The 143,224-nt window shown below is 45.0% G+C and overlaps 8 protein-coding genes across 11 annotated transcripts in view; 2 read left to right on the plus strand and 6 right to left on the minus strand.

Moving 5' to 3' along the window:
- Window positions 1–239: 239 nt before the first annotated feature.
- sgpp1b (sphingosine-1-phosphate phosphatase 1b) lies at window positions 240–22,626 on the minus strand. Its single transcript, XM_061743683.1, has 3 exons — window positions 21,708–22,626; window positions 9,393–9,482; window positions 240–989 (listed from the first exon to the last, which is right to left on the minus strand). The coding sequence occupies exons 1-3, from the start codon at window positions 22,398–22,400 to the stop codon at window positions 438–440; spliced, it is 1,335 nt and encodes a 444-aa protein (XP_061599667.1). The 5' UTR covers window positions 22,401–22,626; the 3' UTR covers window positions 240–437.
- Window positions 22,627–28,113: 5,487 nt separating this feature from the next.
- Window positions 28,114–29,106, plus strand: LOC133462822 (putative nuclease HARBI1). Its single transcript, XM_061744273.1, has one exon. The coding sequence runs from the start codon at window positions 28,114–28,116 to the stop codon at window positions 29,104–29,106; it is 993 nt and encodes a 330-aa protein (XP_061600257.1).
- Window positions 29,107–52,841: 23,735 nt separating this feature from the next.
- syt16 (synaptotagmin XVI) lies at window positions 52,842–80,623 on the minus strand. 4 transcript variants are annotated; one of them, XR_009784272.1, is made up of 8 exons: window positions 75,179–75,325; window positions 67,492–67,665; window positions 61,605–61,832; window positions 60,258–60,499; window positions 56,706–57,167; window positions 56,439–56,628; window positions 55,275–55,639; window positions 52,842–55,164 (listed from the first exon to the last, which is right to left on the minus strand). XR_009784272.1 is itself a non-coding variant. In XM_061744050.1 (7 exons), the coding sequence occupies exons 1-7, from the start codon at window positions 80,520–80,522 to the stop codon at window positions 55,326–55,328; spliced, it is 1,623 nt and encodes a 540-aa protein (XP_061600034.1). In that variant the 5' UTR covers window positions 80,523–80,623; the 3' UTR covers window positions 52,842–55,325. The 4 variants fall into 4 exon arrangements, 3 of the variants coding, with proteins under 3 accessions (XP_061600034.1, XP_061600033.1, XP_061600032.1); XM_061744050.1 differs by lacking the exon at window positions 75,179–75,325 and adding an exon at window positions 80,510–80,623 and having other exon boundaries at window positions 52,842–55,639; XM_061744049.1 differs by having other exon boundaries at window positions 52,842–55,639; window positions 56,706–57,164; window positions 75,179–75,326.
- Window positions 80,624–84,743: 4,120 nt separating this feature from the next.
- snapc1b (small nuclear RNA activating complex, polypeptide 1b) lies at window positions 84,744–105,870 on the minus strand. Its single transcript, XM_061744266.1, has 10 exons — window positions 105,427–105,870; window positions 100,169–100,325; window positions 99,607–99,747; window positions 92,174–92,278; window positions 90,925–91,092; window positions 89,538–89,591; window positions 89,286–89,348; window positions 86,912–87,041; window positions 85,251–85,322; window positions 84,744–85,159 (listed from the first exon to the last, which is right to left on the minus strand). Exons 1-10 carry the CDS (start codon window positions 105,555–105,557, stop codon window positions 85,122–85,124), a joined length of 1,059 nt encoding a protein of 352 aa, XP_061600250.1. The 5' UTR covers window positions 105,558–105,870; the 3' UTR covers window positions 84,744–85,121.
- Window positions 105,871–106,742: 872 nt separating this feature from the next.
- On the plus strand, window positions 106,743–112,775 carry yipf6 (Yip1 domain family, member 6). Its single transcript, XM_061744267.1, has 2 exons — window positions 106,743–107,278; window positions 111,764–112,775. Exons 1-2 carry the CDS (start codon window positions 106,949–106,951, stop codon window positions 112,103–112,105), a joined length of 672 nt encoding a protein of 223 aa, XP_061600251.1. The 5' UTR covers window positions 106,743–106,948; the 3' UTR covers window positions 112,106–112,775.
- An 11,279-nt stretch (window positions 112,776–124,054) lies between these two features.
- Window positions 124,055–125,921, minus strand: LOC133461887 (tripartite motif-containing protein 16-like). The gene has a single exon (XM_061742883.1). The coding sequence runs from the start codon at window positions 125,917–125,919 to the stop codon at window positions 124,141–124,143; it is 1,779 nt and encodes a 592-aa protein (XP_061598867.1). The 5' UTR covers window positions 125,920–125,921; the 3' UTR covers window positions 124,055–124,140.
- Window positions 125,922–133,684: 7,763 nt separating this feature from the next.
- LOC133462293 (tripartite motif-containing protein 16-like) lies at window positions 133,685–136,282 on the minus strand. The gene has a single exon (XM_061743463.1). The coding sequence runs from the start codon at window positions 136,237–136,239 to the stop codon at window positions 134,461–134,463; it is 1,779 nt and encodes a 592-aa protein (XP_061599447.1). The 5' UTR covers window positions 136,240–136,282; the 3' UTR covers window positions 133,685–134,460.
- Window positions 136,283–141,117: 4,835 nt separating this feature from the next.
- Window positions 141,118–143,224, minus strand: part of LOC133462261 (tripartite motif-containing protein 16-like) — a 2,726-nt gene continuing 619 nt past the window's right edge. The window contains exon 1 of the mRNA XM_061743407.1: window positions 141,118–143,224. This exon is cut by the window's right edge and continues 619 nt beyond it. Coding sequence (XP_061599391.1) covers window positions 141,987–143,224 — 1,238 coding nt within the window. The 3' untranslated portion in view covers window positions 141,118–141,986.

The raw sequence follows: 143,224 nt of genomic DNA on the forward strand, positions 1-143,224 counted from the left end.
TATCTGGCGCCATCTAGCGCTGTGAATGGGTATAACGTCTAGACCCCGAATGTAAGACGACCCCCACTTTTTCAGTCTTATTTCAATGCAAAAAACACCGTCTTATATTCAGGCCAATACGGTATGATCCAGCTGCCACTCAGGAAGGTTATCATACCAGAATATCATCTACAGACATGGATCTTTTCAAACATCATAAGTAAGTTTGGTCACCTTGAGTGGTTCTGATATCTGGTCTGGAACACGGACTATGAGGCAGCGAGACGGCGAGAGGGAACAACCCCGAGGTCTTAGGGTGCAAGGGAAGCAGCAGCTGCTCCCGACTCTGGATGAAATGATGGATGGGGACGAGTGTGTATTGGCCCCAGGGCGAGGGTGTGGGCGGGGACAGCTCTGGACACGGTGAGGCTTCTCTCCTGGACACAGAGACAGCGTCATCATGAGAGCTGCAGGACGGTGAACAGCAGCGGCACCAGGAACAGCACGCTGAAGCCCACGGTCCCGTACACCACGTAGCGGTACGGCAGCTCCACCTCCATGTGCTGCCGGGCCTCCCTGACGTCGGTGCTGGGCACCCCCACCAGCCAGCACACCAGCGGGATGGTGAGGGCCTTCATGAGGGCCCGCGTGGCCAGCAGCACCAGCACCCCCAGCAGGAAGCGCAGCGCCGCCGTGGCCACCAGGCCCGCGCTGAGGGCCGGCATGGTGAGGGGCAGCTGCTCCGGGGTGGGGTCCGGCAGCAGGCCCAGGTGGTAGTTGACGTGGGACGCCAGGGCCACGCCGGCCCCCGAGCCCAGGATCTGGGCCGTGTCCCCCCGGGACGTGCTCCACGTGTCCAGGGTGAAGGAGAACAGGCCCAGGCCCAGGTGGAGGCACACGATGATGAGAGGGGCGTAGCGGTAGCTCAGGTTGAAGCTGTCGATCAGGTCCAGAGCCGGCAGGAAGACCAGCAGGATCAGGACGCTGTAGAGGACGCCAGCTATGATGTCCTGCAGGACAGAAGGGACAGACAGACAGACTCATGTAAACAGACCAGCTATGATGTCCTGCAGGACAGACACACAGACAGACAAAGAAACGCTCATTGTTAGGTTCAAACCCTTAAAAGGTATAGTCCTTGATGTTGGAGAGCTATCAAGATTTGAAAGTGGCACCTCCTCTAAGCCCCGCCCCCTCCTACCCCTCCCGTTAGCGCTCCGTCCAAAGCCACGCCCCCACAAACTTTGGGGAACGCGCATTTGCAGGAGTCCAGTTTTCCAGGACATTTTGGACAGCACATTTTCAACAAAACTACCCCATGTCTCATTCACCTGTAAGTGAGGCCGGTTTTAGGGGGGGGGGGGGGCTGTGTCCACCCAAACGTGCGTCCTGCCCACCCAATCAAAGTTATGGGGATCCTTTATTTTTTATAATTTTATTTTTTTATAAATATAAAAAAATATCACAGAATATCTGTACCGTTTCTGATTGGGTGGGCACTGCGCATCATTTTAGACACAACAATGAACGCATACCGCAAAAGTTGTGTCTCGGCGGAGGGACCCGACGTCCCAGCAAAATGAGAAACAGAGAAGTTCAGAACAGCACACAGAGACACACTGAAGGCTGATTTATGGTTCCGCGTTACACCAACGCAGAATGGTGCGCGTCGCCGCGTACCCTACGCCGTAGGGTACGGCGTAGCCGTGGCAACAGAGCCTGCACGGCACCGCAGCGCACCGCTACCCGCACCGGTGCTCTCCGCCCTCGCCGGGATGGAGACGCCTCCATCCCCACGGACCCCACGGTCCGTGGCAGACCCCCAGTAGCGGACAACCTGCGCCGCAGAATCACACTTTGGCTCTATTTTTTTAGCCTTTTTAGCAGGGCGAGCCGTTACATTCGAAGTGATGAGAGCGCGCATGGGACAGAGGAGGGCGTGGGCGGGACTTAAAATGAAGGCATCTGATTGGTTCTTTCCACCCTGCCAATCCTCTGGTCCTCTGACCAATCCGTGCCACTCGGACTGCAAAAAACAGATTGGTCAGAGTTTTTACAGGATTAAAGCTGTCAGAGAGGTCGGATGTTTTTCTTTCCTTTTTCTGAACACATTATTCACTGGCTACTCTCAGGATGGAAGGACCATTTCACCCAGTATAACAATAAATGTTTTTGAATACGATTACAGACTATACCTTTAACATTTATAAGATCACACTTTCTGGAGACAAAAGAGACACGGACACAGTTAAGTATCTTTTTGACTTGTGCAAGGAGAGCAGTCGAGACGTGTACATCTCAAACCTGCTCTAAAACGTCTGCTCTCCTTTCCTTTTATTCATTCTGGGCACGCCTTATTTACATAGCTGGCTGCGTAGTCAGTAGAAAAGTATAACTTGTACATGTTTTTGTTTGTAACAAGAAGTTCTCTGCAGACTTCTGCTTTATGCTGATAAACTGGAAACTTCTTGTGCAGCTCTTTTCAATCACTAACAGACGGTAAACAGACGGTGGCGTGATGACGGTTGACTCTCAAACTGATGGTTCACAATGTTTTTATTCCTTGGATGTAAATACGCTGCAAACACACCGTAAGAGCTATAAAGGAATAAAATGAAATAAAATAGTTAGTCTTTCTACATTCATATAAGTTTCCAGACCGACGCAGCTGCTGCTCGGTCGGTAATAAAGCTACGGTTAACACGATACATGAGCGACCAAACTCAAGCTGGACATAAATACGGCATCAAATTTGCACAAATCCTCATCAGCAGGTGACTTTTGTGTCAGTTAGGCTCCACTTTAGCATTCCTGACACTAGTTTAGTCTTTCAGACACACTTTCTACTGCCGTTAAACTTTTACCGTTAAAGTCTGAAGCGCCGGATGTTTACGAGGTCTCGGTGAGACGCCTTCAAAATAAAAGCACTAAATATCACAAATAAAATAAAAGCCTGGCTTTAAATAAAGTTAATGAGAAAACAAACATAAAAACACATTTATAAAAATACTCATATTAAAAGGTAATTTACAATTTCCATTATTTCATTTTATTTTTTTGAAAATTATGTTTTATTTTTTATTATTCATTATTATTATTATTACTATATAGAAAATACCACAGTTTTTAGTGCAGACCTTGTCATTTTATTGAGTTTTTTTCAGCTACACCTTTCGATTGGGCCGTGAAAATATTGTCAGACATTAAACCGGTCCTGGTACAGAAAAGGTTGGGGACCAGTGGTTTAGATGACTTATTGTTCGTGTGTGCGTTTCCTTGTGGAGGGTACAGGACACTCAGGAGTGCTGATAGGAACAAGGCCAGCACAAAGGTCATCACAGCCGGGGTTTATGGTCCTGCTGGAAACTCAGTCGGCCTCTGGGGCCTTCAACAACCATTCCCTAATGGACGTCCTTTTAGGAGTGGACTTTTGTACATGTGATCAGAATGGTTTGAGTTGAATAAACCAGGTCCAACGGGCCACTAGGAAGGCCGAGGTATCAGACCGGGTACCTTTACTGAGAAGTGTTCAGAGAGCGCCTTATTGTTTTCACAGACAAATGTTTAACTGGTCCTGACAACTCCACCCTCATCCTAAAATGTCACTGCTTGGGTGTAAACATGCACGTCCCTGGTGTCAGATCACGCTGCCGTGGGGTAAACCAGAATTATCTGCACAAAGATGCATTTCATGAAAAATCACCAACTATATTCACAAATCCAAATCCAGGTTGTTTTACTTGTTCAATGACCATCAAGCAATCACAAAAGAAACTGAATGTAAACTGCTGTATTTAAAAATTGCGTAAATGTGGCCATTTTTGGGCCCGTTTTAGACCCACTTAAAACAAGACCCGCCTGCAAGTTTTATTATTACCGATGATGAGTTTTTGTCCTGGTCATGTGCTGCAGATCTAAAGAGTGGAAACACCTGGGAACATCAGCAGGTGGATCACACTGTCAACAGTGACATGAGCCGCTTGGTGGTGCAGTGGGTTAAGCAGCGGCTCGTATACTGAGGCTACAGTCCTCCTCCTGCAGCGGTCGCAGGTTCCAATCCCGGCCTGTGCACCTTTGCTGCATGTCTTCCCCATTCTCTCTCTACCCCCTTCCTGTCTGTACACTTTGAATAAAGGGCCACTAGAGCCCAAAAACATCTTTAAAAACATTGACATGACATATTGAATCTCATAATTACAGAGTAATAAGAGAGATCGGTTATCTTTGCTGTAAGTTGTGAAAGAAACCTCCTGGACATGATGTCAGTGAGCAGACGCCTTACGCTCCGCCTTCCTCCTGAGATCTGGTGAGAATGAAGCCGAGCTTATCTTTTCAGTTCAAACGCATGATTGACATGCGTTGGACGCATTGTCTATTCTGGGGCCTAAACTCTTTTCCCTGTACATGCTCCCCCTGGGATCCATTCTTAGAAAATAGAACATCTCTTTGCACTGCTATGCTGATGACACGCAAATTTACATGCCATTGAAACATAACGACTCCCACTCTTTTAAAAGTTTACTACACTGTCTAGAGGACATCAAAGCCTGGATGGCTTTAACATTTTTAAACGTTAATGAAAATAAAACGGAGGTCCTAGTTTTTCTCCCAGTGCTGCCTGTGACTCATATGTAGACCTAGGAACCCTAGAGGCACATGTCAAAGATACTGCCAAACACCTTGGTGTCATTTTGGACTCTAACTTTAAAATGGAGAAACAAATGAATGCAGTTGTAAAATCTAGTTTCTTCCAGTTGAGGCTTTTGTCCAAGGTTAAACCCTTTTTATCTTTGGAAAAATGTGAAAAAGTTATACATGCCTTTGTGTCATCCTGCCTGGACTACTGCAGTGCCCTGTGTGCAGGCGTTAACTGTTCCTCCCTGTCCCGTCTGCAGCTGGTTCAGAATGCTGCAGCTCCCTCCTCACCAGAACGTGAAGGCGGGACCATATTACACCTGAGCTCGCAGCTCTTCATCGGCTCCCCGTCCGTTATATTATCAATTTAAAAATGTTTTAAAATGTGTTTTTAAATCTTTACATGGTCTTGCACCTTCTTATTTCTCAGGTCTTTTAAATGTCCATAGACCTTCTGGGGCTCTTAGGTCAGAGGACAAACTCCAGGCTACAGAGCAGGGGGGACCGGGCCTCTGCAGGAACTGACCCAAACTCTGGACCGAGCTGCCGCTGCACCTACGCCTGGCTCCTGCTATGGCTGCTTTAAATCTCATCTTAAAACTCATTTTTACCCCCTAGCTTTTAACTCCTCATGATTGTTGTATTTCATTTATGTGTTTTATGTTTTACGTTGTCCTGTTTTGTTTTTTCTTTTTCTTTCACTTGTCCAGCACTTTGGTCAGCTGTTGTTGTTTTTAAAGTGCTTTATAAATAAACTTGAACTTGAAACTTGAACGAGTACTACTGCTACTACTGCTACTATTGCTACTACTGCTACTACTGCTACTATTGCTACTACTGCTACTACTACAATCTTCTAATGGCGCTTTTCCACTAGTACCTACTCAGCCCGACTCCCCTCGGTTTGGTTCTTTTCCACTAGGGGTCTAACGTGCCGAGTAGATACTTTTCTGTATCTATTCTGCCGAGGTTCTAAGCTGCTGAGTCGGCTGTATCTGACATCATCACACTACAGGACACCGATTGGTCGGGGGGTTGGAGTCAGACGTCTGAGTCAGGAGGAGGAAATCAGAGAAAGAGACTCTGACGGATTCTTGTTCATTTTATTCAACCAGCAATGGCAGCAGAAGTCTGTTTCATGATCCAACTCTGAGGGTCAGATGTTCATAAACCTGGTGCTGAGGAGAGAATTAAAAAGGGATCTAGACGGAGATAAGGAACAACCAGATCTACCAGGAGCTCTGTCTCTTCATAGCTGCTCACGGCTCCAGCTGACTCTTCAGCAGCGCCGACACAAACTAACAAAAAGCATCACTGTTTGAAGCTTCTCTCACTCTCATTTTTTAACTTGATATCAAACACATCTATCTAGCAGCACATCTATCATCTCCTCCAGGTTCTACATCTTTAGTGTTGTTGTCTTCTTCCTTTAGATCACAATCAAATACGTCACAGCAGCTTTGCTCCAGCTCGTGATGTCAGAGAACTCTGCATCCAGGCAAAATTTCCACAAAAAAGACTTCTTTCTGGAAGAGAGGGCGTGCTGTGATTTCTTCACCTGACAGAGCCGGCGCGGCGGGGCGTTGGTCCTGACACGTGACTCCAGCAGCACTCAGAGTCCAACGGAGATAAAGAAAACAGGATCTGCTGCTTCTGCGAGTCCTGACCAGATGCTGCGTATAATTACTGAAGGAACTGGTGCACGTATCAGCATGTATTTATGACTTCCTCTCATTCACGTGAAGCTTCAGCGCTGCTGAGCTCTGACTGAGTTAATTAGTTGTTTGATAGATTCAAACTGACTACATTTATTTTTCATTACATTACATTCATTGCCATGGCTAAAATAGTTTAAAGTTTAAAAGGTGAATTTATTTTCTTTGCTACAATATTGGGTTAAAAATCATGTGGAACTTGATAACAAGGTTATGTGTTGAACCACGTGCTGAACTTTACTATTATGACGCCACCAGTAGGGATATTTACTGTACTGATGCTGCACATGCAGCTGGATCTGCTTACATTGGCAAGGCAAGTTTATTTGTGGACCATTTCAGCAACAATGCAATTCAAGGTTCTTCACACAATAAATACAGGACTGTCTCAGAAAATTAGTATATTGTGATAAAGTTCTTTATTTTCTGTAATGCAATTAAAAAAACAAAAATGTCATACATTCTGGATTCATTACAAATCAACTGAAATATTGCAAGCCTTTTATTATTTTAATATTGCTGATCATGGCTTACAGTTTAAGAAAACTCAAATATCCTATCTCAAAAAATTTGAATATTCTGGGAATCTTAATCTTAAACTGTAAACCATAATCAGCAATATTAAAATAATAAAAGGCTTGCAATATTTCAGTTGATTTGTAATGAATCCAGAATGCATGACATTTTGTTTTTTTTTAATTGCATTAAAGAAAATAAAGGACTTTATCACAATATTCTAATTTTCTGAGACAGTCCTGTATATGAAAAGTGAAGAGGAAATTAAAAATGTACAGTGCAGTAGCAGAATAAAGAAAAGTTAGACTTAAACTACAGTTACAATTGACTACTAAAATTAACATTGTTTAAAGTTAAATGCAGAATAGTTTAAATATTTCAGTCAAAGGCATCTTTGATTTAAATTAGTTTTTAACTTTAAAGATTTAAAGGAACTGAGAGTTTCAGCGTTCCTGCAGTTTTCTGGAAGTTTGTTCCAGATCTGTGGAGCGTAGAAGCTGAATGCTGCTTCTCCATGTCTGGTTCTGGTTCTGGGGACACGGAGCAGACCTGAACCAGAGGACCCCAAAGGTCAGGGTGGTTGCTATGGTAACAAGTCTCTGGTGTACTTTGGTCCTAAACCTCTGGTGTACTTGTGGTCCACTTCCTTAGTTGTGGTGAGAACCCGGGCAGCAGGATTCTGGATCAGCTGCAGCGTCTGATTGACCTTTAGTCACCACTGTTTTAGTTATCAGGTCCTCTGAAGATAAAAGCATGGATGAGTTCTTCAAGGTATTGCTGAAACATTAGTGGTTTGATCCTGGAGATGATCTTCAGCTGGTAGAATTATTTTAATGTGTCTCTGAAGGTTCAGCTCTGAGTCCATGACAAACCCAGGTTTCAGGTCTTATTAGCGTTAGTAGGTTTGTACTGTAATAACTGAAGCTGTGCTGACTCTTAAATGCTCTTCTAGTGCTCAAAAAAAATCTACTTCAGTATTGTTTTTATTCAGCTGAACCAAATGATGGCACATCCACTAATTGATGTGTTCCATGCATTTACTCAACGCTTGTATGCGCTCATTGTGTCCTGGTGACATTGTAATGTAAAGTTGTGTGTCATCTGTGTAGTTATGATAACTTATCTTGTTGTTTATCTGAGCTAGTGGAATTATGTAGATCTTAATCAGGAGGGGGTCCTAGCATAAAACCTTGGGGAACCCCACATGTAAATTTTGTTGTAAGTAATCCCTGTCTTTGAAGTAAGACTCAAACCAGTCCAGTACTATGCCAGAAGGCATGAACCAGTTTTCCAGTTGGTCTAGCGATATACTCCGGTCAACAGTGTCAACTGCTGCGCTGAGGTCCAATAATACCAGCACTGTGGTTCTACAGTCTGTATTTATTTGGATGTCATTACCCTTGACAAGGGCCGTCTCAGTACTGTGGTGAACACAAAAACCTCAAGACGTCAAAGCGGTCAGTCAGAGTTAAGAAGGTATTTAACTGTTGAAACACAGCTTTATCAATATTTTTACTGATGAATGGATGATCTGAGATGGTCCACACTTTGGTTCAGGAATGCCGGTTTCGTGTATGCAAGGACCCGTGTTAGCGGGGCCGGTGTGCTTGGGCCTGTACGTAGAGGCCAACGGAGTCACGTTGGTGGCGCCAGCATGTAAGTGTCTGTAGACCTTTGTGTTTCCTTCCATATCTACGGAAGCCTTGTGGGACTGTTTTAGAAGCAGTAGCAGAACCACAATGCATCCAATCGCTGGAAGTGAGTGAGTGCAACTTACCAACTGACCGAGCAACAGAGTGACCGACCGAACGGCCGACTGACATTTGTGAGCGGGTTCTAACAACGAGTGCTGCTTGTCCCTGGAGTTGTCCTCCTCTGTGGTTACGACTCTGGCCAGCACACGTCCAACGTGATCAGAAATAATTCTCGCACTTCTCCCTCAGTTACGGAGCAGGAGGAGGAACCTTACACACACCCGGTCTCTCCTTTTTTACTCCTTTTGCTCTCCCACGGGAGACGGGAAAAAGAGAAAGCTGCTCTTACAGACAGGCACCGAGACGGGCAAAGAAATACCCGTATGTACCCTATTTTCCGCAACATACGGCGCACCATATTATAAAACGCACCTTCAATAAATGCCCTCTTTTAAAACACCTTTCACATATAAGGCGCACCGCATTATAAGGTGCACTAAATATCTGGTAAAATACCGTACTATATTGGCTGGGGTTTAGTTACGTATCTACCTGATGGAGCTGCGCTACAGGAAATGCTACAAAATCCTACAGCAAATGCAAAAACAAAAACAAAAAAAAAGAAGAAAAGTACCGTATGTCAAACTTTATTAACAAAATAAAAACCAGCTTTGCTCCGTCTGTCACAGTCACCATTATGCGAGTCAGCGTCGCTGCTGTTGTCTTGAACGTCTGTGACGATTCCTGACGTTTTTAGTCAGTTTTCTGTTTCCTGCCAGTTGGGCATCTGTCTTGAACTTTCACCACAAGTCCCAACAGTGACTGATGTTTGAGAGTGTAGCTGCACACGTACCAGGAGTGAGTGCATTCCCATGTAGATCCGGCTGGAACAGACGAGCACACACCAGCAGAGCGCCAAGCTGAAGCCCAGCGTGGACGGGTACTGTGGAGGAGAAAAACACAACTGAGAACATGCAGCTACAGTAACACACTTTAGAAACCTTGAATTTATATTGTTGCACATTACATTCTCTGAATTTATGTTACATTTTAAGGGAGCAGTTAAGTATTCCCCTCACTAGAGGCTTCCAGGTCAATTGTGTTGAATGCACATAGTTTATTTTGTTTATGTGAGCATGATTGAACTCCTTTCTGTTTGAGATCTGCTTCCCAGGGGTGGTTCATGGGTGCACACGACTGCAGCCAAGGAGCCCAGCTGGGGGGAATTCCCTGATGACCATCACCAAGTAGACTTAAGATGGGCATACACTGTGCAATATTTTAAATAGTTTGATTTAGCCCCATCTCAAACTGCACGACTAGATCACTGAGTTCAAAAGTTCACAGCCCACGATTTATGGTCTCACACTGTACGACCCGATGCTCTGATGCTCCGTCTGCTCACACTATACGATCATAATCCTCCCGTCTGCTCACACTATACGATCATAATCCTCCCGTCTGCTCACACTATACGATCATAATCCTCCCGTCTGCTCACACTATATGATCATAATCCTCACGTCTGACTTCTGTTACTGGAACTGCAACGTCAAAAAGAAGTGGAAGAGGAGGAACCTCGAAGTGGGAGACACCAAAGATGCTCAGCAAAAACAAACGCGCTGCCTTAAACCTGAATTATGGTTCTGCGTTAAATCAACGGCGTAACCATTCCGTGCAGGTCGCCGCGTACCCTACGCCGTAGTCTCTGCGTTGGTGTAACGCGGAACCATAAATCAGCCTTTAGCAATTTGTGCCATTCTGTGCGGCGATAAATGAAAAAAGACAACGTCGTGATTGGTCAAGGAATTGGCTGGACAGACGTGGGAAATGCGGTCTTTTTTTCTGCTATTAACACATGATTTGTTATGTGAATTTGCAACACTTAAACTACAAATAATAGTTTTTACGTGACATAAAAGATTGTACATGCTCTCTGTGAAAGGATGAGTCCAATTGGGTCGTAGCTGCTTCAACTGTGATTCCTTCACGAGGACCGACCAGGATTTCAAACACGTTTGATTTTCTTGCGAGCACACGATTCGTGATCGGGAGATTGTCGTGAGGTGTTAATCTCTCGCCGTGAGGTGTTAATCTCTCGTCGTGAGGTGTTACTCTCTCGTTGTGAGGTGTTAGTCTCTCGTCGTGAGGTGTTAGTCTCTCGTCGTGAAGTGTTAATCTCTCGTCGTGAAGTGTTAATCTCTCGTCGTGAGGTGTTAATCTCTCGTCGTGAGGTGTTAATCTCTCGTCGTGAAGTGTTAATCTCTCGTCGTGAGGTGTTAGTCTCTCGTCGTGAAGTGTTAATCTCTCGTCGTGAGGTGTTAATCTCTCGTCGTGAGGTGTTAATCTCTCGTCGTGAGGTGTTAGTCTCTCGTCGTGAAGTGTTAATCTCTCGTCGTGAGGTGTTACTCTCTCGTCGTGAGGTGTTAATCTCTCGTCGTGAGGTGTTACTCTCTCGTCGTGAGGTGTTACTCTCTTGTTGTTACCCCATGTATACTGCACGAGGCACGACCAACGATTAGGTCGAAATCTGGGGCGAATATACTTGCTGTTTGAGCCTGCGTTTGTGTCCGTTCGTATTCACAACCAACTGCAACCTTGCTCGCGCAATACGCGAGGAGACCGTGTTGTACTGGCGGTAACCGACTGGGGGCAGTATGCAGAGACAGAGTTAGAAAAGTAATACAATATTTGGTAGTAGTTTAATAAACCAGCTGGTGGAATAACGGATAAATAAACAACACAGATGAAAAGGAGATCACTGCTCTGCTTTTCTTGTGATCTCGGTAAAGAAAACGGCGCCATCGACAATGGTTTGTCAAGCCGTTCAACCAGAGCCGTCGGGGGACTGGAGAGCTCTTCGTCCTGCCGATGCAGCAACTGATGATGAGAAAAAGCGGAGATATTTCTGCATTTCCTCTGTTTCGTTTGACGACTTGTTACATTGGATTGTCCCGCTGATTCAGCTCAAAACCAGACACAGCAAGTCCGAGAGCGCAGCAGAGAGCTGGCTGTCATCCTGCGCTACCTGACAGGGACGAGCTCTAGCAGCCAATTACAAGCTTGGAGCAGCACGCACATGTCGTTAGGAGATTCATTTACCCAAATATCTGGAGCAAGTTGTGTCGGTGGAGCGATGACTGAAGAACCTCTGAATCCAGCTCACACGTTTGATCGGTGGACAAAATCCCCCACCAGCACCAACACAGCTGCATCTTCTGACGAGCACTGACATAACGAGCACGACTATTTGCACCAGGACTGTGTGATCTGCCGCTGCTGTTCTGACCTGCTTGTTTGTCTCTGTGCAGCAGCGATGTCACATCATAAATGTGAGGATCACCACTGACCTGGACCAGGACCTCTGACCTGGACCAGCACAACTGCTGTAACTGCATGAGCGTCCGACTATCACGTCGCACTGCGTGACATCGGACGCTCTCTGTCCTTCTCCCTCCAGCAGCTGCCACTTTATTGAGGTTTTTGTAGTGAAATGAGGAGGAATCATAGAGATAACTTCTCATTTCAACTAACTGGATCAGCCGTTCCTCATCCGTGACTGTTTCCTACAGCGCTTTCAACCGGCAACCGCGACAGGAAGAAAATAGAAGCAGGGCGTCCGACAAATGTTCAGCTCAAAGCGCTGCGTCGCTGCGGCCAGTTAGGACAGTCCAATAGAAAATAAAGCAATGGAATTGATTTTGTCCTTGACGCTCACTCGCATTGCATGCAGTTAGGACACGGTGAGGACACGGACACGGTGTAAAGGCTGATTTATGGTTCCGCGTTACACCCACGCAGAGCTTACGGCGCGTACACTACGGCGTAGCCTACAGCGTCGATTTTACGCAGAACCATAATTCAGGCTTAACTCCGCCGGCCGGAGCTTCCGCCATTTTTTCGTATCGGTGTATCGCGTCATTCAGGCAGCCAATCAGCACAGTGCCTCATTATCATAGCCCCGCCCACTCAGAATCCTGCATAGATAATGAGGTTACAAACGGGGAAGATAAAGACATGGTTAAGAGGCTGAATTTCTAATTTATTTAGCAAAAACAATCAAAAGCCTGTTTTTAAGACATCCAAGGCCTGTTTAAAATAGGTATTAGATGACATAATAGGTCCCCTTTAAAAAAAAAAAAAGTGATGCTACACGTTCTGAACAGCAAGTATATTCGCCCCCTTAAGGGGACGGAAGGCGTTGTTTCTGTTTTCTGGAGTTTAGTTTTGATTTCTGTAACCATGCTATACTTTTGATGGGTAGATGTGTTTTTGATTTATTGTTCCTAGTTTGTAAATATTGATGTGTAAAGCCTTGTATGTGTGATCTGTGGAGTGGTTTGTCCTGCAGGTTTATAATGGGAATAATTGGAGTTGACAGGTGTGTGTTAGGCGACGTTTACACATAGCCGGGTATTTACAAAAACAGATATTTTTGAAAAATACCATCATTTACACGAGATCGTTTTCAAAATCTCTTCATTTACACAAACCCCCATAAATACGCTGTTAAGGTGCTATGAGCAGCCAAACCTACAGGGGGCAGTGTAACGAGAAGATAAAGTCATGCTAGCCAATCAGAATCCTGGAAAAAAACATCAACAAATGACACAAGTAACTTCCAGTTAAGGCTGATTTATGGTTCCGCGTTACACCAACGCAGAGCCTACGGCGTAGGGTACGCGGCGACGCACACCGTACGGCGCGCATCGCCGCGTACCCTACACCGTAGGTTCTGCGTCGATTTAACGCAGGACCATAATTCAGGCTTTACTTCCAAGACGGAATGAGAGTCTTTCGTTTGGAGTGACAGAGAAGTGGAGTTACTTTTAAGTGTGACGTTAGAATATAAAACAAGTAAAATACAAGAAAATATTGACGGTGGCCAAACAAATTATAAACACAGGTGGCACACATGACGCTGGTGACGTTTCTGTCTCATAATGTGACGTTCTGAAGCCTAAATGTCCGTTTCCCTCCGTTTACAAGCAAACGTGAAGACGGAGGTTTTTCAAATCTCCACTTTGCCCAGAGTTTTCAGAAATTAAAATTCCGGACACCGGAACCTGCAGTGTGGGAGTGAGGGGGGCAGGGTAACAGCCCGGGCAGGCGGGGGAGAAGGTTTGTCCGTCAAGACTCCTCTCCTTGGCCCTGCCCCTTTTCTTTTTTTTTTTTTTTTTTTTTTTTTTAAGATTTTTTTGGGCTCTAGTGGCCCTTTATTGGAGATGCAGACTGGAAAGGGGTAGAGAGAGAGAACGGGGAAGACACGCAGCAAAGGTGCACAGGCTGGATTCGAACCCGCGACCGCTGCAGGAGGAGGACTGTAGCCTCAGTATATGAGCTGCTGCTTAACCCACTGCGCCACCAAGCGGCTCGGCCCTGCCCCTTTTCAACCCTTCCCCGACCCTGCACCCCAACCTGGGACCTGATGATTGGGCCGGAGCTTCGGGAGCTGCGTGCTGGCCTGCTGTCCCCACCCCTGGTCATCCCGTTGCTGCTTCCACCTGCCTGCTGTGCTGTTGCCGTCCCTGACCCACCAGTCTGGCCCTCGGCAGGAGGGTCCCCCCCTACGAGCCTGGTCCTGCTCAAGGTTTCTTCCCTCCTAAAGGGGAGTTTTTCCTTGCCACTGTTTGGCTTAAGGTTTTTCTCCCATTATGGGAGTTTTTACCTGCCATTGTTTATGTAATAACTGCTCGGGGGTCATGTTCTGGGTATGGGTCTCTGGAAAGCGTCTAGAGACAACTCTGTTGTATTAGACGCTATATAAATAAAATTGAATTGAATTGAATTATGGTTTTTGGTGACTTTGAGCTTCGTTTTCAACGAACGGACAAAACGCATGAAAACACCACCGTTTTTTTCTACGTGTAAACGGGGTCTGAGTGTGGGAGGTTATATGCCTGTGAACTTGTAGTGGGTGTTGTGTTTTTTGATTAAAAACAATCATAGCTCGCCTTCACCTTTGCTCACTTGCTCATCCTGGTCTAAGGGTCTATTGCATTATTGCAACCCTACATACATTAATAACAAAAATAAAATAATGGATAATCATTTACTAACATATTTATTACATTGTAAGAACCGGAGATGAAGTACCATAAAGAACAAAAGCGTTTTTAAAACAAAGGAGCTCGTTAACCAAGTACAAATATTTGACTGATCTGCACTGAATCACTCCACCTCCATGACGCAACGCACCGCCGTAGTTGTTAATGATACGCTAAGAAAGGTCCGGAGATCCTGCGCTGACCGGTTTTTACTGACTACGTGACCATAAAACGAGAGTCTCTTGCAGAAACGGACAGTAAGCAGGACTGTAAAGTTACCTCATGTACTTCTGGTCCTGTAGGTCACTACACTCTGCCCCTCTGTTTAGGAAACTTCACATATTGTCAGTATACGATATAAACATACTTCAATCATGCATATTTATTTATAAATGTATCCATCTTTCCCACTTGATTTCCAAATTTTTTCATGTATTCTTTACAGCCAACTCTCAGGTCCATTCTTACACAAGACACAGTAACAAACTTCATCCCCCTCTTTGTCGCACTACACACAGACAGTTTTCTTTTCCCTATAGAGGCTCCTTAATCTGGAATTCCTATCAGTTCATTGTTGAATCATCCTCTTCTATCAAAATGTTTAAGTTAAGACTTAAATATATTCTGTTAAATCAAGACTCTTAAACGTTTATTTTACAGTATGTTAGATGTGGATCCCTTTCTGACATCGACAGCTCCTGCTGCCTCAACAGGGCAAGGAACATTGTAAAGGACAACACCCACCCCGGTTTCCACTTTTTCGACCTGTTGCCCTGGCAGATGCTTCAGGTCCTTACGAACCCGAACAAAAAGACTCAGGGACAGCTTCTTCCCCAAAGCTGTGAACTTTCTCAACCAATAAACTACCTCATACTGTGCAATATTTTATATTTTCTATCCATAATGTTCCAATATTCCCTACTATCTATGTGCAATACTCTTCCATCCTTTCAAGTGCAATATTATTTTTCCATCCATTCAAGTGCAATATTCCTCCACCCATTCATGTACATGTTTATCCTCCCATTCACTCTTTTTTATAGTGTATATATATATTTATGTTTCCTGTTTTTCGTTTTGTTGTTTACAGTACTTGTTTTCATAGTCTTTGCATGTGTGCACTTTAACGGAGCTGCTGCCTAATTTCATTGTACCAGTATAATGACAATAAAGGCTTTCTATTCTATTCTATTCTTTCTATTATTACCCTACATACTCTCATGTTTTTGTTTTTTGCATTCCCTGCTCATGTTGTTTGCTTTCTTATTGTCTGTTGTTGTAGCTTCTTGTTAATTTGGTGAATAACAATTCAATTCAATTCAATTCAATTTTATTTATATAGCGTCTAATACAACAGATGTTGTCTCTAGACGCTTTCCAGAGATCCAGAACATGAACATAAACATAAACATAAACATAAACATAAACCCCCGAGCAATTATTATATAAACAATGGCAGGTAAAAACTCCCTTAGTGGGAGAAAAGCCTTAAGCCAAACAGTGGCAAGGAAAAACTCCCCTTTAGGAGGGAAGAAACCTTGAGCAGGACCAGGCTCATAAGGGGGGACCCTCCTGCCGAAGGCCAGACTGCGGGAGTCAGGGACGTCGACAGCACACAGCAGGCAGGTGGAAGCAGCAGCGGGATGACCAGAGATGGGGGGGGTGGGGCGTCAGCAGCACACAACAGTCATGTGGAAGCAGCAGCGGGATGACCAGAGGGGGGGGGGGGCGTCAGCAGCACACAACAGTCATGTGGAAGCAGCAGCGGGATGACCAGAGGGGGGGGTGCAGGCAGGCGGAAGCAGCAATAACAGTGTTATTGTTGATGATTTATTTGTCAATTCTTTTATTTCCTTGGGGAGGTGCTTTTTATAAGCCCATATAGGGTTTTTTAACCTCTCCCGCACATATTACTTTTGTCTGTTAGTTGTTGTTTTTGTTTTTCTCTTTTATGGTGCAAATAAAAAAAGAAAGAAAGAAAACTCTGATGGGTTTCAAATAATCTCTGATAAAGGTGTTAATGATCTGTGTTAAAGGAGCTCTTTCATGTGTACTAGACTCAGGTGACCTCATAAATGTTTCACCAGCGCTGCGTTATCCTTATCTGCTGCATGTGGCCGCGGCTACAAACACTTCACAAGCAATAGTACATGTTTGATTAAAAACAGCTGGAAGGAAGGAAGAATCATTAAACTCATACTTTATCTTAAAAATGATTCATGAAAATGAATGAATAATAAAAGACGTTCCTCTGTACATAAAGGGCCACATGCCGCTCAAATAGAAAGAGAGAGAAAGGAGAGAAGCGGTAGAGACCAGAGTTGGGTAAACGCTGCGAGATCAGGTGTCCGGCCACATTCTTTGTACCTCATGTGATTCAGATTAGTCGCTTTCTAACCAGTTTTATCAAAGCTGCAAACGTGTCGCACTTTTATCCATGACGGCGAGCATGAGCGCGGTGCAACTCCACACTCTTTTACAGCCACGGTGAACAAGACAAGCATGAGGAATACAGCATTTATCATGTCTGAGGAGGACAGGACACCAGAGAAACAAAGGCAGATGTTATATGGAAAACTACATGGCATTTGTGAAACATTTATTCTTCACCTCTATTCGCTCAAATTGCAAACTTTTTACATGTAACTGGGACTTTTTTTATCTGGGGAGACGGCAGTATTTTTGTGCCTCAGCTGTATTTAGTTTGTTAATGTACTTAAATTCAGGTCCAAAAAAGTTGATATACAGGACTGTCTCAGAAAATTAGAATATTGTGATATAGTCCTTTATTTTCTGTAATGCAATTAAAAAAACAATTGCAAAATGCAAAAATGTCATACATTCTGGATTCATTACAAATCAACTGAAATATTGTCTCACTATGGGATGCTGCAGACCTCAGGAGCATTAATAATCTCATTACACCAATCCTGATTGGCTGGTGAAATGTCTCAGTCCGCCGCAGGTAGCACCACCTACCTTAGATATCCCTTGTGGACGACACCACGTCGTTCAAGATAAGCACCTTTCCTCACTCTGTCCACTGTCTGGTGGAACATCTCACTCATATCACTCAGAGAACCGGGGTTATGGCAATAACCTAAAGGTCTCTTTCAGAATATTTCGCTCAATGTCTCACTATGGGATATGGTTGCTCTCGTATTGGAGATGCACCATCAGGATTTTGAGGACCGATCTCCAAAACCAGTATCTGCCGATCCCGATTTTGCCGATCACCGATCACAGCGAGAAATCCATAAATCCAAGTCAATATTGTTGTCTTATGTACAACACTGACATTGTATTGTTAGGTATCAAAATTAGATGAGATGAGAAAGTATCATGAATTGACTGTTTTATTGCATGCTGAGGCAATGAGCAATATTTCACCCTCTAGAGACTCTCAGAGATGACTAAAGCTTGAGTTATGGTTCTGCGTCAAATTGACGCCGTGCACACGCCGTCACCGTGACGCCGTCACCGTGACGCCGTCACCGTGACGCCGTCACCGTGACGCCGTCGTGAACCCTTCTGACTTCTCCGTCACTCCATTTCTCCATGGTACAGTACCCCCCGTGACCGCTAATTCACGATCTTTTCCTGAATGGTTTATCCGACTTTTTCCTGTCACATGGAATCAAAGAGATAAGGACAACTATTGTGCAAAAAAAAAAAAAAAAATCACACATACACGAAGAAAAGAGCGCTGAAAGTTCACGACTGCTTCAAACCGGAAACCGGAAATGCTAGCAAGCAAACCAATCACAGCCCTCTCGTCTGCGTTTGTTCTGCGTCGCCTCGACGCGTAGTTACAATTTTTGGGAGGTGCACGTCAGTGACTGCTTGTGCTACGCGTCGACGCGTACCACACGCCGTAGGCACAGCGTCGTTTTGACGCAGAACCATAACTCAGCCTTAAGTGTAGTTTAGCAGCTTCATCTTCCTGTGGTAATAATTATGTACAACATGTGCAGCAACACAGACAACAGCAGACATGTCTCTCTCTAAAAGTTGATACAAGTTGTAAACTATAAACCTTAGTTTTCCTGTGGAAAGAGGAATTCAATCTTAAAATAAAAATGAATTATGAATTATTAAGCTTTGTGAAAGCTTTAGCGGTAGCATCCACCGCGTGTGAGGAAACTCTTGTGAGTGAAGCAAAACTCTTCACACTAGAACTCCAGATGTCACTGGTGAAGCCACTGACACGACTGTCGTCCTGCGTGAGGCTTTGGATGTGACTGTATATAGTTGGTAAAACTCCGGCGGACATTAAACAGTGAAATATTAACGAGTCGGCAGCGCGTACCGGGATCCAAGCAGCTAACGACGCGTTTAAACCCGACGTCTTCTACAACAGAAAGCAGCTGATGAGCAAAGCTTATGAATTCATTACCTAACGATGTAGTCCTTTATTTTTCTAGCTGTAGTTTATAAGTTCTCCGTTACGTTCAGGTGAGTTAGTGGCGTTGCTGTTCTGCTGCCAACTTTGGAAACTCAATATACTCCTTCATGTGAGAAACTTTCAAATGTCTTATCAGCTTCGCTGTGTTGAAATTCTTTTATAACATTCCTCCTGGGGGTGCTTCCTTTGGACACACCTTGCAAACTGCAAATTTGTTGTCCTTTTCAGACATTGTAAAACTCCATACCGGTGAGGCCGGTGACGCCTCCTTGGGACACCGGGGTCTGAGATGTGGGAACGCAGCACGGGCGACGTTTCTTGTTGTAAACGTCATCAGATCGGCTGCTTTGAACTATTATTTTCCGATCTCTAATCAAAACCGATAGGGGCATTATCGGGCCGATACCGATCAGTTGCCGATCATATCGGTGACTTTTGACGCTGATGTTCGCTCGCATTGCATGCAGTTAGGACTGTAATAATAACTCCGCCGGCCGGAGGCTCCGCCATTTTTCCGTATCGGTGTATCACGTCATTCAGGCAGCCAATCAGTACAGAGCCTCATTATCATAGCCCCGCCCACTCAGAATCCTGCATAGATAATGAGGTTAGAGACTGGGAAGATAAAGACATGGCTCAGAGGCTGAATTTCTAATTTATTTAGCAAAAACCATCGCAAGCTTGTTTTTAAGACATTCAAGGCCTGTTTAAAATAGGTATTAGATGCCATAATAGGTCCCCTTTAAGTAACCCCCGGCCTGTTAGACATAAGTATACGTGAGTATAAACTTTAACAGGGGCCAAAACAACATGAATAAACGAAGCTTTGAGTGAGAATTGACTGTTTGAAGCAAAATGACAGCTAATGTTGGGACTTGGGACGACCAGCCTACGACACAGTAAACTGCTGTTTTCAGTCTCTCACAAGAATGTGATTCCAGTTAAACCATTGATGATAGGACATTTGCACGGAGGTCAGTTAACCCTGAACGTGTACAGGAAGTGTTTACGTGTGTAGGTCTCCTGCCATCTCCACCTCCTTGTTATAAGTCTACAAAAGTCAAGGACTGAATGTCCTGCAAACAACCGGCAATGCAGAGACAGCAGAGTTCACGTCCTGCCTCTGAACCGGACGGCAGAGCTGGACCAGGATGGGGGTTTGATCACACCACTCTTTTCATTAGCTCTGCTCTCCAAAACCTTTCAACCCCCCCCCCCCATTTAAGCTTTTTCTCTTATTACACACTTACTACACTGGCTGCGTTTCCATGCATCAATAACCCTTTTAAAACCCGAATATTGGCAATAACCCAAATTTGCACGGCCATGTTAACACCAATAACCCCTTTGAATAACCCGAATTTGCTTCTTCTGAACACGGCACACTTTTGGAGTGAGGAGGAGACTAATCACTTCATAAATGTAATGAAGGATATGAACATTTCTGCATTTGTAGACGGTAGAAAGTACCGGGATAGAGAGATTTACAAGAAGGTGAGCGAAAAGTTGCGTGAAGCAGCATTTGTTTTGAATTTGGATACAGGAAGAAGAAGCAGAAATGACGGGAATTGTGTCATGATGTTCTCCGTGCGTCGCTGGTTTGATCCAGATATCCCAAATGATTAATTACCATGTAAACTGAATATTCTGAATGTTTCAGTAACCGGAATATTAGCAATAACCTGAATTTTGACTGCATGTAAACGTAGTCACTGGGTTTGATCTCATCTATGCTTTATGCATGAACCAAACTCTTGTCAAACTGGCATTTTTGTTTTAATCCTGTTTCTTGTCCACTTCCTAACGTTGTTGCCACCAGTATCCTCTTTGGAGCAACATCTGTCTTGTGTTAGTGTGTGCTGGCTTTGAGGGCCGCCTGACTGCAACTCATCTGAATCCAAACATGCCTGCCTTGCTGGGACCAGTCCGCCCGTGTACCATGTCTGCAGGAAGCTGCACAAACCAGCAACAGCACATTACAATGGGAGGAGGAGGACGAAACAAGCCCTTCCTCCTCTGGTGCTGAGGAGGAGCGGGACCTCGCGCCTGCGTCTGGATCGTTCTGTGTCCCACCCGGGGACCCCACGCTGTCTTTAAAGCCAACAAACTAGATCATGATACGTTTTACATCACAGGGCTTTCTTTCTCACCATATATTAATCAAGAGAATAAAAATTAGGGGTGTAACAATATATCGTCCCACAAAATTTCGCCACTAGTTCACTGTGAAGGACAGAGTCATATTGATAAGTTCAGAAAAGTTTTTTTTATTGTTGTGTTTTGATGTATTTGATGTAAGCCCAGTGGATATTTAAAGCTTACAGAAGGCTGCATTTAACTGCTGCTATGTCATTCCTGCAGTATTTCTGCAGGTGTTTTGGTCACTGCTATTATTTGTAATATATTATATTATTTGTAATCAGCACAAATTATCTGTCCCCATATGATCAAATCCACCAACTCGAGTACTGGTTATTTTTGCACGGTGATTGATTACTCTGAGACTATGAGTGATGAGAGTTCATCAGAGCAACAGTTTGGGGGAAGAAACTGTTGTGCAGAAAGTTAAGATTTTACAAACAAGATATGCAAAATGTCCTCTTATCGTGTCAGAGGGAAAACTTTTTTTTCCAGCAAGAGCTTCTAGAAAGGCTCAGCATCGGAGCCCCTGACAGACAGACAGACAGACAGACAGACAGACAGACAGGTGGGTTACCTCCCAGCGGCCGCAGGTCATCACGAACAGCGAGAAGGGGATGGCCGTGCCGGACATGGCGTGCGTGGACGGCATGCTGTACTCGGAGTTGTAGAACATCTCCACCTTGACCACGGGCGGGGAGGCGGGCCGGGACCAGCCGAACACGTCCTTGGTGCACTGGCCCACGTACATGACCCACACCCAGACCATGACGAGCCGCCGGCTCACGAAGGCGTCCACGTTCCACAGCAGGAAGGGGAAGAAGGTGATGTAGCACAGCTCGTTGCCCAGCTCCGTCCCGAACGTGAACAGGTAGAACAGCAGGCGGTTCTCGATCACGAACTCGTGGCCGGCTTCGCCCGTCAGGGAGTTCCTGCGGAGGGGTGTGACGGTGCTGCCCTGGCGCTGCAGCCGGGGACGGAGCGCCCCATCCCCGGCTCCCGCAGCCCCGGCTCCCCGCTGGGGAGCCTCGCTGTTGTGCGCGTGCGCCCCCTCCCCGGCTCTCCCCTGGGGAGCCTCGTTATTGTGCACATGCGCCCCGTCCCCGGCTCCCCCCTGGGGCGCCCCGTTATTGTGCGCATGCGCCCGCTCCGTTTCTACCTTGCCGCTGCGCGCTCCCGAAAACGTCCCCCGGACCCCGCAAAGTTTCTGAAAGCGGGCCACCAACACCGGGTCCTGGAGAAAGAGCCACAGATCCTTGATTTTGTCCATATTTAAAGCAAGAGATTTAATCCCTCACGACGAGAAAGAAAGAAACTACTTTCCCCTGAGGGGGGAGGAGGCTAACTGCGGCTAACGACGGCTGGTTCACTTGTGCATCTTTGCTTAGACGTGCAGCCTCGGACCGTTGGTCCTAACGGAAGTTGCGGCATCAGCTTGTATCGTGTAAAAACATGAGGAATACACCGCCTCGGAGCTGCTGTGCCGCAGACCCGCTCATGCTCGTCCCCTGGTCGAGGCTCCGCCCCCGCGGGGCTCGCTCCCGCAAGGCTGATTTATGGTCCCGCGTTACACCGACGCAGAGCCTACGGCGTAGGGTACGCGCGCCGCGTACCTTACGCCCAAGTTCTGCGTCGGTGTAACGCGGAACCATAAATCAGGCTGGAGCTCTAAACGCATGTGTAAATGTGTAATATCGCCACCGACTGTACCGGAGTGTAGAGCGAGATTTGAAAAAAAAAAAAAAAAAATACGGTGTGTCTGAAATGCCATACTAAACAGTATATACTCAAAAAGTATACTTTAGTTTGGCACACTTTTGAGTAAATATCAGTAGGCTAGTATGCATCATTTGGGACGTACTACTCAGAGACACACGGCACTTCCTGCCGTGGGGAGGGGGGAGTTGTTACCATGGTAACTGGGAGGGGGTCTGTCAGTCACAGCAGCAGTAGCAGCACCGCTCCGCTCTTTCCCGTTTATTCTGGCCCAAACAAGATGACATTATATAATATTATTATATACGAATATTATAAAATGAATATTATATAATCATATTATTATACTTAATATTATACTTATGACAACCAAACACCGCTGCGTTGCATTGTGGGAAGTTTCTGCTTAGCTAGTGTCCATCAATCCATACTAATACATTTCTCCAGAATGAGTATGGATAGTACTATTACATACTATTGTGTACGTACTAATGTTTCAGACGCACTAGAAAATCTCACATACTGTTTTCGCTACTCATTAGGGTGGAATGAATGAATGAATGAATGAATGAATGAATGAATGAATGAGTTTTATTTTTGTGTCATGTCCGAAGACCCTTACAGGATTATAAGACACCAGAAACAGAAAATCATCAATATGTACTATCACATTCACTTAATTGGGAGCTGCACAATGTACACCGGAAAAACAAAATAAATAAATCAAAATTAGCAAAAAAATAAATAAATAAAATACTTAATATTTCTTTCTCCCAAACAAAAACCAGAAAGGATATTTTCACATACAGTCAGTCCGGAAAGTATTCAGAACGCTTCACTTTTCCCACATTCTTTTATGTTACAGCCCTATTGATAATAGGAATAAATTCATTTTTTTTCTCAGAATTCTACACAAAATACCCCATAATGACAACATGAAAGAAGTTTTGTTATGATTTTTTGTAAATATATAAAAAATAAAAAACTATAAATATCACCTGTGCATAAGTATTCAGAACGTTTGCCATGAAGCTCAAAATTGAGCTCTGGTTCATTCTGTTTCCACTGATCTCTCTCAAGTTGTTTCTACAGCTTAATCAGAGTCCACCTGTGGTGAATTCAGTTGATTTGACTTGATTTGGAAAGACACACACCTGTCTATATAAGCTCTCACAGTTGGCAGTGCATGTTGCAACACAAACCAAACATGAAGTCAAAAGAATTGTCTTCAGACCTCCCAAACAGGATTGTTTCGAGGCACAAATCTGGGGAAGGGTACAAAAAAATGTCTGCTGCAATAACAGCAGGCCACAGTGCTCACTAGAAGGTCCCAGTGAGCACTGTGGCCTGCATCATCCTTAAATGGAAGAAGTTTGGAACCACCAGGAATCTCCCTAGAGCTGGTCGCCTGCCTAAGCTGAGCAATCCGGGGAGAAGGGCCTTAGTCAGAGAGGTGACCAAGGACCCGACGGTCACTCTGTCAGAACTCCAGCGTTCCTCTGTGGAGAGAGGAGAAACTTCAAGAAGGACAACCATCTCTGCAGCAATCCACCAATCAGGCTTGTATGGTAGAGTGGCCAGGCGCAAACCCCTCCTTACTAAAAAGCACATGGCAGCCCGACTGGAGTTTGCCAAAAGGCACCTGGAGGACTCTGACCATGAGAAAACAAATCCTCTGGTCTGATGAGACAAACATTGAACTATTTGGCATGAATTCCACGCGTCGTGTTTGGAGGAGACCAGGCACCGCTCATCACCTGGAGAACACCATCCCTACAGTGAAGCATGGTGGTGGCAGCATCATGCTGTGGGGGTGTTTTTCATCAGCACGACCTGGGCGACTAGTCAGGATTGAGGGAAAGATGAATGCAGCCATGTACAGAGACATCTTGGATGAAAACCTGATCCAGAGTGCTGTTGACCTCAGACTAGGACGACGCTTCATCTTTCAGCAGGACAACGACCCAAAGCACAAAATATCAAAGGAGTGGCTTCAGAACAACCATGTCAATGTGCTTGAGTGGCCCAGCCAGAGCCCAGACCTGAATCCCATCCAACATCTCTGGAGAGATCTGAAAATGGCTGTACACCGACGCTCCCCATCCAACCTGATGGAGCTTGAGAGGGTCTGTAAGGAAGAATGGGCAAAACTGCCCAAGAATAGGTGTGCCAAACTTGTAGCAACCTATTCAAAAAGACTTGAGGCTGTAATTGCTGCCAGAGGAGCTTCTACAAAGTATTAAGAAAGGTTATGAATACTTATGCTCATATGATTTCTTGTTGTTTTTATTTTTAATACATTTACAAAAGTCTCATCAAAACTTCTTTCATGTTGTCATTATGGGGTGTTTTGTGTAGAATTCTGAGAAAAAAAATGAATTTATTCCTATTATCAATAGGACTGTAAAATAAAAGAATACTTTCCGGACTGACTGTAGATGTTAATTTTCTTCGTTTATCCCACGCTTTCTCTAAATAATCAGCAAGTGCAAATAGTTTATAATCAAACATCCATTTGAGCCTCTCAGCATCGCTTACCCACATCAAATCCAAGTTCTTACACCTATCAAATCATTTCTGACGCAACTCATGATACAGAGGACAATAAAATAGAAAATGGAACTAATTTTCAATATCATTAATATCACAGTAAGGACAAATCCGCTCTTCTTCTGGGACCCCCTGATAACGTCCCGTCTCAAAGTGCAGAGTTGGCAGGGTGGAGGTTTGGAATTTCAGATGCAGCCATTATCTTTAACCAAATTAGTTATAGGAAGAAAACCGTAATACTGCTAGGCAAGGCAAGTTTATCTGTAGAGCACAATTCAACACAAGGTAATTCAAAGTGCTTTACATCAACATTAAAAGCAGCAAGACACAATTAAACAGTAAATAACAAATACAATGAAATAAAATGATAAGAAAAGAGGTAAAATAATAAAAAGCACATTTTGTTAAAAAGTAAGGGCAGTAGAGTCCAGCAGGTAAGTATTTAATTAAAGAGTAATGTTGTTATCCTGATTTAAAGGATCTACAGTTGCAGCAGACCTCAGGTCTACAGGGAGTTTGTTCCACCGGTGAGGAGCAGAATAACTGAACCCTCACCTTGATGGTTCTGGTTCTGGAACCATAGCTATTCTTTCTCACCAACACCTGATAATGAAAATAGCTGCTATGTTCCTTTTTTCAAAATGTTAGTTCCTCCTCCTCACTACTTTTCTTTTGCAAGTCAGTTTCTCTTCTTTCTACTCTGATTAAGACATTTTCAACCTCAGAGAAACTTTATACAAACTATAAATCCTCAAACTAAACAGAGCCCTTGAAAGATGATGAGATTCACTGCCTTTGTGACAGATTTGCATTATACAGCATCATAAACCGTGTTTGAGCTTCATAAAACACACAGATCCTGAAAATGAGAAACAGGATTGTAATTAAGCTTTTCTAAAAAAAAGGGGTGGAATTCCTTCATGAAAAATACGACTCACACAAATGAAAAGCAATTACATATGAAAGGAATGGGATGACATTTTAGGTTTTTCTGAACAAATTACAAACATAACATGTTCATCTGAAAAAGGAAAATAAAGACAACTTCTGCAATTTTAAAGCACTTTACAGAGTGCATTTAAAAACAACAAAGGTGGAGAAAAAGTGCTTTACAATCAAACAAAAATTGTCATTTAAAAGCAGGAAGATACAATAAAAAGCATTTTGGGAACGATTAAATTAGCTGTACAGTCCAACAGTGTCTGTGTCACACTCTACTGAGAAACCAGAGACGCTCAGGCAGAACTCGTGGTGGGGGACAGAAGGCTGAGGTGAAAACCAGGACGGAGACAGAAAGCTGAGGTCATTACCAGGATGGAGACAGGTGAACAGGTTGGAGACAGGTGACAGGCAGTGTTGGACTAACTATTTAGTAACGCGTTACAGAAACGCCGTTAGTTTTGCGGTAACTAATACTCTAACGCATTACTTTTTAAATTCAGTAACGCAGTTACCGTTACCAAACGCTGTGTTACTCCGTTATTTCTGGATACAGTGAAGCTTTTTTTCCCCACACACGGAGACCGGAGGAAACGTAGTGTGTGCGTGTGTGTTTATTCAAAATCATAAACAAAACTATAATAGTTAGTCTCAAATATAGCTTGTGAGGGCGGTGCCTCTCACCCTTCTTCTCCTCTCCTTTTCCCTGCCTCTCTTCTCCATTACCATTTTTTTTTCAATTCAATTTTATTTATATAGCGTCTAATACAACAGAGTTGTCTCTAGACGCTTTGCAGAGACCCGTACCCAGAACATGACCCCCAAGCAGTTATTACATAAACAATGGCAGGTAAAAACTCATCACATGACTGTTGTGTGCTGCTGACACCCCCCCCCCCCCCCCCCCCCCCCCCCCCCCTTCTGGTCATCCCGCTGCTGCTTCCACATGACTGTTGTGTGCTGCTGATCCGGGTTTCCCAGATCAGTTAAGTAGTTCTTAACAGCGAAAGACTTCTTTCAAACCTTCTTAAGGAGCCTGTGAAAGAAAATCGCGTTTCCCAGAGTTGCTCTTAGCTTAAGTATCTCTTTCATTAAGAAGGAAATGAAAGATGCTGCTGACCCAGTCTTTACAACCATCTTAGTGACAAAGACTCACAGATCCAGCCGCGTCAGGCAAATCAATATCACACCAAGCAATGACATATTAAAACAATGCACACCGCACAAATTTTGATTTATTTTATACTTTAGATTTATATTGTTTAGCATTCATTGGTGACAGCAAAGGGGATAAAAAAAGAAAAATAAGGAATAACAAGTGTGTTCCTGTATATGTTTTATGCATTATGCACAAATAAAAGGATCATCATTTATCATAATTTGTCTGCACACATCCCACATCTGCGTGCACATATGAGATAATGTACCACACTCAAAAATGCTTCAGGGCACATCAAAAACACATCCACCCTCCCTCCAAACCTGCCACATTTAACACATCAGGCAACTGACAGGTGTAATTGAGTTCAGCTAGAACCTCATTACGGGAGACTTCATCCACTGCTCCATAAAAAGGCGTTGCAAAATCACATGTGTGAGATACCATGGCTGCTATACAGCATGTTCTCGCCGCAAATCAACCGCGTCGCCGTGCGCGAAGCAGAACGGTTTATATTAATGCATTCGTGCGTCAGCACTTCAATCCCCTGGACGTGCTGTCGGACAGGGCTGTCCAGATGAGGTACCGGCTTCCACGGGCTGAGATACAACACCTCATCATGTTGGTGTCTCCACATATCTGGAGGGCAACACGTTGCAATTTCGCCCTGAGCCCGGAGGTCCAGTTACTGGCTGCACTGCGTTTTTACGCAGTGGGCAGCTTCCTGGAGGTGATGGGGGACGGCACCGGACTGAGCAAGGCGTCGGTGTCACGGAGTCTGGCAGCCGTGACACCGATCCTCCTGCGCCATGCCCAAGCGCACATCCAGATGCCCACCACAAGGGAGGAGATCTGCCAGGTCCACCAAGGATTCCACGGCATGGCTGGGATCCCCCGGGTGATTGGTGTAGTGGATGGCACCTTGATCCCCATCCTCAATCCGTCCTTGGTGGACCCGTGCTGGATTGGGAGGAAGCACTTTTCTGCCATCAACACGCAGGTGGTGGTGGACCACGAGGGCCTGATAACGGACATCGTTGCCAGGTGGCCGGGGGGCACCCATGACAGCTACGTGTTTGTCAACTCGGCTGTGGGGCAGAAGGCTGCTAGGGAAGAGTTTGGCTGGAGCTTCCTCCTCGGGGACAGCGGCTACCCTCTCCGCAGCTACCTGGTGACCCCTGTGACCAACCCGGCAACACCAGCGGAGGAGAGGTTTAATGAGGCGCACACAGACACCAGGACCCACATCGAACGGATGTTTGGCAGGTGGAAGTCACGGTTCCGTTGTATCCATCGTTCATGGGGGGGGCTGCGCCTGACACCTGCCAAGAGTTGTGGTGTCATCGTAGTCACCGCCATGCTCCACAACATGGCTGTGCGCGCCGGAGCAGATGAGCCGCCTCCCTTGGATGAGGACGAGGATTCGATGAAGATGACGATGCCCCACCTCCGGACCCTGGACCTCCGAACGATGCCCGAGCAGCACTCCACCAAGCCGGTGTCCACAGAAGACAGGAGCTCATCAACCTGTTTTTCTGATTTCACTTCCCTTTCACCAGTCACCAAGCAGTCAGCTGAGCACAAACCAACTCCCCTAATCCCCAAACATTAAGAAAGAAAAAAAAACAGCAATAAACCCACTATCACCACACCACCCATAACTGTCTAAAAACTACTAAACTCCGCGACTAACTTTCAAGAATACTTTATTGCTGCAAGGTTTCAGTGCTTTGAAGGTGTAACATTGAACATTAAAGCAAAGTGTTCGGGAGTTTACATGCTTTTGGCTGGAAGAGGCGCGTCATGCGTAAAGCGTACATTACGCACACACTTAGGCCTATACATGGCATGAGTACTCTTGGAGTAAATTAAAATGGTCAATTCACAGGGACCCTCTGTAGTTTTGAAACCCCTATGAATCACACAACACAAGAATGAAAAGATAACCAAGTTTAATTCAACCATTATAGACACATGGAAATTAAATCATAATTCACAGGGACAGTCCCCCTCTGGAACGTCGCCCTCTGGTGGATCGCCCTCTGGTGGGTCGGCCTCTGGTGGGTCGGCTGTACGGCGCCTGAAGTGGCATCTGTCTCCGCTGCAGCTCGAGTTTCTCCCGCTTGATGTCCACCATCTGCTGCTGAAGGACAGTGGCCCTCTCGAGGTGGACCTCCATGCGCCGCAGCACTGCCAGCTTCTCCCTCTCCAGGTCCACCAGCGTCTCGCTGCAGGTGCAGGTGGTGATAGCAGGGCGTGTGCGGCCACCCCGCATGCGGACGCCGGTCCTTGCTGGTGCAGGTTGGAGCTCGGGGACAGGCGGGAGTGGGTGTAGGGCGAGGTATTCCTCGGACTCAGTACTTGGAGCCGGGGAGGTTGGTGGTGCTGGTCTGACCCCGCTCCCAGATGGCTCATCCACCGGTTCAGACAGCCCCTCGTTCCCCACGACATCTACCCCGCCCTCAATGCCCTCAGATGCCGTCTTGCCAATTATGGCCATCACCTTCTCCTCATCTGGGGTTAGCTCCATGTTGGCAGGTGAGCCACCACCCGTGGCCTGGCTCTCTCGCCTGACCATCGCTGCCTTCTTTTTGGTTTGGCTCTGGAACTCCTGCCACTTCTTCCTCACTGCATCCCACTCACGTAGGCCACAGGGGCTGGAGGGAGCCATGCGCTCAGCGATTGCTTGCCATATGCGTCGTTTGGCCAGTATGTTTTTTTTTCCTTTGGTCCCCCCGAAGAGGGTGTCCCGCTGTTGCCACACTTCATCCACCATGATGCCCATCTCCTCAGCAGTGAATGCTGGTGACCGCTTGGCCCGCTGCTTCATTACTTCTGCCATCATTAATGTGTGCACCTACCCACAGGTAATTTTATATCCTCAGTAACTGATTGATGTGCGTAAATGGATGTGATTGCTACTTGGATACACCTGTTGAACACACCTGTCACCTATATGTGTGATGACAGGGAATTAGTGCATTGAGGAGCAGCGCTGCGTGTCTCCACACACCCGCCGTGTGTCTTCAAACATCCGCAAATACAACGTTGATGAATGCAAGATTCTTTTTAATAGTGAAAAAGGTCAAGCAATAAACTTCAGAATGTTTTTTTGAGGTGAAGGATTTTGTTTTACTAGTCACGAGAATACAATGTGGTCATACATGCTGATCGTTAAGATAATTTGTCCTAATTCGTCCATCTTTCACATTTAATTTAAATGTTTTAATAAAAACAATACATTTCCTCATGATTCTCTTACCAAGACCACTTCTTATTTAGTTGCAGTCTTGTTTTCATCATGAAAAAGGGTCATTGAATTATATTTATCATCTTAATTTTTCATTATAACGCACAGGCAGCAGGGAATTAGTGCGTTAGGTAGCAGTGCTGCGTGTGAACATGCGTGTTACAGCCATGGCTGTACCTCCCTCTTCCCCTGTGTTTCCCTGTGTTCTCCCCTCCCTTGTGTTTCCTTGTGTCACTCCCTGTGTTTTGTTTTGTGTGGTCATCTGCCACTCACACTCAGCTCCTGGATTCCTCCACACCTGCCTGCCATCAGCTAGTCAGCTCCCTCAGTCTCCACACCTGCCTGCCATCAACTCATCTCCACTGCAGTATATCTACACTGGTTTTTCCACCACTCCTCGCCAGATTGTTGTCAAACCTCCGTGGTGCGCACTTCAGGCCGATCCCAGTGAAAACCCTCGTGAAAGCTTCTTGCTATTTTTTGATCTTGTTACTGACTGCCTTTTCTGCTGTTCCCCCAGGACCATTCTCATCTTCCAGTTACCAACCAGCCTGTTCTCCTAGCCACCTTCCAGCTCCAAGCGACCCCTGGCTTCCACTCAGTCCTCCATCATCCTCTCCTCCCCACGCCAGCCATTCCCCGGGCCAGCAACCCCCTCTGCCCCACCGGACCCCCTTTTTCCCCTTCCCTAAAATAAATTCATTCTTCACTCCACCACTGTCTCGCTCTTGGGTTCCTCCTTGTGAGCCTGTCACAGAACAATCTGGCCAGTATGGACCCAGCGGACGTGGATTCACTCCGTTGTGCTCTGGCTTCCCAGGGGACCCTGCTTGGACAACATGACAAGCTTCTTCGTGAAGTAGGGGAGTCATTACAGGCATTAACCACCAGTATTTCCCAACTCCCTGCTTCATCACCCGCTGCTCCTCCAGTCGCTGCTCACCCTGATTCACCCCCAGCTCAGGCCGCTCCAGCTCCGCCTTCCCGGGAACCTCACATCCCGACCCCGGAGCGATACTCTGGCGAGCCGGGAGCTTGTGGACAGTTTTTGTTCCAGTGTGCTCTAGTGTTTCAGCAGCAGTCAGCAACATATAGCTCAGGTCAGTCACGCATTGCCTTTATTATGGGTTTGCTTTCCGGGAGAGCAGCTCAGTGGGTTAAAGCGCTGTGGGATAGAGCCTCCCCCGTGCTCTCTTCCTACCCTCAGTTTGTGGCGGAGTTAGAGAAAGTTTTTGACTGCCCCATCCAAGGCAAAGAAGCTTCTAGCAAGCTATTCTCTTTCTGTCAAGGCTCCAGGTCTGTTGCGGACTATTCCATTGAGTTCCGGATATTGGCAGCAGAAAGTGGGTGGGGAGAGCGAAGTTTGCAGGGAGCATATATGAATGGTTTGGCGGATTACATCAAGGATGAGCTTGCGGCGAGGGATGAAACGGAGGATTTGGACTCCCTTATTTCCCTGGCTACTCGTCTTGACAACCGTCTGCGGCAGCGCCGCAGGGAGAAAGCAGGCCGTCCACAAATTCCCATGTCATGCCCTCTGCCTGTGTCTCAACCCAGCTTAGCTCCCCGAGCCATCCCCTGTGCCAGGTCCCGCTCCAGTGATTCCTCCAGCTCCTCCTCTTCTCTACCCCCTGAAGAACCCATGCAGTTGGGTCGGGCTCGTCTCTCCCCAACAGAGCGTCAGAGGAGAATGCAAGCTGGAGAGTGCATTTATTGCAGCGAAAAGGGTCATTTCCTTGCCTCTTGTCCCCATCGGCCAAAAGGAACAGGTTCGTCAGTAGCAGTGGGGGTTCTGTCGAGCCAAACTCCTTCCTCTCCTAAACCCCGACCCAGAATGCAGTTCAATGCCACATTATGTTGGAACCAATTGTCCCTGCCTCTACCCGCCTTGGTGGACTCCGGTGCGGACGAGAGCTTCATGGATGCCACTCTAGCTGCTCAAACAGGCATCACCAGCGAGCCCCTGGACGTTCTCCTGAAGGCTAATGCCCTCAATGGCCATCTCCTCGCCCTTGTGACACACCGTACAAGACCTGTACATCTCATCCTGTCTGGTAATCATCATGAGTACATCCAGTTCCATCTAATTTCCTCTCCCAGTGCCCCCATTGTCTTAGGTCACCCCTGGCTCCAGAAACACAATCCCCATCTCGACTGGTCTGTTGGCAAATTGGTTAGCTGGAGTCCCTTTTGTCATTCAACCTGCTTGCAGTCTGCTCTTGCCCCAGTAGAGGCCATTGTTTCCCCTCCCCCCTCGGAACCCCCAGATCTGTCAACAGTCCCAGCTGTTTATCACGATTTGGGTGAGGTCTTCAGCAAACAGCGTGCTCTCTCCCTTCCCCCTCATCGCCCATATGACTGCTCCGTTGACCTCCTCCCTGGGGCTCCCCTGCCTTCTAGTCGTCTGTTTAAACTTTCCCGTCCAGAGAGAGAGACAATGGAGCAATACATTCATGAATCGCTGGCTGCTGGCATCATCCGTCCATCCTCTTCCCCAGTTGGAGCAGGTTTCTTCTTTGTTTCCAAGAAGGATCGCACTCTCCGCCCCTGCATTGACTACAGAGGCCTCAACGCCATCACCATCAAAAATAAGTATCCTTTACCCCTCATCGACTCAGCTTTCGAACCCATCCAGAAAGCCACTGTCTTTTCAAAACTGGATTTGAGAAACGCCTACCACCTTGTCAGGATCAAGGAAGGGGACGAGTGGAAAACGGCCTTCAACACCCCTCTTGGACACTTCGAGTACCTTGTGATGCCTTTTGGTCTGACTAATGCCCCCGCTGTGTTCCAAGCCCTAGTGAACGATGTACTGCGTGACTTCCTCAACAGAACCGTGTTTGTCTATCTTGACGACATTCTGATTTTCTCCCAAGACCCAGAAGAACACATCCAACATGTCCGACAAGTACTCCAGAGGCTCCTAGAGAATAAACTCTTTGTGAAGGCAGAGAAATGCGATTTTCATGCCAGTTCAGTTTCTTTCCTGGGGTACATCCTTGAGGGTGGACAAATGAGAACAGACCCTGCTAAGATCCAGGCAGTGACTAACTGGCCCAAACCCACATCTGTTAAGCAGCTCCAGCAGTTCCTTGGCTTTGCTAATTTCTACCGCCGCTTCATCAGAGACTACAGTCGGGTGGCCGCACCCCTAACCAGACTCACCTCCACTACGACCGCTTTTTCTTGGACCCCTGAGGCCGAGGCAGCCTTCTCTGGTCTCAGAAGGCTCTTCACTTCTGCGCCTGTGCTCATCCACCCAGACCCCACTCGTCAGTTTATTGTGGAGGTCGACGCATCCAGCTCTGGAGTGGGGGCTGTGCTCTCTCAGCGTTCTGCCACCGACCAGAAGCTGCATCCTTGTGCTTTCTTCTCCCGCCGTCTGTCACCGGCAGAGAGGAATTATGATGTTGGGAACCGGGAACTGCTGGCTGTCAAACTCGCTCTGGAAGAATGGAGGCACTGGCTGGAGGGGGCCGAACATCCGTTCGTCGTATGGACTGACCACAAGAACTTGGCTTACATCCAGACAGCCAAACGCCTCAACTCCCGTCAAGCTCGCTGGGCCTTGTTCTTCGGCCGTTTCTCTTTTATACTTACCTACCGTCCAGGCTCTCGAAATCTGAAGCCAGATGCTCTCTCCCGCCAATTTTCCTCGGCGGAGACGCCCTCTATTCCGGACACCATCCTTCCTGAGACGTGTGTGGTGGCAGCAGTTACATGGGAAATCGAATCCATTGTCAGGGATGCTCAACAGGCTCAGCCGGACCCAGGTAACGGGCCTCCCAATCGTCTCTTTGTGCCTAGCTCCGCCCGTTCCCAAGTCCTCCAGTGGGGGCACACTTCCCGGTTTGCTTGCCACCCCGGAACTGCCCTTACCCTGTCCCTCCTTAAGCGGCATTTCTGGTGGCCTTCAATGGATTCTGACACCCGTGCCTTTGTGTCCGCCTGTACGGTGTGTGCCCGTGCCAAGGCCTCTCACCAACCACCTGCCGGGTTACTCCGTCCCTTGCCAGTCCCAGCTCGTCCTTGGTCTCACATAGCCCTCGACTTTGTTACTGGACTTCCACCTTCACAAGGTAATACCACTATACTAACCATTGTGGACCGGTTCTCTAAATCTGTGCACTTTGTGCCTCTCCTCAAGCTCCCTACAGCCTTGGAGACCGCTGACCAGTTGGTGTACCATGTCTTCCGCCTCCATGGCATACCCTCCGACATTGTGTCTGACCGTGGGCCCCAGTTCATCTCGCAGGTCTGGAAGGCCTTCTGCCAGGCCCTCGGCGCCTCGGTGAGTCTGTCGTCCGGTTATCATCCCCAGACTAACGGTCAGACGGAGCGGGCCAACCAGGACCTGGGCGCTGCGCTTCGCTGTGTTGCTTTTAGGAACCCCTCCTCCTGGAGCACCCACCTGCCATGGATTGAGTATGCACACAACTCCCTGTCAAGTGCCGCCACGGGTATGTCACCTTTTGAATGTTCCTTGGGCTTCCAACCACCTCTGTTTCCAGCCTTGGAGGAGGACATCTCCGTCCCTTCGGTCCAAGCTCATCTTCGCCGTTGCCGCAAGGTCTGGAAGGATGCCCGTGCTGCCTTGCTCCGCACTGCTGACCGCAATCGCCGCATTGCTGACCGCCATCGGACACCGGCCCCTAACTACAAACCAGGTCAGAAAGTATGGCTCTCTTCTAAGGATCTCCCTCTGCAAACCTCTTCCAAGAAACTCACACCCCGTTATGTTGGCCCTTATGAGATACTTTCTGTCATAAATCCCACCGTTGTCAAGCTCAAGCTTCCTCCTCACATGAGGGTTCACCCTGCATTTCACGTCTCCCAGTTGAAGCCGGTCTCCACTAGCCCACTGTCTCCTCCAGCTGCGGCCCCCCCACCCCCCCGCGTCATTGATGACCATCCGACCTACACTGTCCGGCGGTTGTTGGACGTGCGCCGCCGCGGCAGGGGCTTCCAGTATCTGGTGGACTGGGAGGGTTATGGGCCTGAGGAGCGCTGCTGGGTTCCTCGTCGGCATATTTTTGGTGCGTCCCTGGTCCGGGACTTCCACCGTGAGCACCCTGACAAGCCTGGTGGGTCGCCTGGTGGCGCCCGTTGAGGGGGGGGTACTGTTACAGCCATGGCTGTACCTCCCTCTTCCCCTGTGTTTCCCTGTGTTCTCCCCTCCCTTGTGTTTCCTTGTGTCACTCCCTGTGTTTTGTTTTGTGTGGTCATCTGCCACTCACACTCAGCTCCTGGATTCCTCCACACCTGCCTGCCATCAGCTCATCAGCTCCCTCAGTCTCCACACCTGCCTGCCATCAACTCATCTCCACTGCAGTATATCTACACTGGTTTTTCCACCACTCCTCGCCAGATTGTTGTCAAACCTCCGTGGTGCGCACTTCAGGCCGATCCCAGTGAAAACCCTCGTGAAAGCTTCTTGCTATTTTTTGATCTTGTTACTGACTGCCTTTTCTGCTGTTCCCCCAGGACCATTCTCATCTTCCAGTTACCAACCAGCCTGTTCTCCTAGCCACCTTCCAGCTCCAAGCGACCCCTGGCTTCCACTCAGTCCTCCATCATCCTCTCCTCCCCACGCCAGCCATTCCCCGGGCCAGCAACCACCTCTGCCCCCACCGGACCCCCTTTTTCCCCTTCCCTAAAATAAATTCATTCTTCACTCCACCACTGTCTCGCTCTTGGGTTCCTCCTTGTGAGCCTGTCACAATGCGCTGATAGTGATCAGTGATCGATTTGCCTGACATCGATTATTTGTTTTCAGAACTGGACAGCTCCTCCAAAGAGCTTCTGAAAGAGCGAAACTAAAGGACGGTGTTAAGAAGTCATCTGGGAAACACCCGTATCTTAGGGTTCTCTCTTAGCTGAAACCTTCTTTGAACCTCTCTTAAATCCTTAAGTGAGGTTGGATCTGGGAAACCCGGCCATTGTCATTACAGCAATCCCTTGTTTTTGTGCAGGGGTTACGTTCCAAAAAGAACCCGTGGTAAGTGAAATTCTTTTTACAATTATTATAGAAGGCTTCAAATTGCAGAGATCAGCCCCGCCTCGCACGTATTCCACTGCTCTTCTGAGCCGCTGCATCCCGACTCTGTAGCGTCTTTTTCTCCTAAAGCCGCGGTGCAGGTGTGTTTTTTCAAGAGAAGAAAATAGTTATGGGTCATTTTGTCGCCCTTTTTTCTTCTGGGCAAAAAGATTCTAATAAACCAACACCATGGATTATATCTGAGACTAATGAACGATTCATCAAAGGTCCCGTTCTTGAGCTGCTGCTGAAGCTCATTGGCCGTTCTCAGCTTGTTGCTAAGCAACCAACGTTATTTATACAGGAAGTGAAGAAGCGGGGAGACTGTCTTTAGCCAATCAGAATGCAGAACACGATGCACAATGTGAATCCATACAGTACCTGCTGAAATGAAGGCTAGAGGGGATTAATGGGAGCATTTAAAATGTGTTTTTATTTAAAGTAACTAAATAGTTACTTTTCATAGTAACGCATTACTTTTTGGTCTAAGTTACTGAGTTACTTTTTTAATGAAGTAACTAGTAACGGTAACTAGTTACTATTTTTCAGTAACTAGCACAACACTTGGGACAGGTGAACAGGTTGAGGACAGGTGAACAGGTGAATATTGTTGGGTAACTGCACCAGTGGGACTATTGAGGGATCCAATTCAGATGGTCAGTTATCAGATAAATCTGGCCCAACTGCATGTAGATGTCATAAATAAAAGTTAAATCCATCCATCCATCCATTGTCCACCGCATTATCCGAGTCCGGGTCGCGGGGGCAGCATTCGGAGCAGGGATCCCCAGACTTCCCTCTCCCCGGACACCTCCTCCAGCTCTTCCGGGGGGACTCCAAGGCGTTCCCAGGCCAGCCGAGCGACGTAGTCACTCCAGCGTGTCCTGGGTCTTCCTCGGGGCCTCCTCCCGGTGGGACATGCCCGGAACACCTCACGAGGCAGGCGTCCAGGGGGCATCCTATACAGGTGCCCGAGCCACCTCAGCTGGCTCCTCTCGATGTGGAGGAGCAGCGGCTCTACTCCGAGCTCCTCCCGGGTGACAGAGCTCCTCACCCTATCTCTAAGGGAGCGCCCCGCCACCCTGCGGAGGAAACTCATTTCGGCCGCTTGTATCCGGGATCCCATTCTTTCGGTCATGACCCAGAGTTCATGACCATAGGTGAGGGTGGGAACGTAGATCGACCGGTAAACTGAGAGCTTTGCCTTTCGGCTCAGCTCCCTCTTCACCACGACGGACCGATACAATGACCGCATTACTGCGGCCGCCGCACCGATCCGCCTGTCGATCTCGCGCTCCGTTCTCCCCTCACTCGTGAACAAGACCCCAAGATACTTGAACTCCTCCACCTGAGGCAGGAACTCTCCCCCGACCTGGAGGGTGCAAGCCACCTTTTTCCGGTCGAGAACCATGGCCTCAGACTTAGAGGTGCTGATTCTCATCCCAGCTGCTTCACACTCGGCTGCAAACCGCCCCAGTGCATGCTGAAGGTCCTGGCTCGAGGGAGCCAACAAGACCACATCATCTGCAAAAAGCAGAGATGAAATCAAGTGGCTCCCGAACCGTACCCCCTCCGGCCCCTGGCTGCGCCTAGAAATTCTGTCCATAAAAATAATGAACAGAACCGGTGACAAAGGGCAGCCCTGCCGGAGTCCAACACGCACCGGGAACAGGTCTGACTTACTGCCGGCAATGCGAACCAAGCTCCTGCTCCGGTCATACAGGGACCGTACAGCCCTCAGCAGAGGGCCTCCGACCCCATACTCTCGGAGCACCCCCCACAGGACGCCACGTGGGACACAGTTGAAAGCCTTCTCCAAGTCCACAAAACACATGTGGACTGGTTGGGCAAACTCCCATGCGCCCTCGAGCACCCTGCGGAGGGTGTAGAGCTGGTCCAGTGTTCCACGACCGGGACGAAAACCGCATTGTTCCTCTTGAATCCGAGGTTCGACTATCGGCCGAATTCTCCTCTCCAGCACCCTGGAATAGACTTTCCCCGGGAGGCTGAGGAGTGTGATTCCCCGGTAATTGGAACACACCCTCCGGTCCCCCTTTTTGAAGAGAGGGACCACCACCCCGGTCTGCCAGTCCAGAGGCACTGTCCCCGACTGCCACGCGATGCTGCAGAGGCGTGTCAGCCACGACAGCCCCGCAACATCCAGAGACTTGAGGTACTCAGGGCGGATCTCATCCACCCCCGGTGCCTTGCCACTGAGGAGCTTCCGAACTACCTCAGTGACTTCAGCTTGGGTGATGAATGAATCAACCTCTGAATCCTCAGCCTCTGCTTCCTCGACGGAAGGCGTGTCAGCGGGATTGAGGAGATCCTCGAAGTATTCCTTCCACCGCCCGACGATGTCCCCAGTCGAGGTCAACAGCTCCCCTCCTCCACTGTAAACAGTGTTGGTGGAGCACTGCTTCCCCCTCCTGAGGCGCCGGATGGTTTGCCAGAATTTCCTCGAGGCCGACCGGTAGTCCTCCTCCATGGCCTCCCCGAACTTTTCCCAGACCCGAGTTTTTGCTTCCGCGACCGCCCGGGCCGCAGTCCGCTTGGCCTGCCGGTACCCGTCAGCTGCCTCGGGAGTCCGCCGAGCTAGCCAGGCTCGGTAGGACTCCTTCTTCAGCTTGACGGCATCCCTTACCTCCGGTGTCCACCACCGGGTTCGGGGATTGCCGCCGCGACAGGCGCCGAAGACCTTACGGCCGCAGCTCTGGACGGCCGCGTCAACAATGGAAGTGGAGAACATGGTCCATTCGGACTCAATGTCTCCGGCCTCCCTCGGAATCCGGTCAAAGCTCTCCCGGAGGTGGGAGTTGAAGACCTCCCTGACAGGGGAATCTGCCAGACGTTCCCAGCAGACCCTCACGATACGCTTGGGTCTTCCAGGTCTGACCAGCTTCCTCCCCTGCCAGCGGATCCAACTCACCACCAGGTGGTGATCAGTTGACAGCTCAGCCCCTCTCTTCACCCGAGTGTCCAAGACATACGGCCGAAGGTCAGATGAAACGACAACAAAGTCGATCATTGACCTCCGGCCTAGGGTGTCCTGGTGCCACGTGCACTGATGGACACCCTTATGCTCGAACATGGTGTTCGTGATGGACAGACTGTGGCTAGCACAGAAGTCCAACAACAAAACACCACTCGGGTTCAGATCGGGGAGGCCGTTCCTCCCAATCACACCTCTCCAGGTAACACTGTCGCTGCCCACGTGAGCGTTGAAGTCCCCCAACAGAACGATGGAGTCCCCAGTTGGGGCACTTTCCAGCACCCCTCCCAGGGCCTCCAGGAAGGCCGGGTACTCTGCACTGCCGTTCGGCCCGTAGGCCGAAACGACAGTGAGAGACCTATCCCCGACCCGAAGGCGCAGGGAAGCGACCCTCTCGCTAAGTGGGGAGAACTCCAACACATGGCGGCTGAGCTGGGGAGCTATTAGCAAGCCCACACCAGCTCGCCGCCTCTCACCATGGGCAACTCCAGAGTGGAAGAGAGTCCAACCTCTCTCAAGGAGTTGGGTTCCAGAGCCCAGGCTGTGCGTGGAGGTGAGCCCGACTATCTCTAGTCGGTACCTCTCAGCCTCCCGCACAAGCTCAGGCTCTTTCCCCCCCAGCGAGGTGACATTCCATGTCCCTAAAGCCAGAGTCGTCGTCCGGGGATTGGGTCGCCGGGGCCCCCGCCCACGGCTGCCACCCAATCTGCCACCCAAATCGCCAGCTCTATGGAGGCTAAAAGTTAAATAACAATGCTAATTGTATTTTTAGATACAAACACAAAACAGAGGAGAGAACATGACATGGCATACTTTATTTTGAAAAGAGGTCATTGCACTTTTTTGAGGTGGTTGCTTATCAAATAATTTATCTTAAATATACAATTTTCATCAAAATATACACTCTTAAGATAAAGCTACTCCTGGAGAACAGTCAGCCACTTACCACAAACAGGACTCGTTTCATGTCTAAAGGGAAAAGATTTACTGCAGGTATGCAAGGATATTTATGGTGAAGTTACTTTACAAGATATTTTCCTCAGAAGGAAATGTTCCTGACCACTTTAGGACATACTTTGCTACAATCTCATTTCTACTCAACATGGCAGGCCCTCGCCCTACATCCGCCTAAATGTCTGGAATCTAGAAGACAACTTTTGTTTAGGTTTAGAGGTGCCAAAGTCTGGAATAGTTGGTACCAGATTGCAAACAATTGTAGGTCCCTATCATCTTCAAAAGTCGCTCAAGAGAACATTTAATTCAACAGTGTAGCCAAGAAAGCTCTTGCTTTTCCCACTGTTAATGTTTTTTTTGTACTTCATATTCTGTGTTGCCACTTGTTCAGCATAATATTCATATTTTCATGATCATGTTTTTATAGGTCAACAGTAATTTTTATTTTCATTCATGTTCTGCATGCAATTTCTATGATGAATTATTTTTTTTATTTTATGATTTTGTATCCTCATAACTATATTGTTAAATGTTATTAGGTGGGGGCTCCTCATAAGCCTACTGGCTTGCTCACTCCTCCCTGCACAGTTTCTTTTAACTGCACTTGTGTGATGTTATTTTTATTGTATGTGCTAAGTAAAACTCAACTAAAGTATTTTTCCACCAGAGGACAGCAAAGTGCTAAAAAATGGGAATATGATCAAAGTGCAATAAAAAAAAGTCTTTCAACAGGCAGTAGAGAGACACGGAGATCGGACCATCTCGGAGTCACACACTCCAGGGATTTCCATCATCAAAAGATAACATCAGCTTATCAACGTTTTTTCTTCTTGCAAGCCCAGGATCAGCAAACGTGGCCTGCTGAGCTCAAACCTCTGCTACCGCCCCGGGTCCACAGCAACAACCATACCATCAAGGTCAAGACAACCACACCTTAAAAAGATAAAAGCTCAATACATTTGGTCTACAATTATTTCACAGTTTCATCACATTTTTAAGCGTTGGCGCAAGAACTTGCCTGTTGGGATTAGAGCATGAGCTTCCAGCTGAATTCAGTAAAAAAGATCTTCTACATATTCTGTTGCACTGTGCTCCAAAATGCATTCTGGTTATGTGGATCTCTGATAAAGTGTTGAATAGGTGTGTAAAAAGGTGTGTATCGATTTTTGTGGATGTACACCAAACCGTATTGTGGGGCTTGAGGCACAAAGTTTTTTCTGTATGGACCAATCAGATGAAGGGTGGGTGCGCTTTTTGGTGTCTAGCGTTGCCACGATAACGCTTTTGAAAGAGAAAAGTAACGTTACGGTTTGGGCCGCATTAACTGCCGAAGAAATGGCATAAATTGCCCCAAAATTACACGATTAATTCAAAATGGCTGACTTCCTGTTCGGTTTCGGCCATGGCGCCAAGAGACTTTTCTTTAAGTTGCGACATGATACAGGTGTGTACCGATTTTCGTGCATGTATGTCAAACCGTATTGTGGGGCTTGAGACACAACGTTTTCTAGGGGGCGCTGTTGAGCCATTTTGCCACGGCCATTAATACAAACCATTAAATATCAAATTTTTTGCCAGTCCTGGCTTGCGTGCAAAATTTGGTGACTTTTGGGGCCCGTTTAGGGGGGCAAAAAGGCCCTCCTTTCGTCAGAAGAAGGAAAAGAAAAACATTTCCTACAGATACAATAGGGCCTTCGCACTGTAAGTGCTCGGGCCCTAAAAAAAAGAAAAAAGCTCACTAAAGAAGACTAATACTGGTGCAGAGTTGATCATGGGCACCGGGCGTCCTTTTGACCCTGAGGTGGAGGACAGCTCCGGGTCTCTCAGCTGCTGAGGTCCTTGCTACCCTTTGGAAAGGTGCCAGGAAAAGGCGACGTGCCACACAAGACAGAAAACGCCCACCGTGCCTCTCTTCATGTGGTGAATGGATGGAAAAGAGCAGCCACCTTCCTCAGACTGCTTCTGAATGAGCTGTGCACGTGCCCACGTGGACCCACGCTGGGGATTGTTACTCCTCTGACAGGCGTTGGGTCTGGGCTGGGGGGTCAGCCGTTGTCGTCCATGTTGCACAGCAGTAGCTTGTGGTTGTGGCTGAGGCCAGGACAGGTGTGCAGGCTGTACAGGCAGCTGGCTGGTGGGTAGCAGGTTACCAGGGGCACCAGGAGTACCAGGGGCACCAGGGGGTAATGGTGCAGCCCGTTCAGGCCCAGTGCCTGGGAGCAGCAGTCAGTCACCAGCACCTTCACCCTCTTCCGCTCCGGGTACATAAGCCTCTGCTGCCTGCTTTCCCAAGCAATGTCCACCTCTTCTTCTTCCTCTACAATGTCCTCCTCTGCTGCGAGCCCCTCCTCCTCATGGCAGATGTTCGTCAGCAGGTTATTAATGAGGACTGAACGTCTCAGGTAAGCTTCAGGGTCCTCCAGGAACCTCAGCTTCTCCAGGGACAGCTTCAGGATGCAGCTCTGGTCCTCCTCTGGCTTCAAGTGCTGCAAGCAACGAACATAAAGTTAGCAAGTCAGCTTGTGATCCTCAAGATCAAGATGTTTGCTTTAACTCAAAGGATTTACGAATATATTTTGCTGGAAAATATCTGCAGAGCTTCTAGCGTTTCAACAGGAAAACTCTTCTATTGTGACGCGAGCAAGGACAAGTGAGGACATTTTAGACTCAACTAAACTTATTCTGAAGCTGTCAAGGCTGAAAGACAAATGTACATGAAAAAATGCACATGAAAGGAAACAAATATAAAGGACACAAAAGGAGAGGAAGAGGCTCAGAACATTTATGCTCTGCAAAGTAAGTCTACAAACATGTCGGATGAAATCAGCCTCCTCCGCCGAGGCGGTTCAAGCACTAATCCAAGCCGGTGCTGAGAAACACTTTTGTTTCGGAAGTACCGGTTCAGAGCCGGGAAAACTGGTGCTGCCCCGGCACCCAAACCCTGCTGGGCTAAATGCAAGAACTGGTGACATCAGAGGTCACGTGACGAACCAAAAACAGGCATACGTTTGAGTCAGGTTTGAATTAACCAAGAATGGACACCAAAATCAGGCCACAGTGGCCTGTGAGGGAACTAAGCGTTCCCATTCACTGCCATCACTGACGGCGGTGTAATGAGTCAACACTGCCTGATGACTTTCACAACAGCTGTCTTTAACTGGATTTAAAAACAAGTATTCAACATTTTTGGACGCTTCAGTTTCCCGCCGGTATTGATGGACCCCTTTTAAAACAACGGGAACAAACCCTATTTGTAGTGGTGCTTGTAACTCTGGTATGTATTTGGAAAGGAGCGATCACAAACACTAGCAACCTTTGGGCAGACGACCAACATGGAGGCGTAGGATCTGATGAACGCAGTGACCTGTGTCCTACGTATGTGACAACGTTTAATCATCAGTGTTTCTGGAAACATAGATCTCCGTTTCAGTATGTGATTACGTCTGTCAATGGCTGCACTCGTAGCTGGTGGTGCTGCGGTGGCGGAGTGGGTTAGCCAGGTGTACTGTCGCAAGGAAACTGGTCCAAAAGGTGCAAAAGTAAACAAATGTGAAGCTTTGAGTGTCAGAAGAAATGCAGAAGAAAGGAACACGTTTGTACTTTTTGAAAATATTCATGTAGGTCTCTGTGCAAATCCTCCTCCTCAGCATATTTCCTCTTGAAGTAAGCAACTTTCGACGTTGTTGAATTGTTTGATCTCTCTCACAGACAAGGGGCTGTCATGGGGTAACAAAGCAGAGATTAGACCACAAATCAAACAGAGAAAAGGCTTGAAAAAATGTTTTCAATGCTCCATCTCTGAAATAAACATGAAGCGACTGCGCTACTGTGCTACACCCTGAGTAGACTGAGTAGTTGTTTTTGAGGTCGGTCTCCAGTAAACTTTTCACAAGGCTTCTTTTACTGCATGTTGTATTCTTCTTCTACGCCTGCTGAATCCATTGCAGGGTGATGGTGTCTGTTGGAGCGACAGCCCAAAGAACCGCGGGGGAAAGGCAGAGGTACGCCATGGACGGGTCGCCGGTCAAGCACAGGACGATAGCCAGACAACAAGCACAGGATCATAGCCAGGCAACAAACTCAGCAGTACAAACTATTAATGAGGAAGGTGATGCTCGTTGACAGACGGATCGGTGCAGCGTCCGCAATTATGCGGTCGATGTACCGGACCGTCGTGGTGAAGAAGGAGCTGAGTCGAAAGGCGAAGCTCTCGATTTACCGGTCAATCTACGCCCCTACCCTCACCTATGGTCATGAACTTTGGGTAGAGACCGAAAGGATAAGATTGCGGATACAAAAGATGAGTTTCCTCCGCAGGATGGCTGGACGCTCCCTTAGAGATAGGGTGAGGAGTTCGGTCACCCGGGAGGAGCTCGGAGTCGAGCCGCTGCTCCTTCACATTGAGAGGAGTCAGCTGAGGTGGCTTGGGCATCTGTATCGGATCCTCCTGGACGCCTCCCTAGGGAGGTGTTCCAGCCATGTCCCTCCTCCCTAGGGAGGTGTTCCAGGCATGTCCCTCCTCCCTAGGGAGGTGTTCCAGGCATGTCCCTCCTCCCTAGGGAGGAGCTCCAGGCATGTCCCTCCTCCCTAGGGAGGTGTTCCAGGCATGTCCCTCCTCCCTAGGGAGGAGTTCCAGGCATGTCCCTCCTCCCTAGGGAGGTGTTCCAGGCATGTCCCTCCTCCCTAGGGAGGTGTTCCAGGCATGTCCCTCCTCCCTAGGGAGGTGTTCCAGGCATGTTCCTCATCGCTAGGGAGGTGTTCCAGGCATGTCCCACCGGGAGAAGACCCCGGGGAAGACCCAGGACACGCTGGAGAGACTATATCTCTCGGCTGGCCTGGGAACGCCTCGGACTCCCCTCGGAAGAGCTGGAGGAAGAGATGGAGGAAGAGATGGAGGAAGAGCTGGAGGAAGAGCTGGAGGAAGAGCTGGAGGAAGAGCTGGAGGAAGTGTCTGGGGTGAAGGAAGTGTTTATCTCATCTCTGTTGAGACTGCTGCCCCCGCGACCCGGGAACGGATAAGCGGAAGAAGATGGATGGATGGATGTGATGCTCGTTGATGCTTCATAATGAAGGGTATCTGGTAACAAATACGACTCGTATGTGAACATGGTTTTTGAAAAAGGTGCCCGGGAAAAAAATGGTGGGACCCTCAACTTCTTGTCCTGTTGCAGAATCTTTTGAGGAAATCACTGCGATCAAGCGATTTCTGTAACCCTTGAGACCTCTGCACCAGGGCCGGTTCTAGAAAATGATGACTAGGGGTGCATTTCAGATCAGAGGGGGTGCACATGCCTGGCACGTTATTCAACACTAAATTATGCATTTTCCCATAATTTCAAGCAGAATAATAATAGCAAAACAAGAATATTTGAAGTGTATTTCAAGTGCATTTTTGCAGCAATATCACTGCAGAACAAAGAAAATGCTAAATTTAGTCTGGACCACCTCACCCATCAGACAATCTAGCAACAGAAAATAAAACATAGCAACAAAAATAAATTTAACTATAAATATACAAGACTGTCTCAGAAAATTTGAATATTGTGATAAAGTCCTTTATTTTCTGTAATGCAAAAATGTCATACATTCTGGATTCATTACAAATCAACTGAAATATTGCAAGCCTTTTATTATTTTAATATTGCTGATCATGGTTTACAGCTTAAGAAAACTCAAATATCCTATCTCAAAAAATTAGAATATTCTGGGAATCTTAATCTTAAACTGTAAGCCATAATCAGCAATATTAAAATAATAAAAGGCTTGCAATATTTCAGTTGATTTGTAATGAATCCAGAATGTATGACTTTTTTTTTAATTGCATTACAGAAAATAAAGAACTTTATCACAATATTCTAATTTTCTGAGACAGTCATGTAAACTTTCTTGCGTGGTTGTGCTTGAACCACTTCTGAATATCCATCGTTACTTTGTTAACGGAGCAGCAGAGAGCAGCGTCTTGCTGGTGCAGGAAACTGCTGGAAGCAGATGAGTGACGGACACTGGCTGGTTTATGGTTCCGCGTGGCACCAACGCAGAGCTTACGGCGTAGGATACGCGGTGACGCGAACGTATGGTATGCATCGCCGCGTATCCTACGCCGTAGGCTATCCCGTTGATTTAACGCGGAACCATAAATCAGGCTGACGCGCGCGCATTTGTCAGTTTTCTTTTCGTCTTTTCAACTGAGCATGCAAACACATAAACTGAGGGTGCAATGCATGCTTTTGCACCCTCGTAGACCCGGGCCTGCTCTGCACGTATATAAAGGTATTTTTCTCCACTCAACTGTCTCAGCTTTGAAGAGAGATCTCAGATCTTTCCACAGGTGTTCACTATGATTTAATCGGAGGCCCCTTCAGAGTTGTGTGGTGTTTCGATCGTAGCCATTCTTGGATGTGCTAGCTGTGGGTTTTGGGTCGCGATTTTCTGCGACTGAGACCAAGCTTTCTGACAGTGGGCAGCACATTTTTTCATAGTCTTGACATTTCTTTGTGCCTCCACGGATTCAAGACATTTCGTACCAGATGCAGCAAAGTAGCCCCAGGACATAGCCACGCCTCTTCTGTGTTTCATGGTAACTACAGACTTTTTCTCTCTAAATACTTCATCTGTGAACTAGGGCTGTCAAGGTTCTGATGCTGCTCCCCCAGCAGGTAGACGACTGCAGATGAGATTGCTCCAATACAGATTTACAGAAGATACTGTATGCAACATCCTGCTGCAAACACTGGAGGTTTCCTCAAGAAAAACAATCTGTCCCGTCCATTCTCGTAGACCGTATCAACGTTGCGTCTCCAGTCCAGTCTGTGGTCCAGGTAAACACTGAAGTTTACCAGGTAAACACTGAAGTTTACCAGGTAAACACTGAAGTTTACCAGGTAAACACTGAAGTTTACCTGGTAAACACTGAAGTTTACCTGGTAAACACTGAAGTTTACCTGGACCACCTGCTCTTCCTGAAAATCCATCCTCTTCCTCTTTGTCTTGCTCACATTCAAGATGAAATGGTTGCTCTCACGCCATCCCTCAAAGCAGTTGACCAGATCTCTGTATTCAGTCCCTACTTGTGTGTGTGTGTGTGTGTGTGTGTGTGTGTGTGTGTGTGTGTGTGTGTGTGTGTGTGTGTGTGTGTGTGTGTGTGTGTGTGTGTGTGTGTGTGTGTGTGTGTGTGAGAAGGCTGCTGGTTTTATATTTTTATATTAACCCTCCATTACCTATACCCAATTATTCCTAGTGAGGGTTACGGGGATCTTTTGGATTCCAGTGGCGACTCGCAAAAGAAACAGAACATCTTATAACAGGAGAGAAATTGAATAAGAAGAAAGAAAAGAAATGATTCTGGAAGTATTTTCAGTTAAATAAAATAAAGAAAAAAGATCAAAATGTTACATTTACATTATATAAAAATGAAAAGTGAAAAAAGACAACGCATTGAAAAAGAACAAGGAAGCAAGAGAAACAGAGTTAATCAGGATACATACAAAGCGTAATACTTGCCTTTCACATTATTTCTCTCTTTCAGACTAAATAGTAATTTCCCTTCCCTAAATTTCCCTTTTAATTTGCTGTTACAGGGAAATATGCAAATATTGGGGAAAGAAAGAGAACAAACGTGCAACAAGAATATCCACCCACTCAACCAAAGTCCTCTTTTTTTACAAGCTTATGTAAATCCTGATAAATGTGAACTTGAGACGAGTATTAGTCAATCATTTTGACCAAAGTCAACCTTCAGAGGCTGATAACAGAAGAAACAGTCAATTTGATAGATTATGTAATGTCTTTCTCTGGAGTGGCAAACGCCCCAGGCTGAACTTGAAGAAGCTACAGAGACCCGTGGATCAGGGGGGTCTGGGTATTCCGAACCTTTTCCTATACCACCTGGCCTTTGGCCTACGACACTTGCTTCACTGGTCGTTACCACCAGAGCGTGCCCCTCCCTGGTTCACCATAGAGAGTTCCCTGTGTAAACCACTTCAACCTATTCATTTGGTTACAACTAAATTGCCAGTTAAAGAACAGACTCACCCAATTTTGTCTCATATGCAATGGCTATGGAGGAGGGTTGCAGGTATATGTAATTTTGACCCACACCGTCACCTCGCCGCATCCATATGGCTAAACCCCAAGCTGTGTATTGGGAACTCACCTGTGTTTTGGAAACTATGGCATGACAGAGGAATTAAGGTGCTGGGTGACTTGTACCAGGGTGGCACTTTTGTGTCTTTTAAAAACCTGAAGGAGTCTTTCACATTACCTCAGCATCAGTTTTGGCGTTATCTACAAATTAGACATCTCCTTGTCCAAACATTTGGCTCCCCCTCTACACCACCCGTCACTGCGGGTGCCCTCTCTGACATGATTAAGCTGTTTGGATTGGGGCATGAGGCATCGCGTTTCTACTCAATGCTCTTACACCGCTCAAATAATTCAATCACTGCTCTCAAAACAGTGTGGGAAAATGATCTGACCATAAAATTTACAGAGGAGGCATGGAATCGGCTGTTAAGAAATGTCAAAAAGATGTCCAGAGATCTTAAAACCAGGCTTATCCAATTCAAGATTCTGAATAGGGTCTACTGGACACCGTCTAAATTACATAGGGTTAAGCTGAGGGACAGCCCTCTTTGTTGGAGATGCCGGGGGACAGAGGGCACTCTGCTGCACATGCTATGGGACTGCCCTAAAATTCAGAAATTTTGGATAGAAATTAGCACTCAAATTGAACATATTGTAAACTACAAAATCCCCTTCTCCCCAAATCTAATTATCTTGGGTGACTCTTCATCTCTCCATGGCGTCTGCCCTTCAGATGCGGAGTGGATCCAGACAGTCCTTATGCTGGGGCGCAAACTAATCATGTGTGAATGGAAGGCCTCGGAGGCTCCCTCTGTCAGTCTCTGGTCTAGACAGATCGGTCACTTGGCAGCTTTGGAAAAGCTGACGTTCAGACTTATGAACAATGTAGACCTATATATGTCTAAATGGAATAAGTGGATAACCTATATTGAGAGATTAGACAGAAGTCCAATTCATGCATAACCTTGTGTACCATTGCCATATATGTTAACCATCTCAATTGTATTTATTTTATCTATTTCTTATTATTATCCCTTTTTTTATTTTTTTATTTATTTATGTATTTTTTTAATCTGTTTTACTTTTATTTTTTTTGTTTGTTTTCACATATTCCTAACTCAATTATAATCTTTCTTCATTCTATCTTTCATTGGATTTAGAATTGAGCTGATGTAATTTCCTAAGGGGTTGCTCTTTCTGTTGGTGTGATGTTGTTCCTTGCTGTTTGTCTTGATGAAAAATGATAATAAAACTATGAATCTAAAAAAAAAGCTAATAAGGAAGCCAAAGAAACCATTCTTCCTTATATATATATACATATACATATATATATATATATATATATATATATATATATATATATATATATATATATATATATATATATATATATATATATATATATATTAGTATAGGAGTTTATTCCTATTCAGTGCTCACAGGGAAGCTACACATCTTTATTTGTTTAATTAAAAGTATCTGTTCCCAGATACGCTAAAGTAATGCTTAAAAACCTATTTTCTTTTCTTAATCTGTGATCCTCTCTGTGGGAGTATTTAGGACAGACGTACCATCATCTCTACCAGTTTGTGTTTCTGCTGTTGTCCTTAACCCCAAACGGCTTCAATCCGAACCGTCGGCAGACACGACCACAGGAGGGATATAGTTGATTTTATTGGCAACAACAAAATGTGGTACAAAAAGTGTTTTCTGGATGCTGCAAGCGCTCAGCATGCACGGTCTACACCAGGGCTGCAGGACCTGATCAATGCCCAGCATGCCGGAAAAATATATGCCTAAAAGAAAGGTTTTATTGAGAAAAAAAATACATGTTCTCTTCATTCTTTCCTTGGGGTTTTCAGAGATTATAACTTGACCTTCTGCAGCTATTTGTTCATAGCAAAAGCTGGTGAGCTGGATGCTTCTCAGATACAGGGAAGTCACATCAAAATTACTTTCCCAGTTATATTTAAGAGCAACATGATAGCTGGCCTGAGATGGACTGGTGACCTTTCCAGGTGAACCCCGGCCTCTCGCCTGAAAATGAGCTGGATAGACTCCAGCAGACCCCGTCACCCTGCAGGGATACAGCGGGTAGAGATAACCAGTACTGGAGTTGAGGGGGATGAGGGGGGATGAGGGGGGGGTGGCACCCCCCCTGAAATAAAAACGGTCCAAATCATCCCCCCTGTAAAACTGCCATCCCTCCTTTCCATCCCTTATGTCATTTCATCAATGAATGTGGTTTTACTGCTATTTCAACATTTAGAGTCATCACCAGAAAAATAACACCAGAAAAATAACTTATTTGACAATTTTCAAGATTTAAGATTTATCTTCTCATTACAAGCAAAAAAATCTTGTTCCACTGGCAGATTTTTCTACTTATTTCAAGTGAAAATCTACTTGAAACAGGTGAAAATTATTGTTTTTTCCAGTGATGAGTCTTGTTTTAAGTGTAATGAGATTTTTTTACTAAAATGAGACATTTTAACTAGAAATAAGACAAATATTCTTGTTAAGATTTAGAGTTTTTGCAGTGATCCATTTTACTTATCCTGTGAAGGACAGAGTCATATTGATAAGTTCAGAAAAGTGTTTTTTATTGTTGTGTTTTGATGTATTTGATGTAAGCCCAGTGGATATTTAAAGCTTACAGAAGGCTGCATTTAACTGCTGCTATGTCATTCCTGCAGTATTTCTGCAGGTGTTTTGGTCACTGCTATTATTTGTAATATATTATATTATTTGTAATCAGCACAAATTATCTGTCCCCATATGATAAAATCCACCATCCCCCCTGAATTCTTTTTACAACTCGAGTACTGAGCATAACCAAATAACAGTCATGTGACCTCTGTGCACGTACAGCATGCACGGCAGACTGAAACACACACTGCAGGCTGTGCAGTTAGTCACATATTATCATTTTAGCAAAATAAGTACAGCATGCAGCCTCCTCGTATGTGTTTGTAGTTTAGATTTTTTCTTTCCTGGAAACCTGCAGTGACCTTTAACCTAAGCGAATATTGGAGCTCAGCCCTGGCCCAGACTCTGACAGATAAACCCTCCACACATGCAGCTTCCACAGGAACAACAAGAAGGCTTCATGCACGTTCATCTGTTCATCACGGCAGACACGCTTCATCTGAACACGTTACAGGCACTTCATAGGTACGGAACCGTAGTACAGTACAGCCATAGCACAGTCCGATTGTCACGTCTGAAATACAAACTGGATCTTAAACAGAGCATGCAGATATGTAAATACAATCCTGCCAAATATGTAAGAACTTTTAACCGTTACTACTCAGAAAAGATCACAGATTTTGTACAACATTTATACATGCATAACATATCTTTGTCTGTGTGGTTTGTTGTAACTCCTGTCTACTCACAACTGAAGAAAAAGACGTTTTTAAAGAACGCTTATGACAGCTTTGACTAATTTATCAAAGGAATCATATCTTTAACCGGTTATGGACAAAATCAGTGGTTCTTACAGACATCTCAAGGTTTGTGTTTTTGTCAGTTTCAAAACCTAAAACAACTTGTGAAGTCTTAGGGCTAGTCCAAATCCCCCCCTAGTCCTACTTTTCAGCACTACCCCTACATTTTGCACGTTCCTGTGAGGGTAGTGGTGTCCCAATTCCTCGTTTCATCTAGGGGTAGTGGGCATAACGAGGGCTAGTGTGTATGAATTTAGCCCTTCAGAGTGAGGGATTTCAGATGCTGACTCGCTGACCGAGGGCCAGAGAAAATTTCCAAGAAGGCTTTACATCATCATTTGCAGACTGAATCAAACAAAAAAACATGGCGGACATAGCATTACAAAGCGTTTATCATTTTTAGTGAATAAAATCAATATTTTGAGTTAGTTTCTGCATATAAAATGCAGGCTGATCAGGCTGATTTATGGTTCCGCGTTACACCAATGCAGAGCCTACAGCGTAGGTTACGCGGCGACACGCACCGTATGGCGCGCGTCGCTGCGTAACCTACGCCGTAGGCTCTGAGTCGATTTAACGCGGAACCATAAATCAGCCTTTATTCTGGCGAAATCTGAAAAAACTTTGCAACAAGGAACAAGCGAGTGATTATGTACATTCACTGAGTGAATATTATGAAAGTAAGATATATATGCAGAAACTAACTCAAAATATTGTTTTCAACCTGATCTCACAAAAATCCGTGAAATGCCCAGGACCGCTAACCACGCAGTGACGTAGCAAGTGGTGTCCCAATCCCTAGGGAAGATTACAAAGCCCTACGCCTTGTGGCTTCATTTTGAGGGCTAGTGGTAGTGAGTGAGGGCTAGTGGTAGTGAGTGAGGGCTAGTGGTAGTGAGTGAGGGCTAGTGGTAGTGAGTAGGGTGAACATTGGGATTGGCCCTTAGTCTCAAGGCGAGGAAACCAAAGGCCTCTGTTTCCCACCGTTGTTCCATACAGAAAAAGTGCTATGAGGAGGTACTAGGATGTAATAGAGCTAGAACTAACTGAACTGGCAATGGCTTCATTTGTTACACCTGCTTAAAAGAAAAGAAGTCATGGCCCCTCCTTAAAGCTAATCACTGAAGCCTTCGCCAGTATTTGCTTCCACTGGTTTTAAAACCGATCTGGGCATTTCTGGAGAGGCCTTGCAGTCAGCTGACCAAGACAACAAAGACGCGTTAAAGAGGTGATGATCTCCATCGGCGTCCAAGGTTTTACAGAACGAATGTAATCCCCGGGTGCCCTGTGACTCAAAGGTGCTGGGATGGAAGCGGGGGAGTGTCAGCATCATCGCACTGTACATCTCAGCAGCTGCCGCTGCCGCTGGCCAGAGCCAGAGAGTTGGGGGGGAAACACCCTAACCCTAACCCCTAACCATAACCCTAACCCTAACCTTAACCCTCCCTAACCCTAACACCCTAACCCTCCAAGGTTGGTGGGTGCTTATCAATGGCACCTGCATGGAGACGTTTAAAAGCTCTTTCCAGCTCAGGCTCAGTGGGTGTTGACATTAGCTCTGCCATGCGAAGAAGATAGTCAATGACATTACTCAGCCCTGATGAGGCTCATCTGAGCGGAGTCAAGAGTCTCCAGCTGCCTATCAACATGCCTGTCAGGGAATGCTGTGGATGAGTGGGGCATCTTCCTCTTAGATCTTAAATCATGAACAGCTTCCTCTCTCTTTTTTTCTCTTTTTTCTCTTTTGTACATGGTGCAGCATCCTCTGCCGGTGAGGAAGAGTATCTCTGAATGCACAACACCGGAACCTGCGGCGTGGAAGTGAGAGGGGCAGGGTAACAGCCCGGTCAGGAGGGGGAGAGATTTGTCCGTCAAGACTCCTCTCCCTGGCCCTGCCCCTTCTCAACCTTTCCCCGACCCTGAACCTAACCTGGGGCTGGCTGATTGGGCCGGAGCTTCGGGAACTGCGTGCTGGCCTGCGGTCCCCACCCCCGGTCATCCCGCTGCTGCTTCCACCTGCCTGCTGTGTTATGTTGACGTCCCGACCCCCCAGTCTGGCCTTCGGCAGGAGGGTCCCCCCTTATGATCCAGGTCCTGGTCCAGGTTTCTTCCCTCCTAAAGGGGAGTTTTTCTTGCCACTGTTTGGCTTAAGGCTTTTCTCCCACTATGGGAGTTTTTACCTGCCATTGTTTATGTAATAATTGCTCGGGGGTTTATGTTCTGGGTCTCTGGAAAGCGTATGGAGACAACTTTTGTTGTATTAGACGCTATATAAATAAAATTGAATTGAATTGAACTCTCTCATGGTTGGTTCTTTTTACATATTTCTATGGCCATGTGGTCCTTGACTGTTAATGCTGCACTGTAAAATCTCCTTTCATCCCTTCACATGTCTGAACCCCACCCTGTGCTCTTTGGCATCTGAACGTGCCTCTCATAGAAGTAAAAGGCGTGTTTACGGGATAAATATGTGTTTAAATAGGCAAACAACTAACAGGGTGTCGACTGAGCCGGGGTGAAAATGTGCAACGTTAGTGGGAATCAGCGGTGCATTCAGACATTCAGACTTGTGTAGGGTTGGTATTCCTCTGAATTAAATGATCTGAATGATTTAAACATTGATCCCCTAAGGTGCATTTACTTGTTCTCCAGGCCGACACAAACAAACCAAGCGCTACGAGTTTGTGCTCTGATTGACATGGATGGAACATCGACAGTGATCCTTGACACTTTGTGATCTCTCGTTGTGAAAAATGAAATCTATCTTTTCTTCTGTTTTACAGTCTGAAGACCAAAGGAGTTACTCTGACCCTTAGACCAAACCAGCAAGTCCCGTCCTCCAGCAGGACGTGCCAGCGGCAGACCTGCTGTCCTCCGTCCTCCAGCAGGACGTGCCGGCGGCAGACCTGCTGTCCTCAGGCCTCCAGCAGGACGTGCCAGCGGCAGACCTGCTGTCCTCCGTCCTCCAGCAGGACTTGCCGGCGGCAGACCTGCTGTCCTCAGGCCTCCAGCAGACCTGCTGTCCTCAGGCCTCCAGCAGGACGTGCCGGCGGCAGACCTGCTGTCCTCAGGCCTCCAGCAGGACGTGCCAGCGGCAGACCTGCTGTCCTCGGCCCTCCTTCATGTCCTGCCAGTGCAGCTGCTCCTCCTCGCCGCTGCTGTTCTGGCCCAGCGCGATCCAGCCCACCATCTCTTTGCGCTTCATGCTGCGGCGGTTGTAGATGGAGACCAGCAAGGTGACGTCGGACAGCTGGAACAGCGCCACCTGGAAGACGAACGTCTCCTTGTAGACGGGGTTGGGCTGGCCGCGACGCACCGACGTCTTGCACCGGGAGATCTCCTGACCCACCGAGTTCAGCAGAGTCAGCCGTCCGAAGGTGTCTGGATCAGAGCACAGGGGGGGGGGGTGAACAGGAAGAGGAAGAGAAAGATTGTGTTGAAGAATATTATCAAAACCAGTGCAGAAGTCTGCTGTGGTGTAGTGAGTTTTATTGAGTAAGCCGGCGGTGAGCAGACCTACGCAGCGCGTGTCTGGGTTGGTGTGCTGACCACGAATGGTTTGAAATCATGACTCCTTATACAGTAAATTCAAAGCACAAAAGGCAGGAATAAACAAGCCAAGTGAGAGACAAAAAGCAATTTACAGTCAGATGTGATCTGTGGCCAAATGCCGTTATCGGGCATTTGGCATGACTGTCACTACGTTGTAAATGACCCCATAGGGTGTTCTTGTGATTCAAGTCTGTGGCCAAATGAGTTGGTATTAACATATCAGTCAGTCAGGAACTTCGTCATATGGCATTCCCGTGGTTTCAAGTCTGTGTTTGAGGCCAGTTAAAAGCTTGTGAGCCCTGCAGGGGGTAGGAAGCTGGAGTTTCACGTCTCAATGGTGTCACAATGCCTCATCAATTGTTACGTGCCATGTCCAAAGAAAGGATGGGAAACTCTGCTCACAGCTGGATAAAGGTTTCATGAATGAGGCCTGTTGTGAGCAGCTAAGATAGTACCTAGGCTAGGGCTTTAGGAGAGCTTGTGTTTGCCTTTGAGATGTTCTGGAGCAAAAGTATAAAACAGCATCAAGTAGAACTGTTACATAAATGTACTTTTTATAAGCTACTTTTCCACATTAAGTGTAGCGGAGTGCGATGTTGGTGCTAGCGGCGTGAGCGCCACTGCAGACCTGGAGGCCTGTTGATGGCCAGGTTCCTGAAGTGGCTGCCTTTGATGAGCTCCACAGACATGCGCCCTGTGGTGGCGTTGTAGGAGAGGCCCACCAGCAGCTCAGGGACACCACCGTGAGTCAGAGACTGCGTGGACGAGGCGCTGTCACTCTGGGAGACGGCAGACAGACTCAGCAGGGAGTCTAAACTCTGAAAGGACAAGTACAGGATCTTAACACAACACTCGTAAGACCACAAACATCAATTTCTCATCCTCGTACTCGCACCTTAAGGTTGCTCTGAGGCTCCAGAACCAGTGTTGTCTCCATAGTCCCTGTTTGTGAGTCCAGCCCTCCTAAACGTAAGACCTTCTCCCCCATCATCCGCTCGCGGGACATCCTGCCGCCCACTGCGTACAGCCTGAACCTGATGGCTGATGTCTGCAGGTCCGACGGCTCCAGCCGCGAGAAACGAAACGTCTCGCTGAAGTGTGGCAGAGAGCCTTTCTGCACTGATGTCTTGTGCCGCTGCTTCTTGGAGGGCAACAGGACCATGTGAACCTGCCAAGAGTCCATGCCGCTGCGAGCCTTGTCAGGGATGTCCCGGGCTGAGATCACGGTGACCAGTAGCTTCTCGGAATCCTGGCGGTACGCCAGGGAGAGCACCAGGTCCCCGCAACTCGAGATGGAGGGCCGAGGGGAGGAACGCACTGGCTGAGGCGAGACCTCTTCATGCTGAGCCAGCTCCTGCTGTCAAGAAAGGGAAATTGTGGATTATGAAAGCATCTCTGAATGCACAACACCGGAACCTGCAGCGTGGGAGTGAGAGGGGCAGGGTAACGGCCCGGTCAGGAGGGGGAGAGATTTGTCCCTAAAGACACCTCTCCCTGGCCCTGCCCCTTCTCAGCCTTTCCCCGACCCTGAACCTAATCTGGGACTTGCTGATTGGGCCGGAGCTTCGGGAGCTCGTGCTGGTCTGCGGTCCCCACCCCTGGTCATCCCGTTGCTGCTTCCACCTGCCTGCGGTCCCCACCCCCGGTCATCCCGTTGCTGCTTCCACCTGCCTGCGGTCCCCACCCCCGGTCATCCCACTGCTGCTTCCACCTGCCTGCTGTGTGCTGCTGATGTCCCCGACCCCCCAGTCTGGCCTTCGGCAGGAGGGTCCCCCCTTATGAGCCTGGTCCTGGTTTCTTCCCTCCCCTTTAAAGGGGAGTTTTTCTTGCCACTGTTTGGCTTAAGGCTTTTCTCCCACTAGGGGAGTTTTTACCTGCCATTGTTTATGTAAAAATTGCTCGGGGGTTTATGTTCTGGGTCTCTGGAAAGCGTCTAGAGACAACATCTATATAAATAAAATTGAATAGAAAATTTAATTGAATTGAATTGTTCCTCATCAAGGCCTGCACAGCTCTGCTAACATATGCTGGAGAAGGGAACAATCCTAACCCTGCAAAGCGGTGGTTCTTGAGGACCTGGATAGAGGACCACTGGTATTGGAGTGGTGTCCCTCTAGTAGTATTAGCAGTCGTACTCGCTGCACCCTGAGCAATGAGAGGGCTATCATATAGCTATGAACAAACAGGCTTCAGCAAAACTCTCTATCTTTTCTGTAGCAATCCAATCTAGTCTTTTATTTATGAAGCATTTTCTAGATGTCAGTATTACTGTGTGTGTCCATGAATATGTGTCTGTGTGGGAGGTGTTTACTGCACAGATTGCTCCAATTTTCAGTGTGATTGGATGACTGGGTATGGAGAGAAATGAGACGTGAAGTGGAGAGACTTGACGGTACTACTTTATTTGTGTGTGCATATTATCTGATTTGTGCATAGTACTTGATCCGTGCGTATTATTAGATTTGTGTTTGCGTAACTTGCTCAAAGTTATGGACAAATTGATCATTACAAATTCAAAAAGCCTTCTACACACACGAATCGTTAACTACGCGTGCATGAATCGCCTGATACACACGCACAAAGCTATAGATACGCATAAATGATTTTGGGAGGAAGCTGGTTGACCCCTACCCATAACCCTAACCAGCGGTCGGATGATGCGGGGGTTTCATCGAGATATCTTCATTCACCTAACCCTAACCCAACCCGCTAATCCTAACCCCATAACCCTAATCCTATAACCATAACCCTAACCCCAGAACCATAACCCTATAACCCTAACCCTAATCCTATAACCCTAACCCTAACCCCAGAACTCTAACCCTAACCCTATAACCATAACCCTAACCCCAACCCTATAACCATAACCCTAACCCCAGAACTCTAACCCTAATCCTATAACCATAACCCTAATCCTATAACCATAACCCTAATCCTATAACCATAACCCTAACCCTAACCCTAACTCTAACCCTATAACCATAACCCTAACCCTATAACCATAACCCTAACCCCAGAACTCTAACCCTAACCCTATAACCATAACCCTAACCCTATAACCATAACCCTAACCCTATAACCCTAACCCCAGAACCCATAACCCTATAACCATAACCCTAACCCCAACCCTATAACCATAACCCTATAACCATAACCCTATAACTATAACCCTAACCCTATAACTATAACCCTAACCCTATAACCCTAACCCTAACCCCAGAACCCTAACCCCTATAACCATAACCCTATAACCATAACCCTAACCCTACCCGTTAACCCTAACCCCATAACCCTAACCCTATAACCATAACCATAACCCTATAACCATAACCCTATAACCCTAACCCCATAACCCTAATCCTATAACCTTAACCCTAACCCTATAACCAATTCAATTCAATTCAATTTTATTTATATAGCGTCTAATACAACAGATGTTGTCTCTAGACGCTTTCCAGAGATCCAGAACATGAACATAAACATAAACATAAACCCCCGAGCAATTATTATATAAACAATGGCAGGTAAAAACTCCCATAGTGGGAGAAAAGCCTTAAGCCAAACAGTGGCAAGGAAAAACTCCCCTTTAGGAGGAAGAAACCTTGAGCAGGACCAGGCTCATAAGGGGGGACCCTCCCCCCGTCTTGCACTTCTCCACTACGGGCCAAGGCGGGTGGAGGCGTGCATAGTAGATACTTTTCTGTAACTATTCTGCAGAGGTTCTAAGCTGCTGAGTCGGCTATATCTGACATTATCACACTACAGGCCACCAATTGGTCGGGGGGTTGGAGTCAGACGTCTGAGTCAGGAAGCGGGAGTCAGCGTGAGCGACTCGCGGCTCTTCATTTTATCCGACAGGCAATAGCAGCGCAAAAATGTGTTTGGTGATTCAACTCTGAGGGGCAGATGTTCATAAACCTGGTGCTGAGGAGAGAATTAAAAAGGGATCTAGACGGGCGATAAGGAACGACCAGATCCACCAGGAGCTCTGTCTCTTCATAGCTGCTCACGGCTCCAGCTGACTTTTCAGCAGCGCAGAGACAAACTAACAAAAAAAAAAAGCGTTGCCGCTTGAAGCTTCTCTCACTCTCATTTTTTAACTTGATATCAAACACAAGCCACAGATCCAGCAGCACATCTATCATCTCCTCCAGGTTCTACATCTTTAGTGTTGTTGTCTTCTTCCTTTAGATACACAATAAAATACGTCACAGCAGCTTCTCTCCAACCTTCTACTTCTGATCTGGGTGCTGAAAAGAAACGAGGGCAAGTCAAGTCGAGACGAGTCGGTATGAGTAGGTACTAGTGGAAAAGCGCCATATGTCACGAAGTAACCTCAAGCTTAACTTTGTAATAGAGGTCTCCTATAACATACAGTCCTGGGCAGAAAACTAAATACGGTGACAGTGCCCAGTGTGTGTAGGTGTGTGTAGGTGTGTGTAATTACCCCTGGGCTGCAGGTGGAGGAGCTGTCAGTAGCGTCGTTGTTGTCTCCATCCACAGGGTTTCCTGTGTCCTCGCTCCCATCTGCAGCCTGACGGTTCATAATGACGGTGGGACTGCGCCTGGCGGCCGATGCTCCATTTCCAGGAGGTTTGTCCAGAGAAAGAGTGGAAATCCTCTCACTTTTGTCATCTACGGCAGAGAGTGGGTCCTGGAAACCCAGCAGCCCAGCTGGAGCCTCCATTTCTGCCAGAAAAAGAGCAACAGCTTTAAACTCTTTGGTAAGAGGAAAGTGTTTTTCTCTGAGCACAGGTGACTGAAGCTTTTCACCGAGTTCCCGTTACAGTGAGCAGCTTAATAATGAAAGAGTATCTTTGTCCTATCAAAACAGAACGATGCAGAGATCTTCTGGAGCTGTAGTGGAAATCCAGTAACTGTAGCTACTGGGTATTAGCGATCTTAGCAATCTTAGCGATCTTAGCGCTCGTCTTTGTGGAGTGCAGATTCTGTGTACTCGTGATCCTGCACTGTCCTCTTCCCTTCCTCTCTTCTGCTTTTCCCTTTTTATTTATTATAAGTAGCTATAATTTTTGTCCATCGTTCCTGTAGTTTCTTGTGCTGGCCCCCTTTTTTTCTCTTTTGTACATGGTGCAGCTTCCTCTGCTGGTGGCGAAGAGCATCTCTGAATGCACAACACCGGATCCTGCAGCGTGGGAGTGAGAGGGGCAGGGTAACGGCCCGGTCAGGCGGGGGAGAGGTTTGTCCGTCAAGACTCCTCTCCCTGGCCCAGCCCCTTCTCAACCTTTCCCCGACCCTGAATCCCAACCTGGGGCTTGCTGATTGGGCCGGAGCTTCGGGAGCTGCGTGCTGCCCTGCGGTCCCCACCCCCGGTCATCCCGCTGCTGCTTCCACCTGCCTGCGGTCCCCACACCCGGTCATCCCGCTTCTGCTTCCACCTGCCTGCTGTGCTGTTGACGTCCCCGACCCCCCAGTCTGGCTTTCGGCAGGAGGGTCCCACCTTATGATCCAGGTCCTGGTCCAGGTTTCTTCCCTCCTAAAGGGGAGTTTTTCTTGCCACTGTTTGGCTTAAGGTTTTTCTCCCACTAGGGGAGTTTTTACCTGCCATTGTTTATGTAATAATTGCTCAGGGTTTTATGTTTATGTTTATGTTCATGTTCTGGGTCCCTGGAAAGCGTCTGGAGACAACTTTTGTTGTATTAGATGCTATATAAATAAAATTGAAATTGAAATTGAAATTGAAACTAAAACAGCTCTAACAAAAAACAGAGACAGTTTATGCTTTTCTTTCTTTTCATATAAAACATCCTCATTAACATTTGAGGTTGAGTACCTTCACAGTCGGAGGGCTCCGTGCTGCCCTCCTCTTGGTCTGACAGGCGGCTGAACTTCTGCTGGCGGCCCAGCGGCAGCTGCGCCTGATGCAGCAGCTCCACGCCGCTGCTGGCGGCCGCGGAGCGGAAAGTCTGCGAACGGGACACGGAGATCTCGAACTGCTTCAGGACCTCCTCGCCGTCAGAAGAGCTGGAGCCGCCCAGGTCATCGTCACCATAACTGTTCACTGGAAGGAGGAACACAACCGGACACAGGGACTGACTAGTGGAAAAGCTGGGAGGGTTCGGGGGCAGAAAGGGAATCCAGATGGAAGGACAGAGAGGCAAAAAAACACTTTAGTGAATATTGTTGGGCCACAGTCCTATGTGAACAGGGGAGGCCTTGATTTCAACTTTAAGGCCCAGCTCTGAGGCCTCACTCTGAGACCAGCCTCGATTTTATTACAGCAGACTGCATGGTTTTGGAACAAAGGAATTAAGGAAAGACTCCAAAGCCAAACAGGTCTCATTTCTTCCAGAGCCGAGGAAAATGTCCGCTCTTCACCAGGACCCCCCTGTGGAGCGGAATCACCCAGCCGTTCACCAAGGAATGCTGTTCGGCTCTGCCATTCTCTTGTGATTCTCTTGTGATTCTCTTCCCAAACCTCGTGCTCTCCGAGTTCCTCCAGCGCAAGAGAAACATCTACTGTTACGTGTTGCAAGGACTACCTTATCTCTGATCAGCGTGCCCAGGATCAGCATGCCCAGGAGCCAGCTGTGTTCGTGAAAAACCACTCGCCCACCCGCGTTAAAACGGATTTAACCACGACATTCCGACAAGGGGGACGACGTGCCCAGGCTAGGACGACCAGGAAAGGGTGACCGCCCGGCTGCCAGCGACGCTGCATCATCTGTCTCCGAGAGGCAGAAAAAGAGAGAGAGGACATGAGCCGCTCACACTGAACCACCAGTGGGAGCGTAAAACCAGTACCCTGTGGACCGGGACCAGAACCAGGAGTTCCACAAACCCCCGGACGCCGCGACAACCTCCATCAAGAGGCTTGTGTCTGGGCAGAGTTAGTTTAAAGCGGTTAGTTATTACTGCATAACGCGCCAGCGGTCTCTAATGCAGACCGACGGTCTTTACGTTTGTTAAGTGTTCCCTCACTGCTGAAGCGGTTCGTGCTCCTGTTTCCCGTCAAAAGTTTAGAGCGAGGGCGGTGGGTTCAACCCCAGACACTAGCTCCTGAGTGGGAAACAGCAGAAAGATAAAGGTACCGGTGGTGAGAGATCACACCAGTTTCAGAGCTGTTGGCGTGATTATGTTCTTGCTTATTCCTGTGTAACGTGCCGATGGTCCCTCATGCAGACCGACGGTCGTTACGGTTTTATTATATTGTGACTGTTTTCCTTTCCTTCTCACTAACCCACACGGACACGTTAGTACCCCGACTATCAGGCGTCCGATACTTTCCGTATCTGGGTGGAGAAACCTCCCCCTGCAGTTATGAGAAATGCACAACTCAGTCACCACGTGACTTTGTCAGCCATCTTTTCTTTTGCCTCACCACGTGTATGAACAGCCATCGGGATGTTGTCCGCCATTTTGTTTAGGTCAACGTGACGTCCACCATTTTCCTTTTGGTCTACGTAACGTTGTCCGCCATTTTTCTTTTGGTCCACGTGACATGACGTTGTTCTGATACACACACACACACACACACACTGACATACACATACACACGCTGACACCCACACACACACGTAGATGATCTGAAGTTTGTGTTTAATGTTTAGTTAGTTGTTGTTCATGTGTAGTTTAGGCATCGGAATTTATCCTAACTATTGTTTTATCATCACACTTGTGTGAATAAATTCAGATTAATTTGAATGAGAGAAGTTGTTTGTGTTTATTTTATACATATTTGTCACAGCTGCTGGTTGCAAAGCTCTGTGCTCGGACTCTTTCCTTCACTGTTATTCTGTGGGATAAATGTTACCTTGAGACTGATTTTGCTGTTTAGTTATCATTTTCCAGATAAGGTGGTGCCCTGTTTTGATTAATTCATTTTGATAATTCAATCTGATAAATAATCTACTTTATTAATTATTAATAATTGTTGAAGGACAATTATTAATAACTCTTTGATAACTGAACCAGCCCCCCCTTTGTGGCACAACAATATTTAAGTCTGTTTAATCTAACACATCGCCCTGTGGACTGATGGAAACTGTCCAGTCTTTCTCTGGCGGTATCGGGGGATTTCGCATCTTATTGGCAACATCCTTGCAGGCTGTCCATCGCCTCTCAGAGAGGAATGACTTGTGTGTGTGATCATTACACCCTCATATGTGGTATTTTAGCCTTTTTGATTTTTAGCACATTAACATCACGGCCCACAAACCTCCTTTGCTCCTTCAGTGTGTCGCGTACCGGCCGCCTCGCTCGTCTCCTACAACACAAAGCATTTCTTCTCCTCATGTCTAAATGTGTCACTCTTTCACACAGCTATGTAATCCCACCTCATCTGATAGTGATGATGAAGCCGGTTAGTCTTGGCAGGAGGAGAGCCACTTTACTGTGTTCACGACTTGACCGTAATTGGATAGCAACAGCTGAATGATGAGAGAGTGACGCGGTTGTGGAGTGATCACTCTCCTCTTTTCAAAGTGGAGGTCATTGTACCTTCTTGAATGCTTGCCACGGTTACCGAGAGACGGAGAGGAAGATGGGCTGTGAATGGGTGAGCAGCAGCTGATTGCTCTGTTATTACGTCTTCTGAAGCTTTTCACCATGGAGTCATTGGCATCACCGATGACTGAGAGCGACTGGGGTGGGGGTGTCGTGTCTGGGGATATCTGGGGAGGGGGGGTTGTCTCTGGAGGGTATCTGGGGGGCGATATCTGCAGGGGGATATCTGGGGGGGTATATGGGGGGTATCTGGAGATATCTGAGGGGCTATCTGGGGAAGATATCTGGCAGGTATCTGGGGGGATATATGGGGGATATATTTCTGAGGGGTATTTGGGGGATATCCGTGGGGCATCTGGGGGGATATCTGAGGAGATTTCTGGGGGGATATCTGGGGGGTATATGCGGGGATATCTGCCGGGTATCTGGGGGGCATCAGGGAGGTATGTGGGGGGATATCTGGGGGGATATCTGGCAGATATCTGGGGGTATATATGGGGGAATATATGGGGGGATATCTGGAGGTATCTGGTGGGTATCTGGGAGAATATCTGTGGGACATCTGGGGAGATATATGGGGGGATATCAGGGGGATATCTGGGGAGATATATGGGGGATATCTGGGGAGATATATGGGGGGTATCTGGGGGAATATATGCAGGGATATTTGGGGGAATAAATGGGGAATATATGAGGGGATATTTGGGTATTGGGGGGGATATATATGGGGAGATATCTGGCGAATATCTCGGGGGATACATGGGGGGATATCTGGTGGGATATATGGGGGGTATCTGGGGGGATATCAGGAGGGATATCTGGGGGAGAAAGAAGAAATGTTTTTATCCATGTGAGCAGGTTTTCCCTGTTATAGGAATAATTGAACAATAAAATCGCTTTGGGCAAATCAATACTGGCTTCTCTGTTTGGACTGGAGAGCACTCTGAGAGTATGCTGTACATGCTGTGAAGGTACAGGTAGTGCAGCTGTCTCACAGCAGGAAGGTCCTGGGTTCAATTCCTGCCGGGAACGCTGTGGGTGCTGAGGGCGTGTTAGTTCCCCCATGACTTCAGCACCCACACCCTGGGGTTTGCATGTTCTCCCCATGTTCCCTTGGGTAGCTAACGTGAGCTACCCTCACAAAAACATGCAACAGTCCTGGTTCTACTACCCCCTCTGGCCAACCGGGGCGCCAGATGGGGTGGGGGGGATCTGGCCGGAATAACGTGATCCTTCCACGCTACGACCGGTCAGAGAAACTCCACCCTGTTGGGTGGAAGCGGCCTGGTCATAAAGGAAGCGCTCACTCCTCAAGTTAAGAAGGAGACGTGAGCTCAGTGCAGAACCCTCCTAGAGGGTGAGCAATGCCCAGGACTGACTTAGGTAGGAGGACTGGGTGAAATATGGGAAAAAAATCGGAGATAAAACTATAACCTCTCTCTTACAAAACACTACCACAACTATGATGAGTTCAAACTAAAAAACAGAAACAAGGTGTTGCAGATTCCTTTGATGAGCGGATCATCTCCAAGTGTCATCTATAAAAACAGTCAGCTGGTCTGGGGTGCGTTTCACAAAGCAGGTTTAACAAACTCTGAGTCTAATCCTGAACTCTTAGTTGATCTACTCTGAGATCCGAAACTCTGAGTTTTCGGTTCCAGAACAGCGGTTTAGAGTTAATTTACTCAACTCTAAGTAGTTTCACCTGGAGTTAAGCGCATGCACCACAACTATAAAAAGCCAGCATCAATGGAGCCCCGATTCGACGAGTCACCGTGGCAACCGGCGACCACATAAGATCCACCTGCTTTTTCTTTTCTTTTTTTTTAAACTTTATTTAACATTTCAATTTACAAAATCCATTTGAGGAAACATTAGTTTGCATCTGAAGATCCACATACTTCACGCCACTGGAGTTAGAAGTGTTAATACGTGCGTCTGGCGATCGCGGCGATCCCAACGCGGCGATCCCAATACGACAATCCACACGCGACGATCCCAACCTGGCGATCCCAACCTGGCAATCCCTACGCGACGATCCCAATGTGCCCTTCCCAACGCGACGATCGTCGACGGTCAGGGTGGCCCTCAGTACCAAACAGATGTTTACAGATGTATTCATCTACATGAGATTCTTTTTAGGTTTAAGAAAATCAGGCACCGATATTTTCTGTCTGTATCTTAAAATGACCAGTATGGATGTCATGAAACAGTAATAAAATAACAAGAACAGGGGTGTCTTAAACTTTTGCACATTACTGTAACTATGAAACAGTTTCACATAACTCAATAAAAACACCTACATTCCATCTTATTTAACAGCTAAACTCACTCTACTCAGCTAACATGCACGTGGTTTCCAACAACACGGTAGGTGGACGAGCATTTGCTCTGGTACACTTCACATCTCACTGAGAAAAATTTTTTAAAAAATGACGCTTTCTCACGTAGTTTGTCTAAAGACATGGTTGCAAACAGTCCCTACCTTGAGCAGCTCTGGAGGACGTTTGAGTTGGACTCTGAGGGAGAGACTCCAAACAGGATGTGTTGTTTATCCAGGAAGCTGGAAATACCAGAGGCTGCACCTGCTGCAGGTGAGGAGTCGACACACCGGCTCCGTGTTTGCTCATAGCGTGACTCAGAGTCGCCTCGGATACACTGCTGCCAATGCAAACCTGTCAGCATGTCTGTGAGCGCTGCCCAAGCTCCTCGCTAAAGTTCATCCAAGGAGCAACAGCAAAGGCCTGGGTCGTACACAATGCTGTTTTTCTGTTCATCCTGAATCATTCTGTCAGTTGCATGGCCTTGAATCACTTATGGGTTGTTTTAGTAAATATAAACTAAATTTCTGTCAATGTCAGGGAAAAAAATTACAGAAACATGTTAAGGGGACACTTTGACTCATGTCTTTTTTCCAGACTTTCTGGGACAATTTAAATCAGTGATTCAGAACTGTGTTGTTCTAAACAATCCTCTGTGGCTCTCGTTTGTTCACTATGAATCCAACTTTTGAGTCTCTTTTTCCCTGCATACATCAGCAGTGGTTCTAAAGGTCCTACAGAAATGTAGGACCTTTAGAGCACATCTCCTCCATTGTCCAAACAGATACTAGTGTCCGCCTCTTTGTTGGATGTAAAAAAAAACAGACCAGCTGTAAATCATTTGAGGCGTTTTAGCATGTCGTGCATGTCGTGCATGTGGATTCGGTCACTCACCAAGCCCCTGGAGGACTCCGGCTCGTCCCTTCTTGTGGCGACTATGATGCTCTAAACAGGGCAGCCCACCGACACGTGAGAAACACAGCTTCTTGTTGATGAAAAGGAAGAGGACAGCCAACGCCACAATGAAGACTCCCACCGCCGACAGGAAACCAATGGCTTCTGGGGTGACTGGCAGGAGGAGGGAGAGGGAGAGAGGACACACAATGACACACTGATCAGACAACACAAACAGACAGTCTGGATCGTGCAAACACACACGCACACACATAGTACGCATGGTATGTGATACACACAGACAGAACGAGTGAAACTTTAGTATTTGTGTTGCCTTCGGTGACCTGCTCAAGGTAGAAACAGCTGCTAAAAACAGCGCTTGACACTACAACATAGGAGCCTTTAAATCACAGAATCTGACCAAGAGCACGACATTCACAACACATCACATTATAAAGTATTATTCAATTTAACTTCACTTTGACCGGTGTCTGAGAAAAAGACTATAACCGAACAATCGCAGGGAAAGAACTATTTATGACAGGAACATGATGTAGGATTCAAAAACACTTTGCAAAAGACAATTGCTGGTTACTTACTGTCAACATCCTGTTCTTATACCGTATTTATCAACATGAATGCCAAGTATTAGAATTCGCCTCCCCTTTTCTCTACTCGCCTTGTCCTATTTTGACTCTACTAGTGTCGCTTGAGTCTACTTGCGCCGTCTTGACTCCACTTGCCTCGCGTTGACGCTACCTGCTTTGACTCTACTCACCTGTACTTGTGTCACCTTCACTCTACTCGTCTTGCTGTGATTGTACTCACCTCGCCTTGACTCTACTCATCTTGACTCTACTCTCCTCCCTTTGGCTCTATTCGCCTCGCCTTAACTCTACTCTCCCCGCCTTGACTCTCCTCGCCTTGACTCTACTCATCTTGACTCTACTCATCTTGACTCTACTCGTCTTGCCTCTACTCGTCTTGACTCTACTCATCTTGACTCTACTCGCCTTGACTCTACTCATCTTGACTCTACTCATCTTGACTCTACTCATCTTGACTCTACTCGTCTTGCCTCTACTCATCTTGACTCTACTCGTCTTGCCTCTACTTGCCTCACCATGACTCGACTCAACTTGCCTCGCCTAACTCTACTCGCTCGCCTTGACTCTACTCACCCTGACTCTACTCGCCTTGACTCTACTCACCCTGACTCTATTCTCCTTGACTCTACTCACCTCACCCTGACTCTACACTCCTTGACTCTACTCTCCTTGGCTCTACTCACCCCACCCTGACTCTACTCTCCTTGGCTCTACTCACTTCACCCTGACTCTACTCTCCTTGGCTCTACTCACCTCACCCTGACTCTACTCTCCTTGGCTCTACTCACTTCACCCTGACTCTACTCTCCTTGGCTCTACTCACCTCACCCTGACTCTACTCTCCTTGGCTCTACTCACTTCACCCTGACTCTACTCTCCTTGGCTCTACTCACCTCACCCTGACTCTACTCTCCTTGGCTCTACTCACCTCACCCTGACTCTACTCTCCTTGACTCTACTCTCCTTGGCTCTACTCACCCCACCCTGCCTCTACTCTCCTTGGCTCTACTCACTTCACCCTGACTCTACTCTCCTTGGCTCTACTCTCCTTGGCTCTACTCTCCTTGGCTCTACTCACCTCACCCTGACTCTACTCTCCTTGGCTCTACTCACCTCACCCTGACTCTACTCTCCTTGGCTCTACTCACCTCACCCTGGCTTGAAGGCATAGAAATGTGTGGACCTCCTTAGTGCACCATGAATAAGGTTTGTCATTTTTCTCTGCAACAAAGTTTAGTTTTAAAGCAATCTTGGTCGCTGTTGCCAGGTTTGAAATATGGCGGGTGTGAAAGTGTTGTGAGATGTTCTCTCTGGCCAATCAGTGGTCTGCAGCCTGGTGACTTTTGCATTTTCAGCCAGACTCTGTTACAACCCCGGCCAAGCAGGTGTTAAAAAGGAAGTACTAACCTGTACTTACACCTAGTGGAAAACCCTTAAAACGGAGCCGATCCAAGCTGAGTAGGTACTAGTGGAAAAGTCCCATAAGTAAATCAAGTGAGGTGTAAAATTTACGTCGTTATAGAGTTAAGTTTTCTCATGACATGATGGATAATCATAAAAAGTCACAAGCGTGTCATGTTCAACGGTCACGTGAAAAATAACAGCAGGTTAAAATATCATGTTTAGGGTTATTGAATAGTCATTGTTATACAAGGAGGATTTAACTGCACCACTGCAACAGCATAGTCTTAGTCTTAGTCAATAACAACGGTTATGAGGGTGCATACTGCCTCCAGTCTCAAGGACAACGGATAATCAAGACTTAACTTACATCATTTTCCCTGCAAAGATATCGTACCCTAACTGCTGAGCATCAAATGAAGCCCATTTACTCCTCTGTTTAATATCTGTCTCACCATTTGATCCCACGCTTCTAGTAACCTAAACAAGGCCAAACAACATTTAATCAAATAAGTCACAACACGGTGACTAATGTATTAAATGGCGGTGGATGGGAGCGGTTGTGTGTATCTGCATCCTTTATTCTGGTGGAAGAGACTTTCATCCCAACCAGCATTTGTTAGACCCATCTGTATTTTTGTAGATGACACACTTTAACCTTCAGAGCGGATCTTATCTTGTGAACCCGCAGAGACCAGAAACGTCAATGGAGGAAAAAAAACGATATGAAACCCGTGCAGCAGCAGAAGCTCACAACTACCCAACACTTCTTCAGTTCTTCTCCAAACCAAAACCCTCTCTTTGAGATAAAGAGCACACTGAGCGCCTCAGCGGTGCGTTCAGGCGCAGCGGGGAAGTGGGGGTTCCCTCTCAGCTGCTTTCAGACACTAAACTCAGTGTTGGAAATTCAAAACATCCCACGTCTACATCCAGACGGGCAGGAAGAGACCAGGGTGTGTCCTTGTGTTTGCTACGCACATACAGGACTGTCTCAGAAAATTAGAATATTGTGATCTTCTGTAATGCAATTACAAAAACTAAAATGTCATACATTCTGGATTCATTACAAATCAACTGAAATATTGCAAGCCTTTTATTATTTTAATATTGCTGATCATGGCTTACAGCTTAAGAAAACTCAAATATCCTATCTCAAAAAATTAGAATATTCTGGGAATCTTAATCTTAAACTGTAAACCATGATCAATAATATTAAAATAATAAAAGGCTTGCAATATTTCAGTTGATTTGTAATGAATCCAGAATGTATGACATTTTTGTTTTTTTAATTGCATTACAGAAAATAAAGAACTTTATTACAATATTCTAATTTTCTGAGACAGTCCTGTATATGAACATCTGAAAAGCACTTTAATTTCATCTGTTTTCTCCCTCATGACATCACAGAGGGTAGAATATGCTAAATCAATCTGAAAGTGTTGTATGACAGAAAAATAAAGAAAAGAGGTCAAATGGGCCTCAGTGCTTCTCTGATAATGCAACCACTGCACCAGAACAAAAACAGCACCAAGGTTACTGATGAACTTAAACTGAAGACGGAGAGTGTCAATCAAAAGAATGAGTTCAGATTTCTGAGTCGGAGAGAGCGGAGAAACAATAAAATCATTCACAGTGTGTGTGTGTGTGTGTGTGTGTGTGTGTGTGTGTGTGTGTGTGTGTGTGATTATTATGCAGCAGAACCGTTTCCAGCCTCAGCTTTGAAGTGTGTAGTTCCACATGAGAGGAGAGAGCACTTTGATGTGAGAAATAGATTAAAAAAAAGTAAAACAAAAAGGTTTTTTCTTTCATCTTCTTTTCATGCAATGATTTGAAGGAATGCTTGTTGTCTCCCTGCAAGGTCACTATTAATGTTATCGGCTTATATCAGGCCTGGAAGTGTACCTGACCTTTCATACAATGAACCTGCAGAATGCTGATTGCTCTCTTGGCCATCTTTGTTGCATGGAAGCAGAAGGTGATTACATAAAACATCTGTTCATACCAACCTTGCAATATAAGCAATAACTGACTGTCCCAGTCTGTATGTGAAAACCAGTGTCCCTGCCTCCACATCTGTCCAGCAGCTCCCGTCAGGTGAAGACCCCGCAGCTGTCATGGTTTCAACTCACAGCAGACTAGCAGAGTCACAAAATAAACCAATACCTAATAACTGAGGTTGTTTCTCTGCCATGAAGAAGTTTTTCTACAACAGAATACTGGAGAAACTAGTGGCAGCGGAGGTCAGGTTAGATGAAGTAGAGTTGTTTCCTGTTTGTGCAGGATCCATCTCACCATTTTCTATTCATTCTCACTGACTTTAACTAAATTAAAAACACAAATAGCTCCGTTGTTGTTGTTGCTGCTGTTTGAATAAACCCAGAAACATGTTTGCAGTTTCAAACGCTCTCTTTCAAGACCACGCGGTGAAAGTAAAATCATAGTTTCCCTGGAAACAGTCCAGTGGCTCTAATCAGACTAAATGAATGTGCTTTTCCCATCCACATGTGAGAAGGTTTCACGTTACCATGGTGCCATCAGTCCGTCTGTCCTGATTGGCCAGGGAGACACGAGCATCTCTGGGCTGAGTCCAAGGAAAGAAAGAGAAAAACTAAGATATTGGCGCCATGCTGGCTTTAAACTTCTAGTAATTGAACACTGAATGGAGCCGATACAACCAGAACCTGATGCTTCTTTCATGCAGCTGAAAGGTAAAGAAGGTGGAACCGACCACAAGAGGCAGCACCTCAACCACATCAATACACATCAGCACACATGAGATTCAAACTGGAACGCAGTGAAGGTTTTTCTGAACTGCTCATTCAGACATGCACACATCTGCCACAGGAAATCACATGCAGCCGCTGTAACTGTGACGTATGATTTCAAGAACCTTTTATTCCAGAGTACTTATAGTTTGGTTTGCAAAGATCTAAAAAGAGTGAGTTGGGCTTCAATGTAAAAGCCCCTACGTTGACCAAGAATTATGAGTTTGGTGTCGGAGCTCCACCTGCTGGTGTGTGCATGTTTTCTGTCTGTCTTTCTTTATTTATTTATTTTTTTTCCCTTGTCTGCACACATATTAATGATTGATACCATGACGGTAGAAACCAAAGGTATATATATGTGCATTATTACTATATTTAATATATATACACATATATACGCATACATATGCATACACATACATAAATATACACATACAAACCCAGTGATTTTTTTATTTTTTTTGGGGGGGGGGTGACGACATCCACTGCCAATCCAGGAAGCAGGAACACACGGAGACACACGTCAAGCACTGGAAATCTGCAACAAAAAACCACAAACAAAACACGAAACCGGCACGGAGCCGACCAAAACACAAACAGCAATCGACCCAAATCTTGAGATCTGATCGCAGTCTGAGCTAAGCTACCGCTACCGCTACCTAACCCCAAAAACTACAGAGCAAGCATGCAGGTGAACAAGCCAGTGTGTATGTCTGTGTGTGTATGCGTGTATGTATATGATCATGCGTGTGTGTGTGTGTGTGTGTGTGTGTGTGTGTGTGTGTGTGTGTGTGTGTGTGTATATGTGTGTGTGTGTGTGTGTGTGTGTGTGTGTGTGTGTGTGTGTGTGTGTGTGTGTGTGTGTGTGTGTGTGTGTGTGTGTGTGTGTGTGTGTGTGTGTGTATATGTGTATGCGTACGTGTGTGTGTACATGTCTTTGTGGCTATGTGTGTGTGTATGTATATGTTTGTGTGGCTGTGTATGTGTGTGTATATGTATGTGAATGAGTGGCTATATGTGTGTGTGTGTGTGTGTGTGTGTGTATGTGTGTGTGTGTGTGTGCGTGCGTGCGTGCGTGCGTGCGTGCGTGCGTGCGTGCGTGCGTGCGTGTGTGTGTGTGTGTGTAATAAACCAAACAAAGCTCCACCTGAAGTGTATCTATAGCGGGGGAGGGGGGGGAGCAACCCCGCCACCCGCGAGACCAGAGGCCGACACGGAAGAACCCGGAACCCAGGCCACCAGCAACCCCACAGAGGGGAGAAGTAGGAGGGAGGCAACCCACCGCCTGCGAGGCCCCCCCCCACCCCCCCGGCGGCGGCCGAGGGGGCCCGCGGGCGGGGCCCCAACGGCGCGGAAAGAAGCAGCCAGGGATCCCGTGGCGGCGGACCGCGACCCAGGCAATCCCCGGCCACCCGGTCCGGGCCGGACACATGGCCAGGAGGCCCTCACCCTTCAGGCCAACGACCCCCACCCGGCAGGGGGCCAGCCTGCCCGGAGAGACAGAGCCGCCCCGGCCGCCGACGCGGGCAGGTGCACCTGTCTTTCTTTCTTAAAGGAGCATGAGGCAGGATTGAGGCAGGATTTATGAAAAAAATTTGTATACGTTTTAAGTTTTCTAGTAATAATGTCAGATGAAGCGTTCCAAACCAAAAAGAATGAGTCCTCTAGAGTCCTCCGTTGCCTTGAACAGGCTGTGTGCTGCAAAAATGTGCTGCAATTCGGGGTCCGAATTTCCCGCGCTGTCCTGCGGATGTGACGTCACATGACGCTGCATGCACGTTCTCCCCGTTGTCCCGTGCCGGCTTCACTGTTGGCTGCAGTACCCCCGACGGCTGTCGTGGTGAAGGTGGCGCTATAGAGTCTCATTTCTTAAAAGGAGCCTCATGCTCCTTTAACTGTACATACTGTATATATGTATATGCATACATGGTAAACCTACAAAAGTATTTGACCATTGTTAAAAGTGTGTAATTAGCACCCGGTGGGTTACCAGAGCCCCCTGTCCCTGTACAAGGGGCTCAGGTAACTCCATGTGCAGGAGGCACTGGTGATTTGAGGGCAGAAACCTTTTTTTTCCACCATAAATCATCTCCTTAATTCCAAAAACTGGTCTGAGGAGATCAGGAAGAAAACAGGTCTCCACGAGGCACAACACCGATGCATTCCACCTACAACGGTGATGGACAAGTACGCAGCATTAGACGAGGGAAACCTCAGAGTTGAAATACTCAGGGACGTAGAATGAGAGTCATGTGCAGCAACTGACGGCGGAATCCAGATTTGATACACGGGTGTGAACACACAGGAAGCAAATATGCAGAAGAAACTGCCTCCATAAAACAGGAGACCCAAAGGAAAGTGTCATCACTGAAACAGAGAACACAGCAGAACCCACGGAAACACCAAAGACCAACAAAAATGCCCCAACCGACATACGCCGACAATGCTGTGGTTTACACTCATCTAGAAATGGTCAATAAACAGCTCATTTAAATTGGTAGTATGTCAATCTTCATCCTTCCAGAGACAAAGATTTTTTTTGGTTTGCAAATATTGCTCACGAGGACTTTTCTGAAGTTCCTGCTCGTGGTGGTCTTTCTGCAAAATGCTTCCTGCAATCATGGTTCCTAGTACATTATTCTAACAAACAACTACAGTGCAAACACTGGCTGACCGTACAGTTCTTCCATCATCTGTTACAATCGTATTTGACGTATTTGATTAAAAATCAGACTTTCATGTAGTTTAATCACGCTTTCGTGTTTCTATACTGCCCACTCGTCGGTATCATCCCAGAAAACTGCTGAAAACACAAGCTGACCGGATAAGAGAGGTGGGCTCCATCCCCACAGAGCACGTCCTTACTCCAACACATAAGACCAGTAAGGTAAGTAAAGTAAGTACTGGACCTACTGGATCTGGCTGCTGGGTGAGTCAGATTTGTTCCTCCTTTGCTGGCCATGCCTTTCCTCCCCTCCTTTAGCTCACTCTCTCTTTTTTCCCTCTTTACAAATGAGAAATACTCTCTGGTGACAAACTCGTCCCGCCGTCAGTCCCTGAATGAAAAGCGGTTCCTCAGTCTGAGCGGTTGTTCTCGGCTCAGCCGTCACTCAGCGCTGCTTCCCTGCCTGGGTGGGCGAGCCGGACTTCCTTCCCAGAATGCCACCGAGACACAACAAGCAGCAACAACAAAGGCCAGAAATTCTCCACTGTTTTCTCACTTTTCAAAGCTGCACTTAGGGAATGAGAGTGAAAACGAGACGCCTCGGGTTTCATTGGTGATTACAGAACCACACATATAAAGAGAAAAAATTACTTGAGTAAATAGTTTACGACTTAGAGATATAGTTCAGGTTTCTTCAGGGTATTTAAACTTTCTATAAATCTGGAAACTTCTCGGCAGGCGAAACGTCCTAAATAAGGAGCCCCGTCAGTTATTTCAGCACTTATTTTACTCAAAGCGTTAATATTATATTAATATTAAGCTGTGTTGAACGTAGGTGATCAATATTGTCCTGTGAACAAAAGAGAAAGGGAGACGTTCCCAGGCCAGGCAAGACACATAGGTCCAGTCCCAATCCCCCCCTAGTCCTACTTTTCAGTCCTACACCTAAATTTCGCGTGTTCCCGTGAGTGTAGTGGTGTCTCAATTCCTCTTTGCATGTAGGGCTAGTGGGGATAACGAGGGCTAGTGTGTATGAATCTAGCCTTTCATAGCGAGGGTTTTCAGATACTGACTCACTGACCGAGGGCCAGAGAAAATTTCCCAGAATGCTTTAGGTCATCATTTGCAGACTGAAAAAAAACAAAAACATGGCGGATATTTCTTATTTTTTAGTGAATAAAATCAATATTTTGAGTTAGTTTCTGCATAAAAATGCATTTTGATTACATTTCTAGCGAGAAATATATATTTTACTTTCATAATATTCACTCAGTGAATGTACATAATCACTCGTTTGCCCGTTGTTGCAAAGTCTTTTTCAAACCGCTGATTTATGGTTCCGCGTTACACCAACGCAGAGTCTACGGCGTAGGTTACGCAGCGACGCACACCGTACGGCGTACCCCACGGCGTACCCTACGGCGTACCCTACGCCGTACCCTACGCCGTACCCTACGCCGTACCCTACGCCGTACCCTACGCCGTACCCTACGCCGTAGGCTCTGTGTTGGTGTAACGCGGAACCATAAATACGCACCTGAGCCGGCAGGCTGTTCTCATTCCGAAAACATTGGAGCAAATTTCTTAACAGGCGTTATTTGGATAAACTGAGCCCAGGTTGGGGATCTTAACAGTTACTTTTACGCCTGAAAAAATATTAAAACTTAATAAAGTGGCATATTAACAGCTACAGCGGAAATTAAAACAGCTTTTATCTCTGGGCTTCCTGATATGGTGTGACGTTTGTGCAAACGTAACTACGCAGTCGCTTACGTACCCGAACGTAAACCACGCAGTGACGTAGCAAGTGGTGTCCCAATCCCTAGGGAAGATTACAAGGACCCTACTCATTTTTAGGGCTAGTGGTAGAAAAGTAGGGGGTGTATTGGGATTGGCCCTTAGTCTCTCCAGCGTGTCCTGGTTCTTCCCCGTGGTCTCCTCCCGGAGGGACATGCCTGGAACACCTCCCTACACCACACCACCTACCAGCTGGTCCCGGTCTGATACCAGCTGGTCCCGGTCTGGTACCAGCTGGTCCCGGTTTGATACCAGCTGGTCCCGGTCTGATACCAGCTGGTCCCGGTCTGATACCAGCTGGTCCCGGTCTGATACCAGCTGGTCCCGGTCTGATACCAGCTGGTCCCGGTCTGGTACCAGCTGGTCCCGGTCTGATACCAGCTGGTCCCGGTCTGATACCAGCTGGTCCCGGTCTGGTACCAGCTGGTCCCGGTCTGGTACCAGCTGGTCCCGGTCTGGTACCAGCTGGTGTCGCTGGCGCCGTTTTCTTTGCCGAGATCGCAACCAAAACAATGTTATAATCTCCTCTTCATCCAATGGTGTCATGTTAACTTGTTCATTGTTCTAATCTGCTACTGCTACTAATAAATATTTAATCACTTTTCCAACTGTTGCTCTGCTTACTGCCCCCTATCGGTCACCGCCGGTACGACGCACTCTCCTTACGTACTACACGAGCGACGTTGCGGTTGGTGGTGCACGAGAATGGACGTGAACGGACGCGAACGCAAGCACCAACAGCAAGTATATCTGGGGCTTAAATACTGTAACCAGTGTCACTGACGAGTTTCCGTCTCCTAAACTGACGTGGAGAAGGTTTCAGCGCCGTGATACAGCTGGTCACACACAGCAGCGTTAGCAGAGCCCTCTCCTCCACCGGGGCCACAGACACCCATCAATTACACATACAGGCAGCAAGTAACTAGGCCACAGTGAGAAGACGGCATCACAAACACAGTCGCCTGCTTCCAGCATGCAACCAGGCATCCTGGGAAGTGGTCGATACTCTTCGTTTGCTTTCAGCTTCAGAGACTGAAACAGGCTGCAAGACCAACATTTCTGCAGTGGGCTGCATGTGGAACCGCCCGCTTCTATTGTACTGGCTTTGGTTTTAAATAGACAAAGAAATAGGAATGTAGAACAGAGGAACAGAGGATCAGAGGATCAGAGAATCCCCGTGTTTCCCCTCTGGGCTGCTGAGGAGATTTACTTTTGCTTGTCTGCTCCTCCATCATCACTCACCGCTGTGAGTTTCATCGCATTGTGAGACGGTACCGTAAAGGATGCACAGCTGTCCTGCTGGGACTGGGGGACGGGGGACTGGGGGACGGGGGACTGGATCTGTGGGACTGAGGACTAAAAAAGTGTCCCTGATTTCACTTTTTTTTTGCATATTTGTCACACTTAAATGTTTCAGATCATCAAACAAATTTAAATATTAGACAAAGATGACACAGGTAAACACAAAATGCAGTTTTTATGTTTAAAAATCCAAACCTACATAGCCCTGTGAAAAAAATGGATTGCCCCCCCTGTTAAAACATAAATTATCTGAGATTTATCACATCTTTGGAAAGCTGAGTTCCATTTCTCCAGCCACACCCAGGCCTGATTACTGACACACCTGTTCTCAATCAAGACATCACTTAAATAGGACCTGGCTGACAAAGGGAAGTCGACCAAAAGATCCTCAAAAGCTAGACATCATGCTGCCATCCAAAGACATTCAGGAACTAATGAGGAACAAAGTAATTGAGATGTATCAGTCTGGAAAAGGTTCCAAAGCCATTTCTAAAGCTTTGGGACTCCAGCGAACCACAGTGAGAGCCTTTATCCACAAATGGAGAAAACATGGAACAGTGGTGAACCTTCCCAGGAGGAACCGACCAAAATGACCCCAAGAGCAGCAACGATTCATCCAAGAGTCAGAAAAGACCCAGAACAACATCCAGACCTGCAGGCCTCACCTGTCTCAGTTAAGGTCAGTAAAGACCCAGAACAACATCCAGAGACCTGCAGGATCACCTGCCTCAGTTAAGGTCAGTAAAGACCCAGAACAACATCCAGAGACCTGCAGGATCACCTGTCTCAGTTAAGATCAGTAAAGACCCAGAACAACATCCAGAGACCTGCAGGATCACCTGCCTCAGTTAAGATCAGTAAAGACCCAGAACAACATCCAGAGACCTGCAGGATCACCTGCCTCAGTTAAGGTCAGTAAAGACCCAGAACAACATCCAGACCTGCAGGATCACCTGCCTCAGTTAAGATCAGTAAAGACCCAGAACAACATCCAGAGACCTGCAGGATCACCTGCCTCAGTTAAGGTCAGTAAAGACCCAGAACAACATCCAGAGACCTGCAGGATCACCTGCCTCAGTTAAGGTCAGTAAAGACCCAGAACAACATCCAGAGACCTGCAGGATCACCTGCCTCAGTTAAGGTGAGTAAAGACCCAGAACAACATCCAGAGACCTGCAGGATCACCTGCCTCAGTTAAGGCCAGTGTTCATGACTCCACCATAAGAAAGAGACGGGGCAGAAATGGTTCCAAGACCAAAACCACTGCTGAGCAAAGAGAACATAAAGGCTCGTCTCAGTTTCGCCAGAAAACATCTTGATGATCCCCAAGACTTTTGGGAAAATACTTTGTGGACTGAAGAGACAAAAGTTGAACTTTTTGGAAGGTGTGTGTCCCATTACATCTGGCGTAAAAGTAACACAGCGTTTCAGAAAAGGAACATCCTACCAACGGTAAAACATGGTGGTGGTAGTGTGATGGTCTGGGCTGTTCTGCTGCTTCAGGACCTGGAAGACTTGCTGTGGTAAATGGAACCATGAATTATGCTGTCTACCAAAACATCCTGAAGGAGAATGTACGGCCATCTGTCGGTGAGCTCAAGCTGAAGCCACTCGGGTTCTGCAGCAGGACAATGATCCAAAACAATCCAGCAAGTCCAGCTCTGAATGGCTGAAAAAAACTACATGAAGACTTTGGAGTGGCCTAGTCAAAGTCCCGACCTGAATCCCATTGAGATGCTGAAGCATGACCTTAAAAAGGAGGGAAAACCCTCCAATGTGGCTGAATTACAACAATTCTGCAAAGATGAGTGGGACAAAATTCCTCCACAGCTGGAAAAGACTCATTGCCAGTTCTGGCAAACGCTTGATTGCAGTTGTTGCTGCTAAGGGTGAAACAACCAGTTATTAGGTTTAGGGGGCATCAATTTTTCACACAGGGACATGTAGGTTTGGATTTTTCTTTCCCCTTAATAATAAAAACCTTCATTTAAAAACTGCATTTTGTGTTTACTTGTCTAATATTTAAATTATTAAATAATTATTATATATATATATATATATATATATATATATATATATATATATATATATATGCCTTAGGTTTATACCAACATGGTATTAACCATTAATATATATGCAGACAAGTTAGAAAGTGAAAAATAAAATTCTGAGCCTGTATACTACAACAGTATAATAAAGTCCTGTAATGATGGCTTTTAGTTTTGGTTCCATCCCAATAATTGAAGTGGCCCCCTCTGGCCCCCCCTAGGAAACATTTGTGGAGCCGCCCCTGCTATTACCTCACAAATAACGACACAGCTGTCTCCTGTGTTCTGGTGGAGGATTCTAAACGCAATCATTTGGTTACATCATAGAAAAACATGCCGACCATCGGAGGACGAGGCCGGGCCTCCCTGGACCCGTCCCTCCCCAGGGGGGAGAGGATCCCGGCGGGTCCGGCGGGGAGCGGCGGTACTTACTGTCCGAGGCCATGGCTGCCCCCGCGGTCCTCCCGGGCTGGTGAAGAGGGTCTCACCGGCGGAGGAGAGGCAGCAGCATCCTCCTCCTCATCCTCTCATCCTCCTCATCCTCTCATCCTCCTCATCCTCTCATCCTCCTCCAGACCAGCGGAGCCGCAGAGGAGCGCGGTGCCTCCACGGACCGTGGGACATCTCAGCTTCCAGCAGCTTCCAGCAGCTCCAGCAGCTCCGCGTCGTTTCCTCCTCTCATTTCAGCTCATGTCAGATCACTGAGAGTTAAAGAAATTTAATTTAAATTAATTCATAAATTCTATCCTACAAATGATCACATTGTAAAAAGATTCAAAAAAAATATTGATTCAAACTGTACTTTTTGCTCTGCAAATTCGGAAACAATGACTCACTTATTCTGGCTGTGCCCCATTGTTCAAACTTTTTGGAGTGATATGTGTAATTTTGTGTCTGAAAGAATTGATATTGATTTTAATTTATTTTGGAAGGATGTGTTGTTTGGTGTTTTTGACCATGTAACAATTAGAACAAAGCCAAAAGAAACAGTTATTATTAATTTGTTGATTATCCTCGCAAAATTCCACATCCACAAATCTAAATTCTTACGCAAAAAACCCAAATAATTCAAAGGCAATCAAAACCATAAATGGATGTAAATGTTTTGGCTTTCTGTTATAATTTCATCCCCCCTGGCTGGTTATAATGTGTTGTGCTTTTTGTTTTGTTTTTTATTTGAGTAATACTCTTTATATGTTATAATTCAACGTGAAATTGCATAATGTGAAGTTTTGTTATCATTGTACTGTTTGCAAATGTTAATTAAAAAAAATAAAAAAAATGTCAGATCACTGAGAAATGAATCAATGTACAATTAAAACCAGAAATGCAAAGTCTAACTATTTTAAAGATAGCGTATCCCATCATTTTCATAATCCAAGACAGTTCTGGAAACTATTAAATTTTGTTCTAAATCGGAATAACAAAAATGCTTTAAACCAGATTCAATTTAATAATGAATCTATTTCTGATCCATCACTTATCTCTCGTACTTTTAATCATCATTTCTCTTCCATCTGTAACTCCTACCAGTTTGACTCTTACTGGACTGCTAGTCCCTCTTTCAGTTCCCTGTCAGGCCACTCATTTTCCTTTAAAAAGATTTTGCCCAACAATGTTTTTCTTGCCTTATATATTATGTCAACTAAAAGATAACACTAGTGCTGGTCCAGATGGACTTGAAGTCAAATTTATCAAACTTGCCGCCCATGTCTTGATGTATCCCCTTTAGGGGTGGGTATTGGGAAGGACCTCATGATACGATACGCATCACGATACTTGAGCCACGATACGATACACATTGTGATATCCTGATTATGCGATATATCGCGATATTCTACATAGTTCACCAAAAAATGTAAAAATGCATTACACATCTTAAAATCCAAGTTGTATATATGTACATCAGATGATAGTGATAATGCATTGGACGGACTGAGTCAAAACAATGTAATTCAAACTTTCCATTTTAATAATGCAACATATTTGCATGAAAAAACACACTGAAACACAATGAAAAGTGCAGTGTGTGCATTATTCTTAGATACAAAATACTCAAAATAAAATGCAGTGTCTGTCCCACACTGAAATTGAAATCACAAAAATACAGTACAGCTACTTGCCCCTGACTTAAAATGACAAAAATAAAATGCAATGTCTCACCCACACTGAAATCACAAAATAAAGTGCAGCTAGGGGTGGGCAAAAATATTGATACGGCAATATATCGCGATACATACATTGAATATCGATATCTTATCGGGAGACTATGTATCGCGATATATTGCCGTATCAATAGTTTTGCCCACCCCTAATCCCCTTGCTGATTTGTTTAACTTGTCTCTGTCCACCTGTTCGATTCCTAGGATTTGGAAATGTGCTAAGGTCTTCCTCTTTTCAAAGGAGGTGATCCTTCAGATGGAAACAATTATCACTCTATCTCTATTATTTGTACAATTGCAAAAACCTTTGAAAGGATTATTTTTAATCAACTCTCACTTTATTTAAACTCATCCAACATTCTATCACCTTTCCAATCAGGATTTAGACCAAACGTTTCCACTACGACAGCTTTATTGAAATTCACAAATGATGTGTTCACCTCCTTTGATCATGGACAATTTACTGGTGTCATTTTTATTGATTTGTCTAAAGCTTTTGACTTGGTTGATCACTATTTACTTCTTGACAAACTTTTTGCTAATGGTCTTGATCAAAATGCTCTTCTCTGGTTTAATGCTGATCTCCATAATCGTCGTTTCAGGGTCATCAGTCTGACTTTTTAATTATTGACAAAGGTGTTCCTCAAGGCTCCACATTGGGTCTGCTTCTTTTTTCTATTTTTATTAATGATTTGCTGAGTATCTGTTCTAATTGTCACTGTTATATACACCTCAAACCTTGATATATTACATATCCAGAACTCTTTACAGCTTGATTTTAATATGGTTCAAGACTGGTTCCGTAAGAACAAACTCATATTGAACAAAAATAAATCCTGTTGCAGGTTTTCAGTACACGTCACCTCCGATCCCGTTCATCTGATTTTCATATTTATTTTTCATTGGATCTCTTGTTGATAAAGGTGACACATTCAAATATCTTGGACTTTGGATTGACCCGGAACTTTAACCTTTAAACCTCACATTGATTATACTGTTAAAAAAGCTTCACTTTACCGTTCAATCAACTGTTTCACTTCCTGTCAGAAAAAGGTTCATTTCTCAACTCATTCTACCACTTGTTGATTATGCAGATATTGTTTATCAAAATACTCCAGATTCCCATCTTAAACCTCTGACTGTATTATTTAATTCATGATGTAGATTTGTGTTACGTTGTCCTTTCAGAACATCATTGTTTTATGTTTGATTCATTGAACTGGTTTCAACCCAAATCTAGACGGCAATTTTACCGGCTTCACTTCCTTTTTAAATGTGTTTATTTTCACTGTCCTCCATATTTAAAAGAACTCATGATTGTATATAACTCTCCATACTCACTCAGACATATGCATTTTCCTTTTTTCTTTGTTCCTAGAATTTTAAAAGAGGTTGGTAAAAGATCATTTTATTTGAAAGCTCCATCAGATTGGAATGATCTTCCCCTCTTTTTGCGTTCTATTACCTCTTTTCATTGTTTTAAGTTATTCATTATATTCTCATCTTAAAACAAATTGCCTTATTTTAATTTATGTATTTTTTGTCCTTTTTTCTATTTATTTATTTTTCTCCGTTATGTTATAATTGTTTCATTGTTTCGGTTATTTAATTAGTGTATTTTGTAATAGACTTATGTGTGTAGGGTTTGTGTGTGGGAGGGTGAGACAGATGTGTGTGTGTTTTATATCATGTATGTCTGTACTGTAATGTGATATATTGTAATATTGTATGTTTTATGGAACCCCCTTGAAAATGAGATGTTACATCTCAAGGGGCTGTCCTTTAATAACATTCTAAATGTGTCCTATAATCTCCGTTTCTCGCTTCTGTATTACGGATTAATACAGTATTCTACGGAAGCGTATTGCATTCACTTGAAAAAAAAATCTGCTCGATTTTTCTGAATTAACAAGTTAATTTTCTCAGAATTCCGAGAAAAAGTTTAATTAAAAAAATCTGTTTTTCTGAATTAATGAGTTAATTACCTCAGAATTCCAAGAAAAGATTTAATGAAAAAAATAGATCTGCTCTGTTTCCAACCTGCGAGTAGCTCACGTGACCTGCATGGAGCAGCTGCTGCTGAGAACCCTCCAAATGTTATATACCATATACCATATACCACACCTTTATTAACCCCATTCTTGAAATCATATACCACTGTAGAAACAGCATTTTTTTTTCATTAAAACTTCTCTTGGAATTCTGAGATAATTATCAATTCTTTTTATGGCGTACCGTTTTAAAAGTGTCGGAAAAATACTCCATTCCTGTTTGACAGAAAAATGTGATAAACCCACTTTTTACTCCTTAGACTTTAATAATAAGAATACTTTTTTTTTTATTAGATTTTTTATGAAAATGTTGTGTAGTTTATGTAAGTTTATGTATGTTTTCCACTTCCAGTCCAGCTGGTGATAAAAGCAGCCCAGGTTTGATCATGACTGTCAGGGAATAAAGACTCCATGTGATAAAGGAAGAGACTGACGCAGACTGTAAAAATGGGTTTTATAGAAAGAAAACAAACCCCTTTACATCTTCTCATGGTACAAATCTGCAGCACAGGGACAAGTTAAAAAACAGATGCGTTTATAGGAACAATATTTTGTAAAACATTAAACACGGATCAACATATTCTAGCAGTAGTTTGTCCTGGAGGCAGAATTAGTGACAGAATCAGAACACGGACGGATGCTATCAAGTAAAACTGCTGAACAAGGAAGTTTCTGTGTGAATAAAAGTCTAAAAATCAAGGACGCGGGTTCCCGTTCATCAGGAGACGGATGACCGGTGCCCGTCTGTCCATCTGTCCACCTGTCCGTATGTCCATCGTCTTCAGCTTAAAAACCTGCAGCAAACATCCCCCTCAGTCTTCTGCAGGGGCTTCAACACCACTTCATTTTCTTCCACTTTTCCTTCTTTTCTGAAAGGACAGATTTAAAACACACCAGTGTGAGTCCAGTCCTGCAGCAGGGACAGTTCTGGTGGAGTTATGAGGACGTGTGGACGTTTACCTTGGGGGGGAGCGTCCAGCGTGGACAGGCAGCTGATCAGAGTCGTCGTGCCGACGTCCTTCCACGCGTCACCTGGAGATGCAGAGCGGTTACCAGGGAGGAATTAACGCTTTTCCACTAATTACAAAAACTAAAATGTCATACATTCTGGATTAATTACAAATCAACTGAAATATTGCAAGCCTTTTATTATTTTAATATTGCTGATTATGGTTTACAGTTTAAGATTAAGATTCCCAGAATATTCTAATTTTTTGAGATATTGGATATTTGAGTTTTCTTAAGCTGTAAGCCATGATCAGCAATATTAAAATAATAAAAGGCTTGCAATATTTCAGTTGATTTGTAATGAATCCAGAATGTATGACATTTTTGTTTTTGTAATTGCATTACAGAAAATCACAATATTCTAATTTTCTGAGACAGTCCTGTATATTTATATATTTTTTTAATTTGTTGTACATTATCCTTGTTATTTCATCACAGTTGTTGATGGAGCTGAACCCTCCGGGCTCCGTTCCCTCCATGCACTGTTTTGAAAAAAATGAGTGCTAAATGAATAATAATAAATGAACTGAATAAAGAAAACAAAGAATCCAAATCAAACATTACATTCAAAAGAACAATTAAAGCCTGTATGTTAAATAAATATAATGAAATATGTTAGTTAAGTTTGATTGACATACCCATAGACGGCGGTTATTTTATTTTAGTTTTTTATTTACTTAGTTGTTGTTTTTAAAATTTAAAATTTATGTTATTTGTGAATTTATTTCTTGGAAAAAGGGGCAGATTAGATAAGATTCTTCTTCTTTCTGCTCCCTTTTCATTCACAATTTATGAACATTTGTGTTTGTATTTGTATTGAATTGTTTGTTTTATTTTTTTTGAATGAAATAAAGAATAAAATGAAGTGAAATGAAAATAAATAAATGAAATGAAAAAAGCCAATCCAGCAGAAAGCTGGAGGGTTGTGACCTGGACCCGGTACCAGGACCCTGGACCCCAGGGACCGGGTCCGGGTCCAGGGACCGGGTCCAGGGACCGGGTCCAGGGACCGGGTCCAGGTCCAGGTCCAGGGACCAGGTCCGGGTCCAGGGACCGGGTCCAGGGACCGGGTCCGGGTCCAGGGACCGGGTCCAGGGACCGGGTCCAGGTCCAGGTCCAGGGACCGGGTCCAGGTCCAGGGACCGGGTCCAGGGACCGGGTCCGGGTCCAGGGACCGGGTCCAGGTCCAGGGACCGGGTCCAGGGACCGGGTCCAGGTCCAGGGACCGGGTCCAGGGACCGGGTCCGGGTCCAGGGACCGGGTCCAGGTCCAGGGACCGGGTCCAGGGACCGGGTCCGGGTCCAGGGACCTGGTCCAGGTCCAGGGACCGGGTCCAGGGACCGGGTCCGGGTCCAGGGACCTGGTCCAGGTCCAGGGACCGGGTCCAGGGACCGGGTCCAGGGACCGGGTCCGGGTCCAGGGACCTGGTCCAGGTCCAGGGACCGGGTCCAGGGACCGGGTCCAGGGACCGGGTCCGGGTCCAGGGACCTGGTCCAGGTCCAGGGACCGGGTCCAGGGACCGGGTCCAGGGACCGGGTCCAGGTCCAGGTCCCTGGACCCGGCCCCTGGACCCAGTCCCTGATCTCCGTACTGGAGGCTGCGTGTTTAAGTACCTGAGAGGTGCAGGTTCTGGCTGGTTCTGTTCTTGAGAGAGGGTTTGATGGTTCTGGGCCGGGCCGGCCGGCTGCTCTCGCCCACGGCCCAGTCCAGCTCCACCTGCCGGTGCCGTCGGGACTTACACGCCTGAGAACAAGCACACGTTACACAAACCTGGAGGGTTTTCTTCCCCACACTTGGCAGATTAAAGCTGGGCAGACACTGCGTGATATTTTAAATGGTTTGATTCAGCCCCATCTCAAACTGCTGAGTTGAAAAGTTCACAGCCCACGATTTATGGTCTCACACTGTACGACCCGATGCTCTGATGCTCCGTCTGCTCACACTATAGGATCATAATCCTCCCGTCTGCTCACACTATACGATCATAATCCTCCCGTCTGCTCACACTATACGATCATAATCCTCCCGTCTGCTCACACTATACGATCATAATCCTCCCGTCTGCTCACACTATATGATCATAATCCTCACGTCTGCTCACACTATACGATCATAATCCTCCCGTCTGCTCACACTATATGATCATAATCCTCACGTCTGCTCACACTATACGATCATAATCCTCACGTCTGACTTCTGTTACTGGAACTGCAACGTCAAAAAGAAGTGGAAGAGGAGGAACCTCGAAGTGGGAGACACCAAAGATGCTCAGCAAAAACAAACGCGCTGCCTTAAACCTGAATTATGGTTCTGCGTTAAATCAACGCCGTAGTCTCTGCGTTGGTGTAACGCGGAACCATAAATCAGCCTTTAGCAATTTGTGCCATCTTGTGTGGCGATAAATGAAAAAAGACAACGACGTGATTGGTCAAGGAATTGGCTGGGCAGACGTGGGAAATGCGTTTTTTTTTCTGCTATTAAAACATGATTTGTTATGTGAATTTGCAACACTTAAACTACAAATAATAGTTTTTGACGTGACATAAAAGATTGTGCATGCTCTCTGAAAGGATGAGTTCAATTGGGTCGTAGCTGCTTCAACTGTGATTCCCTCATGAGGACCGACCAGGATTTCAAACACGTTTGATTTTCTTGCGAACACACGATTTGTGATCGGGAGCTCGTCGTGAGGTGTTACTCTCTCGTGGTGAGGTGTTAATGTCTCGTGGTGAGGTGTTAATCTCTCGTCGTGAGGTGTTACTCTCTCGTCGTGAGGTGGTAATCTCTCGTCGTGAAGTGTTAATCTCTCGTGGTGAGGTGTTCATCTCTCGTGGTGAGGTGTTAATGTCGTCGTGAGGTGTTCATCTCTCGTCGTGAGGTGTTAATCTCTCGTGGTGAGGTGTTAATGTCTCGTGGTGAGGTGTTACTCTCTCGTCGTGAGGTGGTAATCTCTCGTGGTGAGGTGTTAATCTCTCGTCGTGAGGTGTTAATCTCTCGTCGTGAGGCGTTACTCTCTCGTCGTGAGGTGTTACTCTCTCGTCGTGAGGTGTTACTCTCTCGTCGTGAGGTGTTACTCTCTCGTCGTGAGGCGTTACTCTCTCGTCGTGAGGCGTTACTCTCTCGTCGTGAGGCGTTACTCTCTCGTCGTGAGGTGTTAATCTCGTCGTGAGGTGTTACTCTCTCGTCGTGAGGCGTTACTCTCTCGTCGTGAGGCGTTACTCTCTCGTCGTTACCTCACGTTTACTGCACGAGGCACGAAATCCGGACCGATCCATAAAATAGTCGCACGAGTGGAAAATCGGTTCAAAACGAGCCGACAATCTCACAGTGTCTGCTCGGCATTATGTTGTGAAGTAGTGGAATTGAATGCAATATTTAATTTACCGTATTTTCTGGACTAGAAGCCGCTACTTTTTTCATAGGTTTTCAACCATGCAGCTTATACAAAGGTGCAGCTATTCTGTGGATTTTTCTTCCACCGCTCGGGGCGCTCTAACCGGAATTAGAATCAAAACTAAGACAAAATAAATGCAAAGAAGAATACGCTACTTATTCTTTAGCAGATAGAGGTAGAAGCAGATTTCAAACAGATAAATAGACAAATAAATACTGTTTATTTTCTCTTGGTTCTGTCCAGTTTTAATCAGCAAAGTTGCTGCCGTGTTAAAAGACACTGTTAGGAAAGATCTATTTAGGTACAAACATGTACATCATTTACAGTTCAAAATCCTTCTGTACATGTAGTAAATATCTAATCTAACAACAGAAATATCTGCGGCTGAAATATCTTTTTTTTTTAAATAGAGCGGATGCGGCTTGTATATCTTTTTTTTATTGTTTTTTTACAAATAGAGCGGATGCAGCTTATATACATGTGCGGCTTATATTCCAGAAAATACGGTATATAGTTTTAAGAATCATTAAAGTGCAAAATACCAGGCTAGACTCATGAAAGAGAGATAAGAGGAGAAAGTGTGAAGGACAAACCTCAGACGCTTCTCCGAAGGCTCTGGATTTGATGGAGGCGAGCAGCTCTGCTCTCCGGGAGCACTGGGGACACAAAGCAGACGGTCAGACGACGGCCGAGCGACAGAAACCCCGGCAATGACGCTTCAGCGCCGTCCCGGGGTCGGGGTCGCGGTTCCTTCCACAAACAGTGGAATCATTCCTGAAGTGCTTGCGACAGCATTTAACCAGGTTTTCTGCATTTTATGGAGGAAGAACGTGGGAACAGGTCACCTGCTGCTGAGAGGACGTTCCCTCATCGCCGTCTTCGTCTGCGTCCACTTTGTCCTTCAAAACCAAACACGACACAAGGATTACAGAAGCAGCTGAAAGAGTCCTGAATGCTACAGTCATCCGTTAGAATACATGTGCTTCTATTTCATCTAAGGCCACGTTTACACATAGCCGGGTATTTACAAAAACAGATATTTCCCCCTCTATGTTTTGAAAAATTCCATCATTCACACGAGATCGTTTTCAAAATCTCTTCATATACACAAACCTGCATAAATACTTCGACTTTTTTCTAAACATTTTTACTTTTTTTTTTTTATACATTTCGACTTTTTTTCTTGAGTTTTTTCTCAAAATTTCAACTTTTTCCTAAAAATTGCAAATTTTTCCTCGACTTTTATCTCAAAATTTTGACTTTTTTCTCAAAATTTCGTCTTTTTTCTCAACATTTCTCAAAATCTCGCAAAAGCGGATATTTCCCCCTCTACGTTTTGAAAAATCTCTTCATTTCCAGGAACCTGCATAAATATCTGTTAAGGTGCTATGAGCAGCCAAACCTACAGGGGGCAGTGTAACGAGAAGATAAAGTCATGCTAGCCAATCAGAATCCTGGAAAAAAACATCAACAAATGACACGAGTAACTTCCAGTTACTTCCAAGATGAACCAGAGTCTTTGGTTTGGAGTGACAGAGAAGTGGAGTTACTTTTAAGTGTGACTTTAGAATATAAAACAGGTAAAATACAAGAAAATATTGACGGTTACAAACTAATTGTAAACACAGGTGTCACTCATGACGCTGGTGACGTTTCTGTCTCATAATGTGACGTTCTGAAGCCTAAATATCCGTTTCCCTCCGTTTACAAGCAAACGTGAAGATGGAGGTTTTGAAAATCTCCACTTTGGCCGGAGTTTTCAGAAATTATCGTTTTTGGTGACTTTGAGCTTCGTTTTCGTGTAAACCAGGGGTCTGCAACCCAACATGTTTTAGAGCCATATTGGACCAAAAACACAAAAAACAAATATGTCTGGAGCCGCAAAAAATAAAAAGCTTTGTGGGTATAAGCCTTAGAATGAAGGCAAATGGCGAAAGGCGAAATGTCGAGAAAAAAGTCAAAATGTCGAGAAGAAAAAAGGAAAAAAGAAATAAAAGGAAATAAAGAAGAAAAAAAGAGAAAAAAAGGAAGAAAATAAAGGTCAAACATTTTTGAAAAAGCTCCAGGAGCCACTAGGGCGGCGCTAAAGAGTGGTGGTGTAAACTAACGGCCAAAACGCATGAAAACACCACCGTTTTTGCTACGTGTAAACGGGGCCTGAGAGTTCAACAACGATTCATGAACGGGGTGGAGTGTTGGTCCAGACACCGACGTGCCGGGATCCATCAGCACCTTGTCCTGCTGCCAGGTGTAGAAGTCCAGCACGGAGCCGCGCAGCCGCGCCGCCAGGTCCGTCCGGATCAGGTCCGTCCGGATCAGGTCCCCCGACGCCGGCGAGGCCGACGCAGACGCCACCGACGCCTTCATCTTAGCGTACAGCTCGTGCACGTTGGACATCTCCTGCAGGAAACCACAGCGGTTAGAAAACAAGCTTTAAACCTCCTTAGAAGTCAATCCCAGATGAAACCTGGCGGAAAATAATGAAGAATATTTTCTCATCTTCTATATGTCTAAAGTTCGGAAGAGTATCAGGGCCAGGCTGGAGAAAAATAAGAAGAATATTTGAGAGGGGAAGTTTTTTTCATTATGCACTTTGAGAAAAAAGTGGAAATGTTGAGAAAAAACTCAAAATGTCGAGATTAAAGTTGAAGTATACAGGACTGTCTCAGAAAATTTGAATATTGTGATTTTCTGTAATGCAATTACAAAGGAAGGAAGTCTGGTCATCCCTGCTGAGGCTGCTGCCCCCGCGACCCGGGAACGGATAAGCGAAGAAGATGAGTGAGTGAGCAATTACAAAAACTAAATGTCATCCATTCTGGATTCATTACAAATCAACTGAAATATTGCAAGCCTTTTATTATTTTAATATTGCTGATCATGGCTTACAGTTTAAGAAAACTCAAATATCCTATCTCAAAAAATGTGAATATTCTGGGAATCTTAATCTTAAACTGTAAACCATAATCAGCAATATTAAAATAATAAAAGGCTTGCAATATTTCAGTTGATTTGTAATGAATCCAGAATGTATGACATGTTTTTTTTTTTTAAATTGCATTACAGAAAATAAAAGAACTTTATCACATTATTATAATTTTCTGAGAAAAAAAGTCGAAATGTCTAGAAAAAAGTTGAAATGTCGAGATTATTGTTGAAGTACAATTTCATGAATAAAGTTGAAATGTTGAGAAAAAAAAAGGCGAAATTTCAACTTTTTTCTCGAAATTGTATTTCAACATTATTCTCGACATTTCGACTTTTTTCTTGAAGTGCACAATAAAAATAAAAACTTCCCCTCTCAAACATTTGTTCTCCTGCATGGCCCTAATACTCTTCCGTACTAAAGTATGCTGTCATTCAGTTCAACATCGTTCATTAGACACTGGTCTAAGGTCAAGCTTTCCAGGATCAATGCTGATATAGATCCACATGTGATAGACACGGTGGCTTGGACGGGTCTCGGCCAGCCGGGTCTCACCTCCAGAACCTCGGTGTTGATCAGCTCCTGGGGCCGGCAGGCTCTCTCCAGCAGCTCCTCACACAGCAGAGACCGGTCCGGGTTCCTCTTCTTCCTGTAGAGGAGCTGCAGAGAGGAGGAGGAGGAGGAGGAGAGGAGGATGAGAGGAGGAGGAGAGGGAAACAAGGACACGCTTTTCCACTAGTATCTACTCAGCAGGACTCCACTCGTCCCCGTCTTCTCCACTAAGGGTCGAGGCGGGTGGAGCCATGCCCAGTAGATACTTTTCTGTAACTACTCTGAGGTTCTAAGCTGCTGAGTCGGCTGTATCTGACATCATCACACTACAGGACACCGATTGGTCGGGGGGTTGGAGTCAGACGTCTGAGTCAGGACGCGGGAGTCGGAACAAGAGCAGCTCGCAGCTTCCTCACACAAAAGTCTGTTTCTGATCCAACTCTGAGGGTCAGATGTTCATAAACCTGGTGCTGAGGAGAGAATTAAAAAGATCTAGACGGAGATAAGGAACGACCAGATCTACCAGGAGCTCTGTCTCTTCATAGCTGCTCACGGCTCCAGCTGACTTTTCAGCAGCACAGAGACAAACTAAATTAAAGAAAAAAAAAGCGTTGCTGCTTGAATCTTCTCTCTCTCTCTCATTTTTTAACTTGAAATCCAACACAAGCCACAGATCCAGCAGCACATCTATCATCTCCTCCAGGTCAGTGGCGTAGCCAGAAAAGAGACTTTGGGTGTGCACCAGCAAAGACTGGGTGTGCCAAAAAAGCTGCAGCTCATACTAGTGTGTGTCGGGGAGGAGAGAGGGGGGGCGGGTGAAGGAGCAGAGGGGCCTATAATGACGTGCTGCTGTTATTAATCATATACATTACACACAAGCGCTGTTAAATACAGAAAATGCACACTTCAAATCTTTTTCAAACATGTTGTGCAACTCATAGGTAGCTTGGCTGTCCAGTTATCAAGGCTAATGATAATTCTATTAAAGAATTATTAATAATTAATAAAGTTGACTATTTATCAAATTGTATTATCAAAAATGATAATTCTCGTAGGGGCACCACCGCCGGGGCCTTACTTCCGGTGGGATTCGATAACTAACAGCAGAAAATCAGTCTCATTATGATTTGAATTATCCTGCAGAACAGCAAATCTTACAGAATAACAGTGAAGGCGTGATATCCGAACACTAGGCTCTGCTTAAACAAATCAATTTGTGACCAAATCTTGCATGAAATAACACAACCACTCATAAAGAAATCAATCAGAATTTATTTACATACGGGTGTCAAAAGATGATAAACGCAACACCCAAATAAACCTGATGGCAGAAATGGCTTAAGTATCCATAAAACAATTAATTAACTAGAAAAACAACAATCAATAAAATGAAACATAAACGTTAAATGCATGGAATGAAAAAAAAGAAGAAATCAAGCAATAATAACGGAGATACAGAACATCTACAGTTCAACGGGGCTCCTGTGGTCTTTTAAAGATGGACGCGCCCTCTGGGCCACGTGCAATTAGAACGGATGGTGATCCCGGTGTTAAACCGTGATCAACTGCAGAAAACAGCGCTTTAAAACATGAATGACTAGCAGAAAGTAGTGACTACAAATTAATGAAAACAGTCCTTATAATGATGGTGGTGTAATCTCAGCTCTGAACACAGATTTAGCTCTGTAACACTCCCAGTTAAACTCATACACCCAGGTCTCAAAACCTCACGCCTCCTCGGGTCTCCGGGTGCCGATCAGGGGTTCCTGCCGGGTCTTTGGTCGGAGTCCGATCCCAGAGAGTCCTCCCGCCTCTCCCGCTCCTCCTCCTGACTCTGGAATCACGAGAGGACGGGGGTACAGCTGAAGCAGCCGGCGCTCCAGCTCCGGTCCGGAGGCTATCACGTCGTCTCGGGGGCGCGCGGGGCCAGTCTACTTCTTCTGAGTGCTGGTGCCCGTCGGCCTGAGCGCGTGGCCCCGGGACGGGCAGCGGGATGCGTCTCGGTTCTGCGCGGGGCAGGCTGTCCACAGGTCCTTTCAGGTGAAGTTTAAGAGCAGAGAGAGAGGTTAGGAAAGAAGAACGGGTCTCACCCTAGGCCGGGGCCGAGCTTCGAAGCAGCTTCCCCCCCCTTTCCAGCTCCCAGGGACCGGGGACACGTGAAGCAGGACTCTGGATGAAAAGTTGAGACCGGGAGCTGATGGGGGCGGCTCCGTGCACCGCGGCTTCAACGGGCTGCAGGTCCACCGGAGCGGCCCGATGGGGCCTCACACCTCCCCCCAGCCGGGGGGAGAAAGGGAGATGGGATCTTGGCCCAGAGCCAAACGATCCAGCTCGGATGAGAGGGTGACCGGAAGAGAAGAGAGAAAAAGAAGCAGCGGCAGGGGTTTTGATCCTACGCGCGCTGCAGTGACGTCATCGGTGCCTCATTGCGATTGGATGCGCGCGCTTTCAGGCGCCGCCCCATCCCGCAAGGCATGCTGGGATTGTGGTTCATGGCACGGTCGCCATTTTATGAGGCACATTAAAGCCAGTTCCAGGCTGGGGGGGTTGCTGGTAGGTTTTGTGTCTGTCCAAAGAGGCCTGGTTTTAGGGCTCCGCTGCTTCCCGACCCCTGCTTAGGTGTCATAAAACCCCAAGGAAGTCTGTTTTCCCTGGCAGAAACCCTGCTGGGTCCTTGTTTTGATCTCCGGCCATGCAGTGGGGTCGTAAACGGACTATCTCGACCCAGGCCGAGATAACCAGGAGTTAGCAGCAGGGGGTCGCAGGACTTCAGGAAGAGGGGGCAAAGTCTGGTTTTACAGGTCCTCAAAATCACAAAATATTCATACATTTATAAGTCCAGATTTCACATGGGCGACGCACAACATCCCCCCTTAGAATCGACCGCCGGAATGCAGGGTCTGGTTGTCGAATCTAACAACGGTGCAACAGTCCATGTGGTCACGAAACTCTGGTTGGGGGCGTGAGCTAGCCTGGTTAGTCCACTAGGCGAGCAATGCACAAAACTATGAAAAGAAAAACATATTCAAAGCAATAACATCATTCATTTACCTAACACAGTGATATCACTCTTAAAGTGCGGTAGATGAAAGATAAAAGGAGGGGTTAGTTAGGTTTCAGTATGTACACTGTACCTAAAATCAAAAACCAACAATTTAACCACTCTTTGATTAATTGCTAGGCGACAAAAACACACAAATTAACTTATGTCGGCTATGGAAGCCTGGAAATTGTGTGTAGGCGTGAATTTTTTTTAACGCCCCAAAGTATCCTACCCCCCTTTCAGGTGTGGAGCGGGCTTCCACTTCTGGGTCAGAAAAATTGTGAGGGGGCCGCTGCATACAAGGTAATGCAGCTGTTCAGTGTTCTTTTGCTAAAAGGTCAACCGTGGGACCCCCCTCGCTCTGAGGTACGGCGTCTGCGCCTTGGTTGTTAATCGTGATCTGTTCTCCTCTGGTTTACTTTAAGAAGACGCTGAGCTGCTTCTTCAGCGTCAGTAACAGTGAAAACTGGGAAGGGCCGCAGCTCCTTTCGGGTAATTAATTTTTGGCTTACTCATGGTGGCATCTGACCAGGGGGCTCAGGGGATGAGATGACCGGGCTCACCACTTTTGGGTCCAGCCTAAGAACAGACTTGCCTGTCGGTCGACCTCTATCAGCCTGCATGTCCACCTCTGCTGGTTCTCCGTCCACTGCGATGAGCTCTCTGCCATTAATAACCACACCTCAGCTCACGGTCCAGGCCCCAGCGCTTCGCTTGGGATTCTGGCAAGAGATTACACTTATTAACGAAGTCAGCTCACGTTATCACCCAGATTAGAAGAAATTAAACCGATAACAAACCCTGAGAGACTGGGGTATTGGTTATAACCTTAGAAGCAAGAACCAACTGAAAGGAATTAATAAAGTGAATAAAAAGGGAGGAATCTTTAAATAACTTTAAATTAAAGATTCAACTTAAAACACAGTAGAGATTAATCTGAGAAGATTAATAACTCACATGGGGTAATCAGCAACAGTTCAATTAATAGAATTAAAGAAATTAAGTCAACCATCACCTTCAGTTAAGTATGGTTGCAAAAGGGGATTAATCAGAGATTAATAAAATAGTGATCCATCAATAAAAGTTCAGGTTAATAAAATCAGAAACTTACAGCGAGCCAACCATTAGTTTCCATGGAACCTGGTTGCAAAAGGAAATTACTCAAACAGATTCACAAAAATTGAGTGATAGAAAAAGTTCAGGTTAATAAAACTAACCGAACTTAAAACACCCCAACCATTACCTTCAGTGAAGTAAGGTTGCAGAGGAAATCAATCACCAGATTAATAATCGTGTGATGAAAAATAAAAGTTCAACTAATAAAATTAAAGAACTTAACAAAGCAATCACCCTTTAGTGAGGCGAGGTTGCCATTAGAACAACTTAAAATAACCGTAGGAATCAGATAATGAGAGGGGAAGAAAAATGAAAATATTTTCTTTCCCGATCAAAATTAATGTTTTGTTATTTCATACAACCTGGTCACAAATATCGTTTCGAGAGCCTCACACGGGCGGACCATTTATGTTGTGCAACTCATAGGTAGCTTGGCTGTCCAGTTATCAAGGCTAATGATAATTCTATTAAAGAATTATTAATAATTAATAAAGTTGACTATTTATCAAATTGTATTATCAAAAATGATAATTCTCGTAGGGGCACCACCGCCGGGGCCTTACTTCCGGTGGGATTCGATAACTAACAGCAGAAAATCAGTCTCATTATGATTTGAATTATCCTGCAGAACAGCAAATCTTACAGAATAACAGTGAAGGCGTGATATCCGAACACTAGGCTCTGCTTAAACAAATCAATTTGTGACCAAATCTTGCATGAAATAACACAACCACTCATAAAGAAATCAATCAGAATTTATTTACATACGGGTGTCAAAAGATGATAAACGCAACACCCAAATAAACCTGATGGCAGAAATGGCTTAAGTATCCATAAAACAATTAATTAACTAGAAAAACAACAATCAATAAAATGAAACATAAACGTTAAATGCATGGAATGAAAAAAAAGAAGAAATCAAGCAATAATAACGGAGATACAGAACATCTACAGTTCAACGGGGCTCCTGTGGTCTTTTAAAGATGGACGCGCCCTCTGGGCCACGTGCAATTAGAACGGATGGTGATCCCGGTGTTAAACCGTGATCAACTGCAGAAAACAGCGCTTTAAAACATGAATGACTAGCAGAAAGTAGTGACTACAAATTAATGAAAACAGTCCTTATAATGATGGTGGTGTAATCTCAGCTCTGAACACAGATTTAGCTCTGTAACACTCCCAGTTAAACTCATACACCCAGGTCTCAAAACCTCACGCCTCCTCGGGTCTCCGGGTGCCGATCAGGGGTTCCTGCCGGGTCTTTGGTCGGAGTCCGATCCCAGAGAGTCCTCCCGCCTCTCCCGCTCCTCCTCCTGACTCTGGAATCACGAGAGGACGGGGGTACAGCTGAAGCAGCCGGCGCTCCAGCTCCGGTCCGGAGGCTATCACGTCGTCTCGGGGGCGCGCGGGGCCAGTCTACTTCTTCTGAGTGCTGGTGCCCGTCGGCCTGAGCGCGTGGCCCCGGGACGGGCAGCGGGATGCGTCTCGGTTCTGCGCGGGGCAGGCTGTCCACAGGTCCTTTCAGGTGAAGTTTAAGAGCAGAGAGAGAGGTTAGGAAAGAAGAACGGGTCTCACCCTAGGCCGGGGCCGAGCTTCGAAGCAGCTTCCCCCCCCTTTCCAGCTCCCAGGGACCGGGGACACGTGAAGCAGGACTCTGGATGAAAAGTTGAGACCGGGAGCTGATGGGGGCGGCTCCGTGCACCGCGGCTTCAACGGGCTGCAGGTCCACCGGAGCGGCCCGATGGGGCCTCACACCTCCCCCCAGCCGGGGGGAGAAAGGGAGATGGGATCTTGGCCCAGAGCCAAACGATCCAGCTCGGATGAGAGGGTGACCGGAAGAGAAGAGAGAAAAAGAAGCAGCGGCAGGGGTTTTGATCCTACGCGCGCTGCAGTGACGTCATCGGTGCCTCATTGCGATTGGATGCGCGCGCTTTCAGGCGCCGCCCCATCCCGCAAGGCATGCTGGGATTGTGGTTCATGGCACGGTCGCCATTTTATGAGGCACATTAAAGCCAGTTCCAGGCTGGGGGGGTTGCTGGTAGGTTTTGTGTCTGTCCAAAGAGGCCTGGTTTTAGGGCTCCGCTGCTTCCCGACCCCTGCTTAGGTGTCATAAAACCCCAAGGAAGTCTGTTTTCCCTGGCAGAAACCCTGCTGGGTCCTTGTTTTGATCTCCGGCCATGCAGTGGGGTCGTAAACGGACTATCTCGACCCAGGCCGAGATAACCAGGAGTTAGCAGCAGGGGGTCGCAGGACTTCAGGAAGAGGGGGCAAAGTCTGGTTTTACAGGTCCTCAAAATCACAAAATATTCATACATTTATAAGTCCAGATTTCACATGGGCGACGCACAACAAACATGAGCAACGAGAGGCTCCTTAGTCTCCCAGTGAGAGTCGTCGCTCTGACGGCTCTGGTCCTGTTGACGACTAAAAAAAGGCTCCACGGAGCAACTTGTAACAGGCAATGCTATCAGAATACGATGCAAACAGTTAATCTTGGATAAAACATCTTTGTCGCAGGAGTCTAAGACTTCAATAATGGACGGGAACTCATGTCCGCCATCCACCTTCCGTTTGATGAGTTGTTGAATGCTGATTTATGGTTCCGCGTTACACCGACGCAGAGCCTACGGCGTAGGGTACGCGGCGACGCACATCGTACGTTGTGCGTCGCCGCGTACCCTACGCCGTAGGCTACGCCGCGATTTAACGCGGAACCATAAATTAGGTTTAACAGTCCAGCTGCCGCGACACATTGCCTGACGGGGGTTTTTACATGCAAAAATAAGATTTTTTATTTTGAATTATTTATTATGATTACATACTAATAGCCTAGATTAGCCTAGATTTAGAATACTTAGAAGACTATACCAAAAAAAAATTTTAAAAAATGCATACTACGCCACTGCTCCAGGTTCTACATCTTTAGTGTTGTTTTCTTCTTTGTTTAGATACATAATCAAATACGTCACAGCAGCTTCTCCAACCTCCTACTTCTGATCTGGATATTGAAAACAAACGAGGACGAATCGAGTCGTGCTGAGTAGATAGTAGTAGGTACTAGTGGAAAAGCTCTAAAGGAGGAGAGCAGGTCAACCACTCACTTTATTTCATTTATTTAGACCAAACTTTCGACACAATTGGGTGAATTTCCATTCTTTCTAACAGATGTTACAAACTACACAATAAAGGCTGCAGGCTTTTAATCTGAAAAGCTCCAAGGATGAGTTACAGTTTTTTTCCTTGGCTTGTTTTCTCAGCCAGTGGGCGTCTAACTCACCAGGGAGGGCATGGCGCTGAAGTGGAAGGCCTTGCAGGACACCAGCCTGTGCAGGATGTAGACGGTGTCCAGGTGCTGGGCGTCCCGGGCGTCCTTCTCAAAGCGCTGGACGTCGTCCCAGTCCTTCAGGGCCAGCCGGATCTAGGTCCAGAGACAGAAGGTTAGCCCCTGTGCCGTTACCCCTGTAAGGTTAACTAAAGGTTAGCCTGATGCATCTGTTCAAGACTTCCCGTTTTGTCTGGGGGGCCCCATTGTCCTTTTAAAACTTTAAGCTTCTGTCCACCAGACATGAAAATTCTCAGTTCCTCTTTAACTAAAAAAATGTCATGATTCACCTTTTAGCCCCAATGTCTGTCCTCCCACACACACTGTGTACAAACGATCAATTATCTGTCTAGAAATCCTCAATAAAACGCTAATGCAAAAGAGGAACTACCGAAGCATTTGGTCAGGAGCATTCACAGAGAGCCTGTGTTGCTCTGCAAGCTCTGACTTTGCTTCTCCTTCTGCAGAAGCGCATTTTAAAAATGATTTCCCCCTAACCCCCCCCTGATACCGGTACCTGCTCCGGGGGCGTCAGGTTCTGGCTCTGGTACAGGCTGTACAGCAGGTACAGCCCCCCCACACGGATCTGGAAGCTGAACGGAGGCAGCACGTAGCAGTACGCCGTCTCCAGGACCAGCCGGCTGAACGGACGCTTCCTGTGGTTCGTAGCTCCGCTGTGACGAGAGCAGACACATCAGTGCTGGCTCAGTTTTAGTCAAATACATACATTATTGGTGCTTTTCCACTAGCACCTACTCAGCCCGACTCCACTCAGTCTGGTGCTTTTCCACCAGGGGTCTAACGTGCATTTAGTTGCTCCTTTGAAAAGGAGGGTTTCTAGCCACAGGAGCTTAACTCCCTGGTACAATTCAGATATTCGCATGTTGAAACAAAGCGTGCGTAAAATGGAAAGGAAGTGGTACTCTTGTAGGTCTGTAGACTCTTATCGTGAATGGAAAGATATTCTAATAGTATATAAAAAAGCCATTCGCAAAGCAAGAACAGCTTATTATTCAACGTTGATAGAGGATAACAAAAGTAACCCACGTTTTCTGTTCAGCACTGTAGCCAGGCTGACAAAGAGTCACAGCTCTGTGGAGCCGTGTATTCCTGCAGCTCTCAGTAGTGAAGACTTTATGAGCTTCTTTAACAGTAAAATCACGAGAATTAGAGAAGAAATCAACCAGCCGGTTGTGGGCGTTTCTTCAGCTTTAGCGACTTCCCTAGGCTCTGACTTGTCTCTAGACTGTTTTGATCCTATAGACCTCCCTGAGCTGACCTCACTCGTTAATAGAGCTAAGTCTACCACATGTATGTTAGACCCCATCCCGACTCGACTATTCAAAAATGTTTTTTCTCTTATTGGTGTGACAATACTGGACCAAATCAACCTATCCCTAAGCTTAGGATATGTACCACAGGTTTTCAAAGTGGCAGTAATTAAACCTTTACTTAAAAAACCTTCCCTTGACCCAGACACCTTAGCTAATTATAGGCCAATTTCTAACCTTCCATTTGTATCTAAAATTCTGGAAAAGGCAGTTTCAAGCCAGTTATGTGACTATTTGTATAGAAATGATCTGTTTGAAGTCTTTCAGTCAGGGTTCAGAATGCATCATAGCACAGAGACAGCACTGGTTCGAGTTACGAATGACCTTCTTATGGCCTCAGATAAGGGATTAGTGTCCATATTGGTTTTACTGGACCTCAGTGCTGCTTTTGACACTGTTGACCATGGCATTTTACTGCACAGGTTAGAGCATGTTGTTGGGATTAAAGGGACAGCTCTACGTTGGTTTAAATCATATCTATCTGACAGGTTCCAGTTTGTTCATGTACATGAGGTTTCTTCAGAACAGTCGAGGGTCTGTTATGGTGTTCCGCAGGGTTCAGTGCTAGGGCCAGTCTTGTTCAGTTTATACATGCAGCCGTTGGGAAGTATAATCCAGAATCACGGCATACACTTTCATTGTTATGCTGATGATACGCAGCTCTACTTGTCTATGAAGCCGGATGAAACAGAACCGTTAGTTAAACTTCAGGCATGTCTTAGGGACATCAAGGACTGGATGTCCAGAAATTTCTTGCTTCTAAATTCAGATAAAACAGAGGTTATCATTCTTGGTCCAGAGCATTTTAGGAAGGGATTAGATGGTGTTGCGATGGCTTCCAGTGCAACTGTGAGAAACCTTGGTGTTGTTTTCGATCAGGATTTGTCGTTTAAACCATATGTTAATCAGGTTTGTAAAATAGCATTTTTCCATCTCCGTAATATTGCAAAGATTAGGAAAATCCTCTCGCAGAGGGATGCAGAGAAACTAGTTCATGCGTTTGTATCTTCTAGACTGGATTACTGTAATGTGTTGTTAGCAGGATGTCCAAGTAATTTGCTGAATAGGCTCCAGCTGATCCAAAATGCAGCAGCACGAGTACTGACAGGAATTCGCAGGAGAGACCACGTCTCTCCAGTGTTAGCGTCGCTCCATTGGCTACCTGTAAAATTCAGAATTCAATTTAAAATTTTATTACTTGCATATAAAGCCCAAAACGGCTTAGCTCCGCAGTATTTACAAGATTTGATAGTACCTTATGTTCCTGGCCGAGCTCTCCGCTCCCAGGGTGCAGGTTTACTCGTAGTTCCTAGAGTATCTAAATGTAGATTTGGAGGGCGGGCGTTCTGCTATCAGGCACCATTACTTTGGAACCAACTTCCAATCTGGGTTAAGGAGGCTGACACCACCTCCACCTTTAAAACTAAACTTAAAACCTTTCTGTTTAGTAAAGCTTATAGTTAGTGTTAAGTAAACCTCTAGCTGGTGTTGGTAAATCTCTAGGTAGTGTAAACTTTAGTGTGTTAGAGTCAGTAGTCATTGTCGCAGCTATAGAACAAAACTATAATAGTTAGTCTCAAATATAGCTTGGTGGTAGATATGCTGCTATAGGCTTATGCTGCAGGGGGGCACCGACATGATCCGCTGGGCGGTGCCTCTCACCCTTCTTCTCCTCTCCTTTTCCCTGCCTCTCTTCTCCATTACCATTTTTATTTATTATAAATATCTCATAGCTATCATTTTTGTCCATTGTTCCTGTAGTTTCTTGTGCCGGCCCCCCTTTTTTCTCTTTTGTGTATGTTTGCAGGCCGGAGCCTCAGGAGCTGCGTTCTGGCCTGTGTTCCCGGCCCTCCCCCCCCTCTGGTCATCCCATTGCTTCTTCCACCTGCCTACGTGGATGTCTGCTGTTGCTGCTTCCGCCTGCCTGCACCCCCCCCCCCTCTGGTCATCCCGCTGCTGCTTCCACATGACTGTTGTGTGCTGCTGATGCCCCCCCCCCCCCTCTGGTCATCCCGCTGCTGCTTCCACATGACTGTTGTGTGCTGCTGACGCCCCCCCCCCCCCCCCCACCTCTGGTCATCCCGCTGCTGCTTCCACCTGCCTGCTGTGTGCTGTCGACGTCCCTGACTCCCCCAGTCTGGCCTTCGGCAGGAGGGTCCCCCCTTATGAGCCTGGTCCTGCTCAAGGTTTCTTCCCTCCTAAAGGGGAGTTTTTCCTTGCCACTGTTTGGCTTAAGGCTTTTCTCCCACTAAGGGAGTTTTTACCTGCCATTGTTTATATAATAATTGCTCGGGGGTTTATGTTTATGTTTATGTTTATGTTTATGTTCATGTTCTGGATCTCTGGAAAGCGTCTAGAGACAACATCTGTTGTATTAGACGCTATATAAATAAAATTGAATTGAATTGAATTTAGAGTCATCACCAGAAAAATAACTTATTTGACAATTTTCACCTGTTTCAAGTAAATTTTCACTTGAAATAAGTAGAAAAATCTGCCAGTGGGACAAGATTTATCTTCTTATTACAAGCTAAAAAATCTTGTTCCACTGGCAGATTTTTCTACTTATTTCAAGTGAAAATCTACTTGAAACAGGTGAAAATTGTTGTTTTTTTCCAGTGATGAGTCTTGTTTTAAGTGTAATGAGATTTTTTTACTAAAATGAGACATTTTAACTAGAAATATGAAAAATATTCTTGTTAATATTGTGAGTTTTTGCAGTGATCCATGTTACCGTATTTTCGCGACCATAAGGCGCAACTTTTTTTTTTTTTGTTTTTTTTTAAAATGTGCCGGGCGCCTTAAGAAACGGTGCGCCGTGTCTATTACCTGAATTACGGTAATGTCAGGTCGGCCACCATGAGAAGGTAAAAAGAGAAGGGGGCGGGTGAAGCTGAATGAGACTCCACTGAGCTGTTTAATGCGAAACAGATGATGAAGACTTTTAAGGATTTGCTTGATGTGTAAAGTGAAATAAAATACAATCAAACTAAGTTTTGCTCCGCTCTATTTAAATAAGCACACTTGTGTGTGAGTGTTCTGCAGCGCCGGCCGGTCGGAACGTCCACATTCCCCGGTTAAAGCAGCGGCTGCAGCAGCGCGGTGATGGTCGCTGCTGCAGCCGACTTCCTGGTTCCCCAAGCGGGTCCGATGACCTGGTTCCCGGCCGCTTTAAGAGCAGAGATTTCTGGGGTCTGTCTCAGGTCAGATCAGCTTCACTTTCCGAGATTTGCAGCCAAATCTGTCGGTTACAAACCCGGTACCGGATCCCGACATGCGCGTGTGTGTATTCGCGGCGCGACACACAGATTCTCATGTAGCCTATGTGGTGCTGGACTGGCGCAGCTGATGGACAGAAACTTATGGTGATTTTTAAAAGAAAAACTTTGCATAAGAGGTTTCCAGCCGGAGTCATTAGGGTGAATGAAAATAGGGGGCTGGATGAAGGGATGATGATGATCAAGAAGCTGAGACAGGTCTGGAAATTCGGACTGGCGCAGATGAATTAACGGAGCTCCTGTCGGATACAAACCCCGGTACCGGCTCCCCGACAGCGCGTGTGTGTGAGCGGGTCCAGCGCGAGGGTCCCGGGACGCGGGACCCGGGACCGCCGCGGGACCAGCGCGGGGGGGGGCGGACCGGGACCGGGACACGGGACCCGGTCCAGCGCGAGGGAGCAAACGGGGAGCGGGACCCGGGACCGCCACGGTCGGGATTTTTAAAAGAAAAGCGTTCCCTAAAGAGACTTTTCCAGCCAGAGTGAAATGAAAAGGGCTGGATGGATGAGGAGATGATCAGTGGCTGAGACAGGTTTGTGCAGCAACCCGGTGGTTTTTTTAAATTCTTTAATGCAGAAACAGAATATGAACCTTTGAAGGGTTTGATTGATGTGAAAAGTGAAATAAAATATCAAACTAAGTTTTGCTTCTGCTGTATTTTTAGCGCGTGTGTGTTTTGCAACGCGTGTCTGTGCAGCTCCGTCTCCGTAGACGGCGCCTTTTGGGTCGGTGCGCCGTATGTGTGTTTTAAAACCAAAAATGACACACAAAACTGAGGGTGCGCCTTTCCACACAGTGCGCCATATGGTCGCGAAAATACGGTACTTATCCTGTGAAGGACAGAGTCATATTGATAAGTTCAGAAAAGTGTTTTTTATTGTTGTGTTTTGATGTATTTGATGTAAGCCCAGTGGATATTTAAAGCTTACAGAAGGCTGCATTTAACTGCTGCTATGTCATTCCTGCAGTATTTCTGCAGGTGTTTTGGTCACTGCTATTATTTGGAATATATTATATTATTTGTAATCAGCACAAATGATCTGTCCCCATATGATCAAATCCACAATCCCCCCTGATGGATTTTTACAACTCGAGTACTTCATACATCATGTTATTAAAATAGATAAACGAATGTCAGAGTGGTTGAAGATTTAGTTTAAACTTACTAAAAGATCTGAGCAAACTTCATCTGTCTCCAGATCTCTGAGAAGACCTCGAACCGCACGGAGCGGGTCTGCTGGAAGCGGATCAGCAGCTCCTCGCAGTCCGCCTTCACCTGCTTCCTGTACTGCTCCATGCTGCACCGGGACCGGGACCGGGGTCTGACCAGGGTCTACTGCCGGGATCCGGGGTCTGCACCGGGACCGGGACCGGGGTCTGACCAGGGTCTACTGAAGGATCTACGTCTCCTGCGTCCACATCCTCCTAGTTCACTGGTTAAACAGGACTCGTCTGTCCGTCTGTCTGTCCACCGGAACAGAAACAAAACATGTGCGTCGTCGACCGTCGACGTCATCCACAAACGACCCTTTTGTTGCGTTCACGATACCGTGGCTGCGTCCGAAATCCCAAACCTCCTCCCTAATGAGTAGCAAAATGAGTATGTGAGATTTTTTAGTGCGTCCGAAACATTAGTACGTACTCAACTCAATAGTGTGTACTATCCATACTCATTCTGGAGAAATGTATTAGCGTGGATTGATGGACACTAGCTGAGCAGAAACTTCCCACAATGCAATGCAGCGGCGAAGTGATACGTATATGTCATAAGTATAATATTAAGTATAATAATATTATTATATAATATTAATATTATAATATTCGTATATAATTATAATTTTATATAATGTTATCTTGTTTCGGCCAGAATAAACGGGAAATAGCGGAGCGGTAACTCCTGTTACCATGGTAACAACTCCCCCTCCCAACGACAGGAAGTGCCGTGTAGCTCTTAATAGTACGTCTGAATTACTGCATACTACTAATATTTACTCAAAAGTGTGCCGAACTTAAGTATACTTTTTGAGTATATACTGTTTAGTATGGCATTTCGGACGCACTGCATGTTTTTTTAATGCTTCAAAAATAATCCTATTGTTATAAAACTAGATGCAATATATATACAGTATATACACACACAATTGACAAATAAAAAAAATGAATTATTCAATCAAGGAAATATGAAAGAAAACAGAAGGTATTTATGATATGTTCATATGTAGGCATGCGCCTAATCAGCAATATTAAAATAATAAAAGGCTTGCAATATTTCAGTTGATTTGTAATGAATCCAGAATGTATGACATTTTTGTATTACAGAAAATAAAGGACTTTATCACAATTTTCAAATTTTCTGAGACAGTCCTGTAGTGTGAGTTTTTTGAAAGAGCCAGAAGATGGCAACAGTGCAACTACTACTACTAAGTGGATGCAGGCTGCCGTAAAACTCCAAAGAAGAAGCAGATTTCCGGAAGGAATATTTCCGGGGTGTCCGTGAACGCAGCAGGCGGATGCGGACGTAAACAAGCTCAGTGACGTGGAGGAGCCAGAACCAGAAAACTGGACCAGTAAACCAGAGAACTGGACCAAAGTCTCCGTTTTACTTCAATATTCCCGTTAGTTCTGCTGTGGTAGTTTCAGGGGAACTCCGGGACTCCGCTACGTGGTTAGACCAGCTCTCCCGGGGACATGGAGGCCAGTAAGCCGTTCCTGGGGCTGTCGGACGTGTCCATCGCGGAGGACACCCCGGTGGAGGGGGACATCTCCGTCCCGCCGGGCCCGGCCCGGGGCGGGGAGGACGGCTTCTCCACGCTGGACGAGCCGGTGAAGGAGACGGTTCTGCGGGACCTGCGGGCCGTGGGGACCAAGTTCGTCCACGTGCTGTACCCGCAGCGCAGCGCGGCGCTGCTGCGGGACTGGGACCTGTGGGGCCCGCTGCTGCTGTGTGTGGCCCTGGCGCTGCTGCTGCAGGGGGGGGCGGCCGGGGACCAGCTGCAGGGGGGGCCGCAGTTCGCTGAGGTAGGTGCTAGGACCCGGGGGAGAGGGGGGGCCGGGGACCAGCTGCAGGGGGGGCCGCAGTTCGCTGAGGTAGGTGCTAGGACCCAGGGGCGCATCCAGAAATGATTCCTGGGGGGGCCCAGATGGGCTGGAATTCTTGGGGTGGAACCACAACTAAGGCCCAATCCCAATACACCCCCTACTTTCTACCACTACCCCTAAAAAAAGAAGCCACAATTTTTAGGGCCCTTGAAATCTTCCCAGGGCCCTGTCCCAATACTCCCCCTACTCCTACTTTTCAGCACCACCACTAAATTTAGCTTGCTACGTCACTGCGTGGTTTACGTTCGGGTACGTAAGCGACTGCGTAGTTACGTTTGCACATACGTCACACCATATCAGGAAGCTGAGAGCCAAAAGCTGTTTTAATTTCAGCTGTAGTGCTGTTAATATGCCACTTTATTAAGTTTTAATATTTTTTCAGGCGTAAAAGTAACCGTTAAGATCCCCAACCTGGGCTCAGTTTATCCAAATAACGCCTGTTAAGACATTTGAAGAGCCGCCGGCTCGGAGCAGCAGCAGCTCACGGCCGGGTCAACCTGCGCCGTCGTCCCGGGGAGAAACCTGCAGTTCTGTGGAGAATTACCGCTGGCTGAAATAAATCATTTAGGAAGATAAATGTTGGTTTAATAGATGAAATCTAACAGTTGTAGCTAGCTACGCCTGTTATGAAATTTGCTCCGATGTTTTCGGGATGAGAACAGCCTGCCGGCTCGGGACCTGATTTATGGTTCCACGTTAAATCAACGCAGAGCCTACGGCGTAGGCTACGGCGTACGGCGTGCGTCGCCGCGTAACCTACGCCGTAGGCTCTGCGTTGCAGAGCCTACGGCGTAGGCTACGGCGTACGGCGTGCGTCGCCGCGTAACCTACGCCGTAGGCTCTGCGTTGGTGTAACGCGGAACCACAAATCAGCCTTTATTCTGGCGTGATCTTCGCAACAATGACCAAGCGAGTGATTATGTACATTCACTGAGTGAATATTATGAAAGTAAAATATATATTTCTCGCTAGAAATGTTTTATGCAGAAACTAACTCAAAATATTGATTTTATTCACAAAAAAATAAGAAATGTCTGCCATGTTTTTTTTTTTTTTAATTCAGTCTGCAAATGACGACGAAAAACATTCTGGGAAATTTTTCTGGCCCTAGTTCAGCTAGTGTGCATCGGAAATCCCTCGATCCGTAGGGCTAGATTCATACACACTAGCCCTCGTTATGTCCACTAGCCCTAGATGCAAAGAGGAATTGGGACACCACTACCCTCACGGGAACGCGCAAAATTTAAGGGTAGGGATGAAAAGTAGGACTAGGGGGGGATTGGGACTGGGCCTAAAAGCCATCATTACAGGACTTTATTATTTATTTATTTATTTTTACTTCCTAACTTGTCTCCATATATATTAATAGTTAATACCATGTTGGTAAGAACCTAAAGCATATATATATATATATATATATATATATATATATATATATATATATGCATACCCATTTATTTTTTTTAATTATTATTAGGCTCAGAAATACTTAAAGAAACAGACGATAGATTCTATGTGACCTTTTTTTTTATTGAGGCCAGTTGGGTGGCCAGCAAATTTGTAGTGGGGGCAATGGCCACCCCTGGTCCCCCCCCCGGTGGCGCCACTGCAGATATCTGCAGCTTTGTTGGATCCATATGTGTTTATTGTTAGCTTTATCGCGAACAACAACAAATCACCATCAAATTAAAAGCGTCAAAATATCAAAAAAGCAAAACAATTCTCATCCAGAATTAAGAACAGCAAAATAATGTGTTGGAGAGGGAACAGGAGGAAGCAGAACGCTGATTTAGTCCTGTCCCTTCCTCTCAATATCATATCATATGCCATAGAAAATATAAAAATTAAAATAAGAAAAGAAAGAAAAGACAAAATAATAACAAAAAATAAATACATGCAACACAAACAATTAATAAACAAAGATCAAGGCATAATTAAACTAGCCTCCTACAATAACCTAAACTCCTAATGACTGGAAAATGTAATTTTCCAGTCACTTCTTTGATGATCCATGACCAGTCATGAATGCAGGCAGTTACATTTGTATTTGTGTTTATAGAGAAAAGCCCGTATCTATGTAGTTCTGATGAACAATGAACCTGGAGAAGCTTAACTCAGCGTCACGGTGGGAAATGGTCATGTAGAATCTGCTTTGTGTTTAGAGTCATGTGAAAACGTAAAATCCAGCACCATTTTCACCCATCGTGTGATGCTGAAGTGCGTTGAGATTTGAATTGAAATGGCATAAAATGTAATTGCTGACAAATGACAATCCTTTGTAGTTTAAACTTCATTCTGATGCCACTGCAGACGACTGAGAACCTTATACTAAAACAAAATATCTCTAAAAGCCAGCAAACTGGCTGCACATGGATGACAACATAGAGGCAGACTAAAGGAGCATGAGAACATCAACCAACCAAAATGAGATCTAAACAACAACACAGTCAGAACACATAGAACAACGTTTAAACAAAACAAACCTAGACTAATACGAAATAAATATACTTAAAGGGCTACATAGGGATGGAAAATAGACGAACAATCGCATCAAAAGACAGTGCGTCCAAATGCCATACTAAACAGTATATACTCAAAAAGTATACTTAAGTTTGGCACACTTTTGAGTAAATATCAGTAGTATGCATTAATTCAGACGTACTATTAAGAGCTACACGGCACTTCCTGCCGTTGGGAGGGGGAGTTGTTACCATGGTAACAACCACTGCAGCAGTAGCAGCACCGCTCTTTCCCGTTTATTCTGGCCCAAACAAGATGACATTATATCATATTATTATATACGAATATTATAATATTAATATTATTATACTTAATATTATACTTATGACATATACGTATCACTTAGCAACCAAACACCGCTGCATTGCATTGTGGGAAGTTTCTGCTCAGCTAGTGTCCATCAATCCACACTAATACATTTCTCCAGAATGAGTATGTATAGTACATACTATTGTGTACGTACTAATGTTTCGGACGCACTAAAAAATCTCACATACTGTTTTTGCTACTCATTAGGGTGGAAGTGTGGGATTCAGACGCAGCCATTGTAAAATATAGCGTGCAAACCCAGGTCTAATGATCACGCTTTTCCACTAGAACCTACTCAGCTCGACTCAACTTGCCTTCGTTTTCTTTTCCATAACAATTTAGTATCTGGATCAGAAATAGGAGGTTGGAGAAGCTGCTGTGACGTATTTGATTGTGTATCTAAAGGAAGAAGACAACAACAGTAAAGATGTAGAACCTGGAGGAGATGATAGATGTGCTGCTGGATCTGTGGCTTGTGTTTGATATCAAGTTAAAAAATGAGAGAGAGAGAAGCTTCAAGCAGCAACGCTTTTTAATTTTTGTTACTTTGTCTTTTGGCTGCTGAAAAGTCAGCTGGTGCCGTGAGCAGCTATGAAGAGACAGAGCTCCTGGTAGATCTGGTCGTTCCTTATCTCCGTCTAGATCTTTTTAATTCTCTCCTCAGCACCAGGTTTATGAACATCTGCACCTCAGAGTTGGATCATGAAACAGACTTTTGCTGCCGTTGCTGGTTGAATAAAATGAACAAGAATCCGTCAGAGTCTCTTTCTCTGATTTCCTCCTCCTGACTCAGACGTCTGACTCCAACCCCCCGACCAATCGGTGTCCTGTAGTGTGATGATGTCAGATACAGCCGACTCAGCAGCTTAGAACCTCAGCAGAATAGATACAGAAAAGTATCTACTCTGCACGTTAGACCCCTGGTGGGAAAGAACCAAACCGAGTGGAGGAGAGTCGGGCTGAGTAGGTACTAGTGCAGGAGTCGGCAACCCGCGACTATTTAGTGCCGCCCTAGTGGCTCCTGGAGCTTTTTTTTCTTCTTTTTTTCCTTTTTTCTCTTTTTTTTCTTCCTTTTTTCTCTTTTCTTTTTTCCTTCTTCTTTTTTTAAAATTTTTTTCCTTTTTTCTCTTTTTTTTTTTTTTTTTATCTTTTTCTTTTTTTTTCTTCTTTTTTCTCGACATTTCGACTTTTTTCTCGAGATTGTCCTTCAACATTAATCTCGACATTCTGACTTTTTTCTCAAAATGTTGGCTTTTTTCTCGACATTTAAATTTTTTTCTCGAAGTACATAATGAAAAAAAGATCTTCCCCCAGTTATAACTAATATAGAAACATGCAGCATGTGTTGTCTTCATTCTAAGGCTTATACAAGACTTTTCATTTTTTGCGGCTCCAGACATATTTGTTTTTTGTGTTTTTGGTCCAATATGGCTCTTTCAACATTTTGGGTTGCCGACCCCTGAACTAGTGGAAAAGTGCCATAACATTCCTGTCGTTTCAAGACTGTGAAAACAAATCCCTGATTGACCTGTTTCCAGCTTGTGTGACGGTGAATCCCTCCGTTTCCTCCTCCAGGTGTTTGTCATCGTCTGGTTCGGCTCCATCATCATCACCCTCAACTCCAAGCTGCTGGGCGGGACGCTGTCCTTCTTCCAGAGCCTGTGCGTGCTGGGCTACTGCATCCTGCCGCTGACGGTGGCCATGGCCGTGTGCCGGCTGGTGCTGCTCGGCGGCTCGGGCACCGTCAGCTTCGCCGTGCGGCTGGCCGTGGTGGCCGTGTCCTTCGGCTGGTCCACCTTCGCCTCCACCGCCTTCCTGGCCGACAGCCAGCCCAGCAACCGCAAGGCGCTGGTGGTGTACCCCGTCTTCCTCTTCTACTTCGTGATCGGCTGGATCATCCTGACCTTCTCGCCGTGAGGGGGGGGGACCTGACTGAGGAGTGAAGGAACTCGGACAGAACCCAGACCCCCTGGACGTTGGAGCGCACCGAGACCCGCGGGACACCAACACATCCAGACTTCCTCTTGGACCAGGAGTTGTTGAGACTGTTCAACGACAAACCAACCTGCTCCTTTTCTCAGTTTGTCTCCTAGTCATGTAGATATGACTAGCTACTGAATGTTTGAACAATTAGGGCTAAAACCATTTCCTCCTTCCTTCTGTGTCTTTGTGAGTGTCTTTGTGTTTCTCCATTTTAGAGTTTGATTTGATGGGGTTTGGGCGTCTTAAGGACATTTTTGGTCGATTCCAAGATGGCTGACAGTGGAGAGTTGGCGCGAAGGGCCGGCGATCCTCCAGGAACGCTCCTCCTGCTTGTTTCTGCCTTCTTTTTTTCCAGTAAAGTAATTTATTCTGTTGCGGTGGGAGGAAACAGTTTGTTGCTTTATTAGTTTAACACCACAAACTACTGACATATGAATCAATTCCAGCTATTTAGGTGTTTTTTTTCCCTGGTTGGTGAAGTGAAAACAGCAATAACGGCGTTGGGTATTTCTGTTCACCAGTTCTGAAGTACCGGAAGCTGCCCATGAAATCTTTTTCAGCTTTTGAAGAAACCAGAAAGGTGAATAAAACTATGGGAAAAGAAGCCTCCTGTTTGGGTTTGAGTTGCTGTCTTTGCTCGTGTTTTTCAACATTTGTTGGGTGTGACGGTCTCTGACCGGAAAGATGGATGTGGCAGGTGGCGCTCCACTGGTCCGGGTTTGAGGTGTCCAGGTTGTAAATTTAGGATGCTTTCAGACCTGTGGCCCGTTTGTTTTCTTCCGATTCAGGGGCTAAATCAATACAGTTGTTCCGTTTTTCGTTTGTGTTTACAAGGCAACCGTCTGTAGCGGTTCAAAGCTGTTAACAAATGCCATGCGCGAACCAGCTTTTCTCTCATTGGTCATAAATGAATGTGGAAGGAGTTTCCTCTTCCGTACCCCGGGAAAAACAACAATGGTTAAAACCCCTTTCACATACAGGACTGTCTCAGAAAATTTGAATATTGTGATTTTCTGTAATGCAATTACAAAAACAATTAAAGCTGCAAATAGTGATGAACGGGCCCTCGCGCGTGCAATTTGCACCAATTAAGGACTCAAAACTAAGTCCGATGACACCACCCACGACTCTTTATGTCAAACCATTCCAAAGTTATAGCAGAAAATAGGAACAACCAATCAGAAGAAGGGGCGGGGCTAATTTTCACCAATTATGGTCAAGGACTCAATACCGAGTCCGATGACACCACCCACATGTCTTTATCACAACCCGTTCAAAAGTTATGGCAGAGAAAAGTTTTCCGGGGGGCGCTGTTGAACCGTTAGGCCACGCCCATTAATGCAAACCATGAAATATAAAATGTATCGCCAGGCCTGCCTTGCATGCAAAATTTGGTGACTTTTGGGGAACTATCAAATATGGACCAATCTGATGAAGGGAGGGCGCGCGTTTTGGCGTCTAGCGTCACCACGGTAACACTTTTGAAAGAGAAAAGTAATGCGTGGTGTCGCAGGATGGAGACGCAGATTTTGATGTATAACACATCTGGGTGCACGTCACTGTTCGGGCCGTATTAACTGTCGAAGGAATGGCTCATATTGCTCCAAAATTACGCGATTAATTCAGAATGTTCAAAATGGCCGACTTCCTGTTCGGTTTCGGCCATGGCACCAAGAGACTTTTCTTTTAGTTGCGACATGATACAGGTGTGTAGTGATTTTCGTGCATGTACATCAAACCGTATTGTGGGGCTTGAGGCACAAAGTTTTTTCTGTCTGAACCAATCAGATGAAGGGTGGGCGCGCTTTTAGGCGTCTAGCTTCGCCACGGTAACGCTTTTGAAAGAGAAAAGTAATGCGCGTAGTCACAGGATGGAGACGCACATTTTGATGTATAACACACTTGGGTGCACGTTACGGTTCGGGCCGTATTAATTGCCGAAGGAATGGCATTAATTGCGCCAAAATTACACAATTAATTTAAAATAGCAGACTTCCTGTTCGGTTTCGGGCATGACCCCAAGAGACTTTTCTTTAAGTTGGGCCATGATACAGGTGTGTACCGATTTTCGTGCATGTACGTCAAACCGTATTGTGGGGCTTGAGGCACAAAGTTTTCTAGGGGGCGCTGTTGAGCCATTGAGCCACGCCCATTAATGCAAACCATTAAATATCACATTTTTCACCAGGCCTGGCTTGGTGCAAAATTTGGTGACTTTTTGGGCACGTTTAGGGGAAAAAAGGCCCTCATTTCGTCAGAAGAATAAAGAAAAATTCCTACAGATACAATAGGGCCTTCGCACTGTAAGTGCTCAGGCCCTAATTAAAGCTGCAAGTAGCGATGAACGGGCCCTTGCGCATGCAATTTTCACCAATGAAGGTCAAGGAATCAAAACCGAGTCAGTTGACACCACCCACGACTCTTTATGTCAAACCAATCAAAGGTTATGGAAGAAAATAGGAACTATCAAGTAACTATGGACCAATCAGATGAAGGGGGGGTGCACTTTTTGGCGTCTATCGTCGCCACGGTAACACTTTTGACTGAGAAAAGTAATGCCGTAATCGTCGCAGGATCAAGATGCACATTTTGATCATGCCAACCAAAGTCATAGGCTCTGCACAGAGCTACAGGGACGTAGGTAAAACCCACTTACAAATAAAAAAGCAGCTGGTGACAATGATCCAGGCACTTCCAGTTGGAGGAGCCAGTGTTTTTATTTACTGTACTGATGCTGTACATGCAGCTGAATCTGTCTAGTTAGAGCAGGGGTGTGAAACTCATTTTGCTTGGCGGGCCGGATTTGACCAATTTTTTTCTCGCGGGCCGCACGCTCAAAATAACAAAAACGGTGCGAAATCTTTTTTTTCGAATTCTTTTTTTTTATTATTGTTATCTAATCCAATATCAGTTTAGTTAATTTTAAAGGAAATATGCACTTTGTTTACACTCTAATTATGTAAAATATATTTCTTCAGGATCTTTTCTTGAAATTTCTCGTTTTTTTTCAAATTATGTAAGATACTTTTAACATCATTTTACAATATCATTTTTATATTTCGCTTTTTTTATAGGAAATTTAATTAAAAGCAAAATCTTTCTTATTACATCCGAGAGTGTTTCTTTGTGATTTAGAGATTTTTCCAGTACAATTAAGTGTATTTATTTAAAAAAAATTGGCGTGGATATTTACACCAGTGTGCCGAAAAAGTGAGCACTTCTTTTTTAACTGTTTTACTTTGTCACTATCCTCGTATTCAAAACTGAAATTCTCCAAATAAATATCTTCTATCATCTTTTTATAGCAGTGATATTTTTCCTGCGAAAATATATAATAGTAGTCAGTTAATAAAAATAAACGATCGTCTACAAAGAAATAAAATCAGCAAATGCATTCTAGAAAACTAAAAAAATGTTGAAAACTGCTCTATTTGTGGAATAACGATGGATTTGTAGAAGAAATACATTATCGGATATGCTGCGATTCATGGCAATTATTTATGCCTTCCTTTTTAGTAAATTAACATTTCGTTTTTTTGCGTTGGAAACTTCTCGCGGGCCGTTTGAACCTTCCCGGTCAATTTCTCCACATCGGGCCAACACTAGTGTTGCAACAACAACTAGTGTTGCGCTGTCCTGCAGATGTGACGTCACATGACGCTGCATGCACGTTCTCCCCGTTCTCCTGTGTCGGCTTCACTGTTGGCTGCAGTACCCCCGGCGGCCGTCGTGGTGAAGGGTGGCGCTAGAGAGTCTCATTTCTGAAAAGGAGCCTCATGCTCCTTTTAAAGATAAAGAGCGACAAGCGATTAATGACAAATTCAAGGTAAGCCATTCAATTTAAAATAATGATAATCAGACAGTAGTGTTGTCCCGATTGATCGGGTGGCTGATCGATCAGGCCCAATCACGTCATTTTCAAAACATCGGTATCGGCCAAAAAAGTATCGGGACATACTGTTGGGGCTCGGCCGGGTGGGCTTTCCTCTGCAACCCGGTCCCGCTGGGAGCACGGAGTCGGTGCGGCGGCCAGAAGAGCCGGGCGGCTGCAGCTCAGAGCGGCTGCTAGCAGCTCCAGGACAGTTCGTCTTGTTTGTTTGCTTGTTGTTCTGTGCCTTATGATTTTGGAGTTCCCTGTGAGTAGCTAAGGAGTTTTTTTGTACATCTGTTTTGTGCATTCCCTGTGGAATTTGTTTTACAAATTAAACTACGCCGTGTTTTTGGCCAAAGTTTAACCCTGTCTAGTGTCGTGCGCTTGGGTTCAGAAAAGAAATCCATAACACATACCTAGTTATTCATGTTTTTAATAAATATTAATTATTAAATCGTTTTATAATTGTATTTAACAACTGCCTTTAACAATACAGACACTTGATGTGTTTATTACCGGTATAAGATATTGCTTTTGGGCAGCGGTGGTGGCTGAAGAGACGTTTGTGCTGGAGGGGAAGAAGTGTGGCTAACAGAGAGCTAACAACAGCTAGGCTACGCTCAGATAAACGGTCTGAAAGTTTTAAAAACAAAGAAAAGCTGTCGGAGAAAGGTGACTGTAGTGTTATGTAAATGATTATCCGTTACTCATTAATCATCTTCTGGTCACTTTATTGACTCTCGGTGACAAACACAACACAGATGATGACTGGTGTTAGGGTCTGAAGTAGCCCCCCGGGTCTCCCACTCAGAAGGCACGCCGATTTTTCCCAGTGTCCAGCCGCGGTACTGCAACAAAAAATCCCATGGGGCCCAGAAAGTTTTTTTCCCATAGACCGCAATAGTAAAAGAGAAGCCTCTAAAACTGTTCACAGGAACCTCCAGCTGTAATCACCGGCAATTACTAATCTTTGTATTCTATATTTTTAAGTCATGGACTTTATATCCGTCAAAATTGTTTTATAACGGCCAGAAAAGTCAAAGAAAAGTCTCTTTCTGGGCGTGACGTCACGGCTGACGTCACAGCCGTGTCCGTGCATTCCACGGATGTTTTATATTAATATATATTATGTAATTATATTATATTAATACATTAATAATATATGTAATACTATACATGTAATAATATACATTAATTCATATATTATATTAATACATATTATATTAATATTCGCGTCATTGCCCCGGGGCATGATGGGAGGCCCCAGAGCATCATGGGAGGTGACTCAACTGCGCATGCTCTATGGGCCGCACAACACGGAAGTAAACCCGGAAGTCAGACATTTTTTCGGCGTATGCGCTGGCTGAGCAAACTCCATTGAAATGAATGGGCGGCCATTTTCAATCTCCCATCCAGTTAATATTATAGATCCATGGTCTAAAGGGTCCGTCTCTGAACAACCACACTTGGTTCCTACGCTCTGTGTAACATCATTACATCACTGTGACAGAAAACTATGACAGCCGCGATGAATATCTGCTGCTATTCATTTCATGCTGTTGAGAATTCTGCACTAAGGTTAAGCCAAAATGTATTTAAATTTTCTTATTGATTGTGAGTTTGACTGGATGTCATTCAACTCTTGAACCTAGTAGGTAAACTACCTCCTTTTGAAGTGAAATTGATTTATTTTTGTTATTGCACTATTCTTCATTTCTCCATTTTGTGGCACCAGAGCTGATAAGCTTTGTTTTGATCCAATGATTCAGTCAGTGAAAAGAAATATATGTCCATGTTGGAGACAATGGAGAATAAGAAACTTGGGACAATTTGAGTTTTAGTCCTCTTTTCTTTTTTTTTTTTTTTACTTAATTCATTGCCAAAATGTATCTGATCGGGAAAAAGTATCGGAATTGTATCGGGAGCCAAAAAAAGTGATCGGATCAGAAAAAATCAGGATCGGCAGATACTCAAACTCAAGTGATCGGGATCGGGTCGGGAGCTAAAAAAATCCTGATCGGGGAAACCCTATCAGACAGGTCTCGGTTATAAATGTGACTTGCCTCTTTTCAGGGTTTTAATGACGGGTTGGAGGAGCTCTGTAAGATCCAGAAGGGTTGGGCCATCCCGGACAAAGAGCAGCTAGACTTCATCCGGCATGCTCAGAAGAAAGTGGTGTCTGACGCTTACAGAGCCTTCCTGCAGAGGTTGGGCCTGTTGTTGCACAATTCTCCTTCTGGAAACATGGCACAAACACACACACACACAAAAATTAACTATATTAATATCCATCCATCCATTATCTATACCCGCTTCATCCTTTGCAGGGTCACGGGGGTCTGCTGGATCCTATCCCAGCTCATTACAGGTGAGAGGCAGGGGTTACACCCTGGACAGGTCACCAGTCCATCACAGGGCCACATATAAACACACAACCTTTGCCTCAGGGTTCTATTCTAGGCCCAACACTATTCTCCATCTACATCAATGACATAACCAGGTTTGCCGGCAACTCAAAAATCCATCTATATGCCGATGACACCATCCTCTATTCTGAGGGCCCGTCCCTCCAGTCCGCTGCAGCCACACTACAACACAGCCTCACTTCCGTTGAACAGCACTTTCACAGTCTCCAGCTCCTCCTCAACACCAAAAAAACTAAATGCATTGTCTTTGTCCGGAAAAACGCTCCCACCACTGTTCCTAAATTGTTCTGCGCCGACGGCTCTGAACTAGAGTTCGTATCCAGTTACAAATACCTTGGCCTCTGGTTGGACTCGTCCCTCTCTTTCTCCACCCACATCAAACACCTACAGTCTAAAGTCAAAGCTCGTCTGAGCTTTCTCTACCGGAACAAGGCCTCCTTCACCCGTGCAGCCAAACACACACTCGTCAAAATGACCATTCTGCCCATTTTCGATTATGGTGACACCATTTACAGAATCGCACCTCACTCTACTCTCAGTAAACTGGACCCACTCCATCATTCCGCCATCCGTTTTGCAACTGGGGCTCCTTTCACCACTCACCACTGCGACCTCTATAACCTGGTAGACTGGACCTCCTTCACACCAGACCTCTATAACCTGGTAGACTGGACCTCCTTCACACCAGACCTCTATAACCTGGTAGACTGGACCTCCTTCACACCAGACCTCTATAACCTGGTAGACTGGACCTCCTTCACACCAGACCTCTATAACCTGGTAGACTGGACCTCCTTCACACCAGACCTCTATAACCTGGTAGACTGGACCTCCTTCACACCAGACCTCTATAACCTGGTAGACTGGACCTCCCTTCACACCAGACCACCTCTATAACCTGGTAGACTGGACCTCCTTCACACCAGACCTCTATAACCTGGTAGACTGGACCTCCTTCACACCAGACCTCTATAACCTGGTAGACTGGACCTCCTTCACACCAGACCTCTATAACCTGGTAGACTGGACCTCCTTCACACCAGACCACCTCTATAACCTGGTAGACTGGACCTCCTTCACACCAGACCTCTATAACCTGGTAGACTGGACCTCCTTCACACCAGACCACCTCTATAACCTGGTAGACTGGACCTCCTTCACACCAGATCTCTATAACCTGGTAGACTGGACTTCCTTCACACCAGACCTCTATAACCTGGTAGACTGGACCTCCTTCACACCAGACCACCTCTATAACCTGGTAGACTGGACCTCCTTCACACCAGACCTCTATAACCTGGTAGACTGGACCTCCTTCACACCAGACCTCTATAACCTGGTAGACTGGACCTCCTTCACACCAGACCTCTATAACCTGGTAGACTGGACCTCCTTCACACCAGACCTCTATAACCTGGTAGACTGGACCTCCCTTCACACCAGACCTCTATAACCTGGTAGACTGGACCTCCTTCACACCAGACGGCTCCATCACTGGTTTCTGCTCATCTACAAATCTATCCTCGGCATTACTCCTCCCTACCTCTCCTCTCTTCTGCACCTCTCACAACCTGCCCGCACTCTAAGGTCCAGTGCTTTCATCAATCTCTCCATCCCCAAAGTCCGCACCACCTTTGGGCGCAATGCCTTCCGGTTCGCTGCAGCCTCTGATTGGAACACCTTACAAAAAACCCTTAAACTTTCTGTTCTCACTTCCATCTCCACCTTCAAACTACATCTTTTATTAAGTACAACCGACTCCTGCACTTGCCTTTAGTCCTCCTTCATGCATACTGACTGTTTTACTTGATTCATTGTTTTATCTTTTGTATTGTGTTTTAATGTCTTTTTGTGTATTTATATAACTTTGTTTTTTCATCTTAGCTCCCACCCCTTACCCCCTTAGGCTGCACTTGTAAATAAGAAATTTGTTCTTAATTTGCTTGCCTGGTTAAATAAAGGTGAAATAAAAAATAAATTAAAAACAACCATGCACACTCACACTCACACCTACGGGCAATTTAGAATCACCAATTAACCTAGCATGCATGTTTTTGGACTGTGGGAGGAAACGAGTACCCGGAGGAAACCCACGCAAGCACGGGGAGAACATGCAAACTCCACACAGAAAGGCCTGCTGGGCCTGTAACTATATTAATAGTTAATTAATATTAAAACATGACGAAATGCCTGTAAAACTAATAATATATAACTAAAAGAAAGCCAGCTTAACTTTTATACACGTTTCATCAAGTTAATATTAGTTTTGTCCACGGACGGACACACAGACACTGCACTACGCGATGCAGGCACGTCTTTCAACCAGCAGGTGGCGTGCTTGTCCCTTTTAGCAGGATTTAAACTGAACCTATTGAGCGATGTTACAACTGTATGTGAGGTCATATTTGTTGAATATCACTGTGATCACATGATTGTAACACGCTCATCCTGCCAGGGTTTTGGTATAAATAAATATGGCTCGTTATTCTTTGAACTTTGAAGCTTTGTCTCATTCCTTGTTAAATTATAGCTCAGAAAAAACAAGATACAAGGATTGAGAGCACCTTTGTCATTTATTTCCAAATATGTACAATTGATTTTATTGGGGGGGGCAGTTTGATTATCCACTTGAAATGATTGTTAATTATATGACTGGAACAGATCAGGTCACTGTTGGCTGCAGTACCCCCGACGGCAGTCGTGGTGAAGGGTGGCGCTAGAGAGTCTCATTTCTTAAAAGGAGCCTTATGCTCCTTTAAGGACAAAAGCCATTGAAAATGAATGCATCTTAGTATAATGCAAATATATTAAAGAACCATATATGTGTACTATTGAGCATTAACATGTGTTTCAGAGAGCAGCAGATATGATGACTAGTTACCTATAAGTATTGTAATGGTGCAAAAAGTCAAACTTCATGTTCATGTTATCATTTATCCTAACCTTTATTGGAATGTACATCCAAGTTTAGTTGCAGGAATCTGAGGGAACGGATGTAAGAACAAAACTGGACAAGAACATCTGAAACAACCACAACCAATTTCACTCTATCCGGATGGAGCAATTTAACTGGATAGTTTTTATTAAAGGCCGAAATGAAATAGAGTAACGAGGCTGTTTTTAAAATGTAAGGAGTAAAAAGTACAGATAATTGTGTGAAAATGTAAGGAGTAAAAGTAAAAAGTCGTCTGAAAAATAATGACTCCAGTGAAGTATAGATAACCAAAATTTCTACTTAAGTAAGGTAACGAAGTATTTGTACTTGGTTACTTGACACCTCTGGTGGAGGTCACATGTTTCTGCTGGAGCTTCTCTTTCTCCACAGTCTGCAGTCAGAGTCTCCGGATCTCAAAGCTTCCAATCAGTTTTTTAACTTTTAAATCAACCTGATTCAGAAAAACATCCACGTATTAATATGATTATTATCATTTTAAGTGAAACAAGTCTTCTAAACATCAGTGTAGACACCAGTGTGATCCTGGTCTGGGGAAGTTCTAGAAACCTGGGAACACAGGAGTGACGACCCGAGCTGACTTTACATCCCCAGAGGTCCAGATGAGCTTCTGTCTCCATCATGATTCATTTTTATTGCTGCTTCTGTTCACCTGCACTGGCGCCCCCCAGGGGTGCCTCCTCTCGCCACTGCTCTTCTCCCTCTACACCAACGACTGCACCTCAGGGGACTCTTCTGTGAAGCTCCTGAAGTACGCGGACGACACCACCGTCATCGTCCTGATCCGCACATTGAAACTCAAAGTTTACTTGACCCTTGCTCTCAGGCTTCACGGCCCATTAAAAGTCAAACATTTACTACATCTAGTGCAGGGGTCGGCAACCCGCGGCTCCAGAGCCGCATGCGGCTCTTTAGCGCCGCCCTAGTGGCTCCTGGAGCTTTTTCAAAAATGTTTGACCTTTTTTTTCCCTTTTTTTCTTCTTTTTTTTTCCTTTTTCTCTTTTTTTGTTCTTTTTTCTCTTTTTTCTTCTTTTTTTCTTTTTTTTCTTCTTTTTTTCTCTTTTTTGTTCTTTTTTCTTTTTTTTTGTTCTTTTTTCCTTTTTTCTTTTTTCCCTTTTTTCTCTTTTTTTCCCTTTCCTTTTTAATCTCGACATTACCAAGTTTTTTTCTCGAAATTTTGGCTTTTTTTTCCACATTTCAACTTTTTTCCCAAAATCTTGACTTTTTTCTCAACATTTCGACTTTTTTCTCGACATTTCAACTTTTTTCTCGACATTTTTAATCATTTTTCTCAAGATTGTACTTCAACATTAATCTTGACATTTAGACTTTTTCCCCAAAATTTCGACATTTTTCTCGACATTTAGACTTTTTTCTCGAGGTGCATAATGAAAAAAAAAAATCTTCCCCCAGTTATAGCTAATATAGAAACATGCAGCATGTGTTGCCTTCATTCTAAGGCTGATACAAGACTTTTCATTTTTTGTGGCTCCAGACATATTTGTTTTTTTGTGTTTTCGGTCCAATATGGCTCTTTCTACATTTTGGGTTGCCGATCACTGATCTAGTGTCACAACGTGCACTCAGTTGTCAACACGCTGACGGTAAAGTGACTCATCTTGGGAGGTTTCCTGAGCGTTCCCAGACCTCCACCCTGCAGAGAGAAGCTGAACCGCTGCACCTCTGGTACCGTCCAGCAGCATCTTCAGAGCAGAACATGTTCCTGCAGCGGCTCCTGCTCCCAAGACGGCTCCATTTAACTGAGATTACACTGTTTAATTCACTTATTTCATCTTTATTTAACAGGAAAAGAGGATTGTGGAGATTTAAATCCTCTTTTCTGAGTGAAGTCTGGCCAGAACAAGAGCAGTAAAATCAGTAAAGACACATTTAAATCCAGAAATATGATCTGTTGTGAACATGAACTCTGTACTTTGTGATGTTTCAGGAGGAAAAATGCCTCAGTTTTACTTGAATATTAGATTCATGTTTTCTCCCTCAGATCTGAGTCAAATCCTGGAATGAAGACTGAAGAAAACACTTTGTTAGAACATCAGAAGTTTTATTTCTTACTAAATATTCAGATTGTTAAACATGAAACATCCTCAACAGATTGAGACATCACCAACATGTGATGTGCAGATCTAGTCTGGTCCTGCAGCTGCAGCGATGACTACCGGCCCCAACACACTAGTTTACACCAACTACAGGCTTTACTGAACTGTTTGCTGCGTTGCTGCTGTCACTAACATTTATGAAATCATTTACTTTGTGCTCAAGTCTAAAAAATATCTTCATCTTTAGAAAACATGAACATTCAAGAACCTTTGGTTTGCTAATGAATGAGGAAACGAGTGTGAATGCAGACATGATATCAGAGATGAAGAAGGTCTGGTGGGTCGTCTGTTGGAGTCCATGAAGTGGAAGAAAAGAGAAATACAACATAAAAACACATCAAAGCTAATAGTTAACAACAATTACAACACAGGCTTATTTCTATGTTTTTATACTGATATAGAAGATTTTAATATTAATAATATTTCCCAGGTGAAACTACTGTACAAAAGAACAACTTCCACCTCCAAAAGAGGAAATAACAACAAAACATCAACTTATAGAACAAAAACGTCCCTCTATCCATCAGAGTTTGAGACGATCGTCTCTGAGAAGGAAATAAAATAAAGAAAAACTGAAATAAAAACATGAAGAGTAAATAAGTCTATTTGAGTTTACAGAACTCAGCTGAGTTTCCAACAGTGCCACAAACCCAGACTCCAGCGTGGAGCGGCTGAGTGAAGGAGGTCTGGACTCTGTGGAGGAGGGTCATGGTTCCAGAGACGCTGTAGAAGGACAGAACTCCTGCTCTGTGATCCAGGTAAACTCCTATTCTGGAGCTCTGAGGACCTGAGACGGAGGTGTGGATGTTGTTGTACCAAAATACATAACTGTCTGAGGAACAACGTAGTGACCAAGATTTGTCATTATATCCAAATGCACTTTCCTTCCACCCCACCCCTGATCTGCTGATATTCTTGTATGAAACTGCTACATCAACTGTACCTGTTGCCTCCACCTCCCAGTAATGACGTCCAGTCAGACTCTCTCTACTCAGGACCTGTTGAAGATCAGTGAATCTGTCTGGATGACTAGAATAAGACTGACGTTGGTTCATCCAAGTTACCTTTCTGTTCTCCTCTGACAGTAACAGCCGTGTGTGTACTGTGTTTGGATCCAGAGTGATTTCACATGAATACTTCAAGAATCCAGCTCTGCTCGTTGGTTCTGGTTCTGGTTGTGACAGTAAAACATCCACCTCAGTGATGGCCAGTGAGACGTTTGTCCACGTGTCTCTCAGGATGTCCTGTAGTCGACCTCTGACCTCTGACACAGCTGCTGTCACATCCTGAAAGTACCTGAGAGGACGGATGCTGATGCTGGAGGAGTGTGTGAGAGGACGGATGCTGATGCTGGAGGAGTGTGTGAGAGGACGGATGCTGATGCTGGAGGAGTGTGTGAGAGGACGGATGCTGATGCTGGAGGAGTGTGTGGACTCACTGAGTGGTGACAGTGAGGGGCAGCTGTGGAGGAACTGGTTGTGGTCCTCGGTGTCTGAGAGCTGCTTCATCTCAGCGTCTCTCCTCTTCAGGTCACTGATCTCCTGCTGCAGCTTCTCCTCCAGCTCTCTGACTCTCCTCACTTCAGTTTCCTGCTGGGATCTGATCTGCTGCTTCACCTCAGAGCTTCTTTTCTGGAGGAGAGAGATCAGCTCAGTGAAGATCTCCTCACTGTCCTCCACTGTTTTATCAGCAGACTGATCGATGGCCTCCACCTCCTGCTGAAGCAGCTTCACATCTTTCTCTCTGTCCTGGATCTGCTGCTGGATTTGTTGTCGACTCACCTCCATCTCTCTCTGCCTCTCCGTCCTTTCTGCTGCAGCTGAGACTGTGTCATGGCCTTTATGTTCATCCACAGAGCAGAGATAGCAGATACACTTCTGATCAGTACGACAGAACATCTTCATCACCTCACCGTGACGGGGGCAGATGTTGTCCTGCAGGTTCTTGGAGGGATCCACCAGCTTGTGTTTCTTGAATGTAGATGAATCATGGTGAGGTTGAAGGTGTTTCTGGCAGTAAGAGGCCAGACAGACCAAACAGGACTTGACAGCTTTCAGTTTTCTCCCAGAGCAGAAATCACAGGCCACATCTTCAGGTCCAGCATAGCAGTGATCAGCAGGAGCAGCTTGGAGTCCCGTCTTCTTCATGTCCTCCATTAAATCAGCTAACATGGTGCTTTTCACCAGCACCGGCCTCGGAGTAAAAGTCTCTCTACACAGAGGACAGCTGGGGATTTTCTTCTCCTCTTCATCCCAGAAGTCCTTAATACACTTCATACAGTAACTGTGTCCACAGGGAATAGTCACCGGATCCTTTAAAAGATCCAAACAGATGGAACAAGAGAATTTAACCTGGTCGAGCTGATTTTCCTGCTGCGCCATCGTCCTCTTCTTAGCAAGTGTCAGACAGTTTCACTTTCCCCTGAACAGAAACTCTGAAGTGTCCAGGATTGCGTAACTCAGGGGTGGAGCTGAACGTGATGACGTCAGACGCATCGCCGCCTGGCTGTACCACGTGACTGATTCAGGAAGTGGTTCGACAGCAATATAAACCCTCACCCTGAATTCCAATCTCCGCCCTAAACCCTCCAGCCCTGAACCTTCACAGACTTTAGTGACGTCAGCTGGAAGTGATCAAGTGTGAGAGAGTGTGAGGGCTCCAAATGGTAGAAATAAGAATGAGACAGCACTTAGCAGAAACCGGAAACAGGTCAGATCAGAATGTTACGTACCGGTATTATAAGTTTGGGAATGATCATCCTACGAATGTTTGAAAACAAAGTGGTAGCCTATATAAAGGAGCATAATATTCAACAAAGAACACAATTTAAACATGCACACAGTACAATATGTATTTCCTTGTTAATGTAGTGTATTTCTTTCAATCTACCCATACCAGCACATCCAGTATGCCAGGATCAATCACCCAGTAATTTCATTTTTGTAAGAGCGTGTAAACTGATGGTATCCTGAGTTAAATATTCCAGCTGTGTTATGACCAACTAATATTACTTTCCATTTTGAGCATGATGTCTTTTCATTTTTGTAAGAGAGCGTATAAATTGATGGTAACCTGAGTTAAATATTTCAGTTTTATTATCACTATTTACTGCAACGTTTTTGTTCAACTTGCTGAAATTGTTTAAATTTTGTGGTCATAAATAAATGAATAACCAAATTACTGCCTGACTTGTTTGTGTTGGATCTAAAACTATCTTGCTAGTATTTACATGTATGCATTTCTGTTAACATAGGGAATCTTAATTCAAACACTGTACTCAGATTAAAGAAAAGCAAGTCTTGTTTATTCAACACCAGCAGGTCAACTGAGGATTTGTCTAATATCAAATGAAAACAAGAGAAATTGAACCTCAAATTATGAATAAAAAAATGATGAAGAAAACTACATTTTGTCCTCCATCTTCCCAAAAATGTCAATGAACTTAGATAACTGGTCATCCCTCTTCTTTTCCCTCTCCTCCTCCTTTTCATCCAGCTCCCTCAGCCTCTTTTCTTGTCTTTAGTCTTGAAGAAAGTCCAAAACTTCATTTGTCCTTTTTTTGGTTTTCTTCCCTCCGTTTCTTGGTCGCTCCCTGTTTGTAAAGGAAATAATAGGCCGTTGAAAAATCATCACGGGACAACAGTTTCTGAATTTAAATCACCAGTGGGCTATGTATTTATACTTACAGGTGAACTTCTTTCTTCTCGCAGTCGCACATGAATTCTTTTCCTCCGCCCCCTGTACTCTTTGAACTTTGAAGCTTTGTCTCATTCCTTGTTAAATTATAGCTCAGAAAAAACAAGATACAAGGATTGAGAGCACCTTTGTCATTTATTTCCCAAACATGTACAATTGATTTTATTTGGGGGGGGGGTTTGATTATCCACTTGAAATGATTGTTAATTATATGACTGGAACAGATAAGGTCACATTGAAAAAAACCTCAGGGAATACCTTTAATTATAAATAACAAGGAGAACTGGAGTAAGGAGCCAAAACACAAAGAATACTTAGGAAGGCGACAAAACCAAATGACCAGAATGAATCGGTGGAAGGTGGAGCTGGTTTATTTTGGGACCTTTAAGTTTTCAGAGAAGACAGATTTATGGCAGCTACGTCGTCTAGTTGTTCTCCGGGTCCACGTATCTGAAAGAGACGCACATTTATATGGAAGCCCATAGGGGACTTTATTCAAATGCAAATGTAATTCCACAATAGCATTATAATTTTCCACATATGCATGAGTTATTTGGGACAAAAATGAAATTAAAATGCAATAATTCAATTTGAATTTTCATTTTCACATACTTGTACTTGTGTTTCTCTTATTGCATTTGAATATTGTCCTCGTAAATCAGGTTAAATCTTTCAAAATGAAATGTCAAACAGCTTTTCCATTTTCATTTTAATATTGTCTTAGAATGCCCATACAAGTATGTGAAAATGAAAATTCAAATTTAATTATTGCATTTTAATTTCATTTTTGTCCCAAATAACTCATGCATATGTCGAAAATTATAATGCTATTGTGGAATTACATTTGCATTTGAATAAAGTCCCCTATGGGCTTCCATACTTTTATTCAGGTTTTCCATGTGTCATTTGTTTCTCCTCCTCTCCGTTTGTTTCTGCAGTGCGCTTGTTCGTCCAGCAGATGGCGCCAGTTCGTCAGATCGGCCGCCGGCCCCTGCGCTCTCGCCCCGGCGACCCCGCGGTCTGCAGCTTGTGATGAAGCAGCGTTTGCTGAACCAGCAGTCACTTCCACTTTACCACAGACTCTGTAGCGGAGCAGGCGGGGGGGCAGGGGGGGCGGCCGCCCCCCCTGCCCCCCCGGGCCCACTGCTCCGGGGGGGCCCACTCCGAAGAGAAAAAAAAAAAAACTCCGAAGAGGAAAAAAAAAAGTGTTCTGAATAAAATAAGGAAAGTTGGACTGTATAAAACTTGTGTTCATAAGGATAAAGTTGTTTAAAAAATAAAAATGAAACAAATAGTCCCTTCTCCCCGTGTGTGTCTGCCTGTCATGCACGGGTTCGCTCGCGCATCTGTTTAAGGCTGATTTATGGTTCCGCGTTACACCAACACAGAAGCTACGGCGTAAGGTGCGCGTCGCCGCGTAACCTACGCCGTAGCAATGCGTCGAGCCAGTTGTCGCATCAGAGCCTTAAACTCATGCTGAGTTTCAGCAGCTGAAGTTGATTAAAAACTCTCTCCGGGCTGCATGGATGGGGCCAGACTACCAAACCTCACCTTGCTCTCAATCGAGAGGGACTTCGCCATTGATGAGAGCAAGTTTATTGTGACCAAAAAGACGAGTCATTAAGAAATCCAGTGCTGAGGTTGCCAGATCTGACAGGTTCCAGCCCAAATGCAACGTAAAACCCACCGAAATAATGAAAAACCAGCCCAAATCTTACATTCTCTGTTAAAACTATAAATTATTAAATGCGTAATACATTTCTTCTTCACATAACTAAATACCCTAAAAAAAATTCAGGCTCCAAACAAAAACTACAATAAAATGGAGCAGATTAAAGCAAATATATTATCAGTGAGTTTATTGTGTAAATTTCTACTTTTCTCTGCCATAATGGAAACTTTTTTTTGTTAATAATTTCTCCTAAATATTTAGTAAAACCCAGGAAAAGCAGCCCAAATATATATTTTTTAGCCCAATTGGGCTGAAGCCTGCCCAACCTGGCAACCTCATTTTGCTCTCAATCCAGAGAGATTTCTCCGTTGATAAGAGCAAAGTGATTGAAAGGTGAAAAACCGGCTGATGGTTCGGAAAAAGTTCGGATTTGAAAGTTTTAAAATAAAAGTTTTTGCATTTTGGGTCGTTCAATGTGCTACCCCCCCCCCCCCCAGATGGAAATATGTTTTGTTGTGGTTCTCCGCCCACCGCTGGATGAAACCATCATTGGTAAGCTGTCATAACATTAATTATTTCTGATGACATTGCCATAATGCTGAATATATCGAGGGCTTGGAGCCAGAGGGGCGTAAGTGGCATTTTGAGCGAATATGAGTTCTATATATCAAATTAAAGGTCTCGATGAGCTCTATCCAATGGTGCCAAAAAGACCTATCTGAGGTCAAACTGTATTGAATAAAGCAACAAAACCATAAAGACCTAACACAAAAGTGTGAATAATGTTTGGAGCCAGAAGGGCGTAAGTCCACTTACGCCCTTCTGGCTCTGAAAATTACATGTAGGACCATGTAGGACCCACATGTTTGTTCAGAGCCAGAAGGGCGTAAGTGTAGTTGGTGCCCTTAAACAGCATTCAGGAGTCTGGTCACAGCCAGATGGAGTGTGACAGTGTGCATGCTGCAGTGGAAACTGCGAGAAGAAAGGTTCCAATCTACTCCCTTGATGGCTACTACACCCTTGTGAGAGTGGCAAGAAAGAACAAGCCATACACCGTACATGAACTTGGTCACAAGGAATTCCTGGACTTCAAATCTTTCTCCAATCACATACTCAAAAACAAAACCAAAGATGAGGAAGGACAAGCAGTGCATTGGCAGAAGATTAAATGGTTTCGCTACACAAAAGAAGAACCCAGAACAATCTTCTTCAAGAATGATTTCACCGACCCAACCTTCCGTGAACTGAAGGTGGCAAAGCAGGCAACCAGGAGCACCCATTCCGTGTCCAAACCAAGCTCAATGTATGAAAGTCCTCCTGGGATCAGTACATTGAAGAAGAAAGATCTACTCACCCTGTGCAGCAATGGGAGTATTCCTCACACATACACAGAGTTCTACAATGCTCTGACAGTGAACAGTGAATAGAACTAAACAGACTAGTGAACAGAAAAGCAAATACGATGCGACTTGATTCTTTGGATGTGGTCAGTGAATAGACTCACAGAGTAATTGAAATGGTTGAACAAAAAAGAAAAGTGAAATGAGTAAAAAGAACATGAGAACTGTCTATTGTATACAGTATTTGAAAAAAAAACTGAATGAAATGAAAAAATGAATGAATGCAATGAAATAAATTGAATAACTCATGAATTGCCAATCAGAAGTGTGTTTAGCAAGTTCTTTTACTTTTATTACTGTCTGTACTGTTTAGCAGATGCCCAGAATGGGTTTAATGTTAATTATTCAATCAATTCCCCCTTTGTTGCCCAATTTATTCCCCAATTATTGTCTGCATTGTTCAGCAGATACGCCCAATATGTCCATAGGAGACTTAGAATGTTTGGTGCCAAAAAGGCGTATCTGATGTTTTTGCCATATTTTTTTGATTTTAAAATGTTTTAGAACATGTTCATTATGTTAATATGTCATAGGTTTATTACTTAAATACTCATTCATATATGTATGTCTGTGGTTGCAATGTTGTGGTTTAAGATTAATAAATACAGTTGATTGAAGTGTGGTCAAAATTTAGTTTTGTCTCTCCTGTAAAGTTTGTCAAAAGCCACTTACGCCCCTCTGGCTCCAAGCCCTCGATATGGCCTTTCATATATTGTTTGTTGCTGTTTGACCGCCATGTCTGATTGTGTTAAATACATGTCGTCGTCGTCGTGTAGGTTGAACACGTGTGTCTGAATTGTGCTACTTGATATCAGACATCTATGGCTAAGATGAAAACTTAGCCTTAAAAATAAATATATCCCCACGATAAGTCATAATTATGAGATAGAAAAGTCGAAATGATGAAATAGAAAGTCGAAATGATGACTTTTTATGTCATAATTATGACTTACCGTGGGGATATTTTTATTTTTAAGGCTAAGATTTCATCTTATTTTTTTCTTTTACTGGCTGAAATGAGCTTCCATAGACATCACTGGATGTCATTTGATTTTTATCTCCAGTTTGATACTTATATTTTAAAGTCTGCATTAGGCTCATAATTAGGTTTGACATAATGACTGGTAAATCCATGGTACTAGAACCTCATTTGAATGGTTCTGACCGTGTCGCTGCTGCTGTTGGAATTGTAGTTGGTTGGGCCTGATCTGTGGCATTTTTATCGATTATGTTCTAACGGGGATGTTTAGGCCACAAGGGCCCATCTAGAATGCTTCGCCCCCCCTAGGCTGGGACCCCTGCTCCGCCCCTGCACAGACTGATATGTTCCTGAACTGAACCCTGGAGAGTGGAGGTCAGAGGTGTCTTCAGTATTCACATTCATTACTCACGTACAAGTATACATACTAGAGTTTAAAAATACTGCTGTACAAGTTGAAGTATCAACTCAAGTTTTTTACTCAAGTAAAAGTATAAAATAGGGTTGCCACCCGTCCCGTAAAATACGGAATTATCCTTTATTTGAGAAAAAAATGTTGCGTCCCGTATTGAACTAATACGGGACGCGATTTGTACCGTATTTTCATTAACTTTTACACCATATTCTAGTTGAATTATTGAAATAAATTAACTTTTACACCATATTCTAGTTGAATTATTGAAATAAGTTAACTTTTACACCATATTCTACTTGAATTATTGAAATAAATTAACTTTTACACCATATTCTTCACCTGTAGCTATATTATACACCTGGGCTGATGTGGACATACGTAGCATAGGAGGATATTTCAGTTGCTAGTAGGTTGGCTGTCTGTACAGTCATGACAGTTCAATGCTATTAAAGCACTTTAAACTTTAAATCAAAGCATTTTGTTTTTTCATATAAAATAAACACATTTTTATGCAGTTCAGAAGTTTTGGGGCTTTTTTTTTGGCTCCTGCGCTGCTGAAATCAGGGTGTCCCTTACTTCTATTTCTGAAAGGTGACAACCCTAGTATAAAAGTACTGGTTTCAAAACTACTTAAAGTATAAAAGTAAAAGTAATGTAAGGGGGAAAAAGCCATTAAGGACAAAAGCCATTGAAAATGAATGTATCTTAGTATAATGTAAATATATTAAAGAACCATATATGTGTACTATTGAGCATTAACATGTGTTTCAGAGAGCAGCAGATATGATGACTAGTTGCCTATAAGTATTGTAATGGTGCAAAAAGTCAAACTTCATGTTCATGTTATCATTTATCCTAACCTTTATTGGAATGTACATCCAAGTTTAGTTGCAGGAATCTGAGGGAACGGATGTAAGAACAAAACTGGACAAGAACATCTGAAACAACCACAACCAAATTCACTCTATCCGGATGGAGCAATTTAACTGGATAGTTTTTATTTAAAGGCCGAAATGAAATAGAGTAACGGGGCTGTTTTTAAAATGTAAGGAGTAAAAAGTACAGATAATTGCATGAAAATGTAAGTAGTAAAAGTAAAAAGTCGTCTGAAAAATAATTACTCCAGTGAAGTATAGATAACCAAAATTTCTACTTAAGAAACTAAGTAACTAAGTATTTGTACTTGGTTACTTGACACCTCTGGTGGAGGTCACATGTTTCTGCTGGAGCTTCTCTTTCTCCACAGTCTGCAGTCAGAGTCTCCGGATCTCAAAGATTCCAATCAGTTTTTTAACTTTTAAATCAACCTGGTTCAGAAAAACATCCACGTATTAATATGATTATTATCATTTTAAGTGAAACAAGTGTTCTAAACATCAGTGTAGACACCAGTGTGATCCTGGTCTGGGGAAGTTCTAGAAACCTGGGAACACAGGAGTGACGACCCGAGCTGACTTTACATCCCCAGAGGTCCAGATGAGCTTCTGTCTCCATCATGATTCATTTTTATTGCTGCTTCTGTTCACCTGCACATTGAAACTCAAAGTTTACTTGACCCTTGCTCTCAGGCTTCACGGCCCATTAAAAGTCAAACATTTACTACATCTAGTGTCACAACGTGCACTCAGTTGTCAACACGCTGACGGTAAAGTGACTCATCTTGGGAGGTTTCCTGAGCGTTCCCAGACCTCCACCCTGCAGAGAGAAGCTGAACCGCTGCACCTCTGGTACCGTCCAGCAGCATCTTCAGAGCAGAACATGTTCCTGCAGCGGCTCCTGCTCCCAAGACGGCTCCATTTAACTGAGATTACACTGTTTTATTCACTTATTTCATCTTTATTTAACAGGAAAAGAGGATTGTGGAGATTTAAATCCTCTTTTCTGAGTGAAGTCTGGCCAGAACAAGAACAGTAAAATCAGTAAAGACACATATAAATCCAGAAATATGATCTGTTGTGAACATGAACTCTGTACTTTGTGATGTTTCAGGAGGAAAAATGCCTCAGTTTTACTTGAATATTAGATTCATGTTTTCTCCCTCAGATCTGAGTCAAATCCTGGAATGAAGACTGAAGAAAACACTTTGTTAGAACATCAGAAGTTTTATTTCTTACTAAATATTCAGATTGTTAAACATAAAACATCCTCAACAGATTGAGACATCACCAACATGTGATGTGCAGATCTAGTCTGGTCCTGCAGCTGCAGCGATGACTACCGGCCCCAACACACTAGTTTACACCAACTACAGGCTTTACTGAACTGTTTGCTGCGTTGCTGCTGTCACTAACATTTCTGGAATCATTTACTTTGTGCTCGAGTCTAAAAAATATCTTCATCTTTAGAAAACATGAACATTCAAGAACCTTTGGTTTGCTAATGAAGGAGGAAACGAGTGTGAATGCAGACATGAAATCAGAGATGAAGAAGGTCTGGTGGGTCGTCTGTTGGAGTCCATGAAGTGGAAGAAAAGAGAAATACAACATAAAAACACATCAAAACTAATAGTTAACAACAATTACAACACAGGCTTATTTCTATGTTTTTATACTGAAATAGAAGATGTTAATATTATTAATATTTCCCAGGTGAAACTACTGTACAAAAGAACAACTTCCACCTCCAAAAGAGGAAATAACAACAAAACATCAACTTATAGAACAAAAACATCCCTCTATCCATCAGAGTTTGAGACGATCGTCTCTGAGAAGAAAATAAAATAAAGAAAAACTGAAATAAAAACATGAAGAGTAAATAAGTCTATTTGAGTTTACAGAACTCAGCTGAGTTTCCAGGAGTGCCACAAACCCAGACTCCAGCGTGTAGCGGCTGAGTGAAGGAGGTCTGGACTCTGTGGAGGAGGGTCATGGTTCCAGAGACGCTGTAGAAGGACAGAACTCCTGCTCTGTGATCCAGGTAAACTCCTATTCTGGAGCTCTCAGGACCTGAGATGGAGGTTTGGATGTCGTTGTACCAAAATACATAACTGTCTGATGAACAACGTAGTGACCAAGATTTGTCATTAAATCCAAATCCACTTTTATTCAACCCCCCTGATCTGCTGATATTCTTGTATGAAACTGCTACAAAAACTACACGTGCTTTCTTCTCCACCTCCCAGTAATGACGTCCAGTCAGACTCTCTCTACTCAGGACCTGATGAAGATTAGTGAATCTGTCTGGATGACTAGAATAAGACTGACGTTGGTTCATAATAGTCACCTTTCTGTTCTCCTCTGACAGTAACAGCCCTGTGTTTACTGTGTTTGGATCCAGAGTGATTTCACATGAATATTTCAAGAATCCAGCTCTACTCGTTGGTTCTGGTTCTGGTTGTGACAGTAAAACATCCACCTCAGTAACGGCCTGTGAGACGTTTGTCAACGTGTCTCTCAGGATGTCCTGTAGTCGACCTCTGACCTCTGACACAGCTGCTGTCACATCCTGAAAGTACCTGAGAGGACGGATGCTGATGCTGGAGGAGTGTGTGAGAGGACGGATGCTGATGCTGGAGGAGTGTGTGAGAGGACGGATGCTGATGCTGGAGGAGTGTGTGAGAGGACGGATGCTGATGCTGGAGGAGTGTGTGGACTCACTGAGTGGTGACAGTGAGGGGTAGTTGTGGAGGAACTGGTTGTGGTCCTCGATGTCTGAGAGCTGCTTCATCTCAGCGTCTCTCCTCTTCAGGTCACTGATCTCCTGCTGCAGCTTCTCCTCCAGCTCTCTGACTCTCCTCTCTTCAGTTTCCTGCTGGGATCTGATCTGCTGCTTCACCTCAGAGCTTCTCTTCTGGAGGAGAGAGATCAGCTCAGTGAACATCTCCTCACTGTCCTCCACTGTTTTATCAGCAGAATGATTGATGGCCTCCACCTCCTGCTGAAGCAGCTTCACATCTTTCTCTCTGTCCTGGATCTCCTGCTGGATTTGTTGTCGACTCACCTCCATCTCTCTCTGTCTCTCAGTCCTTTCTGCTGCAGATGTGACTGTGTCGTGGCCTTTATGTTCATCCACAGAGCAGAGATAACAGATACACTTCTGATCAGTACGACAGAACATCTTCATCACCTCATCATGACGGGGGCAGATGTTGTCCTGCAGGTTCTTGGAGGGATCCACCAGCTTGTGGTTCTTGAATGTAGATGAATCACGGTGAGGTTGAAGGTGTTTCTGGCAGTAAGAGGCCAGACAGACCAAACAGGACTTGATGGCTTTCAGTTTTCTCCCAGAGCAGAAATCACAGGCCACATCTTCAGGTCCAGCATAGCAGTGATCAGCAGGAGCAGCTTGGAGTCCCGTCTTCTTCATGTCCTCCATTAAATCAGCTAACATGGTGTTTTTCACCAGCACCGGCCTCGGAGTAAAAGTCTCTCTACACAGAGGACAGCTGGGGATTTTCTTCTCCTCTTCATCCCAGAAGTCCTTAATACACTTCATACAGTAACTGTGTCCACAGGGAATAGTCACCGGATCCTTTAAAAGATCCAAACAGATGGAACAAGAGAATTTAACCCGGTCGAGCTGATTTTCCTGCTGCGCCATCGTCCTCTTCTTAGCAACTGTCAGACAGTTTCACTTTCCCCTGAACAGAAACTCTGAGGTTTCCAGGATTGCGTAACTCAGGGGTGGAGCTGAACGTGATGACGTCAGACGCATCGCCGCCTGGCTGTACCACGTGACTGATTCAGGAAGTGGTTCGACAGCAATATAAACCCTCACCCTGAATTCCAATCTCCGCCCTAAACCCTCCAGCCCTGAACCTTCACAGACTTTAGTGACGTCAGCTGGAAGTGATCAAGTGTGAGAGAGTGTGAGGGCTCCAAATGGTAGAAATAAGAATGAGACAGCACTTAGCAGAAACCGGAAACACGTCAGATCAGAATGTTACGTACCGGTATTATAAGTTTGGGAATGATCATCATCCGGATGTTTGAAAACAAAGTGGTAGCCTATATAAAGGAGCATAAAATTCAACAAAGAACACAATTTAAACATGCACACAGTACAATATGTATTTCCTTGTTAATGTAGTGTCTTTCTTTCAATCTACCCATACCAGCTCATCCAGTATGCCAGGATCAATCACCCAGTAATTTCATTTTTGTAAGAGCGTGTAAACTGATGGTATCCTGAGTTAAATATTCCAGCTGTGTTATGACCAACTAATATTACTTTCCATTTTGAGCATGATGTCATTTCATTTTTGTAAGAGAGCGTATAAATTGATGGTAACCTGAGCTAAATATTTCAGTTATATTATTACTATTTACTGCAACGTTTTTGTTCAACTTGCTGAAATTGTTTAAATTTTGTGGTCATAAATAAATGAATAACCAAATTACTGCCTGACTTGTTTGTGTTGGATCTAAAACTATCTTGCTAGTATTTACATGTATGCATTTCTGTTAACATAGGGAATCTTAATTCAAACACTGTACTCAGATTAAAGAAAAGCAAGTCTTGTTTATTCAACACCAGGTCAACTGAGGATTTGTCTAATATCAAATGAAAACAAATAAAATTGAACCTCAAATTATGAATAAAAAAATGATGAAGAAAACTACATTTTGTCCTCCATCTTCCCACAAATGTCAATGAACTTAGATAACTGGTCATCCCTCTTCTTTTCCCTCTCCTCCTCCTTTTCATCCAGCTCCCTCAGCCTCTTTTCTTGTCTTTAGTGTTGAAGAAAGTCCAAAACTTCATTTGTCCTTTTTTTGGTTTTCTTCCCTCCGTTTCTTGGTCGCTCCCTGTTTGTAAAGGAAATAATAGGCCGTTGAAAAATCATCACGGGACAACAGTTTCTGAATTTAAATCACCAGTGGGCTATGTATTTATACTTACAGGTGAACTTCTTTCTTCTCGCAGTCGCACATGAATTCTTTTCCTCCGCCCCCTGTACTCTTTGAACTTTGAAGCTTTGTCTCATTCCTTGTTAAATTATAGCTCAGAAAAGACAAGATACAAGGATTGAGAGCACCTTTGTCATTTATTTCCCAAACATGTACAATTGATTTTATTTGGGGGGGGGGGGAGTTTGATTATCCACTTGAAATGATTGTTAATTATATCACTGGAACAGATAAGGTCACATTGAAAAAAACCTTTAATTATAAATAAAAAGAAGAACTGGAGTAAGTAGCCAAAACACAAAGAATACTTAGGAAGGCGACAAAACCAAATGACCAGAATGAATCGGTGGAAGGTGGAGCTGGTTTATTTTGGGACCTTTAAGTTTTCAGAGAAGACAGATTTATGGCAGCTACGTCGTCTAGTTGTTCTCCGGGTCCACGTATCTGAAAGAGACGCACATTTATATGGAAGCCCATAGGGGACTTTATTCAAATGCAAATGTAATTCCACAATAGCATTATAATTTTCCACATATGCATGAGTTATTTGGGACAAAAATGAAATTAAAATGCAATAATTCAATTTGAATTTTCATTTTCACATACTTGTATGGGCATTCTATGACAATATTAAAATGAAAATGGAAAAGCTGTTTGACATTTCATTTTGATTTTCATTACTGTTTCCCAAGTATATTAGTGCGTGTGTGAATGAATAAATGAGACGTAAAAGGTACATTTCTTACCTAATTTCTTACTCACATAAAAACAATCCTAACCCTAATAATTTATCAGACTCATGTGTGTGACAGCAGAATTTGGGGTACAACTTTTTTATTTACATACAAATGTTTATCATTAGGAACTGCTGCATGTAAATGCACTGACTGAGAGCTACGCGCCGACCAGTGGGGTGAAGGCTGTATTGCTACTGTAGCCTGACGTGAGCCTGTGAGTCCGAGCTGTAAATGCAATAGCCTGGGGGCGCTGTTTCTCTTATTGCATTTGAATATTGTCCTCTGTAAATCAGGTTAAATCTTTCAAAATGAAATGTCAAACAGCTTTTCCATTTTCATTTTAATATTGTCATAGAATGCCCATAAAAGTATGTGAAAATGAAAATTCAAATTGAATTATTGCATTTTAATTTCATTTTTGTCCCAAATAACTCATGCATATGTGGAAAATTATAATGCTATTGTGGAATTACATTTGCATTTGAATAAAGTCCCCTATGGGCTTCCATACATTTATTCAGGTTTTCCATGTGTCATTTGTTTCCCCTCCTCTCCGTTTGTTTCTGCAGTGCGCTTGTTCGTCCAGCAGATGGCGCCAGTTCGCCGGATCGCCCGCCGGCCCCTGCGCTCTCGCCCCGGCGACCCCGCGGTCTGCAGCTTGTGATGAAGCAGCGTTTGCTGAACCAGCAGTCACTTCCACTTTACCACAGACTGATATGTTCCTGAACTGAACCCTGGAGAGTGGAGGTCAGAGGTGTCTTCAGTATTCACATTCATTACTCACGTACAAGTATACATACTAGAGTTTAAAAATACTCCTGTACAAGTTGAAGTATCAACTCAAGTTTTTTACTCAAGTAAAAGTATAAAAGTACCGGTTTCAAAACTACTTAAAATATAAAAGTAAAAGTAATGTAAGGGGGAAAAAAGCCATTAAGGACAAAAGCCATTGAAAATGAATGTATCTTAGTATAATGCAAATATATTAAAGAAGCATATATGTGTACTATTGAGCATTAACATGTGTTTCAGAGAGCAGGAGATATGATGACTAGTTGCCTATAAGTATTGTAATGGTGCAAAAAGTCAAACTTCATGTTCATGTTATCATTTATCCTAACCTTTATTGGAATGTACATCCAAGTTTAGTTGCAGGAATCTGAGGGAACGGATGTAAGAACAAAACTGGACAAGAACATCTGAAACAACCACAACCAAATTCACTCTATCCGGATGGAGCAATTTAACTGGATAGTTTTTATTAAAGGCCCAAATGAAATAGAGTAACGAGGCTGTTTTTAAAATGTAAGGAGTAAAAAGTACAGATAATTGCATGAAAATGTAAGGAGTAAAAGTAAAAAGTCGTCTGAAAAATAATTACTCCAGTGAAGTATAGATAACCAAAATTTCTACTTAAGTAAGGTAATGAAGTATTTGTACTTGGTTACTTGACACCTCTGGTGGAGGTCACATGTTTCTGCTGGAGCTTCTCTTTCTCCACAGTCTGCAGTCAGAGTCTCCGGATCTCAAAGCTTCCAATCAGTTTTTTAACTTTTAAATCAACCTGATTCAGAAAAACATCCACGTATTAATATGATTATTATCATTTTAACTGAAACAAGTCTTCTAAACATCAGTGTAGACACCAGTGTGATCCTGGTCTGGGGAAGTTCTAGAAACCTGGGAACACAGGAGTGACGACCCGAGCTGACTTTACATCCCCAGAGGTCCAGATGAGCTTCTGTCTCCATCATGATTCATTTTTATTGCTGCTTCTGTTCACCTGCACATTGAAACTCAAAGTTTACTTGACCCTTGCTCTCAGGCTTCACGGCCCATTAAAAGTCAAACATTTACTACATCTAGAGCAGGGGTGGGCAACCCGCGGCTCCAGAGCCGCAAGCGGCTCTTTAGCGCCGCCCAAGTGGCTCCTGGAGCTTTCTCAAAAATGTTTGACCTTTTTTTTCCTTTTTTTCTTCTTTTTTTTCCTTTTTCTCTTTTTTTGTTCTTTTCTCTCTTTTTTGTTCTTTTTTCTTTTTTTTCTTCTTTTTTTCTCTTTTTTTGTTCTTTTTTTTTTTCTTTTTTCTTTTTTCCTTTTTTCTTTTTTCCCTTTTTTCTCTTTTTTTCCCTTTCCTTTTTAATCTCGACATTACCAATTTTTTTCTCGAAATTTTGGCTTTTTTTTCCACATTTCAACTTTTTTCTCGACATTTCAACTTTTTTCTCGACATTTCAACATTTTTCTCAAGATTGTACTTCAACATTAATCTTGACATCTAGACTTTCTTCCCAAAATCTCGACATTTCGACTTTTTTCCCGACATTTCGACTTTTTTCCCGACATTTCGACTTTTTTCTCGAAGTGCATAATGAAAAAAAAAAATCTTCCCCCAGTTATAGATAATATAGAAACATGCAGCATGTGTTGTCTTCATTCTAAGGCTGATACAAGACTTTTCATTTTTTGTGGCTCCAGACATATTTGTTTTTTTGTGTTTTCGGTCCAATATGGCTCTTTCTACATTTTGGGTTGCCGATCACTGATCTAGTGTCACAACGTGCACTCAGTTGTCAACACGCTGACGGTAAAGTGACTCATCTTGGGAGGTTTCCTGAGCGTTCCCAGACCTCCACCCTGCAGAGAGAAGCTGAACCGCTGCACCTCTGGTACCGTCCAGCAGCATCTTCAGAGCAGAACATGTTCCTGCAGCGGCTCCTGCTCCCAAGACGGCTCCATTTAACTGAGATTACACTGTTTTATTCACTTATTTCATCTTTATTTAACAGGAAAAGAGGATTGTGGAGATTTAAATCCTCTTTTCTGAGTGAAGTCTGGCCAGAACAAGAGCAGTAAAATCAGTAAAGACACATTTAAATCCAGAAATATGATCTGTTGTGAACATGAACTCTGTACTTTGTGATGTTTCAGGAGGAAAACTGCCTCAGTTTTACTTAAATATTAGATTCATGTTTTCTCCCTCAGATCTGAGTCAAATCCTGGAATGAAGACTGAAGAAAACACTTTGTTAGAACATCAGAAGTTTTATTTCTTACTAAATATTCAGATTGTTAAACATGAAACATCCTCAACAGATTGAGACATCAACAACATGTGATGTGCAGATCTAGTCTGGTCCTGCAGCTGCAGCGATGACTACCGGCCCCAACACACTAGTTTACACCAACTACAGGCTTTACTGAACTGTTTGCTGCGTTGCTGCTGTCACTAACATTTATGAAATCATTTACTTTGTGCTCGAGTCTAAAAAATATCTTCATCTTTAGAAAACATGAACATTCAAGAACATTTGGTTTGCTAATGAATGAGGAAACGAGTGTGAATGCAGACATGATATCAGAGATGAAGAAGGTCTGGTGGGTCGTCTGTTGGAGTCCATGAAGTGGAAGAAAAGAGAAATACAACATAAAAACACATCAAAGCTAATAGTTAACAACAATTACAACACAGGCTTATTTCTATGTTTTTATACTGAAATAGAAGATGTTAATATTATTAATATTTCCCAGGTGAAACTACTGTACAAAAGAACAACTTCCACCTCCAAAAGAGGAAATCACAACAAAACATCAACTTATAGAACAAAAACATCCCTCTATCCATCAGAGTTTGAGACGATCGTCTCTGAGAAGAAAATAAAATAAAGAAAAACTGAAATAAAAACATGAAGAGTAAATAAGTCTATTTGAGTTTACAGAACTCAGCTGAGGCTCCAGGAGGGGAGTAAACATGAACTCCAGCGTGTAGCAGCTGAGTGAAGGAGGTCTGGACTCTGTGGAGGAGGGTCATGGTTCCAGAGACGCTGTAGAAGGACAGAACACCTGCTCTGTGATCCAGGTAAACTCCTATTCTGGAGCTCTGAGGACCTGAGATGGAGGTTTGGATGTCGTTGAGATTAAATACATAACTTTCTGAGGAACAACGTAGTGACCAAGATTTGTCATTATATCCAAATCCACTTTTATTCAACCCCCCTGATCTGCTGATATTCTTGTATGAAACTGCTACAAAAACTACACATGCTTTCTTCTCCACCTCCCAGTAATGACGTCCAGTCAGACTCTCTCTACTCAGGACCTGATGAAGATTAGTGAATCTGTCTGGATGACTAGAATAAGACTGACGTTGGTTCATAACTGTCACCTTTCTGTTCTCCTCTGACAGTAACAGCCATGTGTGTACTGTGTTTGGATCCAGAGTGATTTCACATGAATATTTCAAGAATCCAGCTCTACTCGTTGGTTCTGGTTGTGACAGTAAAACATCCACCTCAGTAACGGCCTGTGAGACGTTTGTCAACGTGTCTCTCAGGATGTCCTGTAGTCGACCTCTGACCTCTGACACAGCTGCTGTCACATCCTGAAAGTACCTGAGAGGACGGATGCTGATGCTGGAGGAGTGTGTGAGAGGACGGATGCTGATGCTGGAGGAGTGTGTGAGAGGACGGATGCTGATGCTGGAGGAGTGTGTGAGAGGACGGATGCTGATGCTGGAGGAGTGTGTGAGAGGACGGATGCTGATGCTGGAGGAGTGTGTGGACTCACTGAGTGGTGACAGTGAGGGGTAGTTGTGGAGGAACTGGTTGTGGTCCTCGATGTCTCTGAGCTGCTTCATCTCAGCGTCTCTCCTCTTCAGGTCACTGATCTCCTGCTGCAGCTTCTCCTCCAGCTCTCTGACTCTCCTCACTTCAGTTTCCTGCTGGGATCTGATCTGCTGCTTCACATCAGAGCTTCTCTTCTGGAGGAGAGAGATCAGCTCAGTGAAGATCTCCTCACTGTCCTCCACTGTTTTATCAGCAGACTGATCGATGGCCTCCACCTCCTGCTGAAGCAGCTTCACATCTTTCTCTCTGTCCTGGATCTCCTGCTGGATTTGTTGTCGTTTCACCTCCATCTCTCTCTGCCTCTCCGTCCTTTCTG

The sequence above is a fragment of the Cololabis saira genome, chromosome 16, assembly GCF_033807715.1.
Source record: "Cololabis saira isolate AMF1-May2022 chromosome 16, fColSai1.1, whole genome shotgun sequence".
NCBI classification, from domain to species: domain Eukaryota; kingdom Metazoa; phylum Chordata; class Actinopteri; order Beloniformes; family Belonidae; genus Cololabis; species Cololabis saira.

Excerpts from the sequence above, each read along its gene's own strand:
- sgpp1b (XM_061743683.1), bottom strand. The coding sequence starts at position 22,400 with ATGGACAAAATCAAGGATCTGTGGCTCTTTCTCCAGGACCCGGTGTTG. Across the intron at positions 9,483-21,707 it reads TGACCTGCGGCCGCTGGGAG|TACCCGTCCACGCTGGGCTT; the intron begins GTAACCCACCTG and ends TCTCCTCCACAG. Across the intron at positions 990-9,392 it reads TGGGAATGCACTCACTCCTG|GACATCATAGCTGGCGTCCT; the intron begins GTACGTGTGCAG and ends TCTGTCCTGCAG.
- LOC133462822 (XM_061744273.1), top strand. The coding sequence starts at position 28,114 with ATGTTGGTGTCTCCACATATCTGGAGGGCAACACGTTGCAATTTCGCC.
- syt16 (XM_061744048.1), bottom strand. The coding sequence starts at position 75,227 with ATGGCCAGCAAAGGAGGAACAAATCTGACTCACCCAGCAGCCAGATCC. Across the intron at positions 57,168-60,257 it reads CCTCCACCTGCAGCCCAGGG|CAGGAGCTGGCTCAGCATGA; the intron begins GTAATTACACAC and ends CTTTCTTGACAG. Across the intron at positions 56,629-56,705 it reads AGCCTCAGAGCAACCTTAAG|AGTTTAGACTCCCTGCTGAG; the intron begins GTGCGAGTACGA and ends TTGTCCTTTCAG.
- snapc1b (XM_061744266.1), bottom strand. The coding sequence starts at position 105,557 with ATGGAGCAGTACAGGAAGCAGGTGAAGGCGGACTGCGAGGAGCTGCTG. Across the intron at positions 92,279-99,606 it reads TCAGCGCCATGCCCTCCCTG|CTCCTCTACAGGAAGAAGAG; the intron begins GTGAGTTAGACG and ends TCCTCTCTGCAG. Across the intron at positions 89,592-90,924 it reads ACACCTGGCAGCAGGACAAG|GACAAAGTGGACGCAGACGA; the intron begins GTGCTGATGGAT and ends TTGGTTTTGAAG.
- yipf6 (XM_061744267.1), top strand. The coding sequence starts at position 106,949 with ATGGAGGCCAGTAAGCCGTTCCTGGGGCTGTCGGACGTGTCCATCGCG. Across the intron at positions 107,279-111,763 it reads GGGGGCCGCAGTTCGCTGAG|GTGTTTGTCATCGTCTGGTT; the intron begins GTAGGTGCTAGG and ends TTCCTCCTCCAG.
- LOC133461887 (XM_061742883.1), bottom strand. The coding sequence starts at position 125,919 with ATGGCGCAGCAGGAAAATCAGCTCGACCAGGTTAAATTCTCTTGTTCC.
- LOC133462293 (XM_061743463.1), bottom strand. The coding sequence starts at position 136,239 with ATGGCGCAGCAGGAAAATCAGCTCGACCGGGTTAAATTCTCTTGTTCC.